The sequence below is a fragment of the Carassius gibelio genome, chromosome B5, assembly GCF_023724105.1.
Source record: "Carassius gibelio isolate Cgi1373 ecotype wild population from Czech Republic chromosome B5, carGib1.2-hapl.c, whole genome shotgun sequence".
NCBI lineage: Eukaryota > Metazoa > Chordata > Actinopteri > Cypriniformes > Cyprinidae > Carassius > Carassius gibelio.
In genome coordinates this window covers 34,523,528-34,641,857 of record NC_068400.1, presented here as the reverse complement: position 1 = coordinate 34,641,857, position 118,330 = coordinate 34,523,528, and the positions used below count along the sequence as shown (strand labels likewise).

General features: G+C 37.0%; 6 protein-coding genes and 1 long non-coding RNA gene across 18 annotated transcripts; 2 read left to right on the top strand and 5 right to left on the bottom strand.

The window, feature by feature from the left end:
• The first annotated feature begins 2,525 nt into the window (after nt 1–2,525).
• Nucleotides 2,526–6,177, top strand: LOC127957393 (uncharacterized). The gene is made up of 4 exons (XM_052555917.1): nt 2,526–2,826; nt 3,256–3,286; nt 4,298–4,369; nt 4,470–6,177. Exons 1-4 carry the CDS (start codon nt 2,725–2,727, stop codon nt 4,898–4,900), a joined length of 636 nt encoding a protein of 211 aa, XP_052411877.1. The 5' UTR covers nt 2,526–2,724; the 3' UTR covers nt 4,901–6,177.
• Nucleotides 6,178–24,606: 18,429 nt separating this feature from the next.
• Nucleotides 24,607–26,464, top strand: LOC127957389 (uncharacterized). The gene is made up of 3 exons (XM_052555912.1): nt 24,607–24,824; nt 24,981–25,056; nt 25,298–26,464. Exons 1-3 carry the CDS (start codon nt 24,645–24,647, stop codon nt 25,717–25,719), a joined length of 678 nt encoding a protein of 225 aa, XP_052411872.1. The 5' UTR covers nt 24,607–24,644; the 3' UTR covers nt 25,720–26,464.
• Nucleotides 26,465–37,577: 11,113 nt separating this feature from the next.
• Nucleotides 37,578–42,443, bottom strand: LOC127957399 (uncharacterized). The gene is made up of 3 exons (XR_008153782.1): nt 42,174–42,443; nt 41,483–41,548; nt 37,578–40,980 (listed from the first exon to the last, which is right to left on the bottom strand). It is a non-coding gene; the product is annotated as an uncharacterized LOC127957399 (long non-coding RNA).
• Nucleotides 42,444–47,615: 5,172 nt separating this feature from the next.
• Nucleotides 47,616–67,255, bottom strand: sh3glb2b (SH3-domain GRB2-like endophilin B2b). Of its 9 annotated transcripts, XM_052555890.1 has the most exons (14): nt 67,069–67,255; nt 64,820–64,961; nt 63,617–63,628; nt 62,791–62,919; nt 60,816–60,949; nt 60,247–60,339; nt 57,147–57,209; nt 56,742–56,783; nt 55,626–55,649; nt 54,973–55,062; nt 53,491–53,591; nt 53,320–53,334; nt 52,897–53,143; nt 47,616–48,444 (listed from the first exon to the last, which is right to left on the bottom strand). In XM_052555890.1, exons 1-14 carry the CDS (start codon nt 67,129–67,131, stop codon nt 48,337–48,339), a joined length of 1,263 nt encoding a protein of 420 aa, XP_052411850.1. In that variant the 5' UTR covers nt 67,132–67,255; the 3' UTR covers nt 47,616–48,336. The 9 variants fall into 9 exon arrangements, with proteins under 9 accessions (XP_052411850.1, XP_052411852.1, XP_052411851.1 ...); XM_052555892.1 differs by lacking the exon at nt 56,742–56,783; XM_052555891.1 differs by lacking the exon at nt 63,617–63,628.
• A 471-nt stretch (nt 67,256–67,726) lies between these two features.
• pip5kl1 (phosphatidylinositol-4-phosphate 5-kinase-like 1) lies at nt 67,727–83,715 on the bottom strand. Of its 2 annotated transcripts, XM_052555889.1 has the most exons (11): nt 82,191–83,715; nt 81,024–81,218; nt 78,825–78,875; nt 78,563–78,717; nt 71,376–71,500; nt 71,149–71,183; nt 71,007–71,062; nt 70,614–70,726; nt 70,370–70,532; nt 69,376–69,414; nt 67,727–68,658 (listed from the first exon to the last, which is right to left on the bottom strand). In XM_052555889.1, exons 1-11 carry the CDS (start codon nt 82,203–82,205, stop codon nt 68,199–68,201), a joined length of 1,407 nt encoding a protein of 468 aa, XP_052411849.1. In that variant the 5' UTR covers nt 82,206–83,715; the 3' UTR covers nt 67,727–68,198. The 2 variants fall into 2 exon arrangements, with proteins under 2 accessions (XP_052411849.1, XP_052411848.1); XM_052555888.1 differs by lacking the exon at nt 69,376–69,414.
• A 140-nt stretch (nt 83,716–83,855) lies between these two features.
• Nucleotides 83,856–85,906, bottom strand: LOC127957398 (dolichol phosphate-mannose biosynthesis regulatory protein). Its single transcript, XM_052555921.1, has 4 exons — nt 85,806–85,906; nt 85,190–85,279; nt 84,920–85,022; nt 83,856–84,503 (listed from the first exon to the last, which is right to left on the bottom strand). The coding sequence occupies exons 1-4, from the start codon at nt 85,806–85,808 to the stop codon at nt 84,448–84,450; spliced, it is 252 nt and encodes an 83-aa protein (XP_052411881.1). The 5' UTR covers nt 85,809–85,906; the 3' UTR covers nt 83,856–84,447.
• A 387-nt stretch (nt 85,907–86,293) lies between these two features.
• On the bottom strand, nt 86,294–116,354 carry LOC127957380 (protein FAM102A). Of its 3 annotated transcripts, none has more exons than XM_052555902.1 (13): nt 116,073–116,354; nt 115,775–115,818; nt 115,371–115,691; nt 95,593–95,713; nt 95,099–95,128; nt 92,035–92,151; nt 91,472–91,518; nt 91,210–91,364; nt 90,913–91,020; nt 90,039–90,240; nt 89,813–89,934; nt 89,567–89,636; nt 86,294–89,115 (listed from the first exon to the last, which is right to left on the bottom strand). In XM_052555902.1, the coding sequence occupies exons 3-13, from the start codon at nt 115,514–115,516 to the stop codon at nt 89,070–89,072; spliced, it is 1,164 nt and encodes a 387-aa protein (XP_052411862.1). In that variant the 5' UTR covers nt 115,517–115,691; nt 115,775–115,818; nt 116,073–116,354; the 3' UTR covers nt 86,294–89,069. The 3 variants fall into 3 exon arrangements, with proteins under 3 accessions (XP_052411862.1, XP_052411860.1, XP_052411861.1); XM_052555900.1 differs by having other exon boundaries at nt 90,880–91,020; nt 116,073–116,351; XM_052555901.1 differs by having other exon boundaries at nt 90,880–91,020; nt 116,159–116,351.
• Nucleotides 116,355–118,330: the final 1,976 nt, after the last annotated feature.

Below are 118,330 nucleotides of genomic sequence, written 5' to 3'. Positions count from 1 at the left end.
AAAGCCTGGTCAAAACCAAATGAAAGCTGTTGAACGCTCGTCAGTGGGCGGGACTAATGTGCAAATCTGTAATCTCATTGGTAATGCTCAACCTTTGGTTACAGCATATACAGCATATCAACTGAGAAAGGACGAGAGCAAAAAGAGACCGCTTTGACTACTGTAAAAAAAATTGTTAAATACCAACAGATAAAAGATTTTACATGTAATTAACATTTAGCATGTTCTTAAACTCTTACCTCATTATTGTTAGTCATTTTTCACAGAAACAATGGAGAAATGCACTCTTGAAACCATAAAAGAGGTGTTATTGTACACATTAGTACACCCCTGCATTTGTCACCCGCTCCCTCGTATAAAAAAGGCTTGACGTGTCATACAGAAATATGATGATAATGTTGATTATGTTTCGCGATATTGTGAACACAATGCAGACTGGCTGTGGTTGTGATTGAAAACACGACTGGTTTTCACTTATCTCCCGTCCCAGTTAACACTGCATTTTTCCATTTTGCTAATGGAGAGCATTTCAAGTGGAAACTAACTGCTGTAGTAGTGAGAGTCTTTCGTATGTCTCTATTGCCTACCTGGAAATACCGTTGTCATGACAGAGATGTTGAGGTTCTTGTCGAGATCATCCTTCAATCCCACAAACCCTGTAGTGACAGAGAAAATAAACCATTTATTAGAATATCAAGCTCTGATATTAGCAGGATATGTCAATCTAACCAACACAGCCTCGCTGCTCTAATTCTGCACTTTAGCCTGAAATCATCGCCCTCGGATTGTTCTCTAAAATCTAACAAGTCGGTTACTTTGCTCAAGTAATCAGTAATGACAAAACAGATGTGTGAATCGTTATTGCACATCAAAAATCCCGAGACATTTAAATTAATCAGAGCACATGATGGCGGAAATCAACAGCATTTAGCCAATCGAGTGCTGACGAGTGGAATCTGATGTCACTGTGGCATCACTGAGCCATGTAGGCCTTCGAAATGGAAGACATTTGAGGGCATTTTCTTTTACTTACTTTGATATCATCTGGGAAACTGCCCTCTTTTGGAAATTTAACTTGAGTTCTGTAAATAGAGTAACCGATAAAAATGAGTCATATAAAAGTATATATGTGTGTAAACATAACTGGAAAAACATAATCTGTGTCTGAATCAAAAGTGAGATGCTCACAAACAGACTGAATGTCCCTAAAGCGCCACCAAAACCTTAAAATGCACAGTGCGTAGCGATTTTTGCTGATGCTTCTGCTAACACCCACACCCGACGGGAGCACACATATATACATGTGGTGACCTTGTTTGCATGATTGATTACAGATATTTCTTATGACTTCCAGTCAACATTGTGGGAAAATACCAGATGGGTGGTCTATTAAGTACTTGAGGTCTAGGTTCACACTTAAAGAGATAGTTCACCCAAAAAAAATCTAATTCTGTCACCATTTATACATGTTGTTCCAAACCTGTCACACTTTATTTTGCAGAATACAAAAGGAGAAATGTGGAGGAATTTCTTGGTCAGTGGTTTCAGTGCAATGGCAGTGATGATGTAGACTGAAAAAAGATGCAAAATCACGCTTTAGGTCTTGTGAAGACATGTGATGGCTTTGTGTGAGGAACAGTTGAATTTGTCGTCGATAATAGGGACTTTAAACAACAGCTACAAACTTTCTATTTTAACTGCTACTTTGCGACATTGTACTGTCACTGTTAACTTTGGGAAAATAGCTAATTCCGTTAACAGATTAGGTAAAGTGTGAGGTTTGGTCAAAGTTAATTATAATTTAACACTAAACGCAATTTTTTTGAATAATACTTTTTTTTTATCATTTTGATAAATGAATGCTACTTTCTACTGTCCTCACTAGCTGCTTAGTGATTTTTACATTATGTAGCTTTGAAGGTTAATAGTTTGCTTCCAGTTGCTGATGCATAGCCTGTAATTAGATCATCAAATGATTCAATGAGTTTTATTTGAGAACCATGAATGAAACATTAAAAACTTTTTAAACTTATGACAAATCACTAGATGATCTGATTCAGACAAATGATTACTTCATTGTTAAACTGCAACACAATCCTCACAAAATTGCTACCATGTGGCTGCTCTGGAGGATTTGGGATTTATTCCACAAGAAGACTACTTTGTTATTTTTACAGTAATTATTGCAACCATTAGAGACTTGATATCTTCATTCGTTGTTTTAAATCACGTTCTTAAAGTAAATTACGACTAAATGATTTTTTTTCTTGGTGAACTGCCCCTTTAAGATTTCCTTTCATTGTGGCTCTTTAGGACCTTTTTAGATTAAAGATTTAAACTTCTGTCTTTTAAAACACACGACTGTTCTCCATCCACCAATCACTTGACCTTGTTATAGTATTGATAAAAGATTGAAATTATGATAAAAGATTGAAATTACAAACAGTGCTAATAAATCAAATGAAACAAGATGTTGGCTCAGATTACAATATTTCGGAGCAGGAGGGGGGTGTTTAAAAGCATGCGTTACAAAGTGAAAGCTATGAGTTTTCTGTTATCATGTTCGCATCCACCCTGATCTTACCCACAGGTGATGTGGACTTAATAGCGCACCGTTGAACGCGTGGGAGAGACTCGTAGCCTATCTCATTACAGCCGACTTCATCCGGTAAAAAGGCATTCTTGTGTGAGACTGCAGTTATTTCAACTTCTTGAGGAGCAGGAATGGATACAGCGCGGGCAAACAGGGCGCATATTATCTGGACATCGATAGCTTTGGGCTTTATTTTAATCGCGTCGTGCTTGACGTATGTCTTCATGTCGAAGGTAAATGTAACTGATCTGCAGCCTCAGAATGTCAGATTCTTCATCTAGAAATTGTTATCTTTTACAATAAAATGACCCGGTGTTAATGATTCTGTATATGATTTGATTGAATAAAAGTATAGTAAGATAGTTTACCATTCTAGTAAATATTCGGTTTTAACATTTTTATGAAAAAAAAAAAATCCTATCCTCAGTTAACTTAGGCTAGGCTAGGTAGACACAGGGCAGTGAAGTACTTCCTTGTTTTCCATATTAGAGCTTTCTCCAGCATTTTATGAGGATAGCTAATTCATGGATCTCATATTGCAGAGGGCGTGTTTGTAAACAACGAATGAATGCATTTATGCGATCTCTTTACGTAGGCTCTGTTTCTGTGCAGCCTGTCTACTCTTGAAGTGACTGACACATGTCTTACTGTAACTCCAACAGGTGTCTGGTTGCAGAATTAGCATCGTGAATGGTAAGTTATACCTATTTATATCATGTGTAAATACTGTGTATTTTGTCAGCGACTGTTCGCGGCATATATTTCTATTTTTCTTCACGCTACATTTTGCTTATAACTGTATTCTATCTGATAAATCTAAGTGCATCTTTTTAGGTTGTATATAGTTAGTGTGTATTTTAGTTCGGTGTATTTTGACTTTGTCCTCTTTATGTCACTGTATTAGTCCATTAAGCCACGTCCAGCGTTTTAGAATGTCCTTGTGATGGGCGCAAGTGGAAATTTGGCGGAAAAGTTCTAAAACGAATAATACTTGAGAATTTGTTATATATTTTAAAAAAAAGATACTTAAGAATTCTGTTACTACGGTAACCTCCTCACCGAATGCGACTCATGTTGAAACTACACGTTCTGACTAACTTGTCATTTGAATTTTGTCGTTACTAAATAAAGCGTTCGAAACCCCATTTAAAAACGCGTGGCCTGTGTTAAGCCACAATATTAAGGTTATATAAAGGTTATAATTTGACATCAATAACCATTCACAAGTAGCTAAGAAAACTGAGAATGATTTAAACATAGATAGGCTTCACCGCGTGTTTTGTTGTCAGCGAAATAAACCATTCAAATTGATACCTCGACTAATATAAAAAGAAAACTAGGCTTCTGCAAATGGTAGAAAGGTCCTGAAAGCTCTACTGTTTGAAGAATCTCCATTCTAATTAATTCTAGTTTAACTGTAGTATAGTACATGTGGTTACTACAATGGTAATGGTAATGTATAGCCCAACTAAGCCAGTGGTGCTTTTTATTTTGCGTGTGTGTTAGTGGGAGTCTGCTGTGAGAATGTTTGGGTGGGGAGCCGAGTTTCTCTCTCTGTTATGTTGTCATGCATTTTTGTGGTCTGCTAGATGTGAATTACATGTTTAGTCATACAAAAATGTTATTTGTCATTTGTAACCAGCATTCCTTCTGCGTTGGAAACCTTGGAGATCCTAACTTTGTTTTTCTTTTCTAATCTCACAGGCTCTATAATAGAAAGTATGTTCTCTAGAAAGTATGATCATCCAATCTCTCAGGAACACTGGCTTTTGAAAGGTGATTGTCCACAAATTTGTTTCTAAATGAATGACATAACTTAATATAAACCTGTGATGCTATAATGAAACTTCTTGCTAACATGTTTGATTTCTTCAAGCTCGGGGTTACAATCAGACAAATGATTACTTGATCTGGGAGGATGAGTGGCACGGATACAGGAATAAGAATGAGAGTGTTCTGGACCACACCAAGATGTCGATGATCGTTCGAGAGAAAGGGGTCTACCTGGTCTACATACAAGTTAACTTTCAACTGGACCCACAGAAGATCACCGACTCTACTGTAGAACTCAAGATTTTAGTGTATTTCACTTCTGATGGGGAGGAGCAGCTATTTGCAGCCGCACAAGACACTCAGGTGGTGATTGACTCCGATCTTCAGGACGCCAAGCTCAACACTTTCCTTCTGATGAAGATGCAGCCAAAAAGCCAGTTATCAGTGAGAGTATTTCCGAGTGAATTTGTAAACTGCAAACCACAACCCTTTTCCAGCTTTATCACTATCATTAAATGGGCAGACAACTGGTAGATTGTTGCAGAAGCTATTGGCTTTCCAGGTGCAAACCAGATCCACGTCCAGTTTTTACAATGGCGGTTGTTCTTATATTCTTGTTAGCTTTAAATGTGACATTTCGGAAGAATGCGGTCTCAAGATCAGCTGCTAGAACACCTGAGATTTTCCAGCTGTTGTACTAGGAAATGCTCGCTGACATTAACAAGGATTGCGTGGGGGGTTGTGATACTTTCTTGGTGTTTTTCTTCTTCCTTTCGAAATATGAAGATCACATCTCATGATCTTCTCAGAAGCATGACACATTTTCCTCTCAACAGATATATGAGTTAGGTTTGTTTTGTTTCAGTTTTTTTATGAGTCAAGATGAAAAAGGGCACGATATACTGTTAATGAGCATTGACTTTGAAGATTTTACGTACATAAAACATGTCATAAGTGCCTGCAAAACAAACACATTTTTTACTAAACAACAGTAAGTTAATTTGGAGCAAGTGGGTATTTTTTCAGTGAAATGCATCTTCCTGTAAATATAATCGTAGTTTTTAATCATCGACAGCTGAATGTAAAAACCTCATAACGACCTATCTTTTTCTAGTATCAGTGCTTGATATAAATGATGATTGTATCAAAAGCTAGCAATATTTTATTGTATAAATATGTGCCTTTTTTTTAAGACAAGAAACCAGCATTTTTCAAAGTTCTTGAAATGTGCAGCCAGTTTTATCTATAAGCAGATTTCTCCAGCCAAAGAAGCATTTATTTGTTCATACACGGAAGTCATGGAATTTATATTTCTTATGGAGGTGACTAGGGGTGGGGGGTGGGGGTTCTACATAAAAAAATACCACTAGTTACACTAATCCAATCAGTCAAACATGCCATTTGAATCTGAACCACATCAGCTGTTTTAGTAAGTGTTTTTCTTTTCCAGCGAGTGGGAAAGTTTCTTTTTCAAAACCAGTATTTTTTTTCAATCAGGAAAATACCATTTATGATGATGCATACTTTTTTGTATTCAGATGACTCAGACCTGCTGGCTAAATCTTAAGCATATTTTTTTAAATAAGAGACTAAATGCAATTATTTTTTTATTTTTTTCTGTATGAAAGTGTTTGTTCTTTCACAGCTAAGCCCTTACTTGTGTCGTAACTAACAGGGTAATCGTTCACACTTTGTGATTTCAATTGACTACTTTTTTTTAATGTTCTCAAATATGCAAACAATATATTTATGTAATTTGTAATATTTTTATTTAAAATAATAATTATAAATAAAGTAATATGTTTTCCCTCTGCATGCCTCAGATATCGTGTATGTAGCCTTATATTGTTATCTGAAGTCTTTTGTGACCAGACAATGTTTTATTTTGACTTGTTTCTTATGTAAATTTCTAGGTATAAAGTACAAAGAAAACATTCAAGTTAAAGAAAAACATTTCAAAATATGACAGTGTGATCGACATAAACTTGTCTAAAAATGTCTGAGTTATTTATTTCGTACTTGGGTAGAATAGCAAATTAAACAAAATAAAAAAGGTTTATACACTAATTATTCAGAGAGAATGCTTTTTTTTATGTCTTTCAATCTGGCAGAACCATAAACCAACATTACTCTGTAGGAGATTTTTGTTATAAAAATTTAAATGTTATTAGAAATAGATTTGATTTTAGTTTTGTTTGTTTACAGCCATTAACTATGATTCCTACAACATTCTGAGAATCCAGAATGTTTAATTGGCTGATGCCTTTAGTTGTGTTGCCCCCTTGTGGCGGAGACTTTAAATCTGACGTGAGTCAAGTCTGAAGCTACAGGGTTTCAGTTGAGTCATGTTGTGAATTTAAGCTTCGAAGTGTTGCTAATGAAGAAATTGTGAATGAAGAAATCACGTTTTTCTAACCGTCTTGGCTGAGTAAATCCATAAATTGCAATACATCAGCCTACATGGCCCAAAATGCTGGCACAGGCTCCTGACCTCCTGTGACCCTACAGAAGAAAAGCAGTATGGATGGATGAGTAGATGGTAATACATTATGGACAAATGTAAATAACCCTTTTAACATGAAATAATTCAACAAATAAAAAAAACTAAATGTTAAGCTGTGGTTCTTCTTTAATTTTAATATTTTAGATTTGTTTTTATCATATAGAAAGGCTGGTATATATATATACACACACACACACACACACACAGTACAGACCAAAAGTTTGGAAACATTACTATTTTTAATGTTTTTGAAAGAAGTTTCTTCTGCTCATCAAGCCTGCATTTATTTGATCAAAAATACAGAAAAAAACAGTAATATTGTGAAATATTATAACAACTTAAAATAATAGTTTACTATTTTAATATACCTTAAAAAACAATTTATTCCTGTGATGCAAAGCTGAATTTTCAGCATCATTACTCCAGCCTTCAGTGTCACATGTAACATCCAGTCTATCACATATTCTGATTTATTATGAGTGTTGGTAACAGTTCTGCTGTCTAATATATTTGATGAATAAAAGGTTAAAAAGAACTGCATTTATTCAAAATAAAATAAAAATTATAATAATATATATTCTAATAATATATTTTCTTTAATATCAATTTAACACATCCTTGCTCAGTAAAAGTATCGATTTTATTTAAAAAGAAGAAACAAAACAAAAAAATTAAATAAATATTAAGCAGAACTGTTTCCAACTTTGATAATGAATCATCATATTAAAATGATTTCTAAAGGATCATGTGATAATGATCCTAAAAATTCAGCTTTGCATCACAGAAATAAATGATAATTTAAAGTATAATAAATGTAAAAAATATATTTTAAATTGTAATAATATATCACACAATATTACATTTTTTTTCTGTATTTTTGATCAAATAAATGCAGACTTGATGAGCAGAAGAAACTTCTATCAAAAACATAAAAAATTATAATGTTTCCAAACTTTTGGTCTATACTGTAAATATATATATATATATATATATACACACACACACACACACACGTTTTTCCAGCTAAGAAGGAGTTCATCCCACTATCTGATGTGAACATGAGTACTGGAACAGTTGCTGCACAGAAGCTGTGTCCTGCTGCATTAATTCTTCAAATATTAAGAGCAGGGAATGTGTCTTATCAGTTATATCCATTGCTTCTGCATTCTGAGTCTCGATCGATCATGATACCCACAAACCAGAACAAAGATGAGGGAGCTGACTCTGAAAGAAATGCAAGCTATTTGGATGCAAAAAGAAAAGAGGAAGTCAATTAGAGCTACAGCAGAAATAACAGGGGATTGCACACAAGGGATATGCAACTAAATATCCGCTTTTAATCTTTCACATCTGCCTTAAGTTAAGATAAACCATGTGTACACTTATGAGTCACATTAAGAGGAAACTAGAATGCAATCAGAGAACATTGTTCATTTTCCTTTTGTCAACATCTGTATGGAAAATTTTTATAACTACAGGCCTACACCCCTGTTTTACAAGCCCCTGTTGCGAATAGGTCTCGGGTCCTTTATATTTTTGGTTGCCTTTGCTTCTCTTTTTTTGTTGTTGTTGTTGTTTTACACTCAGAAAGTCAACTGGCCACTTTGCAAAAAACAAATATGTCTGATTAATAAGAATATAGCAAGTTTACATCTGTTAAATCATTTATTTGTAACTAAATTAAGAAACAATCAAATGACAAAATCTCACTGATAAGTCACTGCGCATGCTCAGCACTGCGTGCGGCGGGAAGTTCGTGAGCACGTCATCACGCCATCATGCAGTGAGTGGAGTTTTGTGAGCCGTTTGTACCATGCGTCAAATCGTTCTGCATCGTTGCAATTTTAGGGTAAGTACCGTATTTTTCGGACTATAAATCGCACCTATAAGACGCATCAGTCCAAAAATACGTCATGATGAGGAAAAAACATATATAAGTCGCACTGGACTATAAGTAATATTTATTGAGAACCAAGAACCAAGAGAAAGCATTACCATCAACTGCCGCGAGAGGGCGCCCTATGTTTTCAGGGAGAGGCTACACGCTTATACAGGAGCACCGAGGCTACAAATCATTGGAGTTTCATGTGCAGTTCACAAATGGATGGGATCAAGAGCTGCAGATCATAAAGCCCAGGAATACAGTAAATGGACAAAGGTAAACTGCGCTCCCCCTAGCTGCTAGTTTAGTAACCGTTAGGGATAATAACCATTCACACATGTACTTTTAACTATGTGTTTCAAAAGTGTAGTTAGTAGCTGTCAACCCTCCCGTTTTTTTTTCGGGGTTCTCGCGTATTTGATCCCTTTTCCCGATGTCTTCCCGTTTTAGTATTTTCCGTAAAATATCCCATTAACTTAGCCCTTCCATCGGACCTGTCAGTCTCTGTGCTGTTGTCAGGTTGCTACCCCCTTGCCCTTCCAGTGAAACGGATGTTTTCAAAGCATAGTTTTGCTTACTTGAAAGCAACCTTAGCGTGATGTTGGTCTTTTAAAGATAACAGCGTGGTTGTTGTGAGAGCACGATTTCACGCCAATCTGTAAGCAAAGTCACGTTTTGCTGTCAGCAGAGGGATAGCAACAAAAAGATGAATGTTGAAATTTTCCCATATTTTGGATGAGTAACCCAGGAAATTTCCCTTATTTTCAATGTTCAATGTTGACTTAAGCTATATAAATGAATATTCAGATGTTGTACTTGACCTGGTCTCCGTGATCGCGCCTCCACGTAGGAAAGCTGTGGTTTACCATGGTTGAAATTAGAGCTGTAGTCAAGTCCGGCTTTGTCGAGTCCAAGTCAAGTCCAAGTCCAGGACTAGTCGAGACCGAGTCAAGACCGAGTCCAAAGAGGTTCGAGTCCAAGTCAAGTCCAAGTCCAAAAGTTTCGAGTCCAAGTCCAAGACCGAGTCCAAATGAAAGAAAAAAGGGTCCTCTTCAAGACCACATACTTAACTACTGATAATGTTTGTGATGTGAGAGAAAGCATATCTCCTATTCTAAGAAAATCATTTTACATTATTATTTGTAATGATCAAAACGCATGTGCAAAGTAACAACTCTGTAGGACAGGGGTCTCCAAACTACATCCTGGATGGCCAATGTCCTGAAAAGTTTAGCTCCAACTGGCCTTAAAACACCTGGAAGATTAGTGTGTCTAGTAAGAGCTTGATTAGGTTCAAGTGTGTATAATTTGGGTTGAAGCTAACAGGGGCGTTAAACAAGATCCTGGGCCCTATGCATAGGCAGTCCTGATGGGCCCCCATGGCCCCCACCCATGAAAATATCCAGGTAAAAAATATATATTTTAGATTCATACTTTTCAAGGGCCCTCTCTTCCTTTGGGGCCTTGCTAATGAGTACTGGTTTTGCCCCCAGTCTGACCCTGGGAGCTAAACTTGGATAAACAAACAAAGTTTGGAACTGTAAGGTCAAATAATTTTTATGTACTTTATTTTTTGTTGACATTATATCTGTGGTCAAAAATGTATATGACTATGCCTAATTGGCACAGTGCACAGACACACGCAAAGCTCGGGATATGACAAATGCGTGCAGCAAGGCTAGAATGGATACGTTTGGCTCTACTGGGCATGCGCACATAAATACAGCGAAATTTTTGTCATACTGTGCTTGTGCTTGCATAGACTAGTCGAGCTCTGTCGGAAACAATCGACTACTCCAGCATGCATTAACCATAATGCATACAAAGTGTTTGCAAGTACGACGTGAATTTTAGAATTACAATATTGCGTGGAGCTGTTATCTATGTTGCATGTAAAAATAAAATATGTAATGTAATAATTAGGGTTGTGCCTGAAGCCGAATACCTTATTCGGAATGGCACGGATAATGGCTTAAAAAACGAATAACGCTCAAGGAATAATTCTGCCTGAATACTCGGCTGAAGCTGACAGAGTCTGGTGTTTGCTAGATAACAGGTGAGCCAGGGGATCAGCGCCAGAAGTGAATGAATGTAAACTTTATGAGTGAAAAGAGAGCAAATCAAACACCGCATTGTTGTCGCCTCTCTGTGCATCTCTCAGAAATCAGTGCAAGAGTAATTTTACCTATAATAATACATCATAGCTACACGTTATATTATTTGTATATATTTAAAAGGCAAATATTGAAAGCTTAGGCTACCATATGATACGAATGAATGGAATAAGCACAGCGCGCTCACCAATCAAACAGCAGCGCTGCGCGTCTCAGTCTCTCAAAAACCAAATCAGTTCTCTCTCAAGAGTAGGCTAATAATCAGCTTCGATACGGATACATTGTCTACTTGTCCTACATGTTTGCATATTTACCTTTTGCTGGTTTGCGCGGAACACACACATCTGTTTAGTGAAGTTCATTAACATTAAGACTCGCTTAAAGTGTTCTGCGTAATGAGAATGTGTGCATTGAATAGATTCAGTCGTGTTCAAATGATCACTAAACGTTTGTCATGACTCTCTGCTTGCATGATAAATATTATTTTAGAAATTAATAATTATTTCAGTTTAACACGACATACTTGTTCAGTGATAACTACGAAAAAATATATAAAAATTCATAACAGTCTTATCAAGTAACTGTACGATGTTGTATCCGAATGCAGATAGGAAAAATTTTGTGATTGTTACAGATACAAATACTGGCTGTTACATGAAAATGTAAATATGTAATGTCATATATAAAGTTTTTAAAATTTACATATGTAATTGTTGCATAAGGCTATACATTAATACGCGTTTATTGATTAAAAAAAAGGCTATCTAGGTGTAGACGTAAATAAAACACAATCTAACAGGTAGAAAATTAAATTAGAAACATCTAAACTTTTCAGGTCGCAGTAAGTGCACCACTGGTCATGCACATCCTTTCCCGGAACAATACTGAAAGCTAAGGCAAGATGGAGAAACAGATGATCATAGTTGTACAAGGATAGCCATTTTTTAAATGAATCTATTAGCAGAGCTACTGCAAGTGATTTTAAGTGCTGGAATTCCATTTATTCTTTGCTGAAACTTCTGCGTCATCATGAAGAGCGGGTCATGGTTGCCCAGCAACAGCAGACGCCACTGGAGCGCAAGCGCAGGCTACAGTGCTTCGGAAATAAGGAGAGCGGCGCGCCTAACGTTTTCCACACGTTTTCAGTCGCGACATCATGCAAATGTGGTTTTGGTTTGAAGGAGAAATTTTTTATTTAATTTTTTTGCTGGACTCGGTCGAGACCAACTAGAAGACTTGGCGAGTCCAATGGCCAAGTCCGAGACAAGTCCGAGTGCAAATTCAACGAGTCCGAGACGACAGAAAAATGTCTCGAGTCCGGACTCGAGTCCAAGACCGGACTCGAGTACTACAGCCCTAGTTGAAATAGATTTTCAATTAATCAAATTAATACACACGGCTGAGAGGGAGTAGTCCGAGTAGCAGTAAAGGATGCCAGAAACATGGCGGCCACGCGAAGTAATGACACCACAACACCTTATTTAAGACATGAACAGAACTGAAAACTCAACTCTTTTTTTTTTTTTTAAGATAAAGATCAAATTCATTTAGCTTTAGACAAAAATCGTTTTTTCCCCTCTGCTTTTGGTTTATGTCTTAATATCCATAAATGTGAACTTTTATCTATAAAAGAATCCACTGATGTTTCAATTTGTGACATCCAAGTCAAATCTGAAGTTAAATATCTAGGTATAATTATATGTAAAGATCAGAAAAAGAGATCGAAGCTTAATTTTGAACCTCTTATTCTCTCTATCCGACGCAAATTAAATTCTTGGTTACAGCGTGATCTGTCAATCACAAGTAGAGTGTTACTTTCTAAGGCAGATGGGTTATCTCGGGTTATCCTGCAATGGTATTGGATGTTTCTGTGGAAATCTGTAGGATGCTGGACAAAATTATACTTTTAGTCAGCCAACTTTTAGATGATTGTGGTGATTGTATGAACAATTTATGCAACAATTCCCTTTTCCAGTCCCCCCAAGGGAATATGCCATTGTGTTTGGTGCAATTCCTGATTATACCTTTAATAAAATCTGGCCCTAATGGCTCGTTAGACTCTCCTCTTTTTGACAACACAAACTTATTTGTTGACCAAAGTCTTTTCAATACCATGTCAAACAAAGACATTCGTTCAATTATTAATAGATCTCAGATTTCTTTACCTGCTTGTGTGAGTTTTTGGAATAATATATTTAGTGATATAGAATTGAAAGAGTTTTGGCTTCTTCGACAAAAAATCCTATGAGGGTTACAAACAATACTCCAGAAGCAAACTATGCTAGCTTATAAAAATTACACAATGAGTCTTACATGCAATAGAATTATTAGAGTTTCTTAAAGAGTTTACATGCAGATCAAAATCTTTCCTGAAAATAAAAAGTAGGGAGTTTTCTTTGAAAATGTACACAGGAAAGAGTTTGGCATTTTTTTCCCTTAATAGTATTCACAAGATGTGTCAGCACTGAAGTTTGAGTTAATCTTGTCCCCACCCCACAGGATGGCACAATACAAGAGCCTGTGATTATTTAGATAAATCATTATAAATGAATAAAAACAAGAAAAATAAAACCAGCTCAAATGTATGATTGCTCTCACAATTTGCATTTGAGGATCATTAGATCCTTCATAACTTAATTTACTCTAAAATAACTTCATTAACATTTAACCAACCCCTAAACCTATGTTATTAATTAGCCTAATAATAGTGCTTGTGGAATTCTACTGTAACAAGAAACTCCTGTTAGCATATGTACATTTGTTTTAAGTTATCTGGTAAAATGTTTTTTTTTTAGGTATTTCATGTGTACGCATAAGTGGAAATCCCAGAGGGTCAGGCGGGGGAGTGAGAAAACAAAGCCTACAGTGGAACTCCCTTATAGTGTTAAGGCTATTCACTTAAACATAAGTGATTATTGCCTCTTTAATACAGATGATTTCAATGTATTTTTCAATGATCCGGTATCATAGCAATAATTACCTGCTTGACGGAATGGGTTGCCACGTTTTCACAACAAAACTCACCCAATCGCTACTCCAAACTAGTCCATACTTAATGCATTTAGAGCAGGGATCCTCAAATCTGGACCTCGAGATCCACTTTCCTGCAGAGTTTAGTTCTAACCCTAATCAAACACACCTGAGCATGCTAATCAACGCCAATGAATGTCTTTGGGATCATTAGAGAATCCCAGACAGGTGAGGTTGATCAGGGTTGGAGCTAAACACTGCAGTGCATCGGACCTCCAAGGCAAGATTTAAGGAAGGGGGATTTAGAGGGTCCCCACGGTAAAAAAAATAAATAAAAATTGTTCTGGAGGCTAAAATACAGGTTACTGTGATTGCTTCAACCAGCGGACATGGACAACAGTGATAAAGTATCCCAGTTCCAGGGGAAAACCGTGGACTTGGCAACACCGTGACAGGTGTACTAATGTCTTAAAAACTGACACGACCATAACAGCTTAACATTGTCTAATATGGCAGCTTCCTATTCCTTTATGATGATTTGGCCTAAATGTGGGCCGGATATGGTCCAGTACCAAACCGGATCTGGGCCAGCTCATTTTGTATTCAGATACAATTAGTTTATTTGTTTGGTGCATTTTACAATACTTCAAAAAAGCTTACATAAAATACATGTTTCTTTCTTACAAATAAAAAAGTAATGTCCATATGCCGCAGTATTTGAACTAGGGCTGCACGATATTGGGAAAAAATTACATTGCGATATTTTATTTTTCTGCGATATATATATATTGCGATATTTTTTCTTACAAACAAAAATGGGGTGAGCACACTTACATTCTCATTTAAACATCGAAACCATTGTGTCAATTGATTAATATGCGCGAGGGAGAGAAAGCAAGACAGCTCTTGTGTTGTTTGAAGACGGCGCGCTCTCTCTCTGTCTCTCTCGCACGCGCACTCTCTCTCTCTGTCTCTCTCGCATGCTCTCTCTCTCTCTCTGCCCTGTTAAACTTGCATGTGTTTTTCAGTCCTGCCATTGATAAACTTTCACTCTATGATGGTTAAGCTGTGCAATTAATCCGCGAATCACATTCATTAAGGGCCGGGGAGCAGCTGGCCCATACAGTTAGTGAATAACGGATCAGCTACGACAGCCTACATTGCGCATCCTGCGATGTGACTATCGTGGATTCGTACATCGCGATACCGATGCTTAAATGACACATCGTGCAGCCCTAATTTTAATAGTTCCCGGATAATACAAACCATATAATAGATTATGACTGTATTTAAGAATAAATTATTAATACCATTAAAAGCAATGATTACAAGAATCTTACATAATAGAACAAAAAGTTTAAAGTACTGTTTTAGATGTATAGACAATTACTGTACTGAACACTCTATTAAAACAATATTCATATTACAAAAACTGAATTACTACAAAAAATAAATGCAAAAGGTGTGCCACTGTGGATCTTTGATTTCATAAAAAAAAAAAAAAAATTCACCAAAAAAGCAAAATTAAAGTTTATTTAATACACTACCCCAAGTAGTAGAAGTCTATTCGTCTAGATATGAGATTTCATTTAGATTTTGTTTCACCAAAAAAGCTAAATTAAAGTTTATTTAATACACTACCCCAAGTAGTACAAGTCTATACGTCTAGATACGAGCCAATAATGCAATTTATCCTGTTATTGTATTGTCATATCACCCAAATGTATGAGTCCATAACTTCAAAATGCTACAGTAAAAATGTCTGCAAATTTGCATGTTGAAAGTCAAGAGCCTTTGGAATAACACCACATTTGATTTTTTAAAGCACCCTCAAAGGAAGTTGAGACATAGCGCCACAATTTGGTTCAATAATGCTATTTTCCATTCACTGTATTATGTCAGCCCCATTTGTGGGTCCATAACTTAAAAATTCTACAGTATAAATCTGAATATGTCTGAATATGTGTGTGATTACAGTCAAGTGTACTTAGAATATGACCTCAGTGCAACTGTTAACGCAACCTCAAAGGAAGCTGAAAGATAGCGCCACCAATTGGGCCAATAATGCAATTTCTCCTATTGTATAGTGAGTCATATCACTCGAGAACGAGTCAATCTTTTGTTCGTTATCTGGCTCGGCTGTCTGGCTCATCTTCAGTTCTCTCTTCACAGCAGTTCAGTCAGTGTACTGTTTGAGTACAGGAATTACTCCGGGATATTGGTTTGTTTGAACTCTGAGGGAGTTTCAGCCACATTAAAAATGTAAACAGCTTAAGTCATTTGTGGAGTAATGCTAATTGGAGACGTGAACCGTTTTAAAGGAATCAGTTCGATTTGGTGAACTGGTTCAAGAAGATCCGGTTACATCGAATGATTCGTCTACAAACCGGATAGCACTACACAGTTTTGATCTCTCTCACAACTGACACGAGAGAGTTTATTAATATTTGAAACGTCGTTTTTGAGCAATTTTGACAGCCCTAATGGACAGTATACACAAATATTCGAACTATTCGAACATCTGGTTGCGCATGTTGTCAATGACGCGCATTATGTCAATAACAGGACAAATAATACAAAGAGACATAACTACTTGTATAGATAGTCTATTTAAGTTTAAACATATATGAAAACGTATTACCTACACAAAAACAAGGAAATCAACTAATGGCCAAGACTGCAGACCTCAAGCTCTCTCACCCTCAAGTTCTCTGCGCATAATGGTTTAAATCAGCGGTTCTCAATTCCAGTCCTCGCGCCCCACTGCTCTGCATATTTTGCATGTTTCTCTTTGTTAACACACCTGATTCAGATAATCAGCTCGTTAGAAATGAACTCCGTGCATGAACTTTGTTCCAGTTGTTCATTGCTTCCAACTCCCTCTGCAGGGGAAATCCGTTGAAGTTTACCTCACATCGAAACATTTATTCACTGATTTGTGCTGTGAAGCGTCTTTAAAGCTGCAGTAGGGAACTTTTGACGCTCTAGCGGTTAATAAACAGAACTGCTTGCGTCTTGCGGAAGAACATCGTAGCCGGAACTACTTCTCTCTGTTTATGTCTATGAAGAATCACAAAGGTACTGGGTTACTCCGCCGCGGTACCCCCGAAGCAATCTAAAATAGTCCGAATATAAACACTTATTATAGGTGTACCCTAGTGATTCAGGACAAGCTAAAAACACAGTTTGGAAAATTCATGGATTCATGGTGTACTCGCTTATTATGTTCATTTTTCTACATTTTGAACACAAACAAAGTTACGGACCACAGCTCTGATTGGTTGTTTTTTACCGGGAGCGATGGAGTTTCTGCAAATGGCAATAGGACCACTGGGAGGAGCCAGAGGAGCTTGATTTTTTTTCACAGATTATGTCTCGTATTCTACTGTCAGGACATAATGACAGGTTTAATAAATATGTAAAAAAATATATTTTTACTAAAGTTCCCTACAGCACCTTTAAACATGGTCAACTGTGACATCATATACCTCTGTAAATCAATACAATATAAATTCACATCTTGCACACTTCAATGCACTTTGATTGGAACATATAGCTACGTTCACTTCCAACTGGAATCATGGTTGAATATCCTGTGATTTCCACTTCGCATGGCACTTATGTTCGAATAGAACAAATGTCTGAAGCGCCAAGAGAAACATTCAAAATGTGCAAAGCAGTGCGGCGCCAGGACTGCAATTGAGAACCGCTGGTTTAAATGAACAAACAAATTTTTGTGCAAGCAATGGTCGCGACTGTTGTCCCAAATATAGCAGGCTTCATTCAGTGATTGAAACAAATATTATTAATATTAATTGAAATTTTTACAGCATATAGAACTGACATTGAATGCTCCGAGCGAACTGTGCTGTGGTAAACATGGAACTTTTCCTTGACATGAAACGATAAATAATCAAACCTCAGATCCATTGCTTGACAGAACTCCCCGAAGCATGCAAAATCCGCGATACTGATCGGTCTCATGTCCTTACAAATGAACAAAATTATTTTATCCGTTATGGCCTCTTGTCGTGTTGCAGACAAAGAGCTTGTGGCGGGCGATGCAAAGTAACGTTAAGTGTCAAGACATGACTGTTTAGCTGGAGTTCCACACATTATGCCATGCTCATTTGGGTGCACATTTTTTAAATGTGACTATGTTGCTAGTGGTCGAATGGTATGCTAACTGTATCTTAAATAGCTTGCATACAACTTTATCTCGCGGGTCAACAATTTTACCTCACTTTCTCTGCTGCGGTCGAGTTTGGCTCTGCACTTGCTGGCATCTTCCATGAAGACGCGTCAACTTTCAGCAGTGATGCTCTGACAGACAGTGTGACTCCTGTGACCTGTCCCTGAACCCTCAGGCGCGCTAGCGTGCCCACTTGCCAAGCAGACAACCACGCCTCTACTACCGCGGGCGTTTTTTTTCCACATTTTTTTTTTAATCCCCAAATGTATTGAAACATGGATCTGATCAGCCAGCAGCAAACACCGCTACTAACAGGCGCTCAAGGACGAGCAGACAGCGGCTTTCAGCTCAGAGCGCAGCCGAGCCAAGGACTCTGATAGTGGGTGACTCTGTTATCAGAAACATCCGTAGCAGGACTACAACAACATGCTGCCTTCCTCAAGCAACGGTCTCTGATGTGAACAAGGAACTTCAGAACATTCTGACGAAGCACAAGACTGCAAATCAAATCATCATCCATGTGGGGAAGAATGATATTCGGAAAGAGCAGTCAGAACTCCTTAAGAAGGACTTCATTGAAGTCTTTGAAACACTTCAAAGACTCAAAGTTCAGTCGTTCATCAGTGGGCCACTCCCAGCAAGGGGAACAAATATGTTTTCATGGTTGCTTGGGCTGAACACATGGCTACAAAGATCTTGTAATATAAAAGGAGTAAATTTCATCGACAACTTCAATCTTTTCTGGGGCCATAGACAATTGTTTAAACCGGATGGCCTTCACCCAAACCAACTTGGTGCAAGAGTGTTTAAGGACATTATCTTCTTCTCCCATGTCATCCTTCAGCAGAGTGTGTCAATCCATTCAGCACACACACACCGGGTCCGAGTCATCATGTGGTTGACATGTCCCACAAGGACACTGATAACACCACGCAGCCAAAACAAGCACTGCTGATAGACACTATCCCTGCTGAGCCCTGCCAACAGAGCTCCTCACACACTGACTCTGATGTATCAAAACAGCTACAAGATTCACCACCCAAGTACGACTTTCTGGAAAACAGCCAGGGAAGCCAGGACAACACATCACAGCCACCGGATACACCAGAGACACAGCCCATCTCACCAGACACATTATCCCTCTCTCCAGCATCTCCACTTCTGTGCTTCTCACAGAAAATGGAGGAATTGGTGTATGTTGGGACTAAACTCTCCCACTCATTCGCTGCTAGCCTGCAGATATCAACTAAAAAACGGCGGGCCCCCCAACCACCAAAACCTGTGGGCCCTGTTCCTATGAGAGCTCTCAGACCGCTGCCACAACGCCAGGGCCCAAACCCTCTATCTGCTGAAGGTGAACGAAAAACAACTGATAGCAGCTCTCAGTGATATGTGTCGGGTCCCCGCTATAATAGCAGCAACATTGACAAATGCCTACTGAACAAGCGGGAACCCAGTGTACCTGTAGCTTTCTCTATTTCAGTTTTATCACGTGATAGAAAGTCTAAGGCCTTTTCAAGCCGAAGGGCAAACTCATCTAATCTGCGGCCTATTATGCATCAAACTAAGATTGATGGAAAGACACAAAGAACTGATATCAAGTTAACACTTTTAAACATTCGCTCACTAAAAAATAAATCATTTCTAATCAATGACTTATAACCACAAACAATCTGGATTTTATGTTTCTAAATGAAACATGGCTAGAAGACAGCTGCAGTGCAACAATCCTAAATGAAGCAGCCCCTCCTAACTTCACTTACATGAGTGTTTGCAGGACTGTTTGGAGAGGTGGGGGTGTAGCTGCTCTATTTAAATATGTTTATCAATGCAAGCAAGTGTCATTTGGTCAGTACTTGTCTTTCGAATATTTAGGGATTGTGCTGAAAGGTGCTCCACGCATTCTGTTTATTATTATTTATAGGCCTCCAAAATACTCTCCAGCCTTTGTTGAAGAGGTCACAGAAATGTTATCAACAAATTCCTCAGATTTTGGCTGTTTTGCAGTTGCAGGGGATTTTAATATTCACATAGATAATGCAGAAAACAAAACTACAAAAGAAATGATAATGGTTCTAAACACCTTTGACCTAATTCAGCATGTGCATGGACCCACACACAAAGATGGACACACTCTGGATCTAATCATCAGTAGGGGTCTAAACATTTCATCCATTTTTATTAAGGACGTAGCACTATCTGATCACTTCTGTATTTTCTTTGATATATTGATCTCTGCTACCACTGAATCTAGATCTGTCTGAAGTGTACTATTTATGGAGGCTATATCTTTAACATCAAGCATTTCTGCAGACTCTGTTGATATTCTCCTTGATTCCTTCAACTCAAAAGTTAATGTTATTGATGATATTGTACCAATAATAGTCAGTAAGAAAACAAACAGACAGAAATCAGTTTGGAGAAGATCAACAGCAGTTCAGACTATGAAAAGACAATGCAGAAAAGCAGAGCGGATGTGGAGGAAGATGAAACTTGAAATTCCCTATAGCATCTATAAAGACATCCTTCATGCTTTTAATGTGAAACTAGCCATAGTTAGACAGAACCTCTTCTCAAACCTAATAAACCGTAACTTAAATAACACTTGTACTCTTTTTGCCACTGTTGAGAGACTGACAAACCCCCCAAGTCAGATTCCCAGTGATATGCTATCAGAGAGCAAATGCAATGAGTTTGCTTCTTTCTTTTCTGAGAAGATCATAAATATCAGGAAGGCGATTAGCACATCCTCAAATAATGTATAGGTCAGACAGATTCGGCCAAAATATCAAAAAGATAATATGTCTATTTTTGAAACAATTTATAGCAAAATTCTGGAATACATAGTGCAGCAACTAAAATCATCAACCTGTTGTCTTGACACACTTCCCACATCTTTTTTCAAAAGTGTGCTTGACTGCTTAAAAGCAGATCTCTTAGAAGTGGTGAATGCCTCACTTCTTTCTGGGACATTTCCAAACTCCCTAAAAACTGCAGTTGAAAAGCCCCTCCAAAAAAAGACCAATCTTGATAACACAATTTTGAGCAATTTTAGACCAATATCTAATCTTCTTTTTATAGGCAAAATTATAGAAAAGGGAGTTTTTAATCAGCTGAACAAATACTTAAACTCAAATGGATCCCTGGACAATTTTCAATCTGGTTTCCAACCACATCACAGCACAGAGACAGCACTCATTAAGATAATAAATTATATTCGCTTAAATTGTGACTCTGGCAAAATATTGGTGCTGGTATTGCTAGATCTCAGTGCTGCGTTTGACACTGTCGATCATAACATACTACTAGAGAGATTGGAAAACTGGGTCGGGCTGGGATGGTACTCAAATGGTTCAGATCATACTTAGAAGGGAGAGGCTATTATGTGAGTCTAGGAGAGCATAAGTCTAAGTGGACGTCCATGACATGCGGAGTCCCACAAGGGTCAATTCTTGCACCGCTCTTGTTTAGCCTGTATATGCTTCCACTAAGTCAAATAATGAGAAGGAACCAAATTGCCTATCACAGCTATGCTGATGATAACCCAGATTTACCTAGCCTTATCTCCAAATGACTACAGCCCCATTGACTCCCTCTGCCAATGCATTGATGAAATTAATAGTTGGATGTGCCAGAACTTTCTTCATTTAAACAAGGAAAAAACTGCCAAGGAAAAAAGTCATTGCATTTGGAAACAAAGATGAAGTGTTCAAGGTGAATGCATACCTTGACTCTAGGGGTCAAACAACTAAAAGACAGACCTTAGTTTCAGTAGTCATGTCAAAGCAGTAACTAAATCAGCATACTATCATTTAAAAAAACATCGCAAGAATTAGATGTTTTGTTTCCAGTCAAGACTTGGAGAAACTTGTTCATGCCTTTATCACCAGCAGGTTGGACTATTGTAATGGGCTCCTCACTGGCCTTCCCAAAAAGACCATTAGACAGCTGCAGCTCATCCAGAACGCTGCTGCCAGGATTCTGACTAGAACCAGAAAATCTGAGCATATCACACCAGTCCTCAGGTCCTTACACTGGCTTCCAGTTACATTTAGGATTGATTTTAAAGTACTTTTACTCGTTTATAAGTGACTAAATGACCTAGGACCGAAATATATTGAAGATATGTTCACTGAATATAAACCTAACAGTGCACTCAGATCACTAGGATCAAGTCAGAAATACCAAGGGTTCACACAAAACAAGGGGAGTCTGCCTTTAGTTACTATGCTGCCCGCAGTTGGAATCAGCTTCCAGAAGAGATCAGATGTGCTAAAACACTAGTCACATTTAAATCTAGATGCAAAGCGCATCTTTTTAGCTGTGCATTTGTTGAATGAGCACTGTGCAATGTCCATACTGATTCCACTATATTTTCACTGTTTTTTTTTTGTTTTTTTTTATGTAAAATCATTTTCTAACTGTTTTTAAATGTTTTAATAATTTTACAAGTTTTAAAATTGCTTGTTTTATTTTTGTTATTATTTTTCTTCATGATTATTTTACTCTTTTATGTAAAGCACTTTGAATTACCATTGTGTACGAAATGTGCTATATAAATAAACTTGCCTTGCCTTAATCTAATGTTAATTTTCACCTTCGAAATTCGTTTTTTTTTTTAACTATTCGAATACCTATTCGAATTTAGAATATTCGTTGACCGCCCTAATGGACAGTATACCATACACACAGTTTCAATGGAGGGACAGAAAGCTCTCGGACTAAGTCTAAAATATCTTAAACTGTGTTCCGAAGATAAACGGAGGTCTCACGGGTTTGGAACGACATGAGGGAGAGTTATTTATGTCATAATTTTGATTATTGGGTGAACTAACCCTTTAAAGCCTCTAATTAAACTTTTAATGCACCCTCAAGGACAGCTGAGATTTTGTGCCTCCAATTGGTGCAATGGCCTATTCAACTGTATAGTCACATTTGTCATAATTATAGGTCCATCTTCTGGTACAGTAAACATGTCTGATACGTATAATAATATATATAAAATTGTATTTATATTTTTCATTAATTTTTTTTTTTTTTATATAATGGACAAGCACACTTGGTATACCTGTGAAACTTTCAACACCCTCTGAGACAACATGGTACAGTAACCAACAATGCAATGGCTCATTCAGTTTAATTCATTTTTATTTGTATTATGCATTTCACAAAATATATTAATTCAGAGCACCTTTACAGAAAATGCAAAAATTACAATAAGTTTTTTTTTCTCTCTGTTACCGAACCAGAACAGTCTTTATAGGAGTGGGTATCAGAAAGAACTGCTGAAGTCTAGTACAAATTATATTTACAAATACCATATATGCATTTAAGCTAACTTGAAAAAAAAAAATGGAAATGTCATAATTTTGTATCCGGAGTCCTCTATTAAAAGGTGCTGGGTCACATGAAGTATTCATAAGAGGCTATATTTGAAAATATAAATAAATACAAAAAATGACTGAACTCAAAGGATGGCATGCACGTTCAATAATTAACGTATAATGTAATAATAATTAATGTTTATAGACCGTTTTCGCTCTTATCTCCGTGTTATTTACGTTGTAAAATATATTGTTCGTTTCTGAAAAAGAGACCCAAATAGAGACCGTCCCTAAATTAATAAGCTACAATACCTATATAGCAAATACCTATAATTACCACGCAGCAATCTTAAACAATAAAAATTTATAGAAGCAGTTAAAATCACTAAAGTTTAAATTACGTAATTACGTAAAAAAATCATTAATTACGTATAATGACAGACCTTTGGACGTTTTGTTCATGTTAGCAAGTCCCCTGATAACATGATATGCCTAACATTAATTGTTAGCCAATATTACAATCCGACACAGATCTAAGGATCAATAAAAACACCACACACCTTTAAGTTATCCAGTGCACAGCATAATAAGACATTAATTTATTAGTAGCCTAGAACAATTTGATCGCACGTGTGACATACTTTGGTGAGGTTTTTGAGAATAACCGCGAGCAGTCTGTATCTGACCGTCTTGACGCCCTCGGTTCTGAACGTCTGAAGAAGAAAAAAAGCGCTCTGACTGGACCCGTGTTACAGCACTGAAGCGGAACGCGGATTTGCAGGTTTGAAAAGAGATCCGGCGCTGAGTCAGCTGCTGCCTGGGATGGAATCTGGGGCTGGTTGCATAAACTGTTTAGACTCTTAAAAAGTTATTCATCTATTTATTTACTTTCTTCAAGACTAGTCATATCTTTTAAATGTCATGCAATTGGCCCCTCATCTCTGCCTATGTGCTATGATTGTGACTAATGCATTGCATAGTCACCCACCCCCACCATGCAACTGAACGCTCCTCTCTAAAGGAATATTTTTCAAAGAAAATGTTCAAACAAATGACGAGTCGCCGTCTTTAAGTGTGAGAGGGAAACCCGTGAACAAAAGCTGTTTCCCACGGTTTGATGCATTGACTAACTTTAGCCGGATGTCCAACGCGTTTGGACATGCAGACGCGCGTTGAGTAACGGTGTCTCCCGACGGGATCAGAAAGGGCGGTCCGTGCTCAACGTCACATGAACTATAAATAACAGCGACATCGACAGCCTGACAAAATAGCGTAGTTGAATTATCCGTGAACATGGCTCAAGCTGAGACGTTGGAGTTAGGCGTGGAGCAGGGACAGATGCTGCTGATCGTGACACGGCACTGTCAAACCATGAAGCGTCAGGAGACACGACTGCGTCTGGCCACCGCGCTGCTCCTTGCAACGTTCTGCGCGACTTTGGTGTGGATACAGTTTCACCAGCAAAATACTACGGTAAAATACTAGTCGAAATTCTTTGCTTTTGATTTTAAACTAACAAAATGATTAACAGCCACACTATCAACCAGGTTAAATAAATATAATAATTAAATGCATCCAGTAATCAGTCAAAAGGGAGGAATTGAAGACTGTTTTTTTTCTACATCTCAGGAAGCATTCTCAGATGCTCATCAAGAGGATTTGACAACTACAGATTCACCAACAGGACACTCTGTTCATCTTGAACGTACGTTTGATTAGTGTTAAATTAGTCAAAAATCACTTCATGTAGCCTACTGTAGGCTAATCATTTTAAGTGTCATTGTACCACCAAAAAAGTAGTGTCACATGAGATGTTTGTTTGAGAGATCTTGTCTGATCAATACTGTGTAATTTAAAACTCTATGTCTTCAGAAATATCATAGGAAAAAATGTTTTTGTGACCTAGGGTCAAGTTACAGTGTTTTGTCTTTTTGTCCTAAAAACAGCTTTAAGACAGATGCATGCTTGTTCAGAACAACAGCCCATTGAATGGTTGGAAGTGGATGATGGCTATGACTCCCAAAATTTCAAGCTGGAAAACCATTCAGTCCTCCACATCTCCACAGAGCGACTGTACTTGATCAATCTGAGGATCTCTTACCGTGTAGCCCATGGCCAGTGTGAGCCTGGTACAGAATTGACTTTAGTGGTCAATGTCACACAGCAGCATAGAAACTATGAAAAAGAGAGAGAGATTATAAGTGCTAAGGAGTCTATGATTTGTAGAGATTATTGGTTTCAGTCGATCACTATGAATCGAGCAATCAGGTTAGAAGCTGGCACTAATCTCCGGGTGAGAATTAACCAAAAAAGTTGCATGTTTTTCAGCTGGGTTAAAAACAGTCATTTGGATGTCACTTATGTCTAGAGTTGCTTGTTTTATTGATAAATGAGTTTTACTTCCCGATGGCATAAATGCATATTTGAGACTAGTTAGAAACAGCTTTAAGCAGGTGTTTATTTTTATTTTTTTATTTACCTATGCTATTATTTAGGTGCTTTAAGATATACCAAAATGTTTAACCACTTGGTTAATATTTTCAGGTTTATTGAGAAGCTTCTCTTATTCTTTATGTTGTTATATTAAATTAAATATAACTATCCACAAAAGAGGCAGATTTTGAATATAGTAAAGTGTTGTGACGGACAAATTGCACCAAAATGTTTTATGTTAAAACTTTTTAAATGTGCATTTCCGAACTGATTCATTAAGAGTTGTTTGTCATTTGATTTTAAAAATCAGGTCTATTAAGTTTAAATATCTAAATTAGAACCAGAACCCATCATGTTCATTGTATTTACCTCTAGGTGGCAATCGCATAAATGTGCATTTCAGAATGTAACATGTTTTTATGGTTCACTCATAAATCTGTAGACTTGTCTTGAAAATAATTGTTTCTAAGTTTCAATTTATAAAGTCGTTGTCAACGATTTAAAGGTAAATCTAGAAAAAAACAGTGCAAAAAAACGTACAGAATTCACGAAAACCCTTGTTTATTTGAGGTTAATTAGCTCTTGATTTGTCTGTGTGTGTCTCCTTGATTACTGGGTCAGGAAACATGCTGCATTTTCTCTGTACTGCATCAATAAAAAAAACTTGTAGTAGAGAATCAGTTTTTGTGTCTGCTTTTGTTTATTGAAGATGTTCTGACTATTTAGCATGGAACAGATGCAGTCTGTAATCTGACAGAGCAAACCCTCTTTGGAACAGTGATTTTGCTGAATACATGAATAGATCATCAAGACCAAGATTCAGGATAAACCAGACTGGACTGGGTGCTTCCAATGAAAGCGAAATCCTAAAAAGAAAAGTGAAACTCTTAAACTGAGCACCTGTGCCAGAAAAGAATTGCCAGGGGCAGTGTGTATTAACCACATACTGTTTGGAAAAGCACACATTAATGACTTTTGAAAAATAAATGACATCTTTTAATGACTTCTGCACATTAAAAGATGATGCTGAATGACAAGACCACATTCATCTGACACACATCCCAGGGGAAGAACCTATTGTTTATGACAACTTTAATACTTCCAGCTTGTGTTTAACGACTTGGTTTTGTGGAGTAAATTCCTAACAGTTGAAATTCCAACAGCAAATAGGGTGATACTGGAACTGTATATTGCATGCAGATGGATAAGCATGTCAAATCAAAGATATTACTTATTGAAGTTTTATTTTATTTTATTTTCCATCCCTTAGAATTCTGGATCACTGGAAGGGGCTTTCCAGTCTAAGGATGTGTAGATGTTGTAGTATGGTTTTGATGGTACACCGTAAGTTTGCAGTACTTAGTCACTGGCTTTCTAAAAAGTATAAAGTCAACCAATTGAACATGTAAGGAACAAGGACTAACGGATGTAAGGACCAAGTAAAGTGTCTCCAAAGAACTCAAAGTACAGCAGTAGTTAGTGTGATGGACTGATTTACAGATTGAACACATTTATCATTGCATTTGAAATGTAATATATTTAGTTGTGCCAGAGAGAGTCAGCTATTTCAAGTGTTTGTGATATACTAACATTATAAATATTTTTTTTGCAGGAGGTGGAAATTAGTTTTTACAGTGAAGGTTTATATTTGTTCTAAAATAAACGTTCCTCTTATTTAAAAGTTTGAAGATTGTTTGAATAACAAAATCCCTTACACTGATAGGTTGACGTTACAAATGTGAAAGAAGGCCACAGATTTTCTTTCTCTTCATTCTTCTGTTAAAACTGTTTAGAATTTATGTAAAAAGCTTTATTTTTTTATGAAATATGTTGAACTCTATTTAATTTGAATATATAAGAAACATGAAAACTGTAAAATGTGCTTCAGTTTTGATGCTACTCTAAATAAAATATGGCCTGAGTAATTCCTGTTGTTTAATCCTATTCATCCATACATATTTTCCTTTCCATGTTTATGTCTCTTAACAAATTTACAGGTTAAGTATTTCAAAACATTCCTGTAAGAAAAATCCCTGGCTCTCTCCAAATGTATAGTAGTATTTGTTATTAGGCCTCTGCTTGTTTGCCAGGTTTCCTGTTTGACTTGATCCTTCTGATCCTAAGTGCTGTGCTCTCCCAAATTCAAGAAGAGGAAGAAATAGTTTGACCTAGATTTGACAGCAAGACTTTGACCCTGTCACAGAAGAAGCAAGAATTTCTGGAATTTAAGTGGAGTGTGTGAAAAGCAAGGAAAATCAACTCATGAATGAGCGTTACAACTACTTACTGAAGCTGATGTCATAAGAGAAGGAATACAGGATGTGTTTTGTCTGAAGGTTGAGTATTAGGGCCCAATAAGCAGACAAAAAAGACATCAGTATGTTCTACCTCAGAGCATGGAACAAATGTTTTTACATGGCCTTCACAATCTTGCTGGTAACCAAGTACAGGCTAGAATAATTCTTGTCTTGAGATGCTCATTGCCAATAAAGGAGATAGAGGGAAAATAATTTTGGCAGATGGGAACCTACTGTGTACACAATTGTGGATAATGACCTTCATACAGTGGGGGAAATATTTGATCCCTGCTGATTTTGTAAGTTTGCCCACCTACAAAGTAATGAAGGGTCTGTAATTTTATGGTATGTTTATTTTAACATATATAGACAGAAAAACATTATATAATGGTTAGAAATTTATTTGCATTTCAATGAGTGAAGTAAGTATTTGATTCCCAAGCTAAATATGACTTATTACTTGGTGCAGGAAACCTTGTTGGCAAGAATGAAGATAGTTTTTTGTAGTTGGTCACCAGGGTTGCACACATTTCAGGAGGGATTTTGATCCAATCCTCTTTACAGATCCTCTATAAATCCTTAGGTTTCTTGGCTGTCATTTGGCAACTCCAAGTATCAGCTCCCTCCACAGATTGAGATCCGGAGACTTGCTGGGCCACTCCATGACCTTAATCTGCTTCTTCTTGAGCCATTCCTTTGTTGCCTTGCCGGTATGTTTCAAGTCATTGTTATGCTGGAAGGCCCATCCGTGACCCATCTACAGTGTTCTGGCTGAGGGAAGGAGGTTTTCATCCAAGATTTTACAGTACATGGGCCCATCCATTTGCTCGTCAATGCAGCGAAGTCATCCTGTACTCTTAGCAGAAAAACAGATCAAAAAGCATAATGTTTCCACCTCTGTGCTTGACTGGAGGGAAGGTGTTCTTGGGGTCATAGTCAGCATTTCTCTCCCTTCAAACACGGCGAGTGGAGTTAATGCCAAAGTTTTGGTCTCATATGACCACTGGAATTTCTCCCAAGCCTTCTCTGAATCACTTGTTCTTTGGCAAAATTAAAAACAGTGCCTTTCTTGAGCAGGGGGTGCTGCAGGATTTCAGTCCATTGCGGCGCAGTGTGTTACCAATGGTTTGTTTAGTGACTGTGGAAAATGTTTCCCACTGTACACAGGAAGAATGAAAAAGGACACATTAAAATGGTACATTGGAATGTGTTCTTAGATATCAGTTTCTTACCAGTGACGTCCTGAGGACGAAACATGTGGATCAACAGCGTGATTGATCAGATGATTTACAATTTGAAAGCCGATTGGATGAAGACGAAGATGAAGATCATGTCTCACAAAGTTCAAACCCTCTTGATATGCTGACAGAACAGGAAGAGGACGAAAGTGGTGACACTTACTATTAATCCTGTTCAAGACAGTCCAGGCCAGTCGCTCCCTGGTTAAGTCATTTGACTTAACCAATTCAGATGTTATTAATTCTGACTTACCTGTCTGTGATGTGTCAGTGTCAGGACCTATACAAGCACAAGGGGAAATTACAACACGGGCTGGTAAAGATGTAAAAAAGTCAACCATCTAATTGAGACAGACTGAGAAGAGGCGAGTTGCGCTGATATGAAATGAGTTTTATTTTAATAATACATGTACATGTAATTTTGTTATAAAATGCACTTTACTCTTATTTTAACATGTATGAAGATTGTGTGAATAATATGAAGCATGTGTTTTTGGAGAGAGTTCATTAAGTAAGAGTGTGCAAGCTTTGTTGTTAAAATAATCCCTTTCACTGATAGGTTCACCTTCTGATTTTTTTTTACATGAGAAACATGAAAACTGTAAAATGTGCTTCAGAGGAGAGGTTGAATTTACAAATGTCAGACAAGGCCAAAGATTCAAGCTTGTTTAGATTATTGTGTTCTTTCATTCATGCAGAATAAAATGTGGCCTGAGTAATACCTGTTACCTGGTCCTGTTCATCCATACACACAACGCAAAATGGGCACAGATGGGTGAATGGAGAGTAGACGTGCTTCTTCACCGTGAAACACATTTTTTATAATTATGTATACATGATGTTCATGTTTACATGTTTATTTCTGTATACGTATGTGTTAATATAAAACAAAAGTTTTTTTTGAGCAGCTGGGAGGGTGCCCCCCGGGAGTTGGTTCCCTACACAAACTGTGTACTCTGCATATGGAGCGGTGGTACTGGACTTGGTCCTTCCGGTCTGATTCATTGTCAAAATCTGTTTTGCATGATCCAAGACAGCTGTTCTTTGCCTTCTGAAAATATCTGGTTTTAATGTGTTTCAGCGTATTCACATTCACATTTAAAAGTTTATATATATATATATATATATATATATATATATATATATATATATATATATATATATATAATTGCATTGTGCTTGGAGAGTTTTTAGATTAAATATTAGGATGAGTCAGGGTTTTATCCTGCAATTCATGCGCTTCTTAGCACCTTCTTATGTATTGAATTCCAGAAACATAATTCATTAATGAAGCAAATCAGTACGATAAAATCATTATCAATTTGAGATACAGTGGCAAGAATACGTTTGTGAAGCCTTTGAAAATATCCGTGCTGTTTAATAAACACGCCATGATTTCCATGAATGCCACAATTATAGACAAACACAATCTGACTTCATTAATTACATAAAAAGCAGATAAGAGTTCATGAGGAGTGGGAGTTCATGAATCAGCAATAAGTAGAGGATTTCCTGCAAAGGAAAATAAACTCAAATGTGCCTCAAGGCATTTATCAGAAAAAAGAACATATCAGTAGTTCCGCTTAAATGGACAGGTGACCTGGAGAAGAATTGGTGAATAAAATGTTTTTTTTTTTTCTTTACACACAAAATGTATTCTAGTAGATTAGTAAAGTGACCAACCACTGATGTCACATAGACTATTTTAATAATGTCCTTACTATGTGTCTGGGCCTGGGAACCTTTCCGTAACATTTAAGTCTATGCAGGGCAAAAAAGCTCTAGAAGTTTGGATTAACATGAGTAGATTAAAGACAGAATTTTTATTTTTGGCTGATGTATTCCTTTAAGAGTGAAACAAGTTGACAAGTAAATCAAGAAAGGCTGAAACTGAAGAAAATATGTTTTCCTGAGTCTAATTCTGATGTGCAAGGCATCACCTTAAAGAGTTACGTGATCAAGACAACCAAGAAATACTGATAAACCAGTACAATTCAACGCTATTGCCATAGTGAAATCTTCAGTAATGAACATAATACATAAATTCAAGATGCATAAGGTAAAATATTGAAGAGCATGCTGTATTAAACCAATACAGTGATTATTTTCAAATTGGAAACTGATGGATAAGGCTTATCTTAGCATTACGCCTGTCAGACATATTATTGGGGAAATGAAGCAAGTACACTATCTGAACAAATATTTGAATGAATCACAAGATGGGCGTCCAGTAAATTAGATGGCAAATGGGAAAATAGTGTTTGATCAGTTTAATTTTAAATACTTTATTAAGGTTTATTTTTGGAACCTTTGCATAACATTGTTTGACATCCCTTATATTATAGGCTTTAATATAATATTAAAGCCATCACCCAATCATATCTTTATTACAGTCAGGTTCTACACTTTCAACTTTAGTACTGCATACAGCAAAAAGTTCTGTACAACTTTATAGAAAAAAAGAGATGAGATGAGGTGACATTAATCTTGTGACTATTTGTACATACCGTTAGATGTTCTGTCTCTGGAGCTCAAAATGCACCTTTTTATATATAACAGGTCAATGTACTATGAAACGTCCTGTACTTATCAAAACTCAAATCGTTCTCTTTATTTTAAAAACAGCATTAATTATAACTAATGGAATGTGCAACTTTATGATGTCATAGTGTGGCTAAAAGCTGCCTCCACAGAAGAAGGACAATGCCTGCTTCTACATGATAACGCACTTGTATTACGAGTGTAGGAGCCATTTTAATGCAATTATATATTCGTCCATTGGGGGTGCTCTGACATTGGCATATTAGGAGTACATGGGTAATTAGACAACAGGTGGTAGTGGGGAAGCACACAGTTTTTGACCGTGTTAAGCCATGTACTACGTGGAATATTATGCTGACCGTGCTTCTAAGATTGTGTTGGATTGAATTTAATGGTGCTATCACTGTTAAAGAGTGATGTTCAAGGACATATGGAATACGGACAATGTTTGTGTGCTATATTATGCAAGGTATGGACTTTGATTCTTTGAACAACAAAGAATGAGACACTACAAGAAGCTAACTGGAAGCAACGTTAATCAATTAGAGCACAATAAATAAAAGACAATGTTGCCTCTTACATCTGTGTTCATGGAGTTTATACGCCTTGACTACTTGCTCACTCCTATTACCAGTACAACAGCAGCTTAATAAAAAGCTGTTACATTAGTCAAAAACTTCTTCCAGTGGACTGTGAGTATAAACTAGGATGCCACTTTAGAGACGGAGGCTTAGTTTAGTATGAGTTCTTCAGCATCAAGGATTCGTTTAATGGATATTGGATTTCGTCATGGAAATGTGATTCATTGTTCCAGTTTGATTCATACTGGATTCACTGTTCCTGTTGGATTGTTTGTTGCTGGGACAAGGCTTGATTCAGCAACGGATTAAAAGGTACTGTTGCAACAACAAATGTTTAATGGCCATTGACTCTGTGTGCACACTTGCCAAAGGTTACACATTTATTCTTTGTACTGCATGAGGTTTTGAGTACTGTGTGCAATATGGATGAGCAGTGTTTGGCCGCGGAGGAATCCACTGTGACAAAGGTTTGTAACGAAAATGAACCTGAAATGCAAAAAAGGACAATTAAACTCACAGCAAAGGCTTTGGTGGAAAGACTTGATTCATTACAAAAACTGAGAAAGGCAAAGCTTAACAAAGCACACAAAATGATTGAGACTATTAAAAGTTTGATGCAAAGTAACAAAGAATATGAGTCTGAAGTACGAAACATGTATGAAAACTTCAATGATTTGTGTTTAGGGGCTAAGGAAACGCATGATGCATTGTTGACTGTATTGCCTGACAATGAAATTGAGAAACATGATATATGGTTCAAGGCAAAACTGATTCCGATTAATGAGTTCACTGAACATGTGAACATATGGCTGTCTGTACCTGTAATATCTGAAGGGGTTGATGTAAATGTTAATGATGATGTTGTTCCTGAGGACAGTGTTTCAAATGCATCAAAAGTTACCACTGTATTTAGTAACTGTAGTTCAAGCAGCAGAATTTCTTCCATTTTATCAGCATGCATACAGGCAGAGGCAGAGAAAGCTGCAACTTGTGGCACGTGCCACTACATTAAAAACTAAACATGCAATTGAAATACAACAGGAGGAATTGAGAAAAAAATGGAACAACTGGAAGTAGATTCTGAAATTGCAGCATCTACTGCAAAAATTGCTGTTTTTAGGACAATCGACAGTCATAGCAAATGCTCACGTACTGGCAGTTCACATTCTAATCGAAAAGGATCAACAAAGGCTCAGATTTCAAGGAATGTGGCAGGAAATAAAGTTCTTTATTCCACAAGACCAAAGGTGTTAAATCCACAAGTTATTGAATATGTGCCAATGAGTGAAATACCAATGGATACAGCTGGAGTTATCAGCAGCATTCCAACACAATCAGTTGGTGCTTCCTGTAACAGCACAAAACGATCAAAATTAATGCAGCCTAAAAAAGTGTTGAACATTCAAGAAAGCAGTACTTACCAACAACAGGACTCATGTTCTTTTACTCAACGTTCCAGAGATAATATAACAACATCTCAAGCTGTGAATTGTCTTCCATCTCAAGGTGAACCCTTGTATGAGATTCTGAAAAGGCAAGAAGAATTGGCAACATATCTGGTACATCAAGTTCAACCTCAAACGCTTCCCAAAAGAGAGATTCCAATCGTTGATGGTAATCCACTTCAATATGTGCCATTCATTAGAGCTTTTGAGCACAGTGTTGAAGAAAAGACTCGTAGTAAAAGGGACTGCTTGTATTTTCTGGAGCAATTCACGACAGGACAACCCAGAGTACTGGTTCAAAGTTGCCAACATCTTGATCCAGAAGTAGGTTTTTTATTAGCCAAGAAACTTCTGCAGGAGCAATTCGGTGATGAATTCCAGATTGCAGCTGCATATATGGAAAGGGCTTTGAGTTGGCCATCATTAAGGACTGAGGATGCACAAGGTCTTCATGCATATTCGTTGTTTTTGCGTGCATGTTTTAACATCATTGATAATATCTCTTATATGCAAGAATTAAACATGCCAAGTAATATGAGAACTGTGATAATGAAGCTACCTTTCAAATTGAGAGAACGCTGGAGAGAACGAGCTTGTGAGATAATGGAGTTGAATCAAGGTAGAGCAAAATTCTCACATATTGTGGACTTCATCGAACGACAAGCAAAGATGGCATCAGATCCTGTGTTTGGATGCATTCAGGATAAGCAACCAAGTGCAGTTAGCAGGACATTCAAGGGAAACAGTTTTGCTACAAATGTTACAAATGTTAATTCAGCTCTGAGGGGATATGTAACATCACAATTGAGAAACCATTCTGTATACAAGACCAATGATAACACAACTTGCTTGTTCTGTCAAGAAAATCATGTTTTAAAAAGGTGTGAAATTTTAAAAAATAAGTCCCAACAAGAAAAGCTTGTCTTTTTAAAAGAAACAGGAGTTTGTTTCAGCTGTTTGAAGTCTGGACATATGAGTAGGGAATGTGACGACCGCCTTGTGTGTGAAGTTTGTAATCAGACACATCCGTCAGTGTTGCACATACATCGCAAGCCAGTTGTGGAGGACAAGGGGCAAAAAAGTAGCCTAGTGTATGCGCAAACTTGTGGACATACAGGGGCCGGTAATGAAAAATGCCTTCTGTCAATCATTCCAGTGCAAGTAAAATCATCCAAAGGCGACAAAATAATTAAAACTTATGCTTTTCTGGATACTGGGAGTTCAGCTACATTTTGCTCCAAGCAGTTGATGGATGAACTAAACATCAGAGGTAAAAGGGTTAAGGGTTTTCTGCGCACTATGGGACAAGAGCAGTCTGTATCTTGTAATGTGCTAACTGGTTTGGAGATAAGTGGAATCAACAACAATAATTTATTTTCCCTTCCGGAAGTGTATACTCAGAAGAAAATGCCTGTCAACTCCGATAACATTGTAACACAGGAGGAAATTTTCAAATGGCCATATCTGGACAGAGTGAAACTTACACACATTGAGGCTAATGTTGATTTACTCATTGGAGCCAATGCGTCCCAAGTGATGGAGCCATGGGGAGTAATAAATGGCTATGGTAATAGACCCTAGGCCATTAGAACCTTACTGGGGTGGGTTGTTAATGGACTTTCAGAGAGGAGTAGTGACTGCAGGAATGATACTGGCACACCTTTTGTTACTGTCAACAGCATTTCTATTGGAAGGCTTGAGAAATTGCTTCAACATCAGTATAATTGCGACTTTAATGAAAACATGGTGGATAAGAAAGAGATGTCCAGAGAGGATCTGAAGTTTATAGAAATAATGGACAAGTCAGTTAAGCTACAGGATGGACATTACAATCTTAAGTTACCATTTCAAACTAATGATGTGATATTGCCTAACAACTTGTGTGTCGCCAAGCAAAGGTGCAAAAGGAAATTTGAAAAGAACAAACAGTTTCCTGAGGAATATACACGTTTCCTTTCTGATGTTCTATAGAAAGGTTATGCTGAGAAGGTGCCAGAAGACCAGTTAGATCGTGATGATGGTAAGGTTTGGTATGTTCCTCATCATGGAGTGTTCCATCCAAAAAAGGGAACATTGAGAGTTGTATTTGATTGTGGAACAACATTTAAGGGTGCATCACTTAACAACCAACTGTTGCAAGGTCACAACCTTACAAATTCACTTCTGGGAGTTTTGATACGATTCAGGCAGGAGCCCATATCATTGATGGCTGACATTCAAGCTATGTTTCATCAGGTTAAGGTGTCTAAAGAGGATGTTGACTTTCTTCGGTTTCTATGGTGGTCTGATGGAGACTTGAAACAGGAAGTTTCTACTTACCGAATGACAGTTCATCTGTTCAGAGATGTATCCTTTCCAAGTTGTGCCTGTTATGCATTAAAACAAACTGCAACAGACAATCAATCACTCTTTTGGCAGGCAGCTGTCATTATTTCATCAAAAGGGTGGGTTTTCTTTGATCAAGTGGATCAGTAACAGTCGCAAGGTACTGCAATCAGTTCCAGAGGAATCCAGAAGTAAAGACGTCCAGTGTTTGGATTTAGCTAAGGATAAGTTACCTGTGGAAAGAACTTTGGGTCTTCAGTGGTGTACAGAGGTGGATGTGTTTGAATTTAGAATGCAGTTGAAAGCACAACAATGTACAAGAAGAGGAATCCTGTCTACTGTCTGTTCTGTGTATGATCCTTCTCCTACAGGAGATGTGTAGACAGAATCTGAGTTGGGATGAGAATATACCCCCAAGACTTCAAACACAGTGGAATAGTTGGATTTCTGATTTGGATAAGTTGTCAGAGTTCCAAGTGGACCGATGTCTAAAACCCACAGATTTTGGACAAATCATGCATGCTTGTTTACATCATTTTTCTGATGCCTGTGAAAGAGGATATGGCATGGTTACTTATCTCAAGCTGATCAACAGTGAGGACAAAGTGCATGTGACATTTCTGCAACTAACAGCAGCTGTACTCACTGCTAAAGTGGACCAAATGCTGAGAACAGAGCTAAGACTTCAGTTGGAGAGTTCAGTTTTTCGGACTGACAGCCAGACTGTGCCCAAGTACATCAAAAATGAGGACAAACGCTTTCAGACTTTTGTTGCAAATAGGGTCTCTTACATAAGAGAAAGGACACAACCCCAGCAATGGAGATATGTTTCCACAAAGGAAAATCCTGCAGATCATGCTTCACGTGGAATGCAGATCAAAACCTTTGGGCAAAGCAAAAGATGGATTGAAGGTCCTAGTTTTCTTTGGACATCAGAAGATTATCAACCACTTCCAACAGAAGAACACAACATTCAGGAGGATGAGAGCATAAGGTAAATGCTTTTATTCTACAAGGTACATCTAATTTTAACAATTACTTTATCACCTACTTCTCAGAGTGGAAAAGACTGAAAGTGGCAGTTGCTTGGATGCTCAAATTGAGAAAAGTGCTAGATAGGCTATGCCTCAAAAGGAAAGAATAACTGGCATTGGATTGCAATGTTACTACATCTACCTTGGATGGACAAATGAAGTTATTTAAAGCAACACAGGGTGGACTGTCTTTGTCATTGGAGGATCTCTGTGAAGCTTAAATGGCTATTGTTCGCTTCAGTCAACAACAACAATTTCAAGATGAAATTGAACAAATGAAGAGTGGTTCTAATGGAGTCAAGATGAATAGCAGTCTACACTCTAAAAATGGCTGGGTTAAAAATAACCCAATTGGCAACCCAGCACTGGGTAAATATTGGACAGAACACATGCTGGGTTAAAGTAACCCAGCATGCTGGTTTACACATTTTAACCCAGCATGCTGGGTTATTTAGAAAACCCAAGTTAGAGTCATTTTTACCATTTGTGGGTTTGCATTTTTATGATTCTGGGTTATTCTTGCTGGGTTATTCTCATAATTTCACTTTTGCTTAACAAAGCAATCATGGATTAATAAATAATGAAGAATACAGGTTATTTAGACTGTTAAAAAATATTTTTAATGCCATCTGATGTGTACCAATGACAAACAACATGGAATTTTCCCTTTTTTTGTTTCCAGCAAATGCAAAAAAAAATTAATAAAATAAAAATCTCAGAATTACAGTTGCAATAAATAAGAAAATTATTTCTAAATGACCTGTGTCTAGCTGTTTAACTATTACATTTTGACATGTTTAGCTATTTAAATACACAGTGAAATGACATTGACAATTAACATTCTTTAAATTTAAATGTAAAACAATTTAAAGATGTCCTTAAATTTATATCAAGTATAGAAAGACTCCTATGTAGGTAGATGTGCACTGCTTAGGGTAGTTCAACATATAGGGCCCTATCTTGCACCCAGCGCAATTGACTTTGTACACCGACGCATGTGTCATTCCTATTTTGCACCCGCGCAAAGCGCGCTTTTCCCTCCACAGAAGCACGTCGCTAAACTAGTGAATGAACTTGCGCTCCCTGGGCGGTTCAGCGCAAAAAAGGAGGCGTGTTCCGGCGCAAACAATCCCTGGTGCTATTTTGCTGTTCCATTAAATAATTGCGCCACTGACCAGAAAAAACCTAGTCTAAAGTCAGTGGCGCGTTGCGCGTTGTTCATTCTGCTATTTTAAGGGCGCATGCTTGACCATAATGTACAGCGTGCACAACGCGCATACACTTTGCTCATGTAATCTACACAGATGCAACAGTTATTTTTGCAAATCATAAATTGTTACACTTAAAAAAAAAATATTAACACATGAGATGACGGAAATCATTGTGGTGTGCCACGAAGATGTGAAAAAATAGGCATAAATCTAGCTTACAAATTATTCAGGCTAATTGTAGTAATTAAGGATCAGACCTGTTTGAGGTCATATATGTATATAAGGACATCTGACAAATTGGTTTGTCCGTCAAGAACCAGGAAAAAAAAATCGATGAAACAATTGTGGCTATTTCCTCCCACGCCTGTTTAACCGACGCTATTTTGGGTGGGTTTCTCCCATCCCCATACAACACAACTTCTCTGTCTTTCACTGCTCTTACAAGAACATCAGTCTCCTCGGCTGTGAACCGCTCCTGGCGTGCGCCTGGTAAATACGCCATAATAATAGCAATCCATAATGGAACTTGCGCACCTGCTTTTAAAGGGAATGTTGGATGACGCTCTGATTGGTTTATTTCACGTTACGCCCAAACCACACCTATGAATAATGAAGCTACTTCAGACCAACCCATTTTAGATTTGCGCCGGGCGCAAGAGCCATTTATCCCGCCGGGAAAATAGCAACAGCGCCGAGACCCGCCCACAAAGTTACTTGCGCTTCGCGCTTTGACACTTGCGTTTCAGATCGTTAAAATAGGGCCCATATAGTTCACCCAAAAATGAAAATTCAAAGATCTACTCAAAGATCACCTGAGAGCAGTGTACTCTGCTTTAGAGCCTGTCAATGGAAGGACAATTTTCAAAAGGAATTGCAAATTATGTTTTCAATTGCGTTTTCCACATGTGACAAATTGTGACAAAATCCAAACACAATTGCAAATCTTGAACAAAAACACTTTCAGAAACAACGAACAAAAATTACCTTTTCAGTTTTCATGAATGCACAGTGACTGCCAAATTTCAAATGGAAAAGCAAAGTCCGTTTGCAGCTGTATTTTCCATTTATTATGAGTAATAAGCCTCTCATATTGATCAAATACTGCATCATAGCAGCTTTACAGTATTAAATAGGAAAATAGTGTGTAATAATGCAAAGAGACAACAGTAAACACTCAGTTTTCAGTTAAAGTCAGTTCATCATTGATTCAGTGATGTATCGTCCCTCTGTGCGATCAAGTCGATGATATCGCTTGATATTAATTGTCCCAAACTAAGGAAAACCAAAGAACCGAAACTCCATCGGTGACAGAATGGAGAAAAAAACCTTGGGAGAAACCAGGCTCAGTTGGGGTCAGTTCTCCTCTGACCAGACGAAACCAGTAGTTAAATTCCAGACTGCAGCAAAGTCAGATTGTGCAGAAGAATCATCTGTTTCCTGTGGTCTTGTCCTGGTGGTCGTCTGAGACAAGGTCTTTACAGGGGATCTGTATCTGGGGCTCTAGTTGTCCTGGTCTCCGCTGTCGTTCAGGGATGTAGAGGTCCTTTCTAGGTGCTGATCCACCATCAGGTCTGGATAAGTGCTGGATCCGGGTGACTGCAGTGACCCTCTGATCTGGATACAGACTGGATCTCGTGGCTACGGTGACCTCGGAACAAGAGAGAAACAGACTAATGTTAGCGTAGATGCAACATAAGAATAAGTACATGAGGTGTTACTAATTACCTGTTATGTCTGTTTTTTCACTGTGTTGCACGTTACCTGCCAAAACTCAAAGGGAATCGCAATTACTTTAGCAATTTACTTTAGCCTCACATGGAAAACTGTCAATTTTTGCTAGAGGTGGTACCATACTATGGAGCCAAATGCTTTGAACAATGGAGGTTAAGGCACTACTAAAGGCAGCTGCCGCTCCGAGAGATGCGTGTTAAAGAACAGACAGTGCAACCCGGATCTCCCTATATTCTTGGCACCTCACACAATAAATAATTCTGTCATTTTTACCCCAAATGCAACTACTATCCCCTGCTAACAGTTAGAGCCACATGGTACTATTGGTCAATATTCACCATTAACCAAATGCTTTTCACCTGAGGAATAAAATATAGGATAAGATGCAAATAGGTAAATAAGAGTAGAACTGCAATGTTGTTTTGCTGACGCGCATCAGAGTGCATACAGTGAGAGATTAGGGGTAAAACTACAGAATATATCCCAATAAAAACATGCCCCATAGTATAGTCCCACGCTTGACACAAATTGACAGCTTTCTGTGTAAAGCATCTGTAATTCAAATGCTTTTCAATTGCGTTTGGACTATGTCACAATGTATGCGTCCACATGTGGAAAAATGCAATTAAATATACAATTAGCAATTTATTTGGAAAATAGTCCAGAATATCCTTACCTGTCCATTGATTATGATCAATGTCTGAGAGATCTGCTGGCATTTTTAAATCGCCATGACAATTGGATGGGGTTTTGTGGACTCTGCTGGGTTAAGGAATTCCATGTTTGTTCCAACCTTTAAAATAAGGAAAAAAAAAAAATTGTTATATATAAACAGAATATGATATAGTGATTGGCTGAAAGGTGTGCTTTCAAACTGTCTAATCAATGGGATGTTCCAGTTATTATAAATCACAGTTTTATGTTAATATGCTGGCTATATCAAACACACACAGTCACTGGCACAGATAAGGGAGATCACACTGCATGCGCGCACACAGACATTTCTATGACAAGTCACGCAGGTACGGGGTTACTCCGCAGCTTTAAAACAGTCCATATATAAACACTTATAGATGTACCAAAGTGATAAGGACAAGTCAAAAACACGAGCTGGAAAATTGGTATAATATGATGTTTACGCTGCTAAATTAGGTAAGTTACATTCTGAACACAAAGTTAGCTTTAACTATAGCACGAAATACAAATATATGTGCGTTTAAGTTACGTAAGGGTTAACGTTAGTTGATTATAACAGACAAGCAATTATGTAAAATGTATAATAAACACGAACTTACCGTTAGACGCATCAATAAGACTGCACTCGACGAGTTATTCTCTCACAAATGTATCCATGTGCTTTTCTGACAGGAAAAAACACATTTTGAATTATAATTTGTATGTAAAAAGACTTTATAAACCACAAAAGCATCAAAACACCTCACTAACGCGTCCTAATTCAATCGCTGTGCGTGCGCGCACTTTGAAATGCCCTGAGACGTCGATTCTTTTCCGGGAAATTTGTTCGAGAATTTACTGAACCGGTTTATTTGAACTGGATCGTCGGTTCTTTTAGACCTGCAGTCCGACTATATTGTACGTAATTTGTATGATTTACATGTCGATATGGACAGCTGCAGGCGTTTAAATTAGAGCAGAAAGTCGTATTCACTTTTTGAACTCATTTGACTCACTTAAATGTTAAATTCGCTTTTCAGTGTCAGAAACGACTTTTTCCTCTATTTTCACAGGTATTCGCATATTTCAGCCATCCGTCACTGTCTGAAACTTAATAAAACTATTAATCTGTCGTCTCACGATTATGCGAGTCACGTAACGTAGGTTGGCCGTTTGAGGTACGTTTAACAGTTCATCATTTAACGTAAATAATGTTGGCCTGTAGACGTTTAACAGTATTGTTGCCGCAAAAAAAAATTATAATTCTGCCAATTTAAAATAATTATTAATGAAAACATTAAATAAACTTACCTTAAAACAGTTGAAAGCCGTGGCTTTGCCCCGTTGTTCTTCCAAAATGACAGTTGGGGAGCGATTTAAACATCTTCAAGGCGCGTTAAATAACCCAGCGCTGACCTGAAACAACCCAGCGACGCAACCCAGCAGGTTTAACCCAACACCTGGTAAACTGAAACTACCCAAAAGTGTTTAAAAAGAAATAAAATAACCCAACAAAATGACCCAACACACTCAACCCAGCATTTTGGGTTAAAAAATAACCCAGCCGTTTTTAGAGTGTATATAGACTGGACCCTGTAATGGACAATGAACTCATAAGGATAGGAGGAAGGCTCAGGAAGGCAGCTATGCCAATTGAATCCAAACACCCCGTCATATTGTCTAAGAGTCAGCACATTTCACATCTTCTACTTCGTCACATTCATGAACAATTGGGCCATTGTTGTAGGAATCATATCTTATCCAAGTTAAGACAAACATATTGGATTACTAATGCTAATGCTGCTGCAAGAAAAATCATATCCAAATGTGTTGTATGTAGGCGTTATAGAGGGAAGACAGGTGAGCAAAAGATGTCAGACCTTCCCCTTGAACGAATTACCCCTGATCTTCCACCTTTTACAAACACTGGAGTGGATTACTTTGGTCCTATCAAAGTAAGAAGAGGACGTAGTAATGTAAAGCGATACGGAGTAATTTTCACTTGTATGGCAACTAGAGCAGTGCATTTGGAAGTAGCTTACTCCTTGGACACTGATGGATGTATAAATGCTTTAAGGAGATTTGTTGCTCGAAGAGGTCAGGTAGCTCACATTAGGTCTGATAATGGAACAAATTTCATTGGTGCCAACAGAGAGTTGAAGGAGGCTCTTTCTGTGTGGAATATCAAGCAAATTGAAAAGGAGTTACTTCAAGTAGGGGTGCAGTGGAGCTTTAATCCACCAGCAGGCTCCCATTGTGGAGGTGCGTGGGAGCGCATCATTCGCATGGTGAGAAATATTCTTTGTTCTGTACTTCGCCAACAGACGCTGGATGATGAATCATTCCATACTATTCTGTGTGAAGTGGAATCCATTTTAAATGACCGTCCGATTACAAAGCTTTCTAGTGATTCCAATGATCTGGAGGCCCTCACCCCTAATCATCTTCTTATGCAAGGCAAGCCTGCTTTACCACCTGGACTTTTTGAAAAGACCGATCTGTACATGAAAAGAAGATGGAGGCAAGTTCAGTATTTAGCTGACCTTTTCTGGAAAAGATGGATATGGGAGTATCTACCTCTGTTACAAAAACGTCAAAAGTGGACAAAGGAACGACAAAGTTTTGTTCCTGGTGACATTGTTCTTTTACTGGATCCTACTGCACCTTGTGGATCATGGCCACTTGGTAGAGTCCTGGAAACTTTTCCAGATGATAAAGGTTTAGTATGTACTGTAAAGATTAAAACCAAAGGTAGTGTTCTGAAACGACCTGTTGGAAAGCGTTGTCTTTTATTGGAGTTAAATGATTGAGGTGACAATGGTTCAATAATGTCCTGAATTTAAGACCAAATGTCTGTATATGTTGCTTTAATTGTTGTGGCTCCTTTATGTGTGTTTCTGTAATTATGTCTTCCTGCCATGAGCAATTAAGGGGCCGGTGTGTAGGAGCCATTTTAATGCAATTATATATTTGTCCATTGGGGGTGCTCTGACATTGGCATATTAGGAGCACATTGGTAATTAGACAACAGGTGTATTGGTAGTGGGGTAGCACACAGTTTTTGACCGTGTTAAGCCATGTACTACGTGGAATATTATGCTGACCGTGCTTCTAAGATTGCGTTGGATTGAATTTAATGGTGCTTAACCATGCTTCACTGTTAAAGAGTGATGTTCAAGGACATATGGAATATGGACAATGTTTGTGTGCTATATTATGCAAGGTATGGACTTTGATTCTTTGAACAACAAAGAATGGGACACTACAAGAAGCTAACTGGAAGCAACGTTAATCAATTAGAGCACAATAAATAAAAGACATTGTTGCATCTTACATCTGTGTTCATGGAGTTTATACGCGTTGACTACTTGCTCACTCCTATTACCAGTACAACAGCAGCTTAATGAAAAGCTGTTACAACGAGAAGAGGAAATACTAGCAATGTAAAGATCACTGTGTAGTGTAACTTGTGAATTGAATTGCCTTCCTTGTGATTCTAACACTGTATCTAGATCGGACATGAACACTGTATAATTATTTTAATTTATTATTATTTAATTAATAATAATAACAACTGCTGAACACACTTGTTCAAAACACACAGATGAGTCAGGGAAATCTGTGACGTAATTAACCAGACTGTGACTGACATTTAGACACAGATTGCAAAAGATGGATCACAACACTGCCAGCTGAAATACGCAATTCCAAAGAAACAGCATTTACATCAACATGGCTGCAGGAACAGACATGCAAATTGTATAAGGTGTATAACTGTACATCAATAACCGTATAACTGTAGAACTGTACATCAATATCAGCAGCATTCAATACTTAGTAGGGTGATATCAGCTAAATTGGGCAGACTTTTTGTAAATCGTTTGGGACAATAATACAATACCATATGCCTATTCCATGTGTATTTATGATTAATAATGACTGTTTATTTATGTTGAATTTTGTGTTTAAATTATGAAATAAAATTTACAGTTCTCGAAACATCAGTTGTTCCAACATTTTTTGCATGAGCAGTTTCAGGTAAAATGGGTCGGTCAAACTGTAAAGGGAAATAGTAATTTATCATCCAATTATAATTTTAAAACACAACTGCTTATACAGGCACATAACATTTAAACTGCATTAAACAACATATTTAAACGTGCAATTAAAAAATTAAATTTTGGAACAACATAGATCATTGAACTGATGTCAGGAACATGGATCAGTTTTTACCCATTCCTCATTAGCCTTAGGGTCATTTGGGTCACCATAGTGGGTGTTGCAGGCTTTGCAAGGTGATTTGCTTCTTTTGCCCTGTTTTTCCTTTTGGTTGCTTGCTGCCTGGGTACTTGCTGGCTTGCTTGGCTGGTTGCTTGCTGGATTACTTTTTTGTTTAAGCTCCCTTTCCGCCTCCTCTGGAAGGTAGGGCTTCCGCTCTGACGCATGTTCACTTCCGGTCACCTTTCCACTGATGAGTCTTTGCAGTATGGACCGCGGCACACTCCATGCTCGTGATAAGAGGTGCACACTCACTGTAATTCCTTTCTTCACTCCCTTCCAGTATTCATCTAAGGCCTCCTTCATCCTCTCCTCTTTCCACAGATTATAGTTGTTTGGCCTTACTTTCCCTCCCTGTTTTATCTTTGTATCCTTTCCTCTCTGATCCTTGCTCCTCCTCTATTTTCTCTTTCTGTCTCCTCTCATTTCCTCTGCATTCCTTTCTCCTCAATTGTTCTCCGACTTCCTGTCTCCTCTGCTTGTCTCCTCTCTCATCCTTCCTCCTCCTCTCACTTCCTCTCTCTTTCCTATTCCCTCTCTCATCTCCTCTCTCTTACTTCTCGTTTGCCATTCTCACTGTAAATAAAATATCTACTACCATTATTACTGTTGGGGGTTATGGTGACACACTCACCACGACCCCCCAACTGTAATAATGGTAGTATATATTTTATTTCCACACACACACACTCAAACACATGTGTATGTGTGTTTGTGAGTGACACAGATGATGGACCATTTTAGCTGAAACCATGTGGCCCATTTTACCTCAGTGGGTACATTGGGCCACCAAGAAAAACATTTTAGAAAAATATGTTCCTATACCAAACTAACAACATTATTTCTAATTGATGCCATCAAGACAGATATTATGCAAAAAAAAATTATGTGCATGTTTTTTATATATATATATATATATATATATATATATATATATAGATTTAAACAAATATAGTAAAAAAATATATAGTAAACACATGGACGCACAGTAGCACACAAACATGCCAAATATTAAAAATTAAAGGATTGCAATACATAAGATTTTTTTGTAGGCTAATTAAATGTGTGTGTGTGTGTGAGTGTGTGTGTGTATATATATATATATATATATATATATATATATATATATATATATGTATATGTATATGTATATATATAATGGAATGGAAGATGAAACTAGTTTATTTTACTCTACTCCCAAAAAAACACCCAATACTCATTGAGAGAATAGGGACAACCTGTTTAGACCATGCGCCCGGGCGCGCCAACCGTTTTGATTAAAATAGCAAAAGTGGATTTGGACACGCCCCGAGGTCACCTGTGCCGTGCGCTTTACACTTTGCGTTTAGATCATTAAACTAGGGCCCTTAATCTATTCCTGTGATGCAAAGCTACATTTTCAGCATCATTACTCCAGTATTCAGTGTCACAAGATCCTTCAGAAATCACTCTAATATGCTGATTTATTTTCAGGAATGGAAACAGTTGTTGTGCTGCTTTATATTTTATTTATATTATATATATAAAAAAAGAAGGACATTTCTTTTAAATATAAATCTTTTCTAACAATATAAATATAGTAATTTTTTATTCTTTCTTTTTTAAAAGAATTTAAACCTTTATTCAGCAAGGATGTGTTAAAATTGTTAAGTGGTGATAGCAAAGAATAATAATTTGTCTTTTTTAAACTTTTTATTCATCAAAGAATCCTGAAAAAAGTATCACACGAAAATATCAATTGGTAGAGCATTGCACTGCAAGCGGAAGGTTGGGGGTTCGATTCCCCAGGAACACATAATAGGTAAAAATTGATAGCCTGAATGCACTGTAAATCGCTTTGGATAAAAGCGTCTGCTAAATGCATAAATTTAAATTATATAGATATATAAACAGCACAACAGTTTCCATCACAGGATTAAATTCGATTTTAATGTATATTTCACAATATTACATTTTTCCTGTATTTTTGATCAAATAAATGGAGCCTTGATGAGCATATAAACACCTTTACAAATCATAAAAAATCTGTCTGATCCCAAACTTCTGAATGTTAAGTGTGTGTGTGTGTGTAAATTATATAAAATTTGATTTTGCAGATTATTGTATAATTGGAATTATGCACACAATTTCCAATTCTCATCAAAAGTTTTTTATTTTCTTTTTTTATACACTACACCCAATACTGTATGCTAAAAATCATGCTAGGTAATGTTTAGAGAAGATTCCAAAATTCCTTCTGAGTGATGGTATGAAACAAACAAAAAAACTTGCCCTGTCTTGTACAATCACTGCAATTTTTTCCAAAAGTTTTTCCAAAACTTGTCAGTGGAGTAAAGTTTCCTGCATGTCCCTCACAGTTCATTAGTAAATCACAGCAAACACTGAACTAGTCAGAAGTAAAAACCAGTCATTGATAACATCTCACCGCTAAGTACTTCAGACGACAAGCCCCATTAAAAAAAGACAACGTCAAGATTAAAACCCAGTAAATCTCTCTTTATTATATATTTCCATTGTATTTTTCAATATGCATTGCATTTTGCAACAAGCTAAGAACACAAAGATGAAAGTGTGGAGGTGATGACGGAGCAGATGTGAAGTACCACCACTTGACTTAAAGAAAATCAGTCTTATGAATGAGCAGATCACAGTTAACCACATACTTTACATCATAACTGCACCTAATACCTTCACGATCTTCTCAAATCACAGACAAAACACAAAATGCTGCCTTTGGAATCAAAAGTGATGATATCAAGCAATGACCGTATAAACATACAAGCATGGTGAACGAGATCACACACAAAGAAGCAAAGCCTAAATGTTTACGGTCTTGATGATCGATCACACACACATGCGCACACACACACAGACTCAGATCCAGCTCCAACACAAAAGCTTTTCGGTTTGTTTTCTTCACTTGGAAAAATATAGCAGTCACAGGATCACAAAGGAAATAAAATCATTTACTTAAAGAAATGCATTAGGCAGGACAGTGTTCAACTGAAACAACATACACATAGAACATATAAATAGGGCCTAAAAAAATAATAATACATATTTATGTACAGTAACATGACAGACCTAAAAAGAAAAAAAAAGAAACCAGATAAATTAACTGAGTGTTAAGGAGTGCTTGATTATTTGTTCATGCATAATTCAGTGTGACTCTGTATTTCTGAAGAGGACGAGGCATCTAGCTCAGCAGCTCCAGGTATGTGACAGGCACTTTGCCTTTCAGGTTGCCTCGCTCTCCAATAAGCCAGTCCGGGTCCATGCCAGGCACCGTGTAGACAGTAATAAGCTACAGAATAACAAAGAAAGAGAAAGAAACAAATTAAACAGACATTTTGCCATGGACTGTCTGTGGTGCAATGCGCAGACCCGTTGAATACATTCAAGTTTACTTTAACAACAGACATGTATAAACAGTGGTTTACAGACGTGTATTAAGAAATTCTAATCTGCAGACACCCCCTTGGCGTCTTTTGAGGATTAAGGTTTATAGGCCTGCTATCCGAGACAGGTCTGTGAGGACAAAATAAAGCCATTTATTTAAAAAAAAAAAAAGGGGTATAAAATATATTTTAAAATATATTTTATAAAAATATAAAAGATCTGTTATTTATATTTTTGTATGATAATTACATTAGAAATAGTTATAATTAAAAAAAATACATTTTAATACAATAAAAAATTTAGTTTTATTGGTTTTATTTAACACATGTATTTTTACATTGATGCATTATTCTGCTTGTATAAGGAAACAGCTGAAGAAATTGTGCCGGCACACGCGCACGCACACAACACATTTCAGTTCCAGCATTGCTAACTAATAGTGCAGTGGACCAACCCTTTAACAAGGGAGTCAATGTTATTGTCCCGCTTCAGGTCCTGAGAGATGGCAGTTCCCGGGAATCTGGGAATTGCTCTACTGCAGCCACAGTGCTGTATATGATGGTGAGTGGGGAGAGTGCAGGGGGCTTTCTCCTGAAGGCCACTAACATCTTCACTGTTTTGAGCATGTTCAGCTCCAGGTTGTTAAGACTGCACCAGACAGCCAGCTACTCAGCCTCTTGTCCTGGATGAGACCGATGACCATGTAGTGTCATCTGCGAACTTCAAGAACTTGAAAGAGGGGTCTTAAGAGGTGCAGTCATTGGTGTACAGGGAGAAGAGCGGTGGGGAGAGAACAAATCCCTGAGGGGCACCAGTGTTGGTGGTTCAGCTGTATGACATGAATTTCCCCAGTCTCACTAACTGTTGCCTATCTGTCAGAAAGCTGGTGATCCACTGACAGATAGATCTAGGGACAGATAGCTGGGTTAGTTTGATCTAGAGGACTGCTGGAATGAAGATGTTGAAAGCCGAACTAAAGTGCACAAACAGGATCCTGACACAAGTCCCGGTTTGTCCAGATGTTGCAGGATGAAGTACAGTCCCCTGTTGACTGAATCATCCACACACTGTTTGCTCAGTTATTCAAACGGCAGGGGGTCCAGTAAGGATACAGTGATGTCCTTCATATAAGTCAGAACCAGTTTTTTGAATGACAGATGTCAGGGGACAAAGGTCGTTAAGTCCTTTTATCTTGGGTTTCTTTGGAATGGGTATGATAATGGCACGATTGAAGCAGAGATAAGTGAAAAGACGGGGGCCAGCTGGTCAGTACAGGTTTTCAGACAGGCTGGTATCACACCATCTGGGCCTGGTGCCATTCTTCTTTTGTTCTTCCTGAAGACCTGGCACACATCATCCTCACTGATCTGTAAAACTCATTCAGGACTTCAGAAAGTTGTTGATTCGCCTCAGTGTTTGGGGGATGGTGCCTTGTAGTTTGTGATGGCTTTCAGACCTTTCCAAGCTGAAGCTGTGTCATTGGAAGTGAACTGATCTTCCAACTTTTTAGCGTAGTCTTTATTCAGTGTTTCCTGGCCTGATTGTACAAGACTCTGTCCCCATTTCTGTAGACATCCTCTTTGGCCTGATGAAGATGTCTGAGTTTTGCTTTAAACCATGGCTTATGGTTGTTGAATATTAAATAAGTCCTGGTAGGAATGCATATATCCTCAAAGAAACTAATACAGGTTACACAACCGCACGCAGTATACCACACACGCAAGTAAGTTGTGGATTTTTGATTTACGAAAATCTTACATATTGTGCCTTTAAAGTATAATCTGTTCTTCTGCTGGCGGTTATCAAACAGTGTTGCATTACTGCGGGCGCCCCCTTCTGGATTGAGGAGGAAATGCCTGTATTAATTTAAAGGCCTCATACACCAAACAGAGGTACACCAGTACTAATACATGTATCATTACACCTACGGGTGTAACTATTCACTAAAAAAGGAAAAGGGATCACATTACCCCAGCGCTGAGAAACTTACACTGGGTCCCGGTCAAATTTAGGGTGGATTTCAAAATTTTGATGTTTGTTTACAAAGCATTATCTGGCCTCGCTCCCAAGTACATCGGTGATCTTTTACATCCTTACTCTCCGACTAGAGCACTAAGGTCCTCTGACCAACTGTTACTGATGGTTCCTCACTGCCGCTATAAATCTAAGGGTGACCACGCTTTTTCGGTGAGGGGTCCGAAATTGTGGAATAGTCTTCCTCTCTATGTGAGGTCATCTTCATCTTTACTTCATCTTTACTGTTTCTGTCACATGATTTGTTTCTGTCACATGACTTCTAAGTGAGGAAGTCTAATTAAGGTGAGCACCTGTTATGTATTTAAAGGTGTTCCTCACTTATTGAGATTGTGCCTGATGAAGACCTGAGGGTCGAAACGTTGCCTTGTAAATAATTAAATACACTTTTGTATGGAGCAGTATTTTTCAGTGTGCAGACTGCATTTTTGTATTTATTCATCTTCATCTTTAGCCATTTTTAAGTCGTACTTGAAGACATATATGTTCTCTGTAGCCTTTGAATAGATTATAAATTATATGTTGATGTTGATAGAATTGTGTGTTGTTGTTGTTTTTTAACTGTTTTTAAAAAAATTATTCATTTGTAAAGCACTTTGGCTCAACCTCTGTTGTTTTTAAATGTGCTTTATAAATAAAGGTTGACTTGACTTGACTAATTTTCTCAATGCATATGCATCGATCTTGAAATATTGATTTTGAATCTATAATCATCGCTTTCAGACAGTAATGGATTTAAAACGCTAAGAATCGAATGAATCACAATTTCTATAGCGATTCAGTGATATAAAATAAACATTAAATTACTTGAAGTACAAATTAATGGAGACCTTCAACAGTGTTCGTGCCCTCGCATCTCTCCTTCACGCGCGCCACTATTTACTGTCTGTGACTGTCAGGAATGCGCTCTTGCTCCGTTCGTCTCACTGGCAATTTTTTTGAGCAGCTGATGTGTGATCTCTCCTTAGTAGCCTACTTGTGGCTAGTAATGGAGAGGAAAAGTTAAATACTATAGCATTTTATTGCATGAAAATTAGTTAAAAGTAATTTTTCGCACTGAAAGAGAAGTGATCTCACACTCAAACAACTTAAGACATATGCAGCTAATCTGAATAAAATCAGAATGAACTGATAAAATGCTTAAACAATAAACACAAATAAGATTTATGAATGATACAGTGCCAATTGACGTATCATTTATTACAGTACAGAAACTATAAAGTATAGGCCTATTTTCTACCTTATTCTGTGCAAATATAAATATTTGTTTGTAGTATTTAAAACAATCATAAAATTGCTATTATGCAAAATTTCTTTGTAAAAATTTAATTATAACAAAAATAGGCTACATACATAAAATTATTATATTTGAAATTTCTGTTGCATCTGAAATGATGGCTTCAACCCTGATGTGACAAAATGTTAGCCTATATGTTATACATTTAAAGCTCTTTTTTTAAATCTCGGCTTACATTAATTTCTTCATATGCCATAGCATCATTAAACTTGCATCTAACAATGGACAAAAGTGTTTCGTTTTTAGTCAGTGTTTAGTTCTCAAACCATAAAGGCTGCTGTGTAAGTAGCCCCCTGACTAAGCATTTAAAGAATTTAGGGGAAAGATTTAAATAATCCTGTTAATGTATTTAAAGAATGCAAATTTGAATCGTTATTTGAATCAAATCAAATTTAATTGTGAATTGAATCAAATTGAATCATTCTGAATTAGCAAAAAACGCTCTTGAATTGAATCAAAAACCTATGAATCATGAATCAAATCGTTTCACTGTCTACCCAAAGATTCACAGCCCTAGTTACACCCCTACTTATTATGTATTACATATACATTATAGTATACATTATTATATTGTTTTTGTTTATTTATGATAAGAACTGTTCAGAAATTCACACATTAGATGAGATTAGATGTTTGTCATTGGTGCTCAGGATCTGCAAATCATTCGCCATCGTCCTACCAGACATTTCTCTTTACTCTGGTAAGTGAACTTTCATGAACTGTAATGCAACAGGCTAACGCTAGAAAGAAGCTAACCTTTTAATGGCTTCGTAAAAAGTGTTATTTGTTACACGCTTCGTCCACACCCCTAACCCCGCACAATGTTTCACTGTAGACATCGTCCGATGCCAGTTTGGTAGACATCACCCAACCCTAGTAGCTAGCTACTTTTCAGAAAGGTAGCTCAACTACAGCTTAACTACTTTAAGAGTAGCTTGTGTCTTATCAAGCTACAGTTGCAGAGTAGCTACCCCAACACTGGTTACGGACTCTTAAAGAGAGTAAACAGACCTCCTCATGTCCTACCTCATCAGCGAGAAGGGAAAGTTCACTTGTATCTGCAGCATCATAGTCATACAGCACTTTGGCCTTGCGAGTGCCAGTGGAGGGAGGCTTCACCTCCTCAATCTTCAGTGTGCTGGACTCAAGGGCATTGGAGGGGTTTGGGGGACGACTGGGTGGAGAAGCCCCAGGTAGGGTGGCAGCGGAAAGGGGAGAAGGGCCTGCTGACACCCCTGACGTGGAGGCGTTCACAGCAAAAGCATTAGGAAACCTGGAACAGATTCACAGATTCAAAAACATAGTGTATGTGAATAAATATGAATATCTAGCTGTTGCTCACACATGACACAGATATGATATAAAAGATGAAAGACTTGTAAATGTAATCATTTATATTTAGTGAGCAAACTTTCTTCTTTTTTCAGTGTGATGGAAAAAGTAACTTACGTATCTCCGCTTGCACTGAGAACAGGAAAGAAAAAGCAGAAGGAAAAATCAGCACAAAGATGATGTCAAGAAGTAAGGCATGGTCTTATTTAAATACAATTGCTTTAGGGCAGAAGAACAAATAGCGGTTTGTTTATTTTGAAGTTTGCAGCACCTCACTGAAGTTCTCACCTGCTCAGCTCTTTCTGAAGATCCTGCATGTGCTTGTGACACTGTGTGTAATAAGCAGCCTGGGCCTCCACAAACTCATGCAGACAGCGCAAGTGGTTCACCTGTGTTGGAGATGCACAATTTTAAAAGTCTCTTTTCTCACTTGGAAAGAGATATAATCTACTGTTCAAAAGACTGGGGTCAGAATTTTTCAAACAAAAAAACAGACAATAAACCACCAAAAACATTAATACGCTGAAAAATATTAAGATATTTAGTTTCCCTTTTTTACTCTATATTTTAAAATGCAGCTAATTCCTGTGATGGCAAAGCTAAATTTTCAGCAGCCACTGCTTCAGACTTCATTGTAGAACGTTCCTTTAGAAATCATTCTAATATGCTGCTTTGGGGCTCAAGAAACATTAGTATTTTTAGCAATGTTGAAAACTGCTCAATATTTTTGTACAAAAGAGAAGCTACGACAGTGAAGGATGAGAGAGGAACAGGCCTGGATTTTATTTCCTGTTTTGGTTTTTGTTTTGTGCTTATTTAATTATTAAAGTTTCATTTGAATGGTCGCCGGTTCCCGCCTCTTTCTTCCTGTTTCACAAACTCTGTTACAGTGACGACGAACAAAATGAATAGTGATTGGTTGTTTGACATGTTGGTCAAACGGCCTCATGGGCGGGCCTTGGCCAATGAAAGCTGCCCTAGATTCCACACCTTCAGCCGTCAGTCTGAATGTCTGGCTGAGCAAGACTAGATTTTGAGTAACAGATACCACGGCAAAAACTAGTAGCATATAGGGATGTAACGATTCACTCAACTCACGATGTGATGCTATGTGACACTATTCATGAGGCTGATTTCACGAGACAATTTTCTCACAATTTTGCTTTTTTTTTTACAAAATTACATTTAAGTCAAATTATAAATGGAAACATGTCCTTTATTATTTATCCAACAAAATGTTGCACATTTCTTTGTGAAATTTAAATTTCAAATAATAAAAACTAACTTGAAATTTTTAAACAAATCCCAAATCAAATAACTAAATAATGCAAATAACAAATAAATGTCTTGGCTGTGCTTTTTCCATTTAAAATCAGAGGCAACCACTGCATTTTAATCATGCTCCAAGAAAAGATGCTAAATACATTATATTTAGACTGCAATAAGATTATTTAATTATTAATAATAAAAAAAATAAAAAAAACGACTGATCTGATTTTAGCTTTGTGAATAAGATGCAAATGTTACTCTCTGACAGCAGGTGGCACTAATGGAACAGCAGATATTTATAAGCTGCTGCCCCTTTAGGACCGAATGCACAGATCCAATTCAATGATGCACTTGCTTTTTCTTTCACCATGGTTTACGTTCACTTAAGACATAACTGACTGTGTTTAGAAGAATACTTGTCAAGTCAGATATTTTGAGATCATTTTGTGTGTATGTGTTCATTCAGATGCATGTGCCAGTATGAGAAGCACAGGTACTCACGTGTGTGCTGCTGATGCCCTCTAGCAGGAGGCGTGTGACCTCTGCCTGTCTGTCAAACTCAGTCTGAGCCACACGCAACTCGTGCTCTGCCTGGCGGAGCCACAAACAAACAAACAAAAAAACTCGGTTTACATTATCCGCATAGCTCAACTATACATTCTTGTCAAAGCAAATGAATGATGAGCAGTTAAGTCTGATTGACAGATGTGTACAGATAGAAATATAAGCAGTAGGAGCAGAAAACTATCATTAGGCACATGAATTACATATGTTATTATTAGACACTTCAAGAGATGAGGCATGAGATCGGATCACGGGAACAAATGAACAGTGCAAGATAATACGTACAGATCAGTTTAAAATTGAAGCAACCATATTTCAACTGAATTAAATGTTTATTTATTTATATAAAAAAGCAAACCGATAGTGGAGGCATGTAATGAAAACACAGCGGTGGCATCAACTATGCTTATTTCACACTCACTTGGAGACACTCTGTCATGGCAATATTGCGAGACAGCTTTTCACCTCAATGTGAAATTTCGTGACAAGATCTTGTCACACCCCAGTTATTATGTAAACATTTATTACGTAAATCAATATGCAGTCTATACAGCAGCAAAAGAAGAAGTGGATCTTTGCCCAATACTCACTTTATCCACTTCCTCACTCCACAGCTGGAACACGCAGCATAACGACAAGAGAAGAACAGGGATGACAACTTAACACAAAACACTCTCTTTACAGACCACTGACCAAATTTCACATATAAATGTAAATAGCTAACATAAAAAAAAAATGTGTTTAATGTGTTGAACTGTTACACGTCATGGGATCTTAAGATGGAAAGAGACAGTCTAATGTAATCATCAGACAAATAAGCAGTACAGGATCCTGAACCCTTTTTAATGTCTCTCACTCACACACACATAAAGGTGAAAGATAGAAAAAAAGTTTCCAACCCCCTGCATTCCACTGCAAATGTTCATCACGGGGGATTTTCATGTTTTGACTCATGCAAAAACATGATGTTATCATTTTTTCAAAACATCAAAAGCAAACTATATTACAGAACCTGTCAAAAGTTTGGACATGCTTGAATCAGGATTTTTTTTTTACCATATTAGAACGATTTCTGAAGGATTATATGACACTAAAGACTGGAGTTACTAGTGCTGAAAATTCAACTTTAACATCACAGGAATAAATGACAAGGTCTTTTCAAATGGAAAACTAATAGAAAAATATTTCACAATACTACCGTTTAATCTATTTCACTTTATACTCTATTGCAACTAATCAATAAGAACTGAGCATTCCAGAAAGTTGTTTAATAAAATGCTTGAATGACTTTCCACACTTATAATACAAGTATAAAGAAGGAGTAGCTGTGTCCAAAATTTTGAGCTTTACTGTACATAACATATCTATATGAACACACACAAACAACAAGACACTATTATGTACTACTGGGACTAATCGACTACGAATGCTTCAGCCTTCCCCAAAACATTAAACAAACACACAGGCACACAACACTGCAAGAAGGGAGACGGAAAAACAGAAAGTGATACTGTGGTTAACTCACAACACTGACAGAATGGAAAGCAGGACTAGTTTTAAACAAAGGGTCAACAAGAAAGGAAATGTTAATGTCCATCACTGAGCTGTGCAGACAAGACACACACAATAAATGCTGCTTGTCTGGAAGTACACTACTCTATGAGGGGTTTATATGATGCTTCACTTCAGATTAAAGTTCATACAACCTTTTCTCTGTCAATCAGAGATGAATCAACTTCACTATCCAACTGCGTGGAATAAAAAAAAATGATTGGATGATGGAAAGGTTTCAGTGAGGCCCTTTTCACACCATCAACTGCAATTTTCAACCACCTCTAATTCCAAGTAATGGAAAAGGGAAGAGGATGATGCTTCTGTATATCTGAAGTGCTTTAGCTGATGATTTTTATCCACCATAACAGTATACAGCTATACAACCCCCACAGAGAAACGACGGTCAGAGGGCATCCTGCTAATCTAAATTTTTGTGCAGATATTAGTGGGGAAATTAGTGTATAGTGTACAAATCAAGGATATGTAGAAAAAGAGGGGAAAAATAAGTGTGTGTGTGGGGGAAGACTTCTAATGCTAAGGGTCTGCAGCCTTCTTACCGCAGATGCACTGGCCGACAGAACATAATTGCGTGGCCTAGTCTCCTGAAAGTCAGGCGCAGCCTACAGGTGGAGGGGGGAAAACAGAGTTTTACAAAGAACTGACCCAGCAGCAACACTATTTTCAGATTTACATACAAAAACAGAAAACAAAAACACTTTACAAACCAGCCTGTAACTTCTCTCTCTCACACACACACACACACACAGAAAAATTAGGATGGCAGCTGCAATTTTTGGTATTACTTCATTGCACTACAAACTAAATACTAATAATAAGAGAATAAATCAAAATCGTCATCATTTATTTCAGCATTTTCCACAAATAGCTTGTTTTAGTGCTTAAGGGTTAAAGTAAGGTATCCATTACTTACCATAAAAAGCTAATTTAATTGTAATTTGTAGCTGTTTTCCAGGAGTATTATAAACAGTAAGGTTTTATCTTAGTACAGATGTACTGTATAGAGCAAGAGCAGTTTTTTTTTCTGCATGTTTTGGTCTCCATGTGCCATATTCTTGTAAAAATCAAATGCGGTTGAAATTAGCCAAAGTCGACACGATTTTAATATAACAGATAACAGAGATACATAAAATGAGTTATTAATAAACACATGCATACAATCCAAAATATGTGCGTGTACATTATATTATACACACTAAAACCATACACACTATATAATTAAATTTCCCTTTTTTATATTTGGCTTAAAATAGCATAGGATTATTTCCCCCCTCTTTTAACTTTTCTATCATTTGTATTTCACAAAACCCCTCCACTACCATCATATGGATTTTATGGACATTCAGTTGGGAAATGCTGCTCTATAATATACAGTACATTATGAGAAAACAAACAAACAAACAAACAAATTACATGCAGCCATTTAATGCAACTGTGACTTCAAAAGGAACTGATTTTGAAAAGGCTTTTCTTTTTTTTGGGATCAAGGTACTGCAGAGGTGGTTGTTACATGTAACAACTTGCAGGAAGCAGCCATGGGTGAAAGGCAGTTGAGAAATCACACACAAACACACACACACACAGATACTCACATCTCCCTCACACTTTGCAAATGACAACAGAGAGAAACATGATAGTGAATACATGAAAAATGAAAAAATTCCACACAGGGCACACAAGTCACTGTGCACACCTGCTGACTGAGTCATAATTGTATTCAACTGAACACACACCCACGCACACACACACAAATAAACTACTAGGTTCCTCTTGGAGGTCAAAGAGGTAATAATAGTCTGGTTACGCCCTGGAAATCTCACCTAAATAGGTGTATTAGCAAACAATCTCATTGATATAGGAAAGGACGATATTGAAACATGATAAAACTGCATGTGACGCAGGCCTCTGTGTAAACCTCAAATTATTAAAACACTGAAAGGGATAAAATGGAGAAGCAAACATGTGAAAGGAGACGTCATTCATGAATGATGTTAACTTATGCCTCCTGACTCAGAGCTTCCAAGATGGTGGAACTCCCTTATAAATATCCTTCACATAGCAGATAGTTCCTGGGAAACAACCTTTTTTTCAGTGACGCAAGCAGAATACACCAGGAGCATTAACTTTGTCAGGGATTCTCAAATTAAACAGGAGCCACTTTTGGAAAACGTAAGGTGACAAAGGGCCAGTGAATAAAATGATACAGTAACTGGGTACCACTATACAAAAGGGATTCCTTTGTAAACCACTATAAGTTCAGTATCAATTATTATAAATCTTTTACATTTTTAACAATTGCTGTTTTATAAAAATAACAGATCAATAAATGCTGCACAAATATGTTACTCATCGTTGGATAACGCATTAAAGGAGGGGTGAAATGCTCGTTTTCACTCAATATCCTGTTAATCTTGAGTACCTATAGAGTAGTACTGCATCCTTCATAACTCCAAAAAGTCTTTATTTTTATTATATTTATAAGAGAAAGATAGTCTGTACCGATTTTTCCCGGAAAAACACGAGCGCCTAGAGGCGTGACATGTGGGCGGAGCTAAAGAATCACGAGCGCCAGTAGGCTTTTGAGTTGAGAGCATGTGGAAGCTGTGACACAGATCCAGAGGCTGAAATTTAACAAGAGCAGCATCAGCAAAGGCTTCTCTATGTGGTATGTACTGAAACTGTATATATTTGCTTAGCGGTTTTGGAAAATTACTAAGTTCTACTTTATGTCGTCTTTTTTTTTTTTTAAGCTGTACATGTGGAAAGTGCAGTTTGATGACAACATCGCATGTTGTTTACTTGATGTGCTTACGCGCTGAAAGCTAAGTTAACAACACAGAGATATTTGAAGCAGTTTTACTCACCGCATGTGGTTCCAACACACAATCGTGACCCTTTTCCGTTGGGACTGCATTATCCTTAAGAAATAAACGATGTGCAATCCGAAATGCAGGGAACAAACAAAAACACTTGCACAACTGCGTTGATGCTCTGTAAAAATAACTCCATCAACTAGTCCCTTAATGCTGTTTCTCTTTTGGTAATCTGTGCAGGGTTGTCTTGCCCTGGCAACCAAAAACACACTCCTTTTTGTGACATTTCGCGACGCTCTCGCTGTGATGAGTGATTGTCTGTGCACAGCCTCTCTCTGCTCTGCTATACGGGAGCGCGCGCTCTTCCGGCAGAAGTGCCCTCAGGACCCATATAAGGAAATTCCGCTCCATCTAACGTCACACAGAGCCATACTCGAAAAAAACTTTCCGAAACTTGTGACAAACCGGAAGAGGTTTTTTTGGAACAAAAATACTCCTTCAAACGTACAACTTAATTTTTGAAACTTTGTCCATGTTTAGCATGGGAATCCAACTCTTTAACAGAGTAAAAAACTAAGTATGCATGAAATAGCATTTCACCCCCCCTTTAACTAACGTCATCAAATGAGAACTAAAAAAGTGTGCACCACAAGCCACAGAATTGACCTTATAAACTCGTGGTGTGGATTCGAGCTGTGGTCATACTTCCTGAAATGTTTCTTTAGAGATCCGAATTCCCTCTTAAAAGCTCATAAGCAGTTTGTGAGTGGAACGTGAGTGGAAGGCATGTGATGATGGTGATAAAATAAGTCTAAATGAAACTCACAGCAGCCTTGGCCTCTGCTAACTTTGCCTTCTTGAGCCGAGCTTTGCAAACGTCCAAGTCAAGACGTCGGTTCTCAAGTAGCCTTCTCTCTTTCTGAAAACAGAACATACAGATTATTGTAAAGAAGGAAATATTCAAGTCCACTTGATTATGCATTTGTAGTGTATGTCATATATTAAAAGTATATTTTTAAAAAGAAAATAATAATAAGCCACTTGAGTGTACATAAAGAGAATACGCTTGCATGATAAATGTCAAATTAAAAGTTTGACTTTAAAGTACATATTAAATAAAATAATCTTTTGTTGTGCTTTGAAGAGTTGCACTTAATGTATACCGGTATATATTTATAATGTACTGAATTGTAACTTCCAACACAAATGTTTATTTACAAATATATTTAAATGCATGACAATTTTTCAATAGAAATCACATTAAAGTATATTTTAGATTGCATAAAAGCATGTCAGCCATTCATTTTGTAACTAGCCATTATCAGCTATTGTAAGTTGGCTAATATATCAGAAGGATGTGAAGCATCTGAGACCGAGATTATGAATTTCACTTACAGAAATGGTTTTCCAGTCACCCTCTAGAAAGTTCCTCAGTGGTGTGAGGAAGTTAATCGCTGACATCTGTAGGAATTCCCGCTCCGCTCCACCCAACCTCCTCTGAAACTCTCCAACAGTGATCAAAGTACTACCTGAAAACAGAGGCCAAACATTCACAAAGCATTATGTACAACTTAACATCGCACTGATGTTTTCAATCTTTTTCTGTCAAGTCATCTTCAAACACATTTAACTAATCAATGGGTTTGAAGGTATCTTCATCAGAGACCTAAACTCATAAAATGAAACACTCTGCCTCACATAAGGCATCTTTAGACATACAGGTGCATCTAAATAAATTATAATGTCATTTTAAAGTTAATTTATTTCAGTTATTCAATTCAAATTGTGAAACTTGTGTATTAAATAAATTCTATGCAGACAAACTGAAGTAGTTTAAGTCTTTGGTTCTTTTAATTGTGATGATTTTGGCTCACATTTAACAAAAACCCACCTATTTACTATCTCAACAAATTAGAATACTTCATAAGACAGATAGAAAAAACATTTTAAGAGAACTGTTGGCTTTCTGAAAGTATCTGCATGTACTCAATACTTGGTAGGGGCTCATTTTGCTTAAATTAGCACCTCAATTCGTCATAGCATGGAGGTGTTCAGTTTGTGGCACTGCTGAGGTGGTATTGAAGCCCAGGTTTCTTTTACAGTGGCCTTCAGCTCATCTGCATTGTTTGGTCTCTTGTTTCTCATCTTCCTCTTGATAATACCCCATAGATTATCTGTGGGGTTCAGGTCTGGTGAGTTTCCTGGCCAGTCAACACCATGGTCATTTAACCAACTTTTGGTGCTTTTGGCAGTATGGGCAGGTGTCAAAAATCCTGCTGGAAAATGAAATCAGCATCTTCAAAAAGCTGGCCAGCAGAAGGAAGCATGAAGGGCTCCAAAATCATGTATCTTTTTCTTCCAAACTTTTTCCTTCCACTCAACTTTCTGTTAACATACTTGGATACAGCACTCCATGAACAGCCAGCTTTTTGGCAAAGAATGTTTGTGTCTTACTCTCCTTGTGAAGGGTGTCAATGATTTTCTTCTGAACTGTCGGATCAGCAGTCTTCCCCATGATTGTGTAGCCTAGTGAACCAAACTGAGACCATTTTGAAGGCTCAGGAAACCTTTGCAGGTGTTTTGAGTTTTGAGTTGATTAGCTGATTGGCACGTCACCATATTCTAATTTTTTGAGATTTCGTTAAATGTGAGCTAAAATCATCACAATTAAAAGAACCAAAGACTTAAACTACTTCAGTCTGTGTGCACTGCATTTATTTAATACACCAGTTTTACAATTTGAGTTGAATTACAGAAAATAAATGATTTTTTTCCACTACATTCTAATTTATTGAGATGCACCTGTATGTATGATTCTCTGTAAATGAAACATGGTTTCATTTGTTGTTGTTTTTCATGCCTTTAAATGCATCTTATTTACCTGGGCAGTTGTCATGATTTTGTATTTATTTATTTTCTTTCTTATAATTTATGTTAATTCAAACTGAATGCTAAGAGTGTGATTATCATATAAATCGTTTTCAGCAACATTGCTATAATTATAAATACAAGCAAATGTTATATCTCATAATAGTTAGGAAAAAAATAAAAAATTACTGGATCTAATACACTTTTCCTCTGTAAATTCTAACCTAAAAGTATCCATGTACACCTATGTATTTGTCAAAGAGAGAGTGCGCCATCTAGTGAAACAAGGCATGAAGCTGAACATTAATTTGATTTAGAGATCTGTATTATAGCACTGTCACAGCAAAAAGAGAGAAGGGAACATGTGCAGCTGCAATTCCACCTCATATGGTGCATCACATAAATAATAATAGTTAAAAAAAGTTAAACTGGTATGCACTGGCTTCTAGTACAGACTTCTATTTTAGATAGATTAAAACAATCCAAAAAAAACCCTACGAACCATATGGAGTTCCTGCCCCAAATTCCTTTGCAGCATCTTGCATATACTGTCCCAGCAGCTCTGCATTGGTGATTCTGGATGGGATCTTTCTGTCCAATTTCTCATAAAAAAACTCTTCAATACGTGCACCTAAAAAAATAATTACATCAGATGTTATTTAGGGTTTACTCCAGTAAACTTAAATCAAGGACCACACAATTTTGCACAATCATCCAAACCAATAGTTCACAATCAGCAAATTACAGGTACGAAAATTGACATTATATATAATTATATACAATATCACACATATTGGTTTACATTTCTTTATGTATGAATTTAATTTATCCAAATTTAAAGCTTAAAATGCATGTTACCTTCCTTGCTTTTCAATATCTAATCGTAAAAGTAAAAAAAAAAAAAACATTTCACTAACCATTTTCACATTTTCGGGATAATTTCATTGTAGTATTTTGAACATTGTTCCCAGAGACCATAAAGCAAAAAAAGATAAATGAAACATGGGTCTATGATGTAAACATCACAGATGAAAACGTGCGTTTGTAATATTTTTTTATTTTTATAACAACAGTTTTTGACCAATCATTGCCAGCGGGATTTGAAGAGACCTCACAGATTTGATGACTAGATCTGGTTAAGATATTCAGATGATTGAAAAAGAGCTGTTTCAACTGATGGCTGGATAAACCACAAGACATTCACCCAAACTCAGCTGCAAAGGATAGTGCTACCATGACAAAAACATTGGGTCTAATACTAAACATGGGCCATTTGAGTTCAACTGAAGACCTAAAGCACAGTTCACGGGGAGTAGAGACATACTCACCAGTTTGGTCAACTGGAGCATGGAGAGGGTTAGAAAGAACAAGTTAGTGTTCTTACTAGTACTAAAGCTTAAATATGTACAGGAAAGGTACTGCCATCAAAGATGAGCTTTAAAACATCTGAAATCTGTGGCCTTATCAATGATTCTGAAATGATAACCAGACAAGTATTAATATAAAATGTTTCATGTTGTTTATTCATTTGTGAACCGCGAACATAAAATGCTAATTTTACAAAGTGCAATATACAGTAGTCAACATCTGAAGTAGATTGAAAAAAGTTTTTAAAAGTTGTCCTAAGACGAGAACGTATTTTGGTTCAAGTTTTTAGGACAACTTTGATGAAAGGTTTTAATCCACCAAATGTTGACTACTGTACACCACTATAGATTTTTTTATGTTTTGAAAGAAGTCTCTTATGCTCACAAAGGCTGTGTTTACTTGATTAAAACACTATAAATCTGTGATATTGTAAAATATTATGACCATTTTTTTTTTAATTCACTTTTTCCTGTGGTGGTAAAGTGGAATATTCATGCAGCAGCTATTACTCCAGTCTTCAGTGTCACAGGATCCTTCAGAAATCGTTCAAATGTAATTAATATAAAACAAATGAACAGTAGTGTAAATAAGCAAAAGTTTGTAATCAGACATTTTTAACCAAAGCGCCTTGCAGTACAGTCTCCTATGATAACAGCTCAGATTTCTACTGCTACGCCAGTTTGCTGTACATCTCAACATCCTTGTAAAACATTTGCTGACTCTTATAATAAGTGAAACTACCGTAGCAAGAAAAACAGAGAAAATAAAAACCCAAAGTGCAAGACAATACAGTACATTCACATAACGTGACACCTGAGTACCACTGCTGTTTTAAGATGGTTGTTAGGCATCATATTTCCCTGGCTGCCCCTACAGGAATATTTAATTTCTCAAAATGTTCACGCAGATGCAGAGTGGTGTAATCAAGCAAATGGATTCATTAAGGCAGATTGATATCAACAAAGGGATGTTCCTGTTCATCGTGCCAATGGTAAATGTCAACAACATGAGACATTTTTCAGCATTTAGGGGACAAGACCACACATTTCAAACAATATCTAATGATAACGAAATATTTTCCTGAAGAAAATGTAATTCAGAGGCTTAGGTAGATGCAAAGCATAAGAAGATTTTAAACGTATATCGTCCATATAGATTCTTACTTGGGTTGGGTTGAAGCAGCACCTCGGTCTGTCTGAAGATCTTTTCGGTCCAGTTTTTGGTGCAGTCCGCTCGAGCGATCAGGTTCTCCAGATGGGCATCAAGTTCAGTCTTCTCTGCCTGGCCAAGCTTCTCCTCTGTGTACTGGATAACATACAAAACAATTCAGTCTGTCTGTAAGAACATCACGCCAAACCAGACATACAACAACACAGGAAATATTAACTGAATAAGAATATGCATGCATAATTTCCCATAAAATGTTGTCTCAGCTAAACAAAACTCATTAAATAATAATTAAGCAGTAATCTTGAACTATTCAGAGACTCAACATTCTCAGCAAGACAAGGAGACATACTCTTAAAGCTATTCACACGATATGCTGGCATTATGCCATTGCTCTTTTGGCTATATTATGTTTAGACATATATATGTTTAGACAGTGTTTCACAGCCCACATCAAGCAGCACATACTGCTATAAATCACACATTAAGTTAGAGTGCAACAAAAACATCAAGTCATTTTCTGACAAAAAACATTTACAGCACATGGCAGGTTTTAATCCAAAAAGCTAATATGATTTAAAGCATGGATATTGTTACATCTGATGTGTGAGCCTGCAGTGAGTTGCTACGTTTAACCTAAAACCATTACATTATAGGCTAGATGATTACATTTAATTAACTATTGATTGTTTTACAATTACAGTACATTACTAATTATAAAACCTTTTGAAACATGATCATGTAATAAAAGGCAATATAATAAAATACAAATCAATCAGTTACAACACTATTAAATAGGGTGCTTTAATAATAATAATAATAATTACACTAATGATTTTTTCAGGAGGAAATCATACTTTTATTCAAGATTAATATTTATTCATTAAATGGATCAAATGTGACAGTAAAGCCTGTAAAGTTGTTAAAATAATGTAATGTAAAAAATGATTCTGTAGAATCCTAAAAAACAGCTGATGTGCACTGCCTCTGACTGCAGTAACTCCATGACAGAACTGCGGCTTTGAGTGATAATGATCTGCTCCCAGGAAATCCCTGACAGGTACAGTAGTAGTGATTGGCTGAGCAGGGACGCTTATCTATGTCTTCAAAGGTGATTGGCTGATAGGGGACATCCCCTCCATCTGCTCCCTGGTTACTCAGACTACAGAAGGCAAACAATCTTGTTGCATCTTCCCAGGGGAGACCTAACAATAAACAAGATTAGTTAATAAAACTGGAATTAAATGGAAGAGGATCCGACAGGTGAATGGCACCGGCCTGTTTGTGCCTCTGCAGTTCATATTTACTTGATATCCAAATATGCTAAAGATCAGTAGAACAAATGCCCTGTGACTCTGATCAATAAACAGGAGGCTTCTGGCAAGGCCAGTGGACCTGCAGCAAAGATTTCCTCTGACGAGGTGAAAAAATATGGGGCTGGTGTTTAATATTTCACTTACACAGAGGGAAGACCCCTGCTGACGCATAAAATTCAGGCCTGAGGTGAAAGAGAAAAAAAAACTAAATCACATTCAGCATGAAGGATTCCCTCTACATCTGCAGTTCTGAATGTCAGTCATCCATGTGGCGAGAATATGGGCAGTCATAACAGATAAGCTATCCTCACACTGACACAGAGGTGTCTTGTGATATCCGGGGTCGTGGCACCACTATGAATAAGACACATTAAGCTTATTCATTACATATAGTAACAGAGCATCTGTTGTGTTCCACGGAAAAAACTAAATCATACAGGTTCAAAATACCATGAGAGTGGTACAATAATATAACTGAGTATATTTTTCACACTCGGTTACATTTCGAAAGCCTGGGCATTCTTGGACAAACGGTAACATGAGCATCCCCAAGCATTTTGGAAATAAACAAAAATAAAATAACGGTTTGAAGTAAACGAGGCTTCGTCTGTAGGCGAGTGCTGTCACATGAACAGCCATTAATAATGGATACGGGCTTGGATTGCGTTTATCGGCTTACAATGGCGAGGAAAAGACAGATCATCGCAACATGACAAACAAAGACTATTCGCTTTAACAATGACAGAAAGCGAGGTTTCTGAGTGTTCGCGTGAGGATCTATAGTTAAGGCCAACAGAGCGAAGCAGTTCATTCATTGACTGGAGCCCGCTGATGCTGCTGCGCACATCCATCCCCCTCAATTCACGCGCTGCACTATGGCTCAACGAAACTACCGTGAAATAATCAGAAAGCACTGGATCATTTCATACCTGTACAGCACGAGTGAAGAAGACACCTGCATCCGACGCTAGTTTCTTGACATTGAAATCCATCGTGTCAGCGTTTTCTCTGTGTGCGTTTCGGCAACATCAGTTTATTGGTTGTTCCTCCAGCGGAATCGATTGTGCAGGACGAGGCGGGATCGACAGCGCAACCTGGAGTTACCATCAGTTACATCGGCCATCATCTACTCATCCTTGCTGGACGCTCATATTTAACTCTTCTGTTACCGTAAACGTTTGTTTTGGGTGTCCTAACCATTTAAATAAATAAATTATTTAATACAATAACGCTAATTAAAAATAATTTTAAAAAGTATCCTTTGTGGTCTATACAAGTAAAATGTATCATTCCTTAAATATTCAATGAATGATAGATAGATAGATAGATAGATAGATAGATAGATAGATAGATAGATAGATAGATAGATAGATAGATAGATAGATAGATAGATAGATAGATAATGTAATTTTCCTTGCTTCCCTCCATTATTTTAATATATATTTTAAGCACACATTTTAGTTTTAATAAATTAATTCTATTCTGATTCTAGCTCCAGCAATATAAATTGGTAAATTACAAATAGCGCAATACAAAAGCAGCCTGAACATTATTTATCCAAAATCACTAAAGAAGAAAATGTGCAAATATCAAACATAATATGTATTTTTTATTATACTGCAAAAGCATTTGAATGCCCACTTGTGTAGTTCCACATAACAGTTTCTGAACGTGACAGATAGCAGGAAGGAAGTGACCCCGTTTTTTTTAACAGTTGTAAGTCTCAAAAGCTTTTCTGTCTGGACAGCTGGCAATCAAATGTTAACGATGTATTTTTCATACTATTCATGGTTTCATAATAGGTTTCATCCCTATGCACCATCATTGCTCTGTTACTCTCATTTTAAATGAATACAACTTTTAACTTTTGCATTTATGAACTAGAGTGTTTTAACGAGTACTTGCATTAGCATCGTCTGTCGTTGCATTAGCAAACAAAAAGCTATAAAAAATTTCACCCTCAAATGTACATTCAGATCCATTCCACAGTGTTTACATAATGAGGTTTGCATGAGTCAGGTGCGAACAGTGGTCCATCTGTCATCCAAGCTCTCTCATTTTATTTGGTATGGTCCTGAACCCACTGGCACAGCCTGTGACAGTAAGCTGGAGGACTGACTGTGGAGAATGATTGTCGTGGGTGTCTCAGTCTTTTCCACAGATGCTCAAGCCTCTTTTTGAAACCATAAACAGTGAAGATATCAATTATCCCAATGAAGTAACGCTGCTCGGATCCATCAATGACATGAAGCGGGTTTCTGAAGTTAGGAAGCAGTCTCCTGTTCTGGGAGTGGAACGTTTGTAGATCGGCTGACTCTGTTCCCATCCTACTTTGTTGCTCAATTTTGTCTTCCTCAGGACTTGCGATGTCCGTTGAACAATTGCCACTGTGCATTTCTGTTACGTGACCTTGTGCTGTATTTAATTCTGAGGAGAGGAGTGTGGAGTCTTCCTCTGCCACTGTCCCGGGAACAGTTGGTGAAGTGGCATGTGTAGGACTGGATGTTGCATTTACTGACCTAACAGCCAGTCAGAGAGGAACACAGAACAGAGCAAACAACATTAACCTACTGAATGATTCTCGTTCAGTGAAAATATGTGGCTGTTGCTTGTTTCTGGGTTGAAGCTCTGTTTTTCTGCAGAATATTATTACAACTGAACATTCCATGCAGTTAAAGGTATAGTTCACCCAAAAATGTAAAGTCTCACTTCATTTACTCACCCTCATGTCCTTCCAAACCCATGTCATTATTTTTTTGCGTGGAACATAAAAAAAGATGTTTTGCAGAATGTTCAAGCGTCTCTTTTCCACATAATGAAAATTGACATATTTAAGTCATATGTTAACTTTTTGTGAGAAACAGACTGAAATTTAAGCTGATGATTACTGAAAAGTTTGACAGTCACTATTCACGCTCATTATATGGAAAAGAGCAGCTTGGACATTCTGCTATTTTTCCTTATGTGTTCTATGGAAAAGAGAAAGTCATAGGGGTTTCAAAATACATGAGAATAAGTAAATAAAAAAAAGAGACTTCCATTTTCATTTTTTTTGGGTAAACGATTAGTTTAAATGATGGATAAATGCAGTATATGAGATGATATCCAATGACTAATGGAATGGTAGTAACAAGTACACGCATGGTTATTATTTTAGTTTAGTAATTTAGTTTTTGTTATGTCTTTGAGAGATTACTTTGAAAATGACATTGAAGCTAGATATGATAGCTACATGCCTGCCTGCCAATGGCCGTTTGGAGAAGAAAGAGAAGGATCTGGAAAAAGAGGTGAACATGAACATTCACAGTCAGGGTAAAGCCTGTTATCCTTAAATACTGAACTAAAATAGAGAGAGGAGGCAGCAGAAACATCGCTAACACTTTAGTTTAGGGAACCAATTGCCTTGCTTATTAAGCATTGGCTGTTTATTAGTAGGCTATAGCACGTATTCTGCAAGACCATATTCTACAATCTACTACCTAACTAAATAAGCAAATTAGGAGTTTATTGAGGTAAAGTCGTAGTTAATGTTTTGTTAATAGTTAGAATTAGACTAAAGTGTAACCGAAATGTTTTGAAGAAAATATTGTCTCTCAGAACATTTGAAACGTGAGCAAACATTAGTTTTCTGCATGTAATCATCTAAAGTTAATCACTATATTCTGTGTGCGCCTCAGCAGTCAAGCATGAGCAGTTCATTCAAATGACTGTGTGGGATAGCGGTGACCAGCCAAAAGTATCTGCGTGCCGTCCAACTGTGTCAAGAGTAGAGTTTTTATGCAGCTATAAATGTCAGACACCACCAACCTTGAGACTTCACTAAAATGTGTTTTTACTACTATTGTGAAAATAAATTCATCCTCACTCTCCACTGTTTGCTATTCACCATGCATTTTTAGGTACAGAAATACATTTAAGGACAATACAATATTAACATCTAGTTTTAGAAAGTTTCCATTCATTATAAATAAACCATCGAAAGTTTTGTGCTTACATCTTGTTTTGACCACACCTTGTATGCGGTCAGTTTTACCAGTGTTACTTTTGTAATACTAATAACACGAACTTCTCTTAAGTAGTAACATTAAATTGTGTAGTTTGTGGAGATTGCAGGTTATTTTGATCATATTTACTCAATGGACACAAACAGACTTTCATTAAAACATCTTTGTAAATGTCTTTGGATGTTTGTAGATGACTATATGCATGATATGCTAAAATGATGCTCACTTTTTGGCACGCATGATGAGTGTTGCGAAAGAAAGACTCTGGCTGAGTTCATCCTGGTGCAGGGGCTGATGGGCAAGCAGGAGACTGTAGTCCAACACATTGAGGGTCTGAAGAAAGGCAGTATCAATCTCCACCTGACGCAGGAGCCAAGGGCGTTGCTGGTCTGTCATATAAACAAGGAACCAAAGGACTGAACGTAGTGTTGCAGATGAAGTCTAAATATCATAAAAGGAACTTCGTTTACCTAACTGAATGAACTGTCCTTCAAAATTAAGATCCTTCAAAACAACAATGATCTGGCTGCCTTCAGGGGCTGGGTCTGTCCACCGGCTCACCTCACAGCCTTTTATATCATACCTTAAACATTGAGAGAAAAGGGTGACTGTAAAACTAGGAAGGAAGTGTAATGGAGAAGGAGGTGGTAGTAATGGATTGGATCATTATTCAGCTATATTATAAAGTTACAGCTAAAAGGCAAAGCAATTTAATAACCAATAATTGCAAGGCTGTGGATTTTAGTAAGCCAAGATGAGATTAAGTGATGGAGAGATTAGAAACATTAAATATTTATATGACTGATAATGGATTGATCGTTAACACTTCACAATTTCCATTTATAACATGCAGTAAGTCTTACCTCGCTGTGATTCTGTCATCAGGGTAAAAGACACTTTGCATCACAATAAAATACTTCTGCACACAGAAAACAACATGCACCCTCAGGGTTCATAAAATAATCATTTTAACAGGAAATTGAAGACATAAAGTGAAATAATTACCATCCTCTGATGTGCTATTTTGATCCTGTGAACACCTGTCCGTGAAACAAGCAATTGCTTAAATGGATGCAATAAAGATAAGCATTCAAGGTTTCTACTGTATTGTAAATCATCGTGAATTCCCCCCTTCAAATTCATTATGCCTTAAAACTGGTAGATAAGAAAATGTTTGTCCTGTAACATTTGTTGAAAAAGTAATGTTCAGTTAATAGCTTCCTTTTTCTCACCTAAAAATTTGACAAGCAGAGAGTGTGGGTACTTCTCCAGATGTTCCATGTAGATTCGAAGGTTAGACAAGAGAAATCGCACTTCTCTTTTACTCTGTGTCTTTAAGAAGAACCGCTTGTCATTACTAAACAGAGAAAAGAGAAATGCTTGTTAAAGGACATTTGGTTTGATATCAAACTAAAATAATGTATTATTCCATAAAAAAAAGTTTGGCCAGTGAGATTTTTAAATGCCATATATATATTTTTATATATATATATATATATATATATATATATATATATATATATATATATATATATATATATATATATATATATATATATATATATATTCACTTATGGCAAGTTGAATTTTTAGCAGCCATTTGCATCAGTCATTAGTGTTAAATGATTCTTCAGAAATAATATTCGGATTTCCTGATCAAGAAATATTTTTTCTTATTACCAATTTAACACAGTTTTTTTGTATTTCTGTGGAAATCATGAAACATTTTTCTTTGGATTCTTTGATTGATAAAAAGTCAAAAATACTTTTTAAGATGTTACTGTCACTTTTGATCCATTTTATCCATCCTGGCTGAATACAATTTATAATGAAATTTTCTTTGTCGATTCAGATTTCCGATTTTTTGTAAGTGTGGCCTGCCGATACAGATTTTTGCCAATTCCTATTTTCTTTCTAAACACTATAATTGACAACATATACAAACAAAAACATAATGTAAAATTATTAAGCATTACAATTTCCCCAATCTGGAAAGTTACAGTTGTTCTCTCATTTAAACAACTCTCAAAATAAAGTGCTCTGTGACTAGAAAAAAAAGGTAAAAATAATGAACTGAAAAGGAGTTGCTGTACTGTTTAACAAAACAAGCAATTTCCCAATGTTTCTTAAATAGTAGTTTTTTCACTAACCTTAGTAAATGTGACATCTTTCACATCAAATTCTTACATTGTTTCAGTTAACCCAGAACAATAATAAGAAACTGTAGAAACTGTTACCACTCGAATGAAATCAGTAACAACAAACTCCATCTTTCCACTGCAGGAAAAACAGAACCTGCATCTGAAGTGGCATGCGTTGTATTTACACAGACTTTTTGGATGAAGCTGAAGTACCATAAATGCATTTACACTGCAACCTTTCGAATGCATATATAATTTATAAGATTAATGTTTTAAATATTTTGAAACATACAAATAAAATATGTTAGGAAAAATGCAATGATAGTTTTAAATATGAAACCACACCAGTAGGTGCAGTCAAATGACCGTTTGAACTATTGGATCATTGAGTCCTTTATTTAACAGATTCAAATGGATTTTTCATGACTTTATGAATCATTGACTCACTTGAATCGTTCAAAAAAGAGGATTCATTCAGTAACGAAACACTGCTGTGTTGCTCGGAGACACACAACAGTTCTGCTGTGGCTTTAATTGGAACTATTTTCATCATGGAAATTGAACAAAATCGTCAATATTATGTCTAAACTGTTCGTCACTTAATTTTAACTTGTTTATTGAACTATAGTGTAAAATCACTTTGCAATCGTGTTGAAACATTTTGTTTGTGCAATGATGCTTATCTAAATAATATATTAGAATTATTTTTTCTAAGAGTGTTGTTGTGCTCATTTGTTTTGTTGTCTGCCCCGGTCCGGGACGATCACATAGAAAACTAATTCTGGACTTTTTTAATTTTCCCCCCTGGTGGAATGACCTGCCCAACTCAATCAGAGCAGCTCCTTAGCCAACTTCATGAATCGGCTAAAAACACATCTCTTCAATCTTTATTTGACCCTTAAAACCCTTGCTTTCTCTATTCTTTTTCTATTCGATCTGTTTTCTTTTTATTTATTATATTATTTAAAAAGCCCTTGCTATTTGTACTGCATTAAGCTAACTAGGACTTGTTTTAGCACTTATATATCATTGCTCTTTTGTTGATTTTGATTGTTTCCATTGTCCTCATTTGTAAGTCACTTTGGATAAAAGCGTCTGCTAAATGACTAAATGTAATGAAAATAATGTGTGTGTGTGTGTGTGTGTGTGTGATATGTAATAGGTTACAGATTACAAAATGTAATAAGTAGTGTAACTATTTCAATTACTTTATTAAATTAATGTATTATATTATTATATTTGATTACTTTTCCAAATTTCTAATGTTTTCAACTGTTAATCATTTTCAAACATGGCAGGTAAACCAGACAGGGTTTCACCTTTGTTTCTTCAGTAGAACACAAACAGATTTTTAATTCAGACCGTTGCAGTCTGTCAGTCTTATAATGTAAGTGAATGAGAATCGTGGCTTTGAGTAGGGGTGGATCCTTTGGGATCTCTGATCGGCGGTCTCCAAAAAGGCAGATCTCGAAAAACAAGGTTTGGCACGACATGCACCAACACAGTCTCCATCTCTGTCTGGAGCGTGTCAAATAATTAGAATGCTGAAGGTGAGGTACAATTCATATTTCTTCATTAACTCAAAGTAATTTGAAAACTTTCTGTGAGACGTAATTTCACAAAATGTGCAGGTGAATGACCGGGCACTCTCTCTTTCCCTCTCAAAATGTGCAAATGGCTTCAAACCTCATGTTTGCACTATAAGCGAGTTGCACAGTTGACACAGGAATTGCCACTTGCACAGTCGAGGCAGTGTTGCATCATCACTAAAATTTATTTAGCAGTGTGAAAAGTACACTTTTAGATAAACAAGGCAATATGGATGGCACATGTGGAGGTAGAAAAACAATGTTCTTTATGAACCGCAGGACTGCTTGTTATAAACATTTAAATTAAAAGGCAGTAGAGCTGAGTAAGTGGTACTGTAAGTTTTAATTTAGAATGTTTTTGATAACATATGAAAAGTAGTTTAAATGTTTTGCCACTTACTTAAGCACCTGTGTTGTGCTGTGTGTAAGCTATTGTGCAACAATTGCATGAGTGTAAAAACAAAAATGCACTTCATGATCAAACGCTGAGGTGAGATAAATATATTTTGTTGATTTTTTTTTTTTTTTTACCCAGCTCCCGTACACCCCTAAAAAAAAAGAAAAACTTCTCACAAGAGTCACCTATAAGAGGGAAATTCCCACCATTTAAAAAAATGGAATTCAGACCCTGAAAAATCAAAAAAAAAAAAAACCTGAATGTAGTATTACTATAAATGATTCCACATGATAAAAAATAAGGCTTTAAAAAGATCGGTATCGGTGGTCGGCTCGACAGATACTGCTTTCGGTTTTCTTCTCAAAAATTCTGATCGGAGCATAGCTTTGAGAGTCATAAAAAATACGCAAACAAAATCAAATTAAACCATATCTCTCAAATGGGGCATTGACACTCCTAATTAAGATTCTAGACAGAGAGTCAATGGTCAATTTGAGAGATAGGTAGCGGAAATGAACTTATAAGACTTCGATACGCCGTAAAGCAAGAAGAAGACGTGCACGCACTCAGGACAGTTCAGAAATTGCGGTGAAAATCAGAGGTAAAAAAACGATGTAAATACTGTTCAGTTTCTTGCACAGACCGATCGTTCCGTGTCTTTACACATCAATGTATCGCCCGAGTCGCAGGGTTTAATTAGTTTTTTTTTTCTGTATGTTTTATGACTGCCGTAATTCCCATCCACTTTGATTATACTGCTGACATACTGCAACGGTTTGAGTAAAAAAAATCTCCATTTATGTTCTACTGAAGAAACTAAATCACCTACATCTTGGATGCCCCGGGGGTAAGCAGATAAACTTCATATTTACACTTTTGGGTGAACTATCCCTTTAACCTTACAGTAACTCTCAACACTGATTACTAATCACTTTCAAATTCCTTTATCCCTTGAATTAAGATTATAATAATTAGGGGTGCTCCGATCAGGATTTTTGAGACAGATCACCGAAAAGCAGTATCTGCCAATTCAATCACCAATATCGATCTTTTTAAAGCCTTATTTTTTATCATGTGGAATTATTTATAGTAATACTCCAATCAAGATTTGTAGACATTTTTCAGGGCCTGAATTTCATTTTTGGAAATGGGGGAATTTCCCTCTTATAGGTAACTCTTGTGATCGTGAAGTGCATTTTTGTTTTTACACTCATGCAATTGTTGCACATAGCTTACACACAGCACAACACAGTTGCTCAAACAAGTGGCAAAACTACATTTTCTGATATTCGGTATATCCTATACTATATTCTAAAATGATCTGATATTAACTTTTGCTTGGATTTTATTGATGGAACCAGAAGTTTTAAGTTATATGAATATGCTTTTTAGCTCATGGGTTTACATTATCTTAACAAGCAAAGTAATTCAACATTAATTTTCTGGGTGTGTCTATGAAACATAGAGGTACCATCCTAGTAGTTTTGTGTGCGCATGAACGGCATGTAGGGTGACCATATTTTAGTTTTCCAAAAAGTGGACAGTGGGTGTGGGTGTGTGTATAGGTGTGCGGGGCTGAAGTGTGGTTGGTTGGTGGTTAAAGTAGTGCCCAAAGTAGTGCAATCACCATATCCCAAATATCATAACAGCAAATGTGTCATTTCCATACCTAAAATACATATTTTACAATCACCTCTAAAAAACCTCTAACAGCTTCCTACCAGTGGCCCTCCTTAACATCTAGAACAGTTTTATCATAGGCAGAATGCACAATGAAAGTGAAGTGAAAGTCGTGAAATTTGCCAAGTATGGCAACCCATACTCGGAATTGGTGCTCTGCATCCATCCATCCAAGCATTTATGCATTTAAACCATCCAAGTGCACACACACACAGCAGTGAGAAGTGAACACAACGTGAACACACACCCGGAGCAGTGGGCAGCTATATCCAGCAACTGGGGTTTCAGTGCCTTGCTCAAGAGCCCCAGATACAGATCCCCTGTAAAGACCTTGTCTCAGAGGACCGTCAGGACAAGACCACAGGAAACAGATGATTCTTCTGCACAATCTGACTTTGGTCTGGTCAGAGGAGAACTGGCCCCCCACCTGAGTCTGGTTTCTCCCAAGGTTTTTTTTCTCCATTCTGTCACCGATGGAGTTTCGGTTCCTTGCCGCTGTCGCCTCTGGCTTGCTTAGTTTAGGTCACTTCATCTACAGCGATATCATTAACTTGATTGCAAATAAATGCACAGACACTATTTAACTGAACAGAGATGACATCACTGAATTCAATGATGAACTGCCTTAACTATCATTTTGCATTATTGAGACACTGTTTTCCTAATGAATGTTGTTCAGTGATTTGAGGCAATGTATTTTGTTTAAAGCACTATTTAAATAAAGGTGATTGATTGACTTCAGCCATGGGTATTGAGGGTTAAAGAGAGCGCTGTTCATTCACTCCCTCCCACCTACAACTCCTGCCAGCACCGAGACTCGAACCTGCAACCTTCGGGATACAAGTCAAACTCTCTAACCATTAGGCCACAGCTGCCCCAAAAATGTTTCAATACAAGCATTTTAGTAAAATCTAATTAAACAACATTTCAAACCTTTAACCCAAAGGAAAAATCAACACATTAACAGTTTAAAAGTAGCCACAGAAAAAAAAAATTATGCGGACATTCAACACAAGCTGCAGGAGTCAGATTTGACTGATCATGGATTGAGGAGAGAGAGATGGTTGATTCAAAAGAGATTTAAATACTCTGCGTATTAGGGGTGTAACAGTACGTGTATTTGTACCGGACCGTTTCGGTACAGGGCTTTCGGTACGGTGCACGTGTGTACTGAATGCAATATTTTGTTTGCGGAACATAGTTACATTTCCGTGTTTCCAAACGAACATATTAAGTGGTGGAAGTCTCCGCGTTCAGCGCAAATCCCGCCCTGCAGCTGATTCTAATAAGGCCTAAGGGTTTCAAAAGGCATCACGCGAGTGTGAACATCACTACAACTAGGGAAAAAACGATTGTAATTCAAACGCAGCTACCGTCGTCATTTAAACAGACCTTTGCTCTTAATTCTGATCGGGCCAACACAATAACGAAATCTGAGCAGGTCTAAAAACTGAAACGGTTGATGCTGCACTTTACACTTTGGAAAAGTTATGAGACTGAGAATATTTTATTTAATGGAGAACTTTGCAGCAGTATTTTATTTCTTATTCTTTTTTTATTTTATATATATTTTATTAAAAAGTATTTTTTTTAAAGTGTAAACAAATTGTTAAAAAAAAAGTTTATAGTAATAAACAACCAGCAGTTTAATGTTTGCATTTCTTTCCCTTACTGTACCTAAAATGAACCGAACCGTGACTTTAAAACCGAGGTACGTACTGAACCGTGATTTTTGCGTACCGTTACACCCTTCCTGATTATTGATATCAAAAATGATGCAATATTAAAATGTTTGCAGTGAGCGGGTGGGATTGGACAGAAAAATCATGGGAGCAGGCAATAATGGTCAGAAATTCAGTGGGAGCAGGATTAAGATACAGTCCCTCGCAGCACTCTAATACAAAAACGCACTGGTGACTGTAGAAAGCAAAAGCAGAATCCCCGACATTTTGGGGCTATTCAGAAATCCCGGCCAGACTATTTTTTTAGGTCCAAAAGGTTCCCATGTCTGGGAAAAGAGGAAATATCGTCACACTAATGTCAAGGCAACGTACAACACAAAGACACTTTACATTATGCGTAAATGCGCGTAACTAATGCAAATCAAGCAAGCTTGTATTAGGCCTCAAATTGTTGTCAAAATAACACATTAGCGGACCAGAGGCAATAATATGGATTTTTTTCCAGAAAACTTCTTGCACAAAATAAATTCAAGCACTTTCAAGGACCTGTATCAGTTTATCTTCAAAAACTTCCCAGGGCTTTGAATCTTTTTTTTTTTTCAGATTCACTAACTTTCAAGGATTTCAAAGGACACGTGGGAGCCCTGTTTTAAGCACAACCATCACAAAATCAGAATTTGAGATCATTCTGAGGTTATTTTAATACTGATTTTTCATTTAAAAAGTATGATATTACTGATTTTAATTCAAATTTTTAATAAAAAAATGTATAAAAGAAATCAATTATTAATCAAACCCCATTTTGTAATCATTACAATTTTCATAACTTGCTGTAATTTAATTGCACATTTTTTCTCAGTAACTGTAACTGTGCCTTATACTGTGCCTGGTGCATATGCTCCTGCATGTGAAGCATTTGTGCTGACTCACGTTAGGAAGAAGTCTGCCTTGCTCTTAGAATTGCTGATGAATTGCAGGTAGCTGCCTTCTGACGAGAGGGACTGCTGATATTCCTTCTCTGTCATCCCCAGGGAGCGCCGCAGACTGGCAAACACCGGCCCAGCATACGTCTCCATCCTGAAGTCCTTCACACAGTCACAAACACAACAGAAGACATTCAGTACAAATTATACATAATTATCTTGAATGCCGAAATTATAGTAAGAAATGTTGGCTTTTTCCTTTAACATACCTTATGGATTTGAGTTACTTCAAGAGTATAGTCATCCTCTGACAGCTCATCCTAAAAAACTCAAAATATATGATCAGTACTGAAAAGTATATATTGTATAGTTGATTACATGTTTTTACAGGTATTGTTTTTCTTTTTGTTGTTTAAGTGTTTGAGAGAGCGCTTTGACACCCAGATAACAGGCAGCATGTTCATGCATCATTCTGCTGCCTAAGCAGACTGGATTCAATAGAGTCAGAGGTCGGCAACATCATCTATGTGTGTTTGTGTGTTAGGGAACAACCACATGACCATGAGTGCAACAACCACACTACAAAAACGGGTTGAGTAGCTAAGAATGAAGGGATGTGTTTACCTCATAAACAAGTTTGTGTGGTTCACTGAAAATGGAAATAGAAGGCTATAAAAAAAAATTAGGAAGAGGTCAATGTTTCAAGTCTATCTATCTGTGTTCGTTACCACAATTAATTTACATTCAGGAGAAATCAGGTTTAGAACACCCAGGTACATTTTAATGTGTGTAATTGGTCTTAAAACACTTTCACCATGACTATATTCACAAATATCACAAAATACCAGGGGATTGATTGTCTTACTGCTATCATAAAATGATTAACAACATAAAAAGGCATATTTTTTCAACAAAAAATATATATTTTATTTTACGAATTTCATTAATGACAGAATCTAGGACCAGAACTATCCAATTCTATCTTGTATGGTTTTACCAAACTAAAAACGCAGGCTGGGAGAGTTTGCTGGTAGTCCTGCATTTCTTTTTACACTTACTGCGGTTTCAATATTCTGTCATCTCAATGAGAAAATTGATTTATAGAAAGCATTGCAATGCTATATGAATAATTTATGAAACATCACAAATGTGTCAAGCCTATGTGGGGAAAAAAATTAGTCATGCACATACAGTACCACGTTCAGAGATGAATAGTACTCTCTTGTTCCTCTATGATACGTTAAAGCCACTTACACAACTGCAATCTAAAATCTCTTTTTCATGGTTTAAAAACCCACTGATTTCTGCTTGAACATTTGTGCCCTCTCTTGTGGTCGCTACCATGCACTGAGCCCCCCTCCTCCACAGTGCATGCAACACAATGGTGCTTGTTTCCAAAACACTTGGTTATTCTTTTACACCATATGCACTGTTACTCTTGAGCAAATTACCAAGAGAAAAACTCTAATCAAGCCTAAGCATTGTAATATGGTGCCCCTTCAGTGCCACAAACACCCAGTCTCCATGGAAGGATCAAACTAAATATGGTCCCTCTCTATGGAGCTTGTCCTCATACTAATTAATGGTAAATAGAACACCGTCGTCTCCTTGGAGGTCTTTGATCATGCCAAAGCAGTCGTCTCTCTCACCTTTAATTATAATGTGCACTTCAACATTGAAAATGTAATGTAAGATGAACAGTTTATTTCCTTGTGATTGTGTTTTGGATTTCTTTTTTATAATTCCAAACCTGTTTGACTGCAGTGATCTGTGAGTTCTGTATAAATAATGTTGTTCATATCACCTTGAGCAGTAGATGTTAACACTAGCTGAAGTCAGTAATGAACAGACTAGTCTGGGGGTAAACAAAAGGATTTGAATAAAATGTTTTGATAAAACTGATTAAGGAAAAATGTTATGATGGTGAATGAAAAAAAAGTCTAAGTATCAAATAAAACTAAAATACCTCTAAGTTGGCTTTCTATCTTGTTTCTATTTCATAATAGCTTTGTAAACAGACATAAATTGAAATACTCATATTCTAATGTACTTGTAAGAAATGGCATTAAGGTTTTAACAGCATTGCTATACATTGTAATTCTGTTTATTGTGTAGTTCCTGTATTTATTACTGAATTGTAATAATAACTACATTTATAGCTTATTTTTGTTATTGCCTTATAGTCTACTTCATTGTCTGTGTTAAGTCTGTACTTTATCGGCATGGGAAGCATCTGTCACAAAGACAAATTCCTTTTGTGTTTAACATACTTGTCATACTGATACTGATTAAAGACAATTCTGTTTTTTATATCTTCTCCACAGAGCCCTGGGAGTCCACAAACCAGTCAGAACTCTAACTATAACTGCATCTTTCCAATTGTAATCTTTTCCTTAAGATGGAAGGAGTAATATTCATTAGGGACTGAATGAGGTGTACTGTAGGTTCATAAACATGGGTATACTCACAGGTAAAGGGTTGTCAATGGTGTTCTGCACAGCAGCACACAGCCCTTCCTTCATCATACAGGTGAGACTGTAGAACTCATGCTGCTGATCGATCTCAAACAGACCCAGCAGTTTCCATTGCTGCCTCAGTCTTCCCCACCGTCTCCTCTTCACCGTGCGACTGTTTCGGCTCACACCTGGTCCTGACATCTCCATCTACAACATACAATGGATGTGTACTTATAAAGAACACCAACTTGTAAGCCTTAGTAGAACCCAAATGCATTTTTTTTTATCAGTATTTTGTGAGTGTGTGTATATATATATGAGACATGAATATATTTTACTGCACTCTACTCATGTTATAATCACAGAGGGATTGGTCATCATCTTGAAACTTAAAGACTGCTTGACAACAGAATAAAATCTGTATCTGCTCAAAAGGTCTTAAGGTGGGGAAATGATCATCTTTATTACTAGTAGGGGTGCTCCGATCACGATCGGCCGATCGTTAATGCGCATCTCGTCAGTAAAGCCGGTTCTCTAATCAGCGGTTAATTCCATGTGATTTCACATAGAGCAGCTGTTACTACACAGAGCCGTTGTTAATAGAGAAGATGCGCAAATCCACTTCATTTTCAGCGTTTTTTGGCGCATCTTCTCAGTTAACAAAGGCATTTTTTGCCATCAGTTGCAAAAAATGCACTGCACCTTTAAGACACCTGTGTTCTTTGCACATGAGCAAATCATAGTTGCAAACCATTACCAGCTAATTTGTCCTCCCAAGTGTCATGTGCCTAAATGGATTCCTCTGCTCTGTGCACTGAGTGCCAGAGAAATATTTCAGACACAAGTTTATTTGTTTGCAGTGATGGTAATCAGCTGTTCTGCATGAGGAAATTAAATTTTTCAATATCAGTCTGCAGCCTTTCCCCCTCTAAATGCAGCCTGGGACTTCTGTCTAAAACGTCTAAGATACGTCTGTCATCAGAACCACATATGAAGTCCATATAATGGATATTTTTACTATTCTAAATCAGCGAAGGCCAGTTATTGATGAACATTTTTAACAAGCCAACAAATATTAAAACAGGAAGAGTCGAACTGTCAGTTACTTAAGAAGTTTACCCTCAGTTCAAAAAAAAAAAAAGGTATTTCTGTCCAATAAAAAAACAGAAGTGCACGTACCTCAGTGCGGTTCATTATGGGTCCTCTAACACATGTCCTCGTCCTTTCGCCGGGTCGTGGATGGGGAGGTCAGCGCATTCTCTCTGTCCTCGCGTGAGATGACACTAGCAGTGTGTGGATGAGCAGCTCGAGCTCGACCAGTCTGGTCTCTCTTCAGCGCTACTGCAGCGGCCCATCCCACACACACACACACACACACACACACACACACACACACACACAGCCGCTCTGCGCTTAGATACGGTACACACGGACCTAAACGACCAAGAGCTTAATAGGCGGACACAAACAGACAAAACTATAGGTGTTGAAAGTAGATTGATATCTTACACATATCACAATTTACCTTGAACTAAAATGTTCTACACATGGTACATTCTCTCTCTCTTCCGCTCTCTATTCATACACACATAGCAAACGGAGTTGGCCCAAGCTGGCACTGCTGGCGTCCTGTCGGCAATGGCATGTACCCTTTCAGCCAGAGCTGGGCCATGTGTGGCGGCACGGCGTGGATCTGAGGGGCGATTGATGGTGGAAAGAGTGTGGCCCAGATCAGTCCAGTGATATGTGGCCCAAATCAGGCTATGATCTGGCATCATACTATTTGTCCCACGATAAACAAGATGAATACAACACTGTAACAATTATGTTTAAATGCTCAAATACATTTTAATGAAGTGTAGTATTGTTAAAATGTAGTCTTTGAAATGGCAAGTAAAAACTGAATGAAAAATTATCATTTCAGAATTAAGCAAATCATTCATTAAACTGCACTTAATTATAATTGTATTATATTTTATATTATTCTTGGCACAAATTATCTCAGAATCCTTACATGAAAAGAGAGAGAAAGATAGAGAGAGAGAGATCATTTAACCATTATCATGTAAAAATTATTTGGTTTACCATGGGTCACACACTGATCTATAATAGTGTGCCATTTTTAGCACCATTTTTATTAGTATGCTGTCATGCACAATCATTAAATAAAATGATCATGAAAGTATCTTATTTTTAAATTCTCTATATCCATGTGATGCTTGGTGTGAGGAACAGATCCAAATTCAAACAATTCATCTGCGATATGTATCCCCTTCCTCTGTAGCTATAGTAACAATTAAAAAGTTAGCTTTGAAGTGTATCAAACGCTCATTGGATCTCGCCAGTTTCTTCATTATGAGAAATTCACTAAATATTGTCCACTACAGAGACAAAAACCCTACAGCTGGGTCTCATATATAAATAAATACAAAAATGTTCTAAATCTAAATCTACAATTTGACATTAAATTTAATAAATTTATCTAAGCTTGACAGTAAATGAGAGCATGGGTCAAGAGTTAGTGGTTGCCCAAACGATCCTCTTTGTTGCCTGAGGATGCACTGTTAACTCTTCTCTCTCAACTGCCAAACAGAACTTGGGAAAAAGCAGCTGCAGCAAACTCATTACAACAAATTAAAGTAATTAAATTCACACATGTAAATTAGGGGTGCCAGCTTGGATTTGCGCAGCTTGTCAGTTAGCAACAGCTCTGTGTAGTAACATCCGCTCTATGTAAAATCACGCAGATGATGGAATTTACATATATATCGTGCACCCCTAATTTAAATAAATAGATAGATAGATATGCTTTACATATAAAATACGAGAGAAACCAACACAACATTCTATAAAGTTACGCATATTTCTATTCATTTTAATGTGGGATTATTTATATTACAAACAGTTGTCTCTCTCATTCTTTATGGATTGTTGTCCTGAATTATTCTGCTGCTAGAATCAAGCACTCCAGTTTATAAATACATCTATTTACAACATAAAAGAACAGCTGAATCTCCTCAACTTAAACCATAACTAAACAAAGAGTGAAATCCCATATTCCATTTCAATGTCTTCCAGATAAACAATTTACATAAATCTACCCCATCTCTTAGGTGCCTTAATTAGCTTTCATCTCCCTGACTATGGAAAGAATTCTCCAAAGCTAAACATGTGACAGGTATTGTGGTCTTCAGTCAAGGTTGTGGCCATTGGGTGCACAAAGGTCAAACAGACTACTACGCAGCTACATGTTCAGTACTGCTTTGGCTATTAATGAAATCTATTATTATTATTTTTTTAAGAACCACCTTAACATGTCTAATAATTGGAATTCAGAAGAGCAGCTTTGGAGTTGATCTTCACGCGGCTGTGTCCATGAGTGAAATCAACACAGTTCGTTCCTGTGACAAGATGAATCACAACAGCCTGCAGGGTCTTAATCCACTTTCTTAGGTTTTCGATTCTTCCATGTTACCACCCCTATGAAGGTGCCTGAAAAAAAAAAAACAATGAGGGTAAATGTATTCACTATAGTAGACATAAAAAATAACTGAATTCAAATTTCTTTTTCTTAAGTGTAAAAAATAAGACTGGCTTGTTGTGATTTACATTTACATTAATGCATTTATCAGATGCTTTTATCCAAAAAGGAAAAAAAGCAATTTGTCAAAAAGCCATATTATTTACAATATACAATGCAGGTTTACAACTAGATTAGGAAGCAAGTTAGAAAACAGGATCAATGCACAGAAGAAAAATAAGTGCTTTTTGTGTAAAAGTGCATTGATTTTTGGGTATGAGGCGGTTAAATGTTGCAGAATAGGTGTGTCTTTTGTTACTTCTTGAAAGATGTGACTGTCACAGCTGTTTGGAAGGGGTTTGGATATAATTGCCTGCTTAAAGCTTACCAACAAAAAGTAAGAGGATTAATGCTGCAACTCCAGGAAGTATGACTGAATATTCTCGTGGAAGAAAATAGCTGTGGATCACATGGTCACTGTCTACAAAAGGCTGGAACAAGGGGCAGAAAAGTCTGCATCAGTGTTGATCACTTCAATATTTTTTTTCAGTAGCATATGAAACAAAGCATGTTATGGGCATCATATCAATTTGGGAAACTGCTAAACTTAATAATCTCATTTAAATAAAGTTTAAGCATAAAGCACACACATACTCACCAAGACTATGACCCAAATGGTGTAATACATAAACAGCAACAGACTAAAACCAACAAGTCCAAAACCAACAGCTTGATCTGCTCCTGTTGCCTGGAAATAAATTGTTTATAGAGCTTAAATATAAGCCTAAATAAAAGTGCAAATTATATTTTATATAACTCCTTTAAAATAAAACGCAAACATGTAATGATAAACAATATACATAAACATAAAATAAACATTTAATTTTTGAAGAATTATTAATATGTTGTCTTTTATTGACTGAAAAAACGAATGTGTTTTTAAGGCAAGTTTAAAGATACACACTTATGGTGTGTTTATGTCTGGATCTCTGCGACAGGTCAAATCATTCATTATTTGTCATTAAGCAATGAACAAAGACGTACTTCTGAACAAATACATTTTAATACATTTGAACTATTCTTTTATTAGTGAATTATTCTCTGTCGCCTAAATACGGACCACGGTGTGAAACTCGTGTGTTGCTTATGAAACATATTAACTGGAAAGTTAATAACCAGGAACAACGTGTCGACCAACTTAATTTGAATACATATACAAGCAAACGACAAAAAATAAATAAAAAACATAACACCTCCACGTCAGATCATCTTACCATTATAAACGTGTCACTCACTTCCGCATGAAACCAAAATGTCCTGATTGTGAACTGTACTTCCGACGAACAACGGAAGTCGTGCTGGGAATTGTAGTTTTTTTTTTAATCTTTCAAAAATGTCCTGCACACGAGGGCGCTCAAAGACAGATAATTACTGGTAAGAATCCGCGCTAAATGCACATCTCCCGTAACTTAACCTGTTTTTTATACGATCTATGGTATTAACATGTTATGATCTTTTTGTATCAGAGATTGTGAATCGGGTGAGTTAGCCGTTATGACTGAGTATATATTCTACTATCATCTGGTATCTTGTTTAATTTAATGTATAGCATCAACACCATGTCAGCAAGTTAAACTATCAAAGGAACTAAGTTTAGTTAAAGGAACCAAGACTAAACAAAATGATACAGTTTGTAGACCTATTATATTTAGTTTCAGCTTTATTACTACAGCTTGATGTTAAATAAATCACACAACAAAGATTTAATTACCCAACATTATCTTTATTTCCCCCAAATAATACATACAGATAACCTCACCTGACAGTTACATTAAAGAAAGAAACATTCACATTTGAGTGTAGAAATATAGTTCCAGTCCATCATTAGAAAGTATCCTCTCCATGCATGAAACCAAACAAGTCCAAGAAAACTTTGGAGCAACACCACATTGCTTATATATAAATATCTGTCACAATCAGAAAAATAAATTCATTTCCATAGTACTTTAGTGGTAAATTCATTTTTAAAGAAATCTCCAGAATATATTTCACTTTATGAATGTTGCTGTCACTAATATGGATGTTATCATGGAAAGCTTTCTGTAAGTGCATATAGCTTTCATCCTTTACAACACAGTACAGGAGATTCTGGAGAATGTGTGAGTGACATTAGTTAGTCCTTGGTATTTAAGTGCTGTTAAAGTGAACTTTACATATATATCATCCGCAGTTTCAGTATCCTGGAGCCTGTGCCACTCAATGCTGTTTGAACCTTAGATTTATATATTTAAAACAATATTTATTTTATATATAAATAAATGAAAGTGCACGCATTAATTAAACAACATTATTTTTAAAGAGAACAAAAGCTCCAGATTACTGAAATATGCAAAAACTGTAAATGACATCATCCCTCTTGCTTCCAACTTTTGCATATAGATCCCAGTCTGCTATATTTATATATATATATACTCTTCTGCATTAGAAAGATCACAGATTACAGTCAATTATCACTAACAACATTACAAAAGTGTTTGTAAGACACCGAGAGAAAGAGCAAAAACCACAGATGGTCATTATATCAACACAAATGTTAGACTTAAAATTATTTGACATCAAGGTTGAGGGGAAAATCCCCCTGAAAGAGACTCCAGTGAACCAGCCTGCTGGCTCGAAAATAAAGATGACAGGATAGAGTTCATTTTTCTTAGTTGCTATTAGCTTTTTTTGTGTAAGAGTAGAAAGCTACGAAGAGTAAACAATGAAAACAATTAAATAGGATTTTCAGTGTCTTTAGAGAATCCCCTTATACTAGCTAAGCAGAAACATCCAGAACACGCTTTATCAGGCCACAAAACTGTCATACTGTATATTTTGCCCTTTAAAAGTTAGTGTTACTTTAAATTTCCAGGAGTACTAATCCTGCAGAGAAGCAGCTGGATCAAGCCACTGACTCATTTTTTTTTTTAAGTGGAATTAATAACAAGAATGTTAATTAATATGAATGTGAATGTAACGAACTCTCTAGTATACTAGTGAACAGTGATTCTGTTTAAACGTGTAATTTTAAGCCACTGGACAGGTGAAATGTTTCAGGGCTCAATTCCCTGAAAGAACCCATTAAAATGGGCTTTTACAAAAGAAAACCACATTGCACTTTTCTCACAACTGACAAAAATTTAACAAAATGTCAGTCTTTAATGTGGTGAATGCTCTCAGATCAACTGAGAAAGATTCATCTCCATGACAAAGATCATGAATAGCTAATAAGATGACAAACAAGCAGTACATGACAGAGAAACACAGAAAACTAGGCCTTTCGTTCTCTCTATTTCACTGTCAAGTCTATTGTACACTGTTTCCTATTGCACACCAGGTGCTGGTCAGAAACACAGAGGCGGTCGCCAAGGACAGATGTGTGACTATGAGTCACGGTCTCTGATCTAGCCCTACAAACAATGCAATTATTCAGTGGGATCTTACAAAAAGAATTCTCCGAATCATTTGCTCTTACGTTATATTTGAACTGCACAATGCAGGATCTCACTGGATATGATCATTTTGATACTCCCACAAATGATCATTTTGAGAATCCCACAAATGACTTGGCTGTGCTGTTGTGTTGTGTGCACCCACGGCAGAGCTGTCAAGAGCTAAAACCCACGGTCACACAAATACTCAAAGCTGAAACCAGCAGCAAAGTCAAGGATTAGAATAGTGAAATAAACTGAAATACTGACAGACAGAGTTAGAAATACACTGGGAATCTTCCTCAGGAAGAGAAAGAGAAAGAGAAAGAGAAAGAGATAGAGAAAGAGAAAGAGGGGGCAGCACAGTATATTTATTTATTTCATCTTCACCAGTCCTGCTGGAATGTATGATACTGAGTGTGTGAGTGTGATACTGAAAGTGGCTATGTTGGGGAATAGCTTAACTGTTTTCTTTGCCTCTAACACACATGTATGACCAGCCATACATGATTTTCTGTATATTAATCCATGTTTATCACAGGCAAATGGGCTTGTTATCGACTAAACTGCATTATTAGAATGTATGCAAGGGCTGTGGATTTCAATGCTTTATTTAACGGGTGTGAAATGCATCACAAAAAATGTGTGAAATGCAAATCATCCCAGTTTAAAACATGAAATAATATGTGAAATGCTACTTACATTTTAATATAATATTAAACAAAATGTTATTTCTAAAACCTTTTGGACTGCCCTCATATTTCACAGTGTTAGACTGAAGCTCCCATCATGCCTCATTTCGTAAGGCATTTCAAGTAGTTTGTAATCTGCTGTAAATATTTACGATTAATTCATTCTCACACATAGAACAATGAACGTACCCACCACTGCATGATTATGGTGTTATGGTTGTAATAGGCGAGTAATACGTCAGACCCATAAGAGGAGCAAGGTGTGAAGTCAGGTTCCCACTCTGACATACAGTCCGTCTTGCGCTCGCCATCATTTAAAAAGAATAAAGAAAAGGCAGTGACTGTGTGTGAGAGTATGTACTGCAGCCTCAGAGATCTAATGGCTCTCAATCACCACCGGTTCAAAAACACCCGCAGACACCCTGCCAAAGAATAAAAGAACCATATCACACATGATATTACAAGAGTCAAATAGTCAAAAATACACTACTAAAAATTCAGCTTTAAATTGACATTTAAACCATGTTAAATTGAAAACAGGTTTTTAAATTGCAAGAGATTTCATAATATATACTTTCTACTGTATTTCTGAAAAAATAAATTCAGCCTTGGTGAAACTGATTCATTTAAAATATGTTTTTAAAAAAACACACACACAAAAAAAAAAAAAAAAAAAATAAATCATACAAACACCAAACTTTTTAACGATAGCATAAATGCACTGTAAAAACTAGTTAACTAGCAATTTAACTGAGTGAAAGTAGCTTCTAAACCATTTTTTTTATGTAATAAACAAAATAATTAAATTCATACGTTGTACATTGATAACCAGGACACAAAATTAAAAGACATTAAAAAAAAGAGCACGTTTACCTGTTGACAAGCTGTATGCCACTTAACGCTGTGGTGCCATCCCTACTGATGAACAGAGTTAAATTGCTGTCTGTGAAGTGATAAAATGATCAGCTTTAGTGATGTGAAGGCTTCACAAGTGGGTAAACCCCTCATATATGTATTAGTAATCAAAGTGTTGAAATAAAATAAGCTTAAGAGGAACTAAATGGTGCTAAATAGTTAAAACTACTACTAAGACAGCTACCAAATTCTTTCTACACACACCTTCATTGTTGCTGACATCCGCAAAGTTCTGACTCTGCACAATCTTCTCCACAATGTCATCTGCATCAATGCGTGTGTCGTCCACCCATGTAGGATGGTTCTCAACAGTGTCCTTCTTTCTCCTGCATAGATACATAGATACTTAACTACATGCCATTTTTGCTTGTGCATTAAACATAAAACAACAAAGACTTTTAGTATCTTGGTGTTGATGGTGACTCCCCACCTGGAGGGTCTGTTTGGGGGCAGAGCAGGTCGTGGGGGACGTGGGGGTCTCTCTGGTTTAACCCCTTCTTTGTCCGGCTCTACGGGGCTCTCGATAGTGGTAGACGTTCCTCCGGATGTGTTGCTGCTGCTGGTGGAGGTGTTCCGCCGGTGCTGGGACAGATCTGTCAGGCTGGAGGAGTGAGAGTGCTCCGTACTATAGCCTGCATGGAGGACAAGCACATCCCACAGGACTAAGGGTGAGCAGCTGTTCTTGTGATTATAATAAGCAGTGTTGTGAAAGAACGTCAAAAAAGAAAGAAAATTGTTCAAAAGAATGTAAGTTAATTTTCCCTTTAACTTTTCAGCCTCTAAGATTTTACACTACAGTTCAAAGGTTTTTTTTTTATTATTATTATTGATATTCAGACAAGAATGCACTACACTGATGAACAAGTCACAGTTATGACATTCATATTGTTACCAAATATTTCTATTTGAAATAAATATTATTCTTATTACAGGAAAAATGTACATTTAAAAATATTTTCAAATAGTAAAAACTGAAATATTACTACAATTTAAAATAACCGTTTTCTGTATTTTTAATCAGATTAAAAGAGAATAAGATACTTTTCCTATTACCGACACCAAACCTTTGAATGGTAGTGTATGAATGTACAAATTTTTAGAACTCAAAAATATCCGTATTATTCATTGCTCCTGTTTCATATTGTAAATTGCAAAATAATTTATTCAGTTGTAAATCTAAATGATTACATATCAATTTAATTTCAGAAAGAGTAAGATTGAAGTGTAGTTTGAAGTTGTTTTTTTATACTGTAATCTGCTATAATCTGTACCTGATGCTCTTTTGATCGTGCCCTGAGTCCCACCTGAGATTTTGCTCTGTTGGCTGGCAAAGCTGGAGTTGCGAGAATGTCCCGTGTGAAACACTTCATCTGGACTGGACAGGTTCTCCTCCAGTCCCTCCTGAAGTCCTCCTAAGAACAAACAACCTCAGGTTAGCACCGTTTATTTAGAAAGCCCAAAATATCGAACAAAAACAGTAGTTACAAAATCATCATAAAATACTTTGCATTTCTAATACAATTGTAAATGTAAAGGATTTCTCCACTTGTTAACATTCTCCAGATTTCACAGATTGTCTACTGTAGGCGTGTTGGTCATACCAGAGTTGTTCCCAGAGGATCTGCTTTTGACGGATCGGCGAGTGATGCCACCGAGGGCTGGTGCAGAGTGGTCGGCGGTGCCCTCTCCCTTGCGGTCCAGCTGCAGAGAGGGGTCCTGCCCAGCCATGGCAATGGTCTTAGCTGTGCTCACGGGCCTGACGAAGAGTGGAAAGACAAGTTTAGATATCATCAGGGAGCAATAAAAGCTTGTACAATAAAAGCTTGGAACACAAAGTTAATCCACAATATACAACATGCTCACGTTTTGAAGCAGGGATCTCCAGAGAGAAGAGTCATGCCAATGGTAACCTGTAAAGGAAGATTCACATTTTACTAAATTAAAGAGTTTTCTGTATCATAAAATAATGCATTTTGATCGCAAAATTATCTGCTTCTGGAAAGCTACACATGAAATATAGATTTAAAATGAGTAAAAATAACAAAAATATCTATGATTAAATGTTGTCTGTTCCATTTCTCTTCACATTTTCCCTCTTGACATGTCTACAAGACAGTGAGTCAGTCAGTCTGTCACAACAGGGAGCGAGTGTGGGTTGATGAGATGGTTTGGCCAGTCACATATCGCCCACACAGTGCAGAAAGTCTAGATGATGAGGTTTGTACTGACGGCAAATAGACTGGTGCTAAGATTAATGCGGAGAAAAAGGTTCCTGGCCTTTTAAAGATGAAAAATGAAGTGTTTGAGCTTTCAGTCAGACCGAAGCCGATCAAAATACACACGTGTAGTGTCAGTCCTGAAATGAGATAAGAGACAGACAGCACTTACACCCACATGAACAAACATTTACACAGAGACACACTCACTTTGAGTATGGAGTTGTCCTGCCGAGTGTTCTTGGTGTCGTAGCCCTCTAGTATACAGCAGCGAACAGTGGAGCCTGATCCAGCAAACTCCGCCAAGTTGAGGTCAGCAAAGCCCAGCTGGAAATGAGAGAGGATTTTAACTTCACTTCAGCCATAGAAAAAAAATCTAGCTCTTAACTCTTCCAAACAGGTGTCTGAGTGAGTTCTCCACTTATACCGTCAGCTTAATAAGCATGACACCAGGAATAAGTCAGGGAAAAGGAAAGCAAAGGGTTAACACTTAAGGGCTCTCTTATGTAACTACAGGCATGTGAAGCTGGCAGAGTCAGTCATGCATGAAATCCCTCACAGTTTCTCACTCGATAAAGGTTTCTACAACACTACTGACAAGCATTCTTGTTGCTCACTTCATACAGTTATCTACAATCTCCCTCTCTAACTCTTCTTTCTCCGAAAAATTCTATTAACCTTGGTTAATGATATAACAGTAGCTGATATAATTTTTTCCATTTCCTTTATTGGATGAACCCCCTATACAGTCAGCACCGAAGCACGTGACCAGCTGGCCTTTAGAAATCATTGATGTGTGATATTACAAGGGATAAAGGGACAGATGCACACAGAATATGTTTTATTATCATACCTCGAAATAACCCATCATAAATATTTTTACTGCCCATGACCAGAATTTTGTATCAATTTTAATACAGATTTTTGTGCCCATAAGAATAGCATATCATTATATATTAACCCTTAAAAATACATTTATTCACTAGTTTCCATGGTTTAATCTTTGTAATAATTGTGTTAAAAATTTAAAAGATTGGATGACCAATAACTTTCTCATATTAATTTCAGATAAGACAGAGATATTAGTTATTGGACCAAAAAACAGTGCACAGAATTTCATAGATTACAATTTGCAACTAGACGGATGTACTGTTACGTCCTTTACAGTCAGAAATCTGGTTATTATACTAGACAGCAACTTGTCTTTTGAAAACCATTTCCCAAATTACAAAAACAGGGATACAGAGACACTCTCTCTCTCTCTGTTTAAATCTAGATTAAATCTCTTTCACCAAGCATTCTAATAATGCATCTCATAATTTTGGACTGCAGTTGTATCTGATCAAATGTGCATTATTATTCTTCAACTTGGGTTAAACTAATTAATTTTACTTGGTTGGAACTGCAGCTATGCTAGTTATGTCTCTATTTGTTTCTCTGTTTTGCCATAGGATGTAACTAAGATTTACACAAGATCCAGTCTGGATCCAGAAGACCTGAGAACAGATGATGTATGAAACATGTTACCTGTCAGATGACATCATATGATGCAAACCCTGAAACAACATACAGAACTAACAAATATTGCTACAAGTGTGATTGCATATAATTATAGCTGTTAATAGTATTCATAATCTGTTTGACTACGTCTTTAAATTTATTTTTCCAAAAATATTTGCCATGTGCACATAAACTAACAGTCACCACTGATAAGCTACTATTAAATATTGTAGAAATTTAATTTTATGTGAAGCTGCTTTGCAGTGATGTGTATTGTAAAAAGTGATATACAAATAAACTTGGATTGAATAATTCAAATAAACCTCTAGAGGAATACAAATGCTTATATTTTTTTCAAATTTCTTATGCCAAATATGAAAGGTCCGGGTCCGACTATTCTTCTTGCTATTATGTTAGTTTCTAATAAGCTAAATGATCAACAACTTGCCAAGTTTAAATCATTTAGTGTAGTATTTCATGTTATGGACCCTGGGTGTAGAGTGTCACCTCAGGTCTCTAACCTGAATAATATACACCTGCTTGAAATGGAGACTATAACAAGCAGCAGAGACAGAGACATCGGGTTTTTATCACATCTTCTTACAGATCTGTGCATGTGTCTGTGGCCTTCCTCATCTATGCTTGCTGTTCCACTGCTGTCTTTAGCACAAACTGGTTCCTCTGTGACTGGCACACTTCTCCTTTATAGAAATTACTCCTGCTTTTAAAAGGTTTATGTGTTTTATTCCAGACAACCTTGGTTTTCTGTGCTCATTCTGAGACTGAAAATTGCCACGTGGTTAAATGATTCGCAAATATTTTCCTTTAGTAAATTCGTGTTAACTCATTTCAGTTCAATGACACTGATAAGATAACTGTAAATGTACTGTAGCATTCAAATATCCACCATGGCATAGGTTCCCTCTAATTCATCTTAAAGGTCATATCCACCTCCTCCTTCCTGTGTTTCTTGCTTATTCCCAGTTACAGTCCATTGAGCTGACCTCCCTCATACCCTCTTTCTGCTGCGCCAGCATACGGTTTTGACACAGTGCTCCCGCTCAGGACGTAAGCGTTCAGTAAATGAAGAGAAATGGACACGGATGTACACTCCCAAACAAAACATCCTCCTGGAACTCATTACATTATAAATGCAGAAGGATTCCTTTAAGGGGTAGGTATAGGTGTAGGGTTATAGAAAACACAGTTTGTACAGTATAAAAACCATTACACTGCAATGTCCCCATAAAGCATGGAAACACAATGTGTGTGTGTGTGTGTGTGTGTGTGTGTGTGTGTATAGTCACACTAAGGGCCTTTAAATGTTTAACTGTTTAGGAAATATCTCGCATCCTTTCTGTCTATTATCAGTGATTGATTGCTTGAATTTATTGTACAATTAACATAAGGTGGTACAAGCAATGATAACTGTGTGGTTTAGAGATTCTCAAGGTGTGGAAACACACGTCTATTGTAGGCCCAGACCAGAACACTGAATCCCTAACACTAACCTCCCATTGCATTACACTCTTTATATGCATGCAGTATTTCTTGCACAGGTGATGTCATGTGTGTCACCCAGTACAGTGTGTAAACTGGTATACAAGCATGTAACTCGCAAGAGATTTGTGTATGTAAACATATAAAGCCCCAAGGGGAAAAAAAACAAACCTTTTGTATAACAGAGCATGAGAAAAAATGTGCATTATAGACCGTACAAGAGGAACAAACATTCAGTTGAAATAAAGAAAAGGGATGAGGGGAAAGCTCCTACCTTTGAAAAAGCCTTTCCACCTTTAAGTTCCTGCAAGGACAAAAGAGACAGAGAGAGAGATTATTTGTTATGCAATGTTTGCTATTGGTGTGGTGACGCTATGAGGCAAAAGGAGTGAAGGGTAATGAGAGCAAAGGAAACCATGAGACAGCAGATATCCTGTATAGTGTAAACCAAACTGACGGAATACCTCCATAATCTCTGTTAAGTGGGATAAGGGTGTTTTATTCAACCACAGATTTCATTTTGAGCAAGAGCATATTAAAATTGTTTTGAAACTACCTCCAGCAGTTAATCTTTAATTTTTTCTTCAAATTTATTTTATGCCTACATTTTATTGTTTTAGCCTTGTCCTAGATCCAGTATTTGTATTTAATATTCTAAACTAAGACTGAAGTAAGTGTCAGTGACCATAATACAATCCATGTGATCTGTAAAAAGGTAGCATGATGTTTTTATTGTGGGTCTTAAAATGTTAAGACTATAAGACTAACCTTACGCACAGACACTCGGCAAATGCAGGGGTCCAGGACCCCCGTGGCAGGACTGGCACTCATCTTACACACAAAGGAGAACTTCTTTCGCCAGCGAACACAGTTCTCCTGAACCTCCTGCCTGTGGAGAGAAACAGAGAGAGAACGAGTTATCAACATTATTACAAATCTTTATGAGACGGCCGGTGAAACATTGCCGAGGAGACACAGATAAAACTAAGAACACAATGGACTCTTGTGCAATCTATTTACTGGGAATAATCGCTCTTCACCACAACAGTCCATCTTTGTGAAAGAACAGGACTTTGCACAGGAAATGAGAACATTAAAGAATCAGATTAGAACACAGTTGAGCTCTCAGCCACAAACGAAGTTAGACTGGCAGCAGACGACGTACAGTATGAAATGCCAAAGGAACCATTCTCATCCTTTCATCTCTGCAGACCTCTTTGATGAAAGTGGGTCAATATGTTCTCCCTTCACTTTCGGTTATGTTCCTTGTCATCCATGCTCTGCATTGCTCTCTTACATCCCACCACTTTTAGAAACTCTGAATGGATGGTAAAAGTTGTCTAATTGTTGGTTGGTGTTTTTTTTGGGGGGAAACTCAAAATATTAATTTCAATGTATACAGTAAATACTGTGCTTTTTTATGAAATGTTGATGTTTGATGTCAGTTGTGTGTTCTTGCTGGTTTTTATTTATTTATTAGTATTAACTTTTGTTATTATTTAATAATCCCATTAATCAAATGTATTAAATTGTCCGTTATACTTTGAGAAATATAACATAATAGTGTGTTGTAATACTTTAAATAAAAATACAGATCCTTTAAATAATTCACAGAAACTACATGCACAAATGCATACATTAACATTGACGAAGTTTTAACATGAACCCTTTTATTCCATTCAAATTCAAACATGCATCTTTCTTTCAGTAAGCTAGGCCCTATGTGTTCAGTAAGCTTGTTTCAGTAAGCTATGCGTTTTCAAGGCTTCAAGGTTTTATTGAATGCTATCTCTATACAAGTGCAAAGTTATGCATTCGTAGTCTTTTATTTTGTAATTTTAAGAGCAATAAACATATATTGCAATGTTAAGGAATTCATGTTTTTTTGCATTCAGATATGTAAATCAACATGTATAATTGTTAGTAGTCAATTAATGGGGAGATAATCGAAATCGAATCGGTCTGAAAAAATTTTATATATAGTATATATATAGTAATTATTTTTGTGTCAATTTTGACTGTAGCATCAACTGAGTATTACGTATATTAGTATTAGGTGAGAGTTCTTCAGGAACATTATCCGTCTCCTAATATGGTCACTGCAATCACAAAACCAAGCACTGTTGTGTCTGTCTCTCTAGATAAAGCTCCCTCTCTTATCCTTTATATTGTTTGGTGCCTGGAGGTAGATTTGATGGCCTCCTCCTGTCCTTTATTTACCCTGGGCTTGTTGCCAAGGCATCTGTCCCTGATATCCACCGGCGTGCCAGGGAAAATGAGTGCGGATAACAGCACATCTATTACCCCAGTGTGACCCTGAACAGACTGGCCTTCCACTAACACCACACACTCACCAACTGCTGATGGGCTACAGGTCACGTTTGACTCCGATAGATATGTCTGATAACAAAGATAACTTAGCATCCCAGACTAAACAGTTAGTTAGTTAGCGGACTAAAAATCTGTCCCATTTCAAAGCAAACTGTGAGCCAAAACAACTCAGGCTCATATTACACAGATTAGGCTGAGAAAGACTTCCAAACTCACTCCACATGACACACACGTTTGCACATGACACACGACACACACACACACACGTTTGCAGCTACAGCCCCTGGCTTACAATTCTTTCAGAGTCTGAGGAACATCCCATTGCTTTGTTCATTTGAGTGAGATAGTGTTTCCTTCCTGTTCTCTAAGTGACATCAGACATTCACAAGTTCCACTGAAACACTCAAGCACCTGTCAGCTCACAGCTGGAGGATGACTCATAAAGATCAAATCAAGACTTTCTTGGTGGTCTGAAGATCAAAGGAGAACAGAATATTGTATTTTTCGTCCTTAAGTTTTGAAAGAACAGACCTCATAGAAAAAGCATTATTAATTAAACATGAACTTTGTAAATATAATGCAGTATGGTGAATCACAAATGGCCCACAGATTAGCTAAATGTTACAACCTTCCTGACATTTTATATCCTGTTCCTTCAAGTTCTGAGTCTATTGTCACAAGTCCAACTGGCAGCCCACAAAACCACTTCGGCAAAACATGACTGGACAAAATTATAGGGTTATTCAATCACTCCATTAGGTTGTACGGAAATGCAGAAGGTCATGGGCTTCCTCTGTAGTCCTGATGGGTTTTTAGAAGAAAGCTGATTCACATTTATAGTTAACAAAATCTGTGGTTATTATTATACCTGAGAAGACAGAAATTACACGGTCATACCTTAAACAAGAATTTTAAAACTGCTGTATGCTTTTAAAAGTGCATTCTTTAGTGTGTATATATATATAAAGAGAGAAAGAGAGAGAGACACACACACACAGTACTGTGCAAAAGTCTGACAGTAGCCAGTGATCAACACAGAGATCTGATCTGATGAAGAAACAGAACAAACTTTAGACAGAATAAATCAAGAAGAAGAGTGGCAATGTCTCCAAGACACCTCAAGAAACCTGCAAAGCTACAGTAATGTGCAAAGTTTTAGGAACTTGTGTAAAAATGCTGTAACGTGAGGATGACTGTCACAAATAATGCCATAAATAGATTTTATTAATTAACTTTGATTAACTTAACTAAATTAGATCAACATTTGGTGTGACCACACTATGCATTAAAAAAGCTTTTGTCCTAGGTACACTTGCGCATTTGCAGGTAGGATTTTTGAAGCGTTTTGGAGACATTGTTACAGTTCTTCTGGATTTAGTCTGTCTCAGTTTGTTCTGTTTCTTCAGGTTATTCCAGACAGACTGGATGATGATGAGATCAGATCTCTGTGTGGAGCACTGGTTGCTGTCAATTATAAATCAACGGCAAAAATAATGTTTGTAAATGTAAACTGATATTTGCTACTGACACACTACAGCAAAAGATAGAAATAATGGACTTAAAACCATTTTTTGTTGGAGAAAATACTAGTAGCCTAAGCAAAAAAATTAGAATTATAAAGACATTCTCAGTTTTGTTCTAAATGGTGCACAACCAACAAACATCAAACTGAAGATGGATGAAAAACAATGCTTCTCCACATGGGGTTTATTAAAAGATAAAAGACATAACAATCAGCCACTGAATGACTCAATGTCAGTAAACACAGACACACACACACGAACCCAAAGGTACAGATATGTACTGTAAAGTGGCGTCCTACATACTCTCAGATGATATGTACTTGGGGTGACATAGAAAGATTCACAAAACAAATCCAGATTAGAGCTTAGTTTAACCCTGGATTCATTAAAACACACACACACACACACACACACACAGCTCCAACAGCCATTCTCAGATGAGTCAGTACAAAGCTTTTGTAACTAACCACAGGTCAGATGGGAAAGATAATCTGTGGGATGAGCAACCTAGCAAATCACTTGTGCCACAATGAAAATATCCTACTTTACTGTAACAACTTCAATCTGTGACGTGAACAAAGCTGATAAAACTCCCAATCTTTCACAATAAGGTGAGAAAGTTAATACTTTCCATTATGAAGCAATTTCTTTTTATTCACTACTTTTGAAAAATAAATAAAACAAAAATGGGCCAGCCAACTCAATAAGGGTAACTCAATGAACGCTTACATTTGCTGTATTAAACCATAATGTGGTGTGACATAGTGGCTAAACATCACAACAGTTAGGTTTGAATCACATGAGAGATGACTCATCAGCTATTACTGTTGTGCCCATGAGGAAGCCACTGAACCCTGGGATGCTCCAGCGGGACTGTCCAAATACAAGTCAAAGTGGATAATGGACATGGACATGTGCCACTGTGGTATAATGGTTAACAACTGACTTTATATCATGATTGATGACTGCCATAATATCATGAAATGTGACACTCCTTAGCCATAACTGTAATCAAATGAAAGCAAGCTATTTAAAGTGTAAAGCCTCATAGACCTCATTAGAGTTCAATAAACAAGGATCGATCCTCTCTGGACTCACATCTCAATATCAAAACAATGATAAGGTTCCACTTGTTATGAAGATGTAAATCATTAGTGGTGTGTATGTGGATTCTAAGTGGTTTCTTGAAGTGGTGCCGGTTTCACTTTCTTGTTAGTGTACACGTGTTATTCTAGTGTACACTTGTAACTCTGTGCACCTTGTCTTTAATAAGGATTTTAATGCATGCTTCCAATGTAAATTAACAATTAGTAAATACCCTCACAAACAAAGTAGGTCTTAAGGGAAAGTAGACAGTTGAGAAAGAAAGCATACGTGTAAAGTATACTGGATCCGGGCAGCTCTTAAAGTGACAGCAGTCTAATATTCCCGCTATCTCTCATTCATGTTAATCAAACAACAAAAGAGAAAATCTCTCACTTTAATTTTCATTTGTATGTAGCATTTCTTTATTTATTTATTTTGTTGTTCTACTGTAGTTTTTTGTCCTATTGCTTATTATTAGTTTCTAATTCTTATTTAAATCACTGAAAGGTTACAAGAATCATTAAAAGTACATTTATATTTATACAGTGCATTCAGGCTATAAATTATTTTACCAGTATGTATGTTCCCTGGGAATTGAACCCACAACCTTTTTGCGCTGCTAACGCAATGCTTTACCACTGAGCCACAGGAACCAAAATTTCTATGGAAATTTCCATGGCATCAAAAAAATTTTATAACAAACTTTAAAGCAAAATAATTAAATTGTGATATATATATATTGTTACCATAATATAAAATTACTCATATCATATTATAAGATTTAGGTCATTTAGCCCAATCTTTAAAGTCCCCCTGCAGTGAAAATTAAGTTTTTGTTGTTGTTTATTTGTCTATGTGGTGTTTTTAATATGCTTTTAGACAAACCATGTGCCAATCCATTAATCAACACCATTGCTGAGTATTTTCTCCTAAAAACTGTAGTTTCCCAAAGGCTGACCCAGAATTGCGGTTTGAAACAGCCCTCATTTTGCTATGTCACAAACCAATAACCAATCACGTCAAAGGATCGATTCCTATCAGTAGCATGCAAATACACCAATACCAGCACAAAACCCAAAATAAATTACAGCAAAAAACCCATAAAGCCGTGGTTTAACGTGAATTTAGAACCGCTAACTTGCATTATAATCCGCAGCAACAGTGTAAAAGTAGCCTGGAACTCAGACCCACCTCTCCCAAATGGGCGTTTGCAGTTCACAAGTGCTTCAAGGCGTTTGCACTGCTTGCGGGCGCGAATTAAGAATCACAAACCGCTGTATTCGAGTCTTCAAGGCATTTTAGGACACAACATCATCAAGTAAAACAAATGTTACATTATTCACTGTAGTTGTTCGCTAGTAAAAACATAGTTTTATCAGTTATTATCTGTGTATGCCATAGTTATGCATTTACTACAGTTCAGTGGATCAAGAGGCACTGGCCGTTGTGACTGAGTGAAGGCAGGACTAATTTGCATATTCATAGATCAGCTTATAGTAAATGAGGCAAGGGTGTTGTGTTACATTCAAGCTATTTTAAGGCATGAGAAAATTATTTCACAGGAAATGATGATCAAAGATAAGTTTCAAGGGAAAAAATATTTGACTACAGGGGGACTTTATGAACACCTAAGAATTGGCATGTAAGCTAATGCACGAGCAAAAAGAAAAAACATTTTTTAGAAAATGCAAATGTTGCTCCAGTAAGATTTTTTTGCAACCATTTCTGCTCGTGAAAATAAATGTGCAAAATGTGCAAACTGAACAAATTCTACAAAAAGTGATTTTAATGAAATCCCCTACATCTCTGCTCAGTTTTATCTTACTTTGCTCCCTCTTTCTCTCTCACATAGACATAGAGTAAATGTCCAGTTAGTCTCCATTGTTACGTAAGGCCCATCCCACAGGTGTGCCATGTCACTGAAGGAAGAGACAATCTTACATAACCTAGACTTCTGGTTCCTCTGTCAAAGCACTTATCTGCTGCTCATGAGGGATGGATGATTAAACTACGGCTTACTCATTCGATTGCTGAACAAACGTACCGTCTCTTCTTGTAAACTTGTAAAAACTTCAAAGCATGTAGACCGGTGCAAACAAGCTCAGACCAATGACATGATGAGACATGACAGAGCAAGTCAGAGACACCTGCATGTCAAGAACACGCAAATATAAACAAAATGTAAATAATAGCTCACAGCTATTACAGCCTCTTGTACCACAAGGTTTGCATTTTTAACATGCAAGCTTTTGAACCTGTTTTGAACCCGAATAGCGGTTTTTAAACACATTATATTTAAAGAAAGAAGGTAGGAACATCTGATTTGCATTAGGTGAACCTAAAACTCAACAATTAATTGGTGCTCTCAAAGGAGGATTGGTGGATTAGTCAGTCTGTCATGTTAGTTTTGAAAACATAGTTTTGCACATCCTTATTCTGTAAACACTAACATTTTGTGCTTTTATAACAGAGTGGTTAAAAGAGCCATCTAAAGTTTCAGCATTTTATGTTTCCCTAAAGACCAATTATAATACAAGTAAAAGTTTTCAGCAGCAAAAACAGTTATGATTTTGTTTCCCCACCCTCTCTCTGACCACTACAAATAAACAGGGTGATTTTGCTACTGCTCCTGAATGACAATATGTAAAGGATATTTTGAATGATCTTTAGGGGTGCTCTGATTGATTGTCAACTGATCTCATAAAACCTTTTATCTCTCAAAATGCAAATGGCTCCAAATCACATCACGTCTGCACTATAAGCGAGTTGCATGCTGCACAGTCGACACAGGAATTGTCACTTGCACTATTGGGGCAGTGTCTTTTATACAGGCTATGATCATCACTAAAGTTTATAAATTGCATTTTTTCTTTTTAATTCTTGCCAGTGTTTAAACCATTCAACGCTCATGCGGTATTCTGAAGACCACGCGCTCATGAAAAAACTTTTCAGATCAAATGTTACATAGCAGGGAATTCTAAATGTTTACTTAAAACTTTTATATAAAATAGCAGGAAGAATCCTGCTTTCCCCTTTAATAAAGGCAAAAGGACGTTCAAACTCATCATGCACATCTGTGTAAAATCTGTAACAGATCAGAGAGGCAGAAGATGCATTCCTCATCTGGATCAGGGAGAACAGGAATGATGGAGGGAATCAAGTTGGAATGATTAATGAAAATATGAGTCACACAGAACATACAGTCACATGCACATGTATGCACACATGCATCCACAAAGCACAGGCACACACCTTCAATGGGATAGAATTAACACAGAGCATATGGGATTAGAACGATGTAACATGAATTTAAAGGAAAAATAAACAACATGAGCTACTTCACAGATATACACATCATTAAGTTGCACTGATGTCATGCAGGCTGCTGAAAATAACAGTTGATGTGACGTGGATGTGTGGCGATCACTTGCCATATGAGCACACTACTAGAATCTACTCTGAGCACAACAGATGGACGTATGGAGAAGATATGCTCACACACTCTCCATATATGGAAGCACAGAGCTCTGGGAAGAAAGAATGAGACCGTTTCTAAGAAGCGACAAGCGATTTGTGTGTTTGCACTGAACATAAATATGCAGTACAATGTAACACTAACACAACCTAGAAGCTATTTTTTAACATACAGGTGAAGTTGGAATATGGACCAATTAGATTTTACAGTGGGCATGGCTACTTATTACACACTGACTTGTCCGAACTGGTTAGGTCAAAAACTTGGAATTACATGGAAAAGATGGAACTTTTATCACTTTTTATCGAGTCACACCTGGTTAGGACTTGGCTTGAGATTTAATGAGGTGAAAAGCATTTTACTGGCTCCAGACATGTCCGTTTTTGTGTAAAGTTTTCTGGACACAGGTCGACTATACATGCTTTATTTGCTTTGGATGGGGACCTCTGCCACTGAAACTTTAGCACAACATCCAAAAACAGTGAGTTTTGTGGAATCACGTGGGATACGGACATGTGCTGCACCTTAAAACGTGACCAACTCAAGATTATCAGCCCTGATGAATTATTCATGGTTCTTTCCATCATGCTGAAAAACTCAAAGAGAATGCGATGTGAAGCACTGGAGTGGCTGATATCTATATTTCATCACTCTGCAGAGCTCATTAGCTTAGTGAAGCATCTAGTACCAAACACACAGCCAGGATGTTTTAAGGAAAATAAATCAAGCAAAAATTGTTTACTGTAATGTCTTCTTGACAGGGCATAACCTGTGTTTAGATTATTCCTTACAAAGAGATGTAATGGAAAAAGGATGAGGGTGGGGGGGATGGGGGGGGGTTTGTATTTTAATACTTTTCAAATGTTTGGGGTCAGTAAGATGTTGTAAAAATTTATGAAAGAGGTCTCTTACGCTCACCAAGGCTGCATTAATTTAATCAAACTTCTTCTATTTGTCTATTTGATCAAACAGTTGTACTGCTCAATATATGGAAACCATGTGCAAACCATGAAACTTTTTTCAGAATTACATTTTTTCAGAGTTTAATTTGAAATGGAACACTTTCTTACTTTAAAATTTGAAGTAAAAATCGTTTGATCAACTTAATGTGTCCTTACTGAATAAAGGTATTCAATTACTGCCACCCAAACTTTTCAATGTTCCTTTACTTGTGTAAATATATAAAATGTCTTTCATAAAGAGCCTTTTGGCAGCTATTCATAATTCTTTATTTTTCTGCATGCCCTCATAGAGTATAGATCTCTAATTGTGCGTAAGGGTGAGGTATGATGTTGTCTTGGTGTAAACACAATAACAGCATTCCAGAGGTTCCACTGAGAGCATCAATCTTCTCCCAGGGTAAAGAGTAAAGACTATGCTAAGATCATCCCTCGCAAACACAATGACTCCTAGCCTCTTTCCACAAACACTCTGCTGGGACAGAAGGGCACTGCTGTTGTTGCTTGTGTCTAAAACACAAAGACTATGACAAATGGAAAAAAAACTGATTCTGCATGGAGCATATTTAGAGTTAAGCCTCATGCAATCAGTTGACAGCAGTGGAATTAGCATTTTAAACTAAGTATTTGGTCTGCATTCTCCTTGACGTCTTTACATCTTTGCCCACACAGTGAGGAATGCTATATAAATTCATCAGAACAATGTGTATTACTGAATGCGCACTTTCTGCAGTCTGAACTGTAGCCTAATTTCCAAACCAAGAGTTAATCTGAGCCTATCTGTTTAGACAGACAGTTAATCCAGGACTGGTGTTAAAGCCCATACTCCTGTAAATCTACACAAACATCTGGATCAGAAACATGTTGTATTAATGTGTGCATGTACAACAAAGAACACTACAGATATGCGTATGCTCGTCAGATACTACAGAAGGTAATGTGATTGGGATGTGTATGTATGCTTATATGTATAGCAAGGCATTCATTGGGTTGAAGAATCTGATCCTGCTACAGTCTCAGTAGAAACTGATTTTGATTTTTACGTCAGACGGGATGGAAACAGCACTTGACCCACAAACTGTTATTTTATTCAGAAGCTTTAGCGTTAACCTTTAGTTAAAGTATTTCACAATACAAATAAGCAGCAATGTGTAAGGGAGAACTGTATTCAGCAATCACAGACATTGCTACTCCGAGTTAGAGTTCTCAGAAGAACCCTGATTTACCTGAAAAATAGTAGGTAATTTTCTCCATAATACCACTTTTGTGTGAGAAAAACATAGGTCTTTTTCAATTAGGATGGGATTAAAATCACAAACCATGCTCATGAAACCTAACCTGTCCTGATGCTAAACTTTTAAATACAAAAAGAGAATAACCAATTACTCTCTCTTTCTCACAGATTAAATGAATCTACAGATTCAGTCATACAGAGGGATCTGCTTTTTATTGCATTATGTAATGATCTCTCATGCGCTGAGATTAGGCTGTACCTGTGGTAGGGGATGGGGGCCAAGAAGAGAAGAGTGGTTTTGTAATGCATTCCAGCTCTCAGAGATTCCAGTCATGTTGACATCTCACAGGTTCAGGCAGTGACACACAGCTACCAGAAACTTCTCTCTCAATGCTGCCATTCAATACCATTTGAGGTCTAGGGGGGACAACCAAAAACAAATGCACTCTTTCTAGAGGCCCAGTCATCTTAAACAAGTTCTAACTAATGTCGAAGTCTACAGCTATCCAAAATGGAGGATTAATCGACCTGCCTGAGGATGCAAAGATTGTATCATACGTAAATTGATTGACCTGCCATGAAAGGAAGAATTTACTGTGGTTGCGTAGGTGGAACTCAAATCCATCTTGAGTTTGATAAATAATCCATTCACATTGAGGTGAAAAGGCAGCAGTTCATGGACATTTATGGAGAGCCAATGTGAATATATGCACACACCACCGCAGAAATAGCTACAAAACCCTATCACACTGGATTATAACCCGGCTCTTTTCCTCTCTGATAAGGTATGCAAATAACAACCACGTAATATACAAATTACCACGTAATATACAAAGAAAGGTCTGTAGACCAGTCCTACATGATTTACACACTTGTATTCAACCTTGCAGTGTGGTTCACTCTTCGTATCTCTAGAACAGAGGCACTAATTAATGGGCTTTGAGGTCAGGGTCTCTGTGAGTGGACCCTGTGGACTGCATTTGCCAACAAAACCTCACTTTAATTGATTACTGATTGGCAGCGTTCAGAAGGTCGGAATTATTGGAATGGTTGGTGTGGAGGAGGATTGGTGACGTAGAGACACAAACTGCTTTTAAAGAGCACTAAACACTTTCCAATCAGTAATCAGAACATTGCTCTTTCAACTGTGAGCTGAAATCTGGAGGTCAAAATGGAGAACTGCAACTTTACAGTCATCTCTTATTCCACTGGAATGGATCAGAACACATGGGACAGGCCAGAACCTAACAGAAGAGCCAGAAACACACACAGGCCGATGCAGATGAGAAAATCAAACTCAGTCTTTATGAGAGTGACATACTGCCAATAACTATTGCACGGAGAGCCAAACAATATGAAATGGTGCTGCTATGGGAGCTCTGGTTACGTGAAAACAAACAATTACAAGATCAACTGAAAACAACGAAGTTATCAAAGCTGATAGAAACAGAATGCTAGAGAAAAAATACAAATATCTTTGAAACTCTTTGAAATCAACTCCAAATCTTTACTGCGAGACCAGCATGCACAGCGTCTCCTGATGTTAGTCACATTTTACTGATCCAATCTTTACAGGTCAATTTTCCCTTCACTTCTTTCTCTCTCTCTCTTTCTCTCTTTCTCTCTCTCACGTGTCTGTGGTTAGAGGAGTTGTAGAGACTGACTCAGGCTCTCTCAGCTGACTTATAGAGGGAGAGACCCAGAAAGAAAACAAGCAAGAAATGAAGGAGTGTAGGGAAGAACGCTGCTGTGGGATTGACAGAGGCAAACTATTTTGTTCTTTAAGCCACTGGTTGAATATTCCAAGCTTCCCTTAATAGTTCTGGGAAATTGTGGAGCTTTCTATAGGTCAGAAGGCATTGTTGCTGTAATTGACCCAGAGATGAAATCCAAGGATTCTTCTGCTGCTTGTCAATGTAAGCCTGTTTAGAATGTAAACTTATGTCAAATGGTATAACATGCCTCAAAGAGATCATTTGTGAAATTATATAAATGTATAGTATAGCATTAAATATAGATCTAAATGGGTTTAATTTTCCCTCATTCAGCTGCTGGTCCTTTCTATGCCAGGCATTCCTCAAAAAACAGGCAAGACTAAACTTACCAATACTCTAAAAAATAATGTTCTCCATGTAGCCAAGGGGCAAAACACTTTAGTGATGATTACAGTAATTTATAAATATGTGCATTATGATGAATGCTAAATAGCATTACAATGTCTCTAAATTGTGTTCAAGGACAATAATTAACATCTATGCATGAAATTTAAGATTTGTTACATTAAATATATAATAATAATAATAATAATAATAATAATAATAATATGTAATAAAGGTGTTGATGAGGTGATCCCTCTCCCTCAGATACAACATCGAAATCCATTTCTGATGGACAAAATCAAGTCCAGCCCTTCTCGATTGAGAAGCTGTTTCACTATACATCACAATGGGAAATTTTATATTATACACTGTATGCTGAACTATATATGTGACTTAACACACACATGTATAGGTCTACACATGTACACACAAATACATGCTAGCATGTATCTTTTATCTGACAAAGGAAATTAGGAGAGGGCCGGGATAATAACCCAATGGTAAAGACAAATTTGCCTCTGAAAAGAAGCAGCCAATTTTATTACCTTAAAAAGAATTTGGCCTTTGATCTAGCAAGCTCTCCAAGCTTGTCTATGAATGAGGGTCCAAATTCTGGGATTAACTGCTTCGAGATCACGATCAGAGTGCAGACGGTGTATATGACAGCAAATGCATCTTAAGTGGACAGGAACAGTTTGGAGGAAGAGCAGAAAATAAAGCACAATGATTTGCTTCTTAACATGCAGAGGCACAGCCACAAAAGCATTGTTGAGGAGAGGGAAAAAAAGACAAGTCTAAACAGTCTAAAATTATTTGCATAAAGAACGAAATGTAAGGGCAGCAGGGTGCTAAGTCACCAAGTAATTTCTTTCCTTGGATGTTTAAATGGGCACTTCAAGCCAACAGAAACAGCAATAATAAAGTACTGCTGGAACATTACAGCCAGCTTAATGCCAGTCATTATTCACCCGAGGAGTTTTCTTTCTTTCTGCGGTAGGTTGTCTCAGAACAAGGGCTTTGATTTAGGCTCGGTGTATGTAATGAAGTATCCAGACACTAGAGCTGAGCTTTGATGGTGCAATCATACCAAAACATGTGCTCATTTAATATAACCCAAATCTATCAAACAGTATTAGTCCCACACTGTACTGCAACAAAACAGCCATGAATACACTGATATAAAGAATCTGACACGTGAATGCGTAAAGAATGTTCTAGAATCAATAGAATGGTAACAATATCATGTTTCGTCCTGTTTGGGATTGTACGTATTGTATGAGTTTTGCCCTAAGCGTACAAAAAAACAAAACAGTTGGTTGGTGTGGCTGTATTTTCATAATAGCAGGCTATACAGTATCAAGGCTATGGTTACTTTGTAAGAGGTGTGGACATACGCCAGAGATAATGTCTGTTGCTTGTGCTGATAATACAGCTTAGTCTACACCATTTTTAGAGGGTTTTAAACAGGCTGACTGAAGATTTGAGGTGGAGGAGATGTGTTTATTAAAGCTGTCAAGAAACAATGTCATCTTGCATACAGCGGTGTGAGGAAAGGAGGATTGTATGAAGGGGAGGGTGGTCAATTAAATGGACATTCCCAACTATATTGTTTGTGAAACCCGGCAGCTGAAATTCAACCCCTTTAAACCTGTGACTATGCGAAACCAGGGTGCATAAGATACAGCTGTGAAAGAGCTGCAAGAGCGTAACTCTCACACAAACACTTGAACAGATTTGTCAAATACTGCAACATACATACAACATGAGAAATAAGCTCAGTCTCAAAAACCTAAAAAACTAAACTAATCTAAAACTATTTCTTGCGACAGAAGGAAAAAGGGCAGTCATGTTTTGAGAAGTAAAGCCAGTCCTCATTCCCTCGGTCCCTCCACCCTTCTGTTCCCCCAGGACTTCATTTAACCTACTTCTGTGTGAAACTCACTTCCAGATGGAGCTCACTTTTTATCCGTCTTCCACTTTTTCTTTCCATATTTTCCCACAATATGCCCACAGACTCTTGAATTCATGGGAAAACGAGAGATAGTTCTTGACTTATGTTTCGGCACACCACTGAGAGCCACAGAAACTATATTCTGCCCACTGTCAGGACTCTATGGGTGCATGATTTATAGAAAGTTAGTATTTAAGATATCTGCATTACTGACACTAAACTGTCTCTGTGATTTTACAACTATTCATACCTACTATTCAATCATTGAATGGCATTTTTATGTCTATTCTTTTTTATAGTGCATATATTATTGAATGACTATAATAAATGAGACAATTCGAAAGTCACTAAGTATCTTTTTATTTATCAAAGATGCAATAAATTGACCAAAATTGACATCAAATACCTTTAATGCTACAAACGATTTCTATTTCAACTTTCTATTTATCAAAGAACTGTTATTTCAAAGGATTCCTGAAAGATGCTGAAGACTGGAGTGATGGTTGCTGGAAATACAGCTTAATACATTCAAATACAAAAAGTTATTTTAGATTGTAAATAATTTCACACAACATAATAGATTTTATGCAGCCAGTTATATTAAGAATAAGCCAGTTATTAGCCAGAATAATTACATAGGCTTCAAAAATCGAATCTGCCCCAAAAATTTGAAAATCAGAAGCAATGTTCAATGTTTTGTACTGACATTTAGACTACTCGCATTGCACACACACATTTGATCAGGTTCATGCATTGTCTGGAAATCGAACTTGTTCTGTTGCTAGCTTTGGGCTCTGCTGTTTGAGCTACAGGAATAATAAAGTGTTGCTTAACAACTAATACAATCGTTTTCTTATCTTATCTTAAAAACATGAAAACAGAAGTGGCATTTTTCTGTTAGAGATTGTAAAGATAACTGATATGGCAAGAGGGCTCTCACTCTGCTTTTACAGTATAGTGGACTTATTCACATGATATGGTTTCATTTTTAAAACAGGCCTTACTTTGACAGTTATCAGTGTATTGTTGTGCATGCAAACACACATTGCAAGTTGAAGGGATTATTTTTGCGAGTTTTATCATCTGCCAAAAGAAAAGTCCAATCGCTTAAAAAAAAAAATTGTAAGTCTTGAGTTATAGCACATTTCTCCTCAACAAAATACAACAATTTTAGGGTATAATTTAAGTTAGAAGCAGATGAGATTAGGGATGAGTCATGTGCCAAAGTTTGGATGTATAACAGCAAGCACTGCTAATAATTGACTAACGGATGTCTGTAAAAGAGTAGCTGATGGCAAAGTCCAGTTGTTTACAGTAAACGCATGACACCCTCACTGTTTACCTACATCTGTTTGGTTCACAGCAATTGGTCTCACAAAGTGTTTACAGGAGGTGGTTTAGGAGCCTCAGCCTGTCCCCGCTGAGAGCAGGTGCTCTGCTGAGACTCTGCTGCTGATCTCACTGAGACACCCTAATACTGATCTAATGGACTGCTTTATGTCCATGAAAAAGAAAATAAGACAAACAGGAGAGAAATAAAAATCACAGTAATTGATTTTAATAAACCCAGAGAGCACAGATAAGCTGTTGTTTTTGGGGTGCATTGTGGGAGAGAGTTAAGCACCTCATATTAGCATTATTCCATATGTGTATGAATGGACTTCTTTTGGAGTATCAGATAAACATATATGACTTGAATATAATATTGATATTAATATGTCTCTGAGTGTATGAGAAAGACAGAAAAGCTATACAGCCTATATACTTTTTATACAGCCCATCCTCTGTTTAATAATGCTCTAGTTTTAGTTTAACCATAAACACCATTCACCACCTTTAATCTTAACTTACATGCTCATTAAAAGTGTGCATTGTTGTGGAAGTGTGTTTGTGTGACACCTTAAGTGCCACATTTTCAATGGTTTCATTAGATACCCTGTTGCTAAGACACTGAACACAATCCGCCACAGCCGTGAATGAGCATGAATGGGTTCTTGGCAATGAAAAAGAACCTGTGTGTCTGTTCCGGGGTGTAACTCTTCCAATGGAATCTCAAGAATGAGGTTGTGCTCAATTTGTCAAAGCCGGTCCCAACAATACACAGTGAGCAGAACGAAACTGGATCCGTTTCCTTCCTTCAGTTTACTCTTTGTTCATTTAAAAGCATCAATCAGCACCAAAAGATTAAATATAAAACAAAAACGGCTTTATAATGTAGTGGTCAATCATTTTTATTTTTTTAATGGATGCTGCCAATATCTATACATTAAGGTCAATGTGTACACAATATAACCACATACAGTATATACTACCATTCTAAACTTTTGTAATTTGAAACTGCAAAAATCCTCCTGATATTATATGTTGATTTGCTGCACAAGAAATATATTCATATTATATCAGCGTTGAAAACAGTTGTGCTTAAACATTTTTGTAGAAAGTAGGATTTTCCTCTGTGGATTCTTCAAAAGAATATAATTTACTTATTGCTAATAACAATTTATATAGAGAGAGTTTTATTGGACAGAATTTGTATCATTTCCTTCATGGATAATGAATATAGCATATTTTATTTTATTACATTTTGAGTACATATTTTGCTCAGTGCTTAATTTCAGAATTTGAGTAATATTATCTCTAATATATGCTTAAAATAATTATATTATCCACTAAGAAAATTAGCCAAGTTCCGTTAATTTGTCAGATAGGTGTGGTTATTACTGGCCAAAGCCAACAATCCCCAAACTGCCTGACTGAATGGCGTGTTACAAACTTCCCCATTCTCCAAGAATTAGAATGAATATAAAAACTGTAAATAGGTATCATTAAAGTTTTTATCTATAGTGTCAACAGGCCTCAGTGCTTGTGCAGAAATAAACCTGTGTGAATCAAAGGCACATGACTGCGGAGTATTTAATGTCTGTGGAAGGCTGAGGAACAGAACAGGAAGGAAGAGAGATGAGCATCCCTTTAATGATTACAATTACAGAGCAATTTCATCGAAAAACTGACATCAATGAAGAGACTAGGGCACGAAATACACACACACACACAAACTGTTCCTTAGCAACTGCTGCTTCTGTATAACCTCTTCCACAGTAATGATACACCTTAGGAAAATCTGCAGCAAGAATGCTATATAACTCAGACTAAAGTTATTCAGATAGATCTTTTAGGGTTTGGGTGCTGCTAACCACAAATATGGAGCACCAAAAAAACGTAAGGTTATGTATTTCACATATCATGACTGTGACTGTCTGAGAGGGACCTGCATGCGTCCACCTCTGAGCATGCCAACCATTAAAAAGCAGCCCTATCAGCACTTCAAGCTCCACTGCCCTCCATCCGCTCAGCAAGCCTGGGCAGCCCCTGGAAACTAATGACTTCTGTCCACATCCTCATTAACCGCCTCAGAGAAAGTTTTATCATCACGTTGATCTGACTTCTCTTTGCATAAGGTATATGCAATAATGAAGCATGGAAAAGCTGCAGAACGAGTTTGAGATCAGCTTAAGGATGCAAGATCTCAATGATACTGATGCTCTAAATATTCGAGTAATAATATGGGGCATTCTTGGTCTGTCATGACTGAGAACTTACTCTTGTCAATCAAGCACTGTATGAACTCAATCTACACTGATAAAGAGAACAGAAAGCTGAAGAAACGTGAGAGAAAGAGAGAAAAGAATGAGCGAGGGGAGGAGGGCAGAGGGAAACAGGACCATGGCTTAGGCAGACAAACGGCTCTCTGTTTGGACTATCACTGAAGTCTCTGTCCAGTTTTTCACTTTCTCTCTCTTACCCTCTTTTTTCCTTTTGTGCATTACTCCTCTATCAATCTTGCATTCCATTTCTAGCTCCGATCTGCCTCTTGTCTTGTTTTTTTTTTCACTTTCTATGCCTTGATATGACCACACACACTGTTCCTGCAATCTATGCAATCGAACCTCTATCGGCCAATCTGAGGAATGGTGGTGTTAGAACATTCATGACATAACCCTCTTCTACCTTCTCATGTCAGATACACAAGGCATTGTGCAGAATGAATGCGGAGGTCATCTCAGTGCACCAGAACGAGGGCACTCTCTGTGCCTGGCACTGCTAGCAATTCAGTGCACCCACACAATACACCACCCCCAGTCATATGCCACTAAAAACAACTTCACAACAAGAGGTATTCAAATAGACTGACACATTACTGTTTCTTGTGCTCTCTCTGGAGGAAATATTATTAGTTTTTCATGTTCAGCTATGTTGAAATCAACTAGACAGATTATCTGATCCAAACCACTAATTAACTAACCATTGTCATTTGGTGCCATTTTACCATTTAAAAAAAAATACTATTTAAAAATACACATTTCATTTTTAATATCTCATTTTATTTTATATAAATAAAAGGCTGAATTTATTTTGATCAAAACTCATTAAAAACTGTAATATTGTGAAATATGATTACACTTTATAATAACTTTTCAATTTTTTTTTATCTATTTTAAAAAGTAATGTATTCCTGTGATGGCAAAGCAGAATTTTCAGTCATTTTTTCTTGTCATTTTTTTCAAGCTTTCTGTGTCAAGTCATCCTTTAGAAACCATTGTAATGTATGGATTTGCTGCTCACTTCCTTTTATTATCAATTTTGAAAACAGTATTTTTGTCAAATCTGTGATGCATTCTTTAATGAATAAAAAGTTCAAATAGGAAAAGCTCTACCGTTATAAATGCTTAGTATACGTATATATATATATATATATATATATATATATATATATATATATATATATACACACAAACAACTTTATATATATGTGTGTGTACCTGGTATTTATCACATTATATGCCCTCCACAAGGATAGTAAAACCAATAAATTGTGACCTTGTGGGCACATTTCTAGGATTGGTGTAGGGTGATAGAAAATACAGTTTGTACAGTTTAAAAACCATTACGCCGATGGAATGTCAGAATAAAACATGGAATAACAACAAGTGTGTGTATGTGTGTGTGTGTGTGTGTGTGTGTGTGTGTGTGTGTGTGTGTGTGAGATCACATCAAATGCGAGATTCATCCAATCAAAGTCTTTTTGGAATTCATATGGTGGAATCATAAACAACTTGTTAACATATACAAGTGCTGATTCACTCAGATTTACTAATGCACATGTATTCTTCTAATTGGGCAGAGTCTGATCAGTCTGGCCTTCTAAGGGCTTAAGCCTCCATTTATAAACAATCCTACTGCAGACATCTGTGTGCTATCATCTTAAACTACAGTCCAAGTGCAGAGATGTGTTCAGAATTAGTCGCAAAGGAAGAAATCATGGAAATGGACATGATTGAGCAATTCAGGCTGTCTCTGAGCAATGATTAAAAGAGCAAATCCTTTACCTGGGTAAACAATGTAAAGAATGGCAGTGGTTTGACCCTGACCCCTAAAAAAATGTCTTAACTTTTGATGTGAGACCCCTAAAGCAACCTGTGTGGTCTTGTAAGTGCACTTCAAATGGACTCGGAAATTGTTGAGCGCTGCAGTGCAGGCTAAGAAAAAACTGAGGGTCTGAACAAGTGCTCTTAATGAAACCTATATCAAAGACAACAGCAAATTCTATAATACTACACACAAATAATGCCTTTCCAACTATCCTAGAGCTTTAAAGAACATTTTACAATGCCTACCTTCATTCATCAACAATCATACCATTTTTTATTCACAGTAAGTTCAAAATAAGTTACCAAAGTTAGTGAAATAACTATAAATATAGAATTTGCAGTATTTTTTAAACTGTAGCATCTTATGAAAAGTTACCAGAGTTTTACTGCCCTAGCAAATGTTTTATTTGGCAGAAATAAAATATTTCCAATACAGTCAGAGAGAATCCCAAATCTTACCTGGATGAAGAAATGGAAAAGTCTCCGCCATCCAACAGCCTGATTTTGCAGAAGAGCATCCCGTTCACAAACGGCACAGCCGTGAGCTCCTCCAGGGTGAAGTGTATCTGAAACTTGAACTTCTTCTTTTTCATTAAAAATGCCATATTCTTTGGAGACTGGATTTTGGATGTTTGAAGGTAGAGGTAGATGAAGATAGGGCGATAGCTGCAGGTTTTTGTTGTTTGTTTGTTGTTTTTCTAATCTGGTGCTTGGAAGTCCTTCTCAGTGTATGTGCTTTGGTTCAGCATCTCTGAGAGGACTGAGGTTGTCCAGAAGAACCTGGGGTGTAAAACTCACTTTTAGACATACTGGTCAGACAGCCTCTATACCAACTAAACACTAGAAAGTACATCATAACTTACCTTAAAAGCAACACAGGGGCAGGACTGCGGGAACGCTACAGTCTCTGCAGAAAAGCAAACACATTCCCTGGAGAGTTAGTTACCTTGAAGGAGTCCATTATATCCAGGTGTAAAAAGATCCCTGGTGCTCCACTGGCACCATTCATTTAATCATAGAGAAATATCGTATGTTTTTTGAGAGTTACTGACAATATCTAGAGAAATGACCATCATCTTTTCTCTCTAATAATCGAAAGCAGTCGCCTGTTCTTCCCAAAGTCTTAACTGAAAATTTGAATACATACAGTTGAATACTTACGTCGATGAAGAGTTTCAAATGGCAGCCATGATAGAAATCACTGGACGGAACACTTCAGAAAACGACCCATAATAGAATTAACTTACTTGTATCGAAATCAACTGTTTAACGTTGAGTCAAAGGGAGATTGACTCCTCGGCTGAAACTGTCTAGCTCTTTAGTAAACTCCTGCAACGTTAAGCGCCGCCTCCACGGACGCGTGGATTTCCCTAAATACAGTTGAGTTCACTGAGAGAGGTCGAATCTCCCGTTCCATCCACAAGAACTCAGCAGAACTCCAGACTTTACTGTTAAAAGGGAAAACATTCAGAGTTCAGCGTTGTTTAGCTTTGCTATTGTGTAGGGTGCGATACTGGCTTGAGATATTCATCAGTAACGTTACCATAATTACCATCAGCGTTTTCTAGGGAGGCAGAAAACAAACGTTCGTGTTGTCAAGGAGAATCTCTAACTTGGAGAATAAAGAAGATTTCGCGCGTATGTGTTAAAGCAGAAAATCGCTTCTTAGGATTTGTTGGGAATGTAGCGCCATCTTGTGGCCGGATATTTGCTAGCTTATTCGAAATGCATATTCAAAAACAGTGGTTTTCAGAAGTAAAAAACATGGTGGATATAAAATAATTAGAATATCAAGGAAAATGTGTTTATTTTTTTAAATTTAATTAAAAAAATTAAAAGCTTCTTATATTCTTGATTCAATTACACATTCATTGAAATATTTCAAGAGTTTTTTTTGTTTTTAATTCTGATGGTTACGACATACAGTTTGGGAAAATTAAAGATCCAGTATCTCAAAAAAATAGAATATAAAATTTTGAGCTTGATTAGTTTGATTAATTGTAGGTATCCTATAAATACTGGTTACATCTTGGGCTAGTTTAGAACATGCAACCACAATTATGGGAAAGAAAACTGACTTGACAGTTGTCCAGAAGCTGATCATTGACACCCTCCACAAGGAGGGTAAGTCACAGAAGGTCATTGCTGAAAGGGCTGGCTATTCACGGAGTGCTGTATCAAAATATATTCAAAGAAAGTTGACTGGAAGGAAAAAGTGTGGTAGGAAAAGGTGCACAAGCAACAGGGATGACCACAGCCATGGGAAGATTGTCAGGAAAAGCAGATTCAAGAACTTTGGAGAGCTTACAAGGAGTGGACTGAAGCCAGAGTCAGCTCATCAGGAGTCACCACCCTCAGACGTCTTCAGGAAAAGGGCTACAGCTGTCACATTCCTAGAACCAAACCACTCCTGAAGCAGAAAAAAATGTCAGAAGCATTTCACCTGGGTAAGGAGAAAAAGAACTGGACTGTTGCTCAGTGTTCCAAAGTCCTCTTTTCAAATTAAATTAAATGTAGCATTTCATTTGGAAATCAAGGTCTGGAGTCTGGAGGAAGACTGGAGAGGCACAGCATCCAAGCTGCTTGAAGTCCAGTGTGAAGTTTCTGAAGTCAATGATGATTTGTGGTTCTGTGATGTCTGCTGGTGTTGCTCCATTGTGTTTTATCAAGTCCAAAGTCAATGCAGCCATCTACCAGGAGATTTCAAAGCACTTTATGCTCCCATCTGCTGACAAGCTTTATGGAGATGCTGATTTCATTTACAAGCAGGACTTGAGCACCTGCCCACAGTGACAAAACCACTTCCAAGTGGTTTGATGCCCATGATATTACTGTGCTTGACTGGCCATCCAACATGCCTGACCTGAACCTCACAGATAATCTATGGGGTATTGTAAAGAGGAAGATAAGTAACATCTGACAAACAATACAGAGGAGCTGAAGACCGCTATCGAAGCAGCCTGGGCTTCAATAACACCTCAGATACTGATTTTTTTTTTTTTTTTTTTCCTAAGCTGTAAGTCATAACCATCAGAATTAAAATAAAAATAAAAAACTCTATAAATATTTCAGTTTGTGTGCAATGAATCTAGAATATAAGAAAGTTTGCATGATATCCTATTTTTTTTAGATGCACCTGTATAATATAATGTAAATCGTTAGATGCTATACTTCGATTAATGTTGTTTTTTTCTTCTCTTCTCTTTGTTTATAATGTTCATTAATATGCATTATCTAATTAATTAATTAATATGCCAAAATGTAGACAAATTGTTCCTTCACTTCAGACCACAAAAGGAAGCAAAACATTTAAACCATATTTAGAGGTTCTGTATTGAATTGTGAGATGAGATGTGAACTTTTTAAAAGGCAGTGTGCAAATGAAATATGTTTATGCTGAGCTGTATCCACCACCATAA

Excerpts from the sequence above, each read along its gene's own strand:
- sh3glb2b (XM_052555890.1), bottom strand. The coding sequence starts at position 67,131 with ATGGATTTCAATGTCAAGAAACTAGCGTCGGATGCAGGTGTCTTCTTC. Across the intron at positions 57,210-60,246 it reads TAGCAGAGGCCAAGGCTGCT|GCTGCGCCTGACTTTCAGGA; the intron begins GTGAGTTTCATT and ends CTCCACCTGTAG. Across the intron at positions 56,784-57,146 it reads TGTCGGCCAGTGCATCTGCG|TTGGATAGTGAAGTTGATTC; the intron begins GTAAGAAGGCTG and ends TATTCCACGCAG.
- pip5kl1 (XM_052555889.1), bottom strand. Across the intron at positions 71,063-71,148 it reads AAATAGCACATCAGAGGATG|AAGTATTTTATTGTGATGCA; the intron begins GTAATTATTTCA and ends TTCTGTGTGCAG. Across the intron at positions 68,659-69,375 it reads AAACGGCCATTGGCAGGCAG|GTCAGTAAATGCAACATCCA; the intron begins GCATGTAGCTAT and ends ACTGGCTGTTAG.
- LOC127957389 (XM_052555912.1), top strand. The coding sequence starts at position 24,645 with ATGGCTCAAGCTGAGACGTTGGAGTTAGGCGTGGAGCAGGGACAGATG. Across the intron at positions 24,825-24,980 it reads TTCACCAGCAAAATACTACG|GAAGCATTCTCAGATGCTCA; the intron begins GTAAAATACTAG and ends TCTACATCTCAG. Across the intron at positions 25,057-25,297 it reads ACACTCTGTTCATCTTGAAC|CTTTAAGACAGATGCATGCT; the intron begins GTACGTTTGATT and ends TCCTAAAAACAG.
- LOC127957380 (XM_052555900.1), bottom strand. The coding sequence starts at position 115,516 with ATGGCATTTTTAATGAAAAAGAAGAAGTTCAAGTTTCAGATACACTTC. Across the intron at positions 91,365-91,471 it reads GGAGATCCCTGCTTCAAAAC|GCCCGTGAGCACAGCTAAGA; the intron begins GTGAGCATGTTG and ends ACTCTTCGTCAG. Across the intron at positions 89,637-89,812 it reads GGATGTCAGCAACAATGAAG|ACAGCAATTTAACTCTGTTC; the intron begins GTGTGTGTAGAA and ends ATCACTTCACAG.
- LOC127957398 (XM_052555921.1), bottom strand. Across the intron at positions 85,023-85,189 it reads CCATTTGGGTCATAGTCTTG|CCTTTTGTAGACAGTGACCA; the intron begins GTGAGTATGTGT and ends CCCTTGTTCCAG. Across the intron at positions 84,504-84,919 it reads AATCCTCTTACTTTTTGTTG|GCACCTTCATAGGGGTGGTA; the intron begins GTAAGCTTTAAG and ends TTTTTTTTTCAG.
- LOC127957393 (XM_052555917.1), top strand. The coding sequence starts at position 2,725 with ATGGATACAGCGCGGGCAAACAGGGCGCATATTATCTGGACATCGATA. Across the intron at positions 2,827-3,255 it reads CGTATGTCTTCATGTCGAAG|GTGTCTGGTTGCAGAATTAG; the intron begins GTAAATGTAACT and ends TAACTCCAACAG. Across the intron at positions 3,287-4,297 it reads CAGAATTAGCATCGTGAATG|GCTCTATAATAGAAAGTATG; the intron begins GTAAGTTATACC and ends CTAATCTCACAG.